We start from the raw sequence: 144,179 nt of genomic DNA, 5'->3' as shown, positions 1-144,179 counted from the left end.
AATACCCAAAACACAACCATTAGCCCAAGCCAGCTAGTGACTTTTATAGACTTTAAATCCGGTGGCCGGGTTACAATGCGTAGGAGACTGGTGAAGTGGTTCAGTTCTGAACTGTTCGGAACTTATGGTGTGAGAAAGTTCGAATGGCATAATCACGACTTATTTCTGATCTCTAATAAGTTCAAGATGCTCTTGGTGCATTTCGTCAACGATTAAATTAGTTAAAATTCCATCAAAACAGTAAATCGAGATGATGATTTGCACCATAAGTGGCCAGCCCTCCTTGTTACGCAATCCAAGAGCTCCCAAAACTCACAATTCAATTTAACATCAACAGGTTTTTATGGAAAAGGAAAAGTACTCGAGGAAAAACCCCGTTAGCCAGTTGCGAGAGAACTTGTATACTAAACGCAAATATTTTCGTCGCAAGAGTACACATTTATTTAGTTTAGAAACACACCTTACGAAAATTGTCTATAGAAAACTTTTAGAAACGCTTTATCAAAGTTTTTTCGAATCTTCTTTGTTAAACAAAATTGTAGTTTACTTACAATATATTAAGAACAGTGGGTCAATTTCTAAAGACTTTTCTAAAAGTATTTTAATTTAATATCATAAGAGTTCTAAGAAGATATTCTGAATATAATTTCAAGCATTACCTTAGGAACAAATCATCGAGCAACGTTTAATGCCATTAAATCAGGTTCTTCTTAGAAACTATTTAGATGCTTCTTACAAAAATTGGTATAAGACTAAATAGCTGTGTTCAAATAAACCTAAATTCTGCTATTTCAAAAATATTATTTATAATATTACATAATGATAGCTGTTAATCCTGTTTATGAAAGAAATCTTAAAGAACTACTTTGAGAAAACGAGTTTAATTTTCAGAAATTTTAATAGAATACTCTATATTCTATAGAGCCATTTTGATCCTCTTTAGACTTCTGTAAGATATGAGATTTTTTTATAAAAGGACCGGCTCCTGAACAAAACCCTATTATTTTAGAAGTTAATCATTTAATTAAGGAGTAGTTCACGGTAACTAAAATCAACTTAAGCGTGTGGAGCATTCTAACAACTTGAAAAATATTTGCATTCATACCTCGAACGAGGCTCTTGGGCTCTTGATGTATAACCTTCTAAAATTCAACTTATACCATTCCTATAAGCAATTTAACCAGTTGGAATCAAGATTCGTATTATGTACGATTTAAACCCTGTTAAAAAAAGATATTATCAATAATAAAAAAATTAAATGGTTTTGGCCGTTATAAAGTATGACGACCAACAAAGTGGTTAGCTTTCTCGTCCTGCAGTAAGAGCAGCGGGATTGGATCCCAGCTTGTGGCACTGTGTGAAAATTTGAAACTCGTCCTTGAGTTTGTAAGTTATCTCACTGCTCGCTAGAGGATTTTCCCTGAGCTCTAAGGTTTCCCTTTTCCATAATCACTTGCTGAGGTTAACGGTAATAGTAAGTGCAGGGAGCTGTGGCTCGTTTGACATAAAGGACTTTCCACTTCCCTCCAACGAAATTTAAAGGAAAGTTCCAGCTACTATTTTTATTTTTTTTAAAAGATCCAAGATGCCTTTAAAATAAAAAAACAACAATTTAAAAATCATAATTAATTTTGGAATTAAAATAATTAGCATTTTCGTACAATTTATGGGCGCAGCCATGTACCTGAAATATGTTTCACGGCAGATTACGAAGGCACAAACATATGATTGGCTCTGACCATCGACGGAAAAAAAATACAATGTAGTCGAATTGTTTCTTTTTCTATCACACAATAACCAATAGGCAGCCTTGCATTAAAGTTTTTTTAGTGGTTTTTAACTTCTTCAATTATTGTAGAAATAATTAGTCGTCTAACTATGGCAAGAAATTTAAGTTCGTATGATTTGGACCCTGTTTTTAATGTGGGGGAACTAGAAAGAATACAAAATGAAGCGGAAATTCAAGAAAGACCAAATGTAATCGAGTTACAAAATATTTTAAATATCGACGAAGTGAGGAACAGCTGTGAATGTGGTCACTGTGTACCGACATGGCGATAATTCAATTATGGCTAGCCTAAAGCATGCCTAAAGCTATACCTAAATCCTCCAGATATTCAAGAAGGGGTTATTTGTTGCAAGTCTGTAAATGCAATAAGAATGTTTTTAGAGTATCATGACGCAGACACAGACTGCATTACCATTTTTCATGGGTTCACTAATTTAGTCCTAGACCGCCTGTCCCTGGAAACTAGCTATAAAAGCTATTTACACAGTAGAAGAAGACCACCACCTCCAAGAAATTTATCAAATCAGTAAGAACATTTTATTTTTATTTATGACTTGACGTTTTACCCAAACTCTTGTGAATAATATGACTTGCATTTTGAAACAGCATTTGCAAATATTTCTATTCTGAATTGTAAATTCATATTTTTAAAACATATTTTATTTTTAAGGACGTACGTCATATGATATTTCATAACCTGGGAAGAAGAAACCGAAAAGTCATTCCTTTATGTGCCTTACTCCGAATCAGAAAGGAATACCCCGAAGACAATGCAAAAACTTATACTGGATATAAGCCTGTCCCTGAAATTCAAGCTGCGTGTTTAAATATATTGTTGTGTTATAAATATTAGTTTTGTTTTAAACCATGATAGGGTAAAATTTTAGTAAAAAGATTTCAGATTAAAAATGTATTGCCAATCTCAAATTGAAAGAGGTGTTTTAAGACGGAGCTCCTTCCTTAGTAACGGACTATTAAAATAATGATCTAGCATCGAGGAAAAACCGGTACAATTATAGTATAAGGTATCCGTCGCCATTTTCTTTTTTATTAATTTTTTTTAAAACAATCAATGGACAAACCTATTTAATTAAAATAAACCCCCGCTTTTCAAGAAACATTTAGAATTTATGGTATATTTTCAAAATTAAAAAATACGTTATTCTATTCAATATGGGTAAAATATACAGAGCAAATTTGGTCGTATTTATTCATTTTGATAGATTGATAGATAGTAGGGTACACGTCGGTAGTCTAACTACTTTTGGACTTAACTACGATTTAATATTTTGCTATTCAGTTATAATGTATTGATTTTTAATAGTTTTTATGTTTTTAATCAAAGGGAACAGGGCTAATTATAGTGGATTTGGGTGGGGATATATTTACTTTCTTTGTGAGGTTAGGTTAGATTAGGTCAGGTTGATGTAGGCACCGTAGGTTTAGTTAGGTTAGGTTGATGTACGCGCGCCGAAGGCACGTAGGCACCGTAGGTTAGGTTAGGTTAGGTTAGGTTAGGTTTGGTTTGGTTAGGTTACGTTAGGTTAGGTTAGGTTAGGTTATGTTAGGTTAGGTTGATGTACGCGCGCCGTAGGCGCGTAAGCACTGTTGTATACGAGGGGTCCGACACTCAATTAATAACTAAAACTACACAAAAATAAGCTAAAACGTACCCGAAAATAAAATAAAATAAAAAATACGCCTTTTTTAAAATATTGCTTTATATTCTACCTATATTGGATAGAATAACGTAATTTATGATTTTGAAAATATACCATAAATTCTCAATGTTTCTCAAAAAGTGGGGGTTTATTTGAAACAATATTGTATTGTCCATTGATTGTTTAAAAAAAACAAATTAAAAAACAAAATGGCGACGGATACCTTTTACTATAATTCTATTGAAAAACCAGTGAAGAGCCTCCACTTTCAATTTGAAGCGTTTAGGAAATATTTTACTGGCCTTAAACCCTTTTAATTTAAATGACTCATTAAAGGTCTTTTCACACAAGACAACTTTTAACCCAACAAAATAAATTGCCAAGGTTTTTGGTGGGTCAACTCATTGATATTATATTCACACAAAGCAACTACTTGACTTAACTCGAGCTGACTCAACTAGTTGGATCAAAAAGTTGGCTGATGTGAAAAGACCAATAATGTCTGTTTTTAGTCAACCCGAAAGAATGTTTCCATTTAGTGATAATATTATGGGATATGGTACAAATTACTGTCTGTGATTTTAAAGTCAACGAAATAGAATTCTACGCATTGTAACCCGGCCACCTGAATTAATGGCTTCAAAAGTCGCTTGATGACTTAGGCCTAAGGTGGTGCCTTGGGTATTAGCCTAGCTGATTATTATTATTATTATTATTATTAATGTCTGTGGTTTAGTCGAAATAAAATAGAATACCCATTTAGTGAGATTGTACAAATTGTACCTCTAAGAAGCACTTTTTGCCGAGTTTTATTTGGCTTTGATTGAAAGCTAACATTACTCCACAAACATGCTGGGGTAAAATGTATTTCACAAACACGATACAAATTGTTAGTGAAATTAGGTCTTCGTAAAGGTTTACTTTCATTCTCGGCTATGGCATAATCATTTTTTTCTTTTACCGCTTTCTTGGCATGTTTTGCCCATTTCTTGGTTAGATCTGTATCTTTTAAAATATCAGGAATACTAAAAAAGCTTAATGTTTTTGCAACACGACTTATATTTTTACAACCATTAATTATACACCATGGCATTTTGATTACTTTGCCACCTAGGCCTAATTCGAAGAAGCCGAAGTGGAAATAAAAAATGTATCACTTGATCTAGACACAGTCTACTATTGGTTAGTTTTAGAACCAATGCGGTCGCTGTGCCTCCGTGTTATGCGGAGAAGCATGAAATACAAAAACATGGCTGCTAGCACTTTCTATGATTAAAAATTAAATTAGGTAAATTTGAAATTATTATTTATTTATTTATTGGCATTTTTGGTATTTTTAAAACACGTAAAATGTTTTAAGCATAAAATATAAACAACCTGAATCTTATCTTTAACCCAGCAACATGTAATTGGCTCCACACAAGCCACTAGTTGACTTAGGCCTGTGTGGTCTTGGGGAATTAGCTGAGTTGATTATTATAATATAACATAATATAACATAATATAATAATAATGTAATGTAATGTAACGTAATGTAACGTAATGTAACGTAATGTAACGAAATGAAACGAAATGAAACGAAATGTAATGAAATGTAATGAAATTATAGTGTAATGTAATGTAATATAATAACATTACCATTACCATAATAATTGTTAAAATATCAGGTTTTTTCAAATGAGAATTTGGCGAGTCTTGGTGAATAGAAATGAGTGGCGCCCTCATTGAAGCCCTAAGGAAAGTGCCCTTGGTGTATACGAAACGAGACTACACTTTGATCTTAGCTTAACAATGAAGAAAATGTTTTACTGATTTAAAAATTATATTTTATACGAAGTCCTATATATGGTCTATTTGTTTCTTAGCACTGTTCACGTAAATAATTATAAAATTATTTGTCAAATTCGATTACACGCACCATTAAGACTTTTTTAAACCGGCTCTAAAAAATGCTTTCTTTAAACAAGTTGCTCTTTTGGGAAATATCCACTTCATCCAAAGGAAAACCAGTATTTTCTTTTGAGCAAAAAGGGGGCGTATGCTAGGTGGAGTTAGCGTCGCAACCGTCGCGGCTGCGTTTGTCAGATTCATCTCGGCGAAGAATTTTACGCTCGAGATAATAAGAAACCGTCCTCCATTTTTCTTAGTTAAAGAGTTCCACGAAAAAGAAACTAAAGAATGGAGAAATCGGGCGCAAAGAAGAACTCGGCCGTACGACAACAAACTGTTGGTATGCCTGGAATCCTGGCTCAAGGTTTTTACGCCACGACAGGGTTGCCAGATTCAAAGCGCTGGATTATCGTACCGATTTTCGATCTGGATCGTACGGCTGAAAACAAGTCACTTAAGCCCAAAAAACAGTTTGTTAAACCTATTATGACGCTCATTTTTATGTACGAAAAAAAAAGTTAGAAAATATTTTGTGATTATTTCCGATTCGTGGCGACCAAAGAATATAAAGCCCCAGGAATGGAAGGATTGATATTTTTGGCCGCGTGTTTTGGCAAATCAGAGTAACCGGAAACGATTAACGTAACCCGGTCTCTCTTTAAAAACGAGAGGCGCAAATGTTCCACTAGACGGATCTACACCTTCCATTCCTGGGGCTTTATATTCTTTGTGGCGACCATTATCCCGCCCGCACCAAACGGCAAGAGCTTGTTATAATAATAATAATAATAATAATAATAATAATAATAATCAGCTAGGCTAATACCCAAGGCACCACCTTAGGCCTAAGTCATCGTGTGACTTTTGAAGCCCTTAATTCAGGTGGCCGGGTTACAATGCGTAGGAGAGTGGTGGCAAGCCCTGCATGCCACGAGATCGAGCCAACAGCTCCCTACACTAACTATTACCGTTAACCTAGACAAGTTTTTATGGAAGGGAAACCGAAGCACTCGGGGGAAAACCCCTTAAACCAGTGGGGAGAGAACTTGCAAACTCAACGCAGAAGGAGTTGTTCCGAGTTTTCACCCAGTGCCACAAGCTGGGATCCAACCCGGCTCCTCTTGCTGCGAGGCGAAAGTGCTAACCACTCCGCCACCCCACCTGGGAGTCTGGAATCTTGGAGACAACCTTTGGATAACCTAAGGATGCAAAATTTAAAGATATATAAAGGTTTCCGCTCTAAAGAAAACAGCTTTAAGACAGATCGTACTTTGGATAATATTTTCTCGTAAGATCGTATTTTCCCCGTACGATCCAGCCTTCGGATCGTATATCGTAACGCGGGTTCAATTATCGTAAAACTGGCAACTCTGCGCCGCTACTTTTCTCCGCCGTAATTTTGCTTTTCGCATTCACCTCCAGAAGGCGCTCTAAACACATATGGCGGGTATAAACACGCCTGGACTCGATTTTTGATTGTTTTTCAGTCGAGAAGTAATTTTACGGCCGCGTTACTTTCTTCTTTGCGCCGTATTAACTCGGTCTCTTTTGATGCAGTGAGAAAGAAAATACCGTCGCTAAGAAACGGTTAGGTTGCGTGCGATCTTGGCCCGAGGGATGGCCCATACGGACAGTTGAAAGAATTTGAGAACTTTTCCGACGGGTGTTTCATAAATTTAAAAAATGACTGCTAGACACGGGAGATAATATTTTCGACAACGGTGAAAGAAATATGTATTCCTGGGAATTAATAGCTTTTACTAGGAATGCCTGCGAGCTAGACGTTTCTTTAAAATTATTACCATTCAACCAACTCTCTTGGTTAATGTTACTCGCTATTATCGTTAGCCTATGCAATTTCAATAAATAACGATCGATTGGAAGACGCCAACCCTTTTCCCGAACCAAAACAATAGCGATGCTATTGTTTTGTACGAGCCACGTCACATATTATATTTAAAAAAAATAACTTTTGATTGATACTCAGTTATTGCTAACGAACGACTCAATGAATCATTGATTTGGGCTTGAAAACCCTAAAACGTTTTCTTTTTTTATATATTGACATGAATATAATAGAATATTATAATAGAAGTAAGCATCGCAAATCTTCATACGTCAATTTGAACCAGTAGTAGTAGTTGTACTCGCACCTCAACTTCGGTTTTGGCCGTGTGTAAATCTTTAAAGTTGTCTTAGCGATTAACACGATTGCAAACAGGAAATAAGAACAAATATAACACATCGGTTCTAAGAAGGTTTTTCAAATGGATTGTCAAAATGAGTGTACCTATGACCCATTAGTAGACAAGATAAGGTACCCCTCGAAAACGTGAATGCGTTAACTTCTAGCATTGTATATTGTACCGTTTTGTACGGAATAAAGCTACGTCAAATGATAACCTTTCTAGAACAAATAGCCTCAGGTTTTTAGATTTTTTTAAGAAACTTTAACTTAAAGAAAATAAATTAAAATTCCTTTAACAAATCAAAGTACTATAACAGGGTGTCTGAATATGCTCTGATAAGGAATTTTTCTTAAAGCTATAATAGGTATATTTTTGATATTTTCATGGATATTTTAAGAAACTTAAGGCAAATATAGAAAATAAATTAGAATTCAGTTAACAAATCCAAATAATGTATATCGGATGTCTGAATTTGCTCTGAAAAGGAATTTTTATAAAATGCTTTTAAATTTATAGTTTTGATATTTTCAGGGTATATGTTCGAAGTTAGGAACTTTATAATTTCTTAATTTCAGAAGAATTAAAAAATCTGTTTATGTTATTAAAATCTTATTTTTGACCGGTAGGTGATAGACGAGAACTTAGAAGCAGAAAGTTGTAAAACATACTTAAAAACGTTCAAATAAAATCAGTTCGGTGGAAGAAATACCGATATTTCACAAACATTTAAAATAACAAGTTGGATTATTTTTACCCAATCCAAACAATTAAAAACCAATGACGGGTGAGGTGAGGTTTTCAACAAAACCCACTAGATTCTACGTAACTCGATTTTTTGCAAATTAATGTTGTTGGTTTTTGCTATTTCTCAACCGAACCTACTTTTTTGTGCGTTTTTAAGTACAGTGTATGATTTACAATTTTCTCTTTCCAAGTCTTCAACTATTACATTCCGGATCAAAATTGTTTTTTGTAATTTTAAAACATGAAAATTACTTAAATTTTTCTTAGGTTTAGAAATTATACATTTTCCGAATTAATCCCTGTAACCCGAAAATGTCTAAACTTTATTTATTATAGGCAGAACAATTCAAACACCCTGTATAATAAACTATTTGTGACAGTCAGTTTTCAATGAATATTAACACAAAATGTTCAATTCATAAATAGTAATAATCAGCTAGGCTAATACCCAAGGCACCACCTTAGGCCTAAGTCATCAAGCGACTGTTGAAGCCTTTTAATTCAGGTGGCCGGGTTACAACGCGTAGGAGGGTGGTGGCAAGTTCTGTATGCCACGCGAGCCAACAGCTCCCTACACTAACTATTACCGTTAACCTAAACAAGTTTTTATGGAAGGGGACTAAAGTAAGTCTTACATTTATCTTAAAATAAGTTTTTAAAACACGTTACCACTTCCTTTTACAGTAATTAGCGCCAATATCACCGAGCTTCTGTTAAACATGAAATATGTTAATCCACTATAAATATGAAGCTTGATATTCCCTTTAATATTAATTAACACGGTGAGTACCCGAGGTGTTCATTGCCGAATTTGTTCAATCGTACTGTAAACCTGTATGAGATATGATTTACCATGGCAACCGAAAATGTTTTTGACCCCTTAAATAAAAAAAAACTCAATTTAAAAAAGCATGGGGTTTTCTAGGTTTCACAGGGTACTTCCTACGGTTTTGTTTTGAGTTTTAAAATCACGAAATGGGTAATTGGGACTACATTTAGGTAAATTTCATCAAGTTTGGGTAAATTGGAACATTTTTGGGGTAAAATTGTAACACTGTTTGGGTAAAATATGGAAAAAATCTTATTTATATTTAAGTGGTCAAAACATTTTCGGTTGCCATGGCAAATCGAATTAGTAGTCTCCTTTATATGAAATTTCATATCTCATATAGGTATACATTACGCCCGAATTTAAACAAAATCGGCAATAACATTTTATATACTTTGAAGTGAAGTATGTATTGAAATATTGTCTCTTAAATATATTTTTTAAACTTCCCCTTGTTCTTCAAATTAACAAGTACATGTATGTTTCTAAGCTTAACTATCTCTACAGAAGTCATAGTATATCATTAACACTGATTACATGAACGTTTGTTAATCAAGTATCTAATGGTTTAAAAATCTTCAATATAATTCATACTAATTCGCTGGTTAATAACACGCTAATGCGCGGAAGAAAATTTTGGTAAAAGTGTTACGCTATTAAAATGAAACACGCCTCATAAAAGCTTTTTTGGTAATTAAATTATATGGCGCCCTCTGTAATTTGGTCGGAGTACCAAATAGATTCCACGTCTGAAAATGGAAAGTAGGTTTTCGAAATGTTCTCGCCGTAAAAGAGGGCTGCCGCTAGATGGCATTCGTAGACGAGATAAACGGCCGAGAAAATGCGACAAAATTTTTTTATTCATTCCTCGCAGAAAATGTATTGCTTATGGAAGTTCTGTGATGGGCATTTTTCGAAAATTCAATCTCAGCTCACTAGACGCTCATGTTTACCTCTCACGCTGTTCTCAAAAACGGTTCAGATGATGTCTCTCTCATATCAAATCGTAATAAACAGGTTCTTCTCTTAGTTTTTAAATAGTTATTTTTACAAATTCAGCTACGCCTGCCGAACTTGTTTTTTACGTTGGTCTTACGTCACGATGTCGTAGCTTTATTAGCATAGTTTTGACAAGCCCGGTTTGCACGCGCCCGTGAAAATCCAAGAATTCTCGCGCCCTAAGCGGGCTCTCGTTATAATACCAAAGTTGAAGCTGCGATGTAGTAGCTACATTCAAACAATACGGCCACGTTAATAGGTGTTTTTATAAAATAAAACAATAAAAATTAGATGTTTAAAATGCTTTTATGTGCGTGACCTAGGATCAACAAACACAGCACCCCACATAAGGAGAACGCAACCCGTCAAAAGTCATGGATTTTCTTGAAGGGGAAAATTTCGAAATTGTCTTCCCCCTTTCCATAAAACGTTCAGCGTAAAGGTTCATCCAATGAAATTTGTACACAACACTGCGTTAGCGTGTTTAAAGGCTAGCTGCTGTCTCCTTGTGTTTGTTGCTCCTAGGTGCGTGACGAGCGCAAGTTTTTAAGGGCTTTACTTGCACGCGGGTTTCAGATTCCGAAAAGTCTCGCGACCGCAGCCTGTGCCTCTAGTTTCAAGAGTTACAGCTAAGTGAGACGTTGACAATACATTGTCACATGATCTCCCGTATTTTATAGAAACACCTATTTATAAAAACGCCACTTGAACTTAAGTGTCTGCTCTCTCATACGCAACGTTTTCGAATTGAAAGCTTTTCAAGGTCTCTCACGCTCAGCTCAATAAAATAATAGATTCAGCTGGTCTTACCAAACAGATAACCGGCAATAAAAAAGCAATTCACTTCAGTAAAATCCATAGTAAACGTTAACTAATTCTATCATATTACTTAATTATAATCATAAAAATACTAAAATCTATGACTAAGCGTAGCGCTCATTTCAAGAATTCGCTCAAATTCACGCTCATTTAATAAAGCTTAAATTTAGGATTGGGTCGTGTTTCTCATTAATAGCTATATGTATAGCTCATCTCAATTATTATAAAATTACCGCTCAATTCGGACTCCAAACTTCGATCCTCTCTAAAATGAGGGGAAAGCGCCCATCACGGTGGAAGCTATACCGTTGCTACTGGCGAAAAGGCCCAACGAGAGATTGCACTAACGTGGTCTATCTTCAAGATGCATTGAGAAATTAGAATATCTACATTTAGTATGACGCCTGTGTGGCTTCGGTCAGAGTCAGTTTAAGACTAAAGTGGTCGGAGTTACATATTTGAGCGTACATTGTAGCCGTTGTTTACTCTACTTGTTCCTTTTTACATAAGAAATAGAAGCCAAAAAATCACCATTTCGTATTTGCATACCATTTAGAAATTATATTTTTTTAACCAAAGTTTTGATTCACATCCTGCTTTCGGTATTTAAAAAGTTTTAAGCACTTTAAGTTTTGCGGTTTTTTCTTCTTAATAATTTTGACACAATGTTGAATATATTTTTTCAGTAAGAAACTAAGAATCGTTATATGATCTTAACAAATTCTAATCATAAAATTCACCAAAAACATTTAAAAATATAAAAATAATAATTAAATAATGATATAAAATTAATAATTAAATCATAATATAAAATAATATTATTAATTAAAAAATAATAACATAAATATAAAAGTAATAATAATAATAATAATATAAATATAAATATAAAAATAATAATATAAATATAAATATAAAAATAATAATATAAATATAAATATAGAAATAATAATATAAATATAAATGGAATAATTAAATTATCGTACAAAAATAAAAATTAAATAATAACATGAAAATAATAATTAAATAATAATATAAAAATAATAATAATTATAAAATAATAATATAAAAATAATAATGATTATAAAAAAATAATATAAAAATAAAAATAAATAATCATTTAAAAATATAAATAATAATGTAAAATAATAAATAAATAATAATATAAAAATAATTATTAAATAATAATATACAAATAATTAATAACTATCGTTATTCAAAAGTAATAAAATATTTCATCTCAAATCAATTCAAACGGTGTTTAATTCCTGCATAATAACATACATAAGTACTTTTTATAATTATCCAGGGTGGTTTATATATATTTGTATTTTCTATCCTTCTTCTTTTCTTTTAATTTGTATTTTTATATTAAATTTTTTACGAACATGTTGTTCTTGTCATAGAATACAAATTTAAAAAGAAATATAATTATTATTATACGAAATTCATAACATTAATACAGAATATCAAATTAATACAAAATACTACATACTCGACATAATTAAGCTTAATATTGCTATCGTTTAAGAACAGAAGAGGTAAGTATAAAATAAAAATACAGCATAGAACTAAGTACAATACATAATATCTGACTGCCCTTTACTCAAAACATTCAAATTAAGCAAAGAAAGCATGCGATATTTCTAAATATGTTATTTTTAAATATGTTAGTCCTAGTACATACAAATCTAATTATTATTTACACATATTTGTCTTAGATTAGTCCAAAGATCATTTTTAAATAAATTAAAGAAAGGATTTAATAAGTCCAGTGGTTTTACACCATTTTAATCCGTGTAATTGGGTTTATAGATTTTCTATTTTGAATATAAAATACTTCCTCATTTCGAGTATTTTTCTTGGGTATTTTAAATTTCAAACTAGATACGAGATCAGAACAACCTACCTAGTTACTTATCAATTTGAAAACAAAAATGATGTCACTTAAGTCTAGACGAATAAATATAGTATCAATTTTAAGGGTGTTCAGATGGTTTGAGTCTATTTGATCGATTCCCAAATGATCGAACAGTACCCATTTGATCGAATTTCCATCTGATCGAATTGCATTTGATCGAATGAAATTTGATCGAAAGCTACTGTAGGGTAAAACTACTAGTTTTTGGGCGTAAATTGAAAAGGCAACATCTAGTCAGAATGAGATACAGTAGACTCTATGAATAATAATTACATACAACGGTGCATACGCGCGTACATCAACCTAAGCTAACCTAACCTGACCTAACCTAACCTAACCTAACCCGACCCTATTTATATATATCAAAAACAACGGGCCGTTATCGTCGATGTCATAAAAAAATTCCATCATATAGTGTATAAAGTAAAAATCTCTTCATCTTTGTGGCTTAATACAGTTAAAGCAATGAATTGTTCAATCATTATTCCTTCTGCACTTAAGCAATGAATTATTCCATCATTATTCTTTCTGCACTTCATATTGACATTCGGTAAAATAAAAACATACCAACTTGTACTATAAATACTTTTGAATTCGATCAGTTGAAAGTTCGATCTTATGAAACAAATGACAAATGGGATTCGATCAAATGGAATTTCGATCAATTGCAACGTATAATGATCGACTGTCGATCAGATATTTTTCGATCAAATGGACCAACACCGTTCAGATCTATACCGTAATTTATTTCTTTAATTTTAGTAAAATTACAAGCATATAAATAACAAAATTTTCTTTGAATGCGCTCGGTTTGAATTTTAATATAATAACTACAGCCTGCCCAAACCGTGGAGCAATATTCAACCTTGGCACGAATTAATTGACTTGGTATTTTTTAAGATAATGTAAAGTCTGGAAAAACACTGAGCCTTTATATTATTAACATGCAAACTAAAATGCAGTTTCTTATCGAATATTATGCCTAAATCTCTGGGATAATCGACTCGCTTTATAAAATAACTTGCCATTTTATAGGGATATGTAATAACCTTCGATTTTCGGGCAAACGTCACAACAATAGTTTTTGAACTGTTAAGTGGAATACAATTTTTAATACTCCATTCATTTACTCTATTCAAGTCCATATTTAAACTGGCAAAATCGCTAACATTTTCAATAGATCTAAACATTTTTTTATCGTCTGCAAAACCTTTTTTCTTCGTTTTATCATTAATCACGCAGTAGATATCATTTGAGAATGTTATATAGAGCGGTGGACCTAAACCGGAGCCTCGCGGTACACCCATATTCATTTTTTCCAATCGGATAGATAACTTTTGATTGATGATAGAACGTTACCGCTTAATCCGTATAATAGGCTTCTCGTTTATCTAATAGAATACTGTGGCTCGTAAGTCTTAATATCGAAAGCCTGAATAAAATCTAGGTACAATACATCGACTTGCACCTGGTTTTCTACCCTGGGAGCACCATAATCCGTGAAACCAATAAGGTCAGTTAACGTCGCTGGACAGTAATGGCTTAAACCAACTGCTTAGTATATTTTGTATCATGATTTCCAAAGTTTCGCCAAATACCGACAACAGCGAAATGGGACGATAGTTAGACTTATCCGTTTTATAACCCTTTTTAAATATGGGTATAACAATGGCGTCTTTCCAGAGATCTGGGAATTTTCCATTGCTTAAAGATAAATGATAAATATACCGTAGGATTGGGACAAATATTACAGCGCAGCTTTTAATAATAACCGCCGGAATAAAATCAAGACCCACCGATTTTTTTTACTTTAAATTCTTAATTGCGTTTTTTACGTCATCGTCGCTGATGTTGACATAGCGCATTCTATTTGTGATCTTACTTTTAAATTTATATTTATTACCAACAGGGGCAAGATAACTACAGCGTTCTACAGTAAATTATCTAGCTAAAGGACCCGTTTCGGAAATTATTTTATCGTTATCACCCAAAACAATACCAGCACTTTTATTTTTAAGTCATATATGACTAAACTCCCAGAGCCTTTTAGGATTTTTCTCAATCTCCGTCGCTATAGAATCACCAAAATGTTTTCAGTCATGTTTAAGTAGAGATACGGCGTCTTTACGATTTCCTATACATTTATTTCAATCATATATGTCTTTTTACTATTTTTAAATTTTTCATGATAATAGTTCACGATTCAAGGTCTTAATTCTGGAGAAAACCAACTAGGAAATTTAGCTAATTTAGTTTTTCCCCTAATTTAAAAGGTACAAAATTTTTGAAAATATGTATTGATAGCGTTTGACATTACATTTGCCAAAAACAACACAGCTTCATTGACGTCAGATATATCTTTCAAAGAGCTCCAGGCAAATGATTATACAAGTTAACCAATTTCTAGCAAAGGAAGAGGTTTGTCTTCTGGGAGTAGATTTGTGTCGTCAATTTTGCCATACACTGCATTGATAATGGATATCACCAAATCCAAAATGTTACCTTAATGATTTTTAAATTTGTTAATTTGCATAATTTTCGGTTACAAGGTTAAACATTTGTCGGGGTTGTATACTATTGGACCGAATCCCGTTTGATCGAATCCCATTGAACCGAAAAGTATTTTCGTTTATAGCCCAACATGGCGGGATTCAGTTGAATGGGAAATTTAAATCTGGTTCGTTTTCACTTCGGGTAGGTTAGTTCAGGTTGGGTTCGGTTAGGTTAGTTTAGTTCATGTTGGTTTGGGTTGGGTTAGGTTAGGCTAGGTTAGGTTAGTTTGGGTTGGGTTAGGTTAGTTCAGGTTGGGCTATGTTAGGTTAGGTTAGTTTGGGTGACGTTAGGTTGGGTTCGGTTAGGTTAGATATGGTAGGCAACTATTTCACGTCGGGTCTTATCAAGGTTATTTGCCAAAATTAAACCCGGAAAATATAAAATTTCAAGGGAAAAAGGTCTAAAAATACACGTTGGTACGAAATAATAAATATTTAAGACATAGTTTAGTCCAAATTAGATATACTATCGTCACGTAACCTACGATATATAAATATGTATCACTAACGGTATATTGAATGAAAACCGCGCAAAACGCGGTTTTCGGTCGATTGGAATTCGGTTGAATGGTACATTCGGAGGTATGTTCCCATTTAACCCAATTTTACCTTCTCCCAAAGTTATCAGTTCTCCCAAAAACATGGTGTCCCATTTGTCCCAATTCCATTTCTCCGAACCTGAGTTCATTTAACCCAAAAATATGTATTCCCATTTTTCCCAACGATGAAGTTTCCCAAAAAAATTGATTCCCATTTCTCCCAACGAACAATATTCCCAAAAATATGGATTCCCCTTTCTCCCAATCATTATTTTCCAAATATATGGTAAATGCGCGGTTGGGTTAGGTTAGGTTAGGTTAGGTTAGGTTAGGTTAGGTTAGTAGGCATATCCTAATTGTAGTAATATAAAGAATTACTTGGACTTATTTCATGTAATATATACCAAGTGTAATTTTGGGACAAATGGGATTTGGGATAACTATTTTGGGACAAATGGGATTTGGGATAACTATTTTGGGACAAATGGGATTTGGGATAACTATTTTGGGACAAATGGGATTTGGGATAACTATTTTGGGACAAATGGGATTGGGACAAATAGGATTGGGATAAATGGGATTGGGAGAAATGGGAATTGGGAGAAATGGGATTGGGATAAACTGGAATTGGGAGAACTATTTTGGGCGAAATGGGGGTAAACCCATTCGGACGAATGGGATTTCGGTTAAATGGTCTACAATCATTTGTTGGGACTTAAGTTTTACTCCCGATGGACATCCAACGACGTTATTTATACACCAATCTAGATCTGGAAGATTAAAATCACCAGTGATTATTATATCGTTAGAGTTATTTTCTAACAAATCCTGTAATTTAACTAGATACTCTAATTAGAAATCGGGTTTGAATAAGGAATTATCCAATTATTTATTTTTAGTCATAACCGCAGATTATCCAAAAATATACAAAAAAACCATTATTTTGCATGTTAAATCGTTGTTTATTCGTATAAAATGTTCATAAAAACAATTAACCCAACTTTTTATGGTTAATCGAAATTTTGACGGTTAATTTATTCGTTCCGACTCTAATAATTCATCCTTGGGTCTAGTCTGGGCAAAAAAATTCCGCAGTAATAGTTTTTTAGAACTGGAAAATTTAATCTCTATCCACACAGTTTCTCTGGTAATTTCGAGACCTGTGCGACGGACATATTTTAAATATTTAAAAAAAATCGTTATTGCTCCAACTCATTTTAACATTCCCGTAAGGTCATCATACCTATCAGCTCTTTCTCCGGTATAGTCAGGGGGTATAAAAACTATGTTAAAATAACAACAATTTAAATTAGTTTCCGTGATACAGACAATATCAATGTCGTCGTTAAGAAGGAGATAATGCAGGGTATTGTTCTAAGACAGCATACATTTTGATGTTTCATTTTTAAAATCGTGCCTTATTCTTTTTTCTTAAACATAATTGAGGTGTAAAAAAAGTCAAGAATAGTCAGAAATAAAAGTAGTTTCTTCTATGAATTAGCCGGTAATTACATTTTCATTATTAGTCGATATTACGCTTTGGTCGTTAAAATTTTATTCTTTAATGGTTACTTCAAATTCTTTCTCTTCTACGATGCATTTTTCAATAGTCTGGGTTTGGCACCGTCTATCTTTAAATTCTTTGACAACAATATGGTTTCCAAAATTGTATTGCCCCAAATAGGCAAAAAGTGGTATAAATGGTATGCAATGAAGAATCTGGCCTGTACAATTAACAACGTAATCTGGGTAAAATTGCGAATTTACAACATCAAAGAAGTAGTCTCATAAGTGTTGGCTTGTCAATAAAGGCACCCTCCTACGCATTGTAACCCAGCCATTTGAATTAGCGAAATTAAAAGTGAATTGATTACTTGGGCCTAAGGTGGTGGCTATTAACCTAGATGATTATAAAAGATATAATAAAACAAATAAAATAAAACTTTTCCTGTTGTGCAGACTTTTATACCTGTAGTCCCTAGCTCCTATCAGAATTCTCCACTTTGAATCCTTCCTCGTATTTGCTAAGAATAAAAGTACTTTTGTTTTGAGATCCCAATAATGTTCTAACAAATTAATGTAGAATTATATTTTAAATATCTTAAATAACCTGCTGTTTTAATACTTAGTATTTTTATAAAGCCTCAAAAATCAAGTTGCGTAGATTCATTTTGTGCCGTCGAGAAAATAAATCTGTATTTACATATCCTTAAAAAATGAGACTGATACCATAAATATCGAAGACAATATAACACGTTTTAATTCCAATACGTTTTCACATCATCTTCATTTTAAAATATTGCAGCCTTTATCTAACTCACAGCACTTTAATTAAAACTTCTATATTTTCCTTAATAATATAGATATAAGGTAATTTAAAAATTAATCAACTTCAAAAGTTCTCAAGTTTATCATTATATCAGTTTTAGTGATATTGGATCCTCATTATTGAGAAAGACCGTAAACTTTTGTATGCTTTTAAAAAGACTCTAAAATAAGGACTATCCTAGATATTAGAGAAGCAATTTTTCTGATATGATAAAAACTAAATTTGATATTTTGGTGAATATACAATGTAGCATGAAAAAATGTACTTGCGGGTTTAAGGCTATCTATGATTTACAAATATATTGTGTATTTCTAAATAATAATTTTTTCACTCTAAAAATGAACTCGAAGATATTAATTAATAAAATTTTCATTATATCCATTATATTCGTATAGATAATGTTTAATGTAAGGTGTTGCGGTGAAGGCTCCATCACTAGTAGTGCAGTTTTCCTCAATAAGAAACTCTTTCAGATTTTTGTGTGAGGATCCGTTATTGGTACATGCCAAATCAGTGATGTCAAATTGCGGATCCAAGAGCCAATTTAGTGCGCAATCGCAATAAAATGTAAAATTATCTAAAATAAAATATTTAATCGATATAACTTACTAAAGGGCCTCACACAAATGATGTAATGCCTAAATTTGCAATTGTTTAAATTATAGGTATTTTATGTTTTACGTCTAATACAAATAAATATGAAATAAAGTCTATAGGCCTTTATTGAAAGGTGGGTAAAAATGGCGACCCTCGCTGCAATATTTGAATTTATATGAAAACGATTTTCCTGTCTCGCGTAGCAGCGTTGCCAGGTCAAAAATTAAAATTATTGCACCCCTGATCAAAAATTATTGAATTCTTGGAAAAATTATTGCATATCCTCTTATAGGCCATATTCAAAGAACTTGCAGTTATTTAAAATTTTAATATTATTTTCTTTATGAAACATGAGTTAAAATCACCCAATTTAGAGATTTTAAGGCGGAAGGCGGTGGTTTTGTGTTTCGGGGGAAAAATAAGAGATGGCGCTATCGTGCTGGAGCTAAGTCAAGGTTCGTCGAGAAACATTACGCTGAGTAGAACAGAACTGTCAAACTGCCGCAAACTGAGTTTAGTAACTTTAGTATTTTGTTTGTATGGGGCTGAACATGAATTAAAATCATAATATTCGATTTATGTAAAAATTATTGAAAATATGGTAAAATCGTCTGCATTTCAGACGTCGTGTAACGACATAGCAGTTTCTTATTGGTCTTTCACATAAATTCAAATTTTGCTGGGAGGGTCGCCATTTTTACCCACCTTTTAATAAAGCCCTATAGACTTTATTTCATATTTATTTGTATTAGACGTAAAACATAAAATAGCTTAAATTTGAAAGTCAATTAAGAGGGTTTGAGTGTTTGTAAGGTTTAAATCCATGTTGCGAAGAGGACTCGAAAAGTTTGATTTTTAGCGTTACGTCATTTGTGAACAGCCCCGTATCGAAAAAATGTTCTTAACGTACCGCCATTAAAAATTACGAAGATGCGATTAAACACTTTCGTCAATGGTTTGAACGTGTTTTCATCAAGCTTGGACAAAGGGTTTCCACTAAGAATTAATGTGAATTCATTATTGTTTTTACCAGTAAAGTTGAAATTCTCAAACAGGTCTTTCGGTAGCTCTTTGAAACGATTTCTACTATAATGGATAAATTAGTTATTCATAAAATCAAAATCAATATAATTTTTATTTAAAAGGTTTAAAATCAATCCCGAAAAGTGTATTTTGCTGAAAAAAGGTTCAAACTTGATATATACAACTACATTTCGCCAATACACTTTCCAGGACGATTGCGAATGTCTTGTCAAAGAGGGTTACCTTAAATCTAATAGTTCCAATTTTTGAGATCCAAAAACCTCTTTCCTTATGTGTTCGATGGGGTTATCTTGCAATCGGATTAGGTAACAATTAGAACATTCCAAAGATAAATCGTCCAGCCATCGTAAATTTGAATTCTTTATGAGTAAATTTGAGAGGTTGTCACCGTACATGTATTTGAACTGAGTTGAAAGCTTAACCAATCGACTGTTGTACACAATCATATTTCGAACTACGCCAGTATAATGGGCGACATCTCTCCATTTCCAATTTTGCACACCTCGAACATCATCCACCCGTAAGAGTTTAATTGAGGAAAATCCTTTACCGTTTCGTTCAAATCCTGGACGATTCCAAAATGGCAATGTTACATTTTCAATTGTCAGTACCTGGCAAACAAAAAGTGTGTTTTTTTTTGTTTTTTTTTTTTAATCAAACTGAATTTCTTATATGAAGAAAAGATAATATTTAGTAAACGTTAAATCATTTCAGAAAATAATTTTATAAATATGATTTATGCACTAACTGGATGACGATTATCATTTCACGATTTAAATTATTATAAGATAAATTGCATAGTACATTAACCTAGCTGATTATGATAATGATTTCTATTATTAATAACTTAATCGCGTAAGACACTAGAAAGTCATATAATTAAATGTTAAGATAACTGCAGCCATTGCCTTATGCATACCTTATTCGTGTAAACCGAGTTTATTCGCTGCAAGATTAAAACTAATTTGAACAGATAGAATGCACTTCCCTGAAGCACTTTAAATGGTTTTGACAAATAAACATTTAAAATAAAGGTAGCTATAATGAATAAAAATGAAGTTCAACGATATTTCATGCGCACAATAAAATTTTAAAATAATATAAACTGAGACGCGTTTTTGTTACGACCTTCGGGTATGACTCGTTTGCCTATAGTCTTTATCGATAGCTCCCCAAAAAAGTAAAATTTTTACCTCTAGATTTGGCGGGAATATTAAAAGTTCTTAAATTTCTGAGTGTTTCACTTAAAATAAAGGAAAACTGACAACACTGTTATCTTTTTTAGCATGGCAGATAAACTTTTATCTGGCAACGCTGTGTTTTGATTCCGAAAATGTGCCGCTGAAATTTGTTTCCTTAATTTTCAACTATTTTGAATCATCCATTAAGACTTTTGAACACTTTAATTTCTCAATATTTTTATAACAGTATACTAGTTTCCATAAAACAGCCCTAAAATAACATTTTTTTCCAGATCATGATTGAAACATTTTTTGTATTCTATGGATTTTTTTATTAAAGATCGCTTCGGAGCCGGTAGCAGTGGCGTACTCCTGTAATACCAAGCGTCAGAGTTTGTGGATGGCCGTTTGAGGAAGACCACCAATCCCCCAACGGGTGGTCGGAATACTTCCGCCACGGGTGTCCCCACCCCTGTCCACACGTATCCCCCCGTTGGCGTAACCGTTACACTTATCTCACCCTGATTAATCAGTTATAGTGTGCTAGTGTCTAAGGCCTTGTGTCGACACCGATTTGTGTGTTTCAAAAAAAACAAACGTGGTTAGCTAGTGAAGATGTTTCTGTTCGTTTATGTTTGAAGTAAGTGATGTGTTATTTCCATACTGCATTCACATTTAAAGAGTAAGTTGCACATAGATTTTCGGAATAGAAATTAAACGACTTTACATTTTTTTCAATGAGAAATAACGTGAAGGCAATGGCCTCAATCACCAGGCTAAAATTGGAAATTGTTTTCGCGTTCTACTAACAATTTCCAAATAACTACTAAATGGAAAGCAACGAAGCATTAAATTTTGTTATTTTAAAGGTAAGCGTTTCATGTTTTAATAAAATTAGGGCGGTAACAAATAATTTGCGACCTACTCTTTAAATGATTAAGTGTTGGTTTATTTTCAGGTTTATAAGGTTCTTTAAATGTTTTTATATGATTAATTTTTTTGTTCGTGTGTCTAAGCGTGAAATTTCAATAATAAGTAGATTGAAAGCTGTTGCAATTTTTGATGGCAAGATTGATAAAAAAGAAGGTAGATAATTGTGCCATATTTTTTCAAAATGTTTTAGCGTGGTGCTTTAAAATCCTTAAAAGATCCTGTTAAACCTGAAGATAAACACGAAACTTACAATTTTATTGTGGATACACTATGGAATGTATAGGACAAACATAACGAAGCCTTACGAAGTAAATCTAGTCCTGCTTTACGACTTATAACTATTTAACCAAAATTCCGCCAATTTTTTTAAGCCTTAGAGGTGTAATATACAATCAGGGTGCCCAAAAAAACAAAACCGGTCTATATCTTGCTGATTTTTTGACTTTTGATACAAATATCATAATGTTGCGTGTCAACGGAAGCCCGAACATAAAATATGTCTGCTGAAGAGCGACCGCCATGCAATAATTGGTGAAGAATTTCACTATAAATTGCAATGGACTGCTCACATATAGGGCACCTTGAATGTATATTAGTTTTACTGGTATAGGCAGCTTTCCGAGTGAAGCCAGAGTTTCTACACAGAACACTGATAACAGATTAACCCCAAAAGGGCGAAATCGGTTTGCTGTTGTTATTTCTTGACTTTTGATACGTTAGAGGTGTGTTTGAAATTATTCCATAAAAGCGATACTTATTGAATTAAAAGTACATTAAAGGTGATTTTAATTTGTGGCCCGTATGATTGTTTAAATTGTGGTTTTACCCAGTTAACCAAAACAATTATATTCTTTGCTCTTCTTAAAAATAAATGGTTTAGTTTACACCAAAGTCTCGTGACTTTCTGGATTCTAATGCAAAAACGGTAAATCTTTTAACCATCATTACACCTATTCATATCATTCAAACACTTGAATAATATTTGCACTTGTCAACATTATTCGCCATCATAAGTGGCAAACTTGTTTTCTCCGAATGTGGTAAACGATTGCACAACGTGTTGGCCACGCAATCACAATTATCGCCCAAGTTTTAAGGATCGGTTCTTTTTTATGTAAATTTTCATATTTTGAAAAAAGGAGAGGTTAGTTTGAAGAACTTAATAATTTTCTTCGACGTGTAGCGTGTGAGCGTGCTTTAGTCCCATTCGACCGAAATCCCATTCGACCGAAGGCGGTTTTTGAGGTGTCCCATTCGACCGAATTCCGCCGAAACGTGCGGTTTTTATGTGTCCCATTCGACCGAACGCTGCTATATAAATTGGCTTTTGCTATGTTTCAATTTAGTTACTGAAGTCGTTTGCAATGGAGCGGATAGCTAATAAAGGAGGGTATTTATACATCAATAATAATTATTTATTCTAACCTAACCTAACCTAACCTAACCTAAACATGGATCTTCGATGGTACATACCTTATAAATAAAATACCAAATCACCCCGCCAATTGGGCTACATTTTAAAATTCTTTCGGTCGAATGGGATTCGGTCGAATGGGATTTCGGTCGAATGGGAATAAACGGTGAGCGTGGCCACGACTTTTACAAACCAAAGTTTTAGAATTTACTGACCAAAATATATTTAGTCAGAAAAGGTTTGCTCGAGGAAATAGGCATTCAAACTTACATTTGTGGAAACACCCTCGAACATGTCTGGATCCGGTAAACATGGCATTCCTTCCAGATTTTTAAACGCTATCTCGTAATAAACCGATCTTTTTCAAATTTTGCTTCGTTTAACGCGGAGATAACGTTATGTAGACCCGAAAAACCGTTTAAAATAACCGAGTTATGAATTTTTGGCTCGCCTTGTACAATCGAAAAGTTTCCGTACAAGAATAACGCTAAAACCACGTTAATCTCTAAACGGTTCATTGTGATATTCTATATCGAAGCACTATGTTAGCGGTGTTCACAAATTCCCCAGTTTTTTTTCATTATCGAAACATTTGAAGATAATATATTGTGATTAGATAATAGGAATAAAAACCACTTAGCCGCATTTACATATTGCCTACAGGGAAATATGCAAAAAGGGGTGAAATCCACCCGAGGTACCTTCCTATTTAATAATGTTTGAGGTAGATGGCGACACTAAAAAGTTTATGAAAAATAATTTATTTTAAAAAGTTATTAATTAATTACTAAATTATAGTACTTTTAAAATATCCAATCAGGGAAGTGAATTTTTTTATTTTAAATCACGATAAAACCGTTCTCCACTAAAAACTGAAAATTTTCAACCAATCGTTGAAAATCAAAACTATGACGTCATGTTGCTATCAGAGCGCCATCTACTAACAAATAACGCCATCACCACGTTACCTCGGATGAATTTTACCCCTTTAAAGTCGTCTTTGCCTTTTAAAAATTGTAAATCGATCTATATTATACAAATATAAATTTCCATTTAAAATACAAAATTTGATATTTACAGTTCTTTTATTTTCAGTGTACACTGTTAAATAAGTCTTCGGCCGTTGGGATTTTGGCACTTATTTGCAATTATCTCAAAAACTATGAAAGATAGCAAGTTGAAACCAATTTTATTTTTAATATTTTACTAATATCTTTCATACGTGTAGCATTTCTATATCCGCCGGAAACGCCAAATATCGTTTTTGACAACTTTTTTAATAATGATGTTACGCCCCTGAAACTTGCATTTTTGGATTCACAAGGGTCGATTCATATTTAGAAAGTGTCATTGTTATCCGGCTACGTCGAACGGCTGCTAAGATATGGCCTATCGAACATTCGGGTCTCATTCGGAAAATTCTAAAATGCTCGAGGCGACCGAGAAATAATATCTAATTGTTGAGGAAACAAACAATTTTCGGCGTTTCATTGCGGGTAACACAATAAGAATATATATTGATTTAACGAGTAGTTGGAACGGTGTGGTTATATGCCGGATTAATAATATTGATTAAATAGGCATTTTAGAATTTTCCGAATGAGACCCGAATGTTCGATATGCCATATCCTAGCAGCCGTTTGACGTAGCCGGATAACAATGACACTTTCTAAATATGAATCGACCCTTTCGAATCCAAAAATGTAGGTTTCAGGGGCGTAACATCATTATTAAAAAAGTTGTCAAAAACGATATTTGGCGTTTCCGGCGGATATGGAAATGCTACACGTGAATCAAGACATAGGTATGAAAGATATTAGTAAAATATTAAAAATAAAATTGGTTTCAACTTGCTATCTTTCATAGTTTTTGAGATAATTGCAAATAAGTGCCAAAATCCCAACGGCCGAAGACTTATTTAACAAAGTGTACATAATGTAATTAACTTTTATTTTTAAAAATACGTGAAAATTAAATTATTTGTAAAATGTTAGTCGCCGTTTCAAGACCTTCATAACCTTATCAGTAAAAGTATTTGGAATTCCAAAAAAAGTCTTGCAGGAAAACTAACAAAGCTGTTTCCGTGTGATAGGCCTTTGAGCTTCTTTGTAAAGCAGGTTAACTAATACCTTAGGAAACAGCCCACCTGGGAACCTATTTAAGTAATACTAGTTCATGTTTTTGCGATACTTTAATGTTTAAAGATAAAGTTTTATTTTTCCAATATCCCACAATTTACATACTAAACAGTCAGAATTATTATGATATTAAAAAGGTTTAAATATCAAGTGGATATCAAATATAATTACTTTCTACCCGATCAAGTTAATAAAAACCACAAAGTTTAAAAATCAAATTAAAATCAAATCTTAGTACTTCCTACTTGATGGATTTTTTTACCTTTCAAAATCTTTAGAAAGCACCACTATCAAATCCCTATCAATTTTAATCTAAAGCCCTTTAAGTTACATATCAAGTAGAACGTTATAACTTATCGAAATAATTTTTACCTTTTAAACTAAATTTGAAACGAGTCAAACGACTTCATAATGGTAGGCTTTCCAATCGCAGAGCGAGAAACGCACCATAATCCCGCGAATAATGTATGGTTTGATTTGGTTTAAGTTTTATTTACCGCGCCCTAAAGAAATTTCTAGAATTTGTTTACAGTTTACGCAAAAGATGTAGAGTTCCGAGACTCTCGGCTAGCCCCGAAGCCCACGTGATGACATCGAAAGTTCGAAACAACCACACGTGATGACATCGAAAGTTCGAATCAACCACACGTGATGACATCGAAAGTTCGAAACAACCACATGTGATGACATCGAAATTTCGAAACCGCCAATCAGCAATCACTGTAGCTGGCGCCTTTCGTAGGACATGGCCAACTTTGATCTATAGCGCAAGATCAAAGTTGGCCGTGCTTAGGATTACGTGTACGAGTAAAAATAAAACCTTTAACCTTGGACCTTTTAACGTGTTTCAAAGTCATTTTTAGTAAAAAAAATGTCTGAGACTGACAGAGCTTACTCCTTTTTTGTCAGCCCCCATACTCCTACTGGCATCACGGTGGCGCGTAAGCGCGTTTGTAGAGAAGGGCAAAATGAAATTTGTGTTTTTTTCTCGAACGACAATGAGGGAGGGGGGTGGAAATGAACAACGCGTCAGAAAAAAGATGCACCTCTCAAAATCATTTAGATGGCGTCAATATCACTATCGCGATCAATTTTTTTCAAAACCCCGCAATGTTTAAATATCAATTGGAAATCAAATATGAGTAACTTTTCTCGATCAATTTTATTCCTCTAAAATTTTTTAATATAACGCCACTATCACTATTTCGATAAATTTTTCTATCGATAAAAACCCGTGGAATCACAACCAATCAATTTCTACAGAATAAAAATGGTTACCCTTTAGCCTAGAGATGCAATTTTTCGGAGAAAATATATTGAATATACGATGTTGCAAGAACGTATGCTAGTTCAAAGCTATCAATGGTTTTTAAAACCTATTTATAATTTTTAAATAATAATTTTAGCACACTCACACACTCCTAATAATGAATTGCAAAACTCTTTTAATTGATAACATATTTATTATATTCGTATGGATAATGTTAAGGGTAATGTGACGCGGGGAAGGCAACATCACTAGAAGGGCAGTTTTCCTCAAAAAGAAACTCTTTTAGATTCTTCAATGAGGATCCATTATCGGTACATGCCATTTTGGTGATGTCAAATTGCAGATCCAAGAGCCATTTAAGTGCGCAATCGCAATGAAATGTATCATAACCTTAAATAATTTATTATAAGAATTTATAGTCTTTAGACAAAATTGAATAATCGAAAAATGTTATTCGCATACCATCAACAAAAAGTATTTTTATGTTGTTGAACATTTTCGTCAAAGGTTTGAACGTGGCTTCATCGAGCTGTGACAGACGGTTTCCACTGATATTTAATTCAAATGTTTCATTGTCACCACCAGTAAAGTTGAACATTTCGAACAGATCTTTCGGTAGTTCTCTAATTAAATTATTGCTATCCCGAAACAAATAGATATTTATTAAACAAATATAAAGAAATTAATATTTAAATCATTTGTAATTATTTCAAAATACGTTCACTAATAAATTTAAATCTTATAATTGCATTTCACAATGATGCATTGCTGGACTTCTTACATCCAGCGGGACTCGTAATGTTAAAACTCGGTTAATGTCTATTAATGTTAAATCTATTGGCAGTTTCTATTAGCTTTTAAGGTGCTTTGAAGATTGTAAATGAATGAAAATAATCAATATTTTACGAAGTATTTCGATTTGAGGATTTGAAGCTTCTTACAAAATTTGCATTTATTTTAAAAACTTAATATCTTTCGAATTTTGTTTATTTTGATATATACAAGGCCAAAACTTATTATCAATTTAATGCATATATGAAATGAAGGTCCTTTTTGATATAAAATGTTTAGACTAATCTTGATCTACACGATTATGAATAGTTCATTTACTATTTTATTACCTCAAATCTAATGTCGTGAGTTTTTGTTGTCCGAAAACATCTTTCCTTAAATGCTCGATGTGGTTTTTGTCCAAGGCAATTCTGAAACAATTTCGACATTCCAACGCTGAATCATCCAGCCATCGTAAATTTGAATTCGTTATGTGTATCTGTTGGAGGCTGTCTTCGTACATATCTTTAATCTGAGATGGAAGTCTTACCCATCGGCTGTTTTGCACAGTTAAAGCTTCGGTTGAACTGCCGGTATAGTTAAAGACTTCTTTCCATTTCCAGTTTTGAATTCCATCTGTATTTTCGATATTTAAATATCTAACTCCAGCAAATCCAGATTTGCTTTTTTCAAATCCTGGGCAATTCCAAAATGGCAATGTTCCATTCATAATTTGCAGTATCTGAAAAAAAGAGATTATGATCAGCGAAATTCTGGCAATTAGTTTTTACTTAAATTATTATTTGTCGTAATTTGAAGGCCAAGATCATTAACTAGTTAATCTGAAATTTAATGTACATGTTTATTTTTTGAAGATTTAGATATATTTATTAAAAAATGGGAAACATTGGTTTAAAATATAAGCTGATGTAATAAAACTTAGCGAGTGAAGTGTCCTATAAACACAAACACTTTAAACGGGTGCTTTTATTAAACGAGCTTTCTTTTATCCATATTTATTTTTCCTTATTTTATGTACCGAAGTCATCACTAACGTATTTAAGTTTATATAGAAATATTATATTTGACTTATCATATAAAATAACTACATTATGAATTTCCAAAATTAAGGATGATTTAAGTTTAAAATTGGAAGAATTCTGATTCCAAGTTTGAGCCAACGTCTCAATTGGTTTATTGTGAAACACAAATCTTGGTCTTTATCAAAGTTTTCTCCAAAGAAGGTTATAGCTACTACAATTAACATAATTTTTAATTATTTTCGATCACTAAATCTTTTGGAAATTGGGTAAAATTTAACGTAAAGTTTATTTAAAGAATCATTCGTACCAGTGTTGTAAAACCTTCGAATAAGCCTCGATCCGGTAAGCACTGTATTCCTTTAAAATTTCGCAACACAATCCTGTGAAAATTTATTTCTTTTTTAAGCTTTTGTTCCCTTATGTCCGAGATTAATTTCTGTAGACCCGAATCGCCGTTAAAATCAATTTCTCTTGGACCTACTTTGTCTGGACGCCCAATTCCGTGTTGTGCATTCGAAACTTGGCCGTACACAGCTAATGTTAAAAACGCGTAAAGCTGTAGATTCTTCATAACGATATAAAGTGGTTGAAATCTATGAACAATACTTTCAGTTTTAGCACCTCTTATAAGTGCTTTCATAATCAACATAAATTGAGAAAGTGTATAATGATTAGATAAAAGATAAAACATAAAATTGAATACATATATCTAGCCAACCTTGTGTCAATCATTGCCAACAAAAGGTAGAGGAATGTGAGAAAATGAGGAGGGGTAGAGTGGTTTTGTGTCAGTAATTTATATACCGGTGCACCTTTCATATCATATAATCCTATATCACGGGTCACAATCACATTATCGCCCTGCACTACCACAGACTGGAAGCTAGGAGCAACAAATACAAGGAGAACGCAGCCTGCCTTTAAACACGCTAACGCAGTTTTGTGTACAAATTTCATTGGACGAACCTTTACGCTGAACATTTTACGGGTGGGGGGGGGGGAGACAATTTCCGAATTTTCCCCTTCCGATAGCGGCAGACGCTAAAGCGTCTAGCCAATGAAAAACGTACCCATGAAAATCCACTACTTTTGACGGGTTGCGTTCTCCTTTTGTGGAGTGTTGTGTTTGTTGCTCCTAGCTGGAAGGGGGAAAACAGCCATGAACCGCGAGAGAGGCCGACTACTGACAAACCAACCTCAGACGCAAGAAACCCAACTCTCCAAACGTTGCAGGAATGAAACGAACTCTACCGACTTCGACCAGCGCTATTGGAATATAGGTGGATGCTCTAGGATCCCCAGCGGACACCCAACCTAAGGAGAAAGCGAGCCCTGCTACCATTAGAAAAGGTAACAAAGTTGGGATGACGGGCACTTCGTGACCCTTCACCAAGCTGGCTCTGGATGTGCTTTCAAAAGGCAAGAAAAGCTTGGGACACGGCACTTCATTCGGAGAACCACTGGAAACCAATTGTTCCAAGGTGCCAGGGATGCGTGGACCCACGCTCTTTACCCAAGTCGAAACTTAGTTTCCGGTCCCTACATTCTCTAAGTTGGAGGTGAAGATAGGACCAATTGATCACGGGTAACAAATGTCAGTGCACCACTGCCTTTATGGGTTAGAAGTGTTGTAAACCACCACACCACTAAGGCTCAGTGGTCGAATAGCTACTGGGTGAAATAAATGTTTCCGCGTTGAATTCACAAGTTCTCTCCCTACTGGCTAAAAGGGTTTACCTCTGAGTTCTTTGGATTCCCCTTTCCATAAAATTTTGCTGAGGTTAACGGCTTTTGTAAGTGTAGGGAGATAATAGCTCGCGTTGCATGAAGGGCTTACCACTACCCTCCTACGCGCATTCTACCCACTGGAAATTTACTTTTCAAGTCACCATGGAGTTAACTAAGGCTTATTGTGGTGACTTAGCTGATTATTATTATTTTAATATATGTTAATGTGGTTTTGAACTTATTAGAAATTAGTACGTAGTTCTTGATATTTAACTGTAAAGCAACTCACGCCTTTAGGATAAAATATCAACAAGCGCCTGAAAATTTTCAATCAGTTGAGCTTAAGATAAATATTACATATGCTAGCTGCTATTCTAAAAAAGAAAATACCATCACATATTTTTGCAACCCTTACTTTTAGAAATGGAAGAGAAGTTAGAGTCAATATTACAACCCAAATATATTAAAATGTTTCTATAAGTATTACTGTTTTAAGTCTATAAATTTTGGTTTTCTTTCGAATTTAAAATCTCGGTTTTCAACAAAAATAGCGATAGGAAGGGAGATTGAAAATGTCCTACTATCGAATTAAAAAATTATTTACTGAAAAGAACCTTTCGTTAAGTACTGCTTGGAACCCAGCTGCTTAATCTTTGACTTACATAACTCATAACTCACTAAAAATTAATAACTTAATTTGTATCTGTGATGTGTAATAATCAACCTACATGCTTAAATAAAATTATATTGTGAATTTTTAACCGTTTTTTCGTCTTATGAATTTGGTTTAAATAATCAAGATAGGTTTTAAATACTATTTTTTGCTTTATCTGTGAAAATTCTTCAATCTCAAGATAATATATTTTGATTATACTGTAACACTTTATGAAACGAGAAAATAACATTTGTTTTCGTTTTAAGGAATGGCATTTTGTGCTTCCTCTGATAATAAAGCATATAACTTAAAAATTTTATACCTTTAATTTATTTGGTAGTCATCACTCATAAAAAGGGATATTAAGTCGGTTTTTGAAGGTTATTAGGTGGTGTGCAAGGGGTGTAAAGTCCCAGTTAAGGAATTACATGGATGTACAAAAGATTAAAGTTTAAAGAGTTTAACTACACTTTGAGGGAGTTGAACTACACCCTTAAGCCTAGAAATCAGGTGTTATAACGGAATATTGTAACAGAATTGTGTGTCTTATGTTGATTTTATTTGTTACTCATGAAATATATGTGCTATAATTTACTATTTAATTAATAATATAGGTTTAAAAGCAATTATAAACAACCTTTATTGGCATAAATGTGTAACTGAAAAGTACATTTTTCAAATGATTAATTAAAATAGTGATTTAAATAAATTTGAGATTTTAACTTTATTTGACCTATATTGTTGAGTTAATAATAAATAATGGGCGCGTTTATTGACTTTATTTGTTATTGAGGAAATATAACACAAATTTTATTCTGATATGACGTTATTCACAAAAATGAAAAGTGTATTTTAAACGCCCAAAATGAGTATTTCAATGGCTCAAAAGGTGAACATGGTATTTCTTCAAGACCTTTAAACGTTATATCTTGATATTGCCCTCATTTGTAAAATTTTGTTTCTTTTAACTTAAAGATAACGTTGGTTCAGACGGACCTTCAAAGAAAGCATTTTTATTTCTGACAGAAGGGGTATGAACCTAAACGGGGGAAAGGTGAAAGTGAGTAATTGGGACAGTTTTAAAAGGTTTTTAGGCCATAAAAACGGAAGAGCGCGTTCAACAAAAAAACTGTACGCTGATTTTGCTATCTGTTTGTATTTGGATTTTTCGCCATTTCTATCTGGGTTGAAAAGGAGCGAGTGGGCTCGAAAAGCTCCCCCAATATTCTTTTTAATAAAAGTTTATTTTAAACCATGAAGTATCTGTATCTATTGTATATATCTTACTATTTACTAGTCAAATTAACCATGGTCAAATTTTGCGTTTATGATTAAAGATAACGTTTTCTTAACCCAACACGCGGCTATAAAAAACTGGGAAAGAAAATTAAGGCATGACAAGAATAAAGTTAAAATAGCGTAAACTTCTTAACGGTTCATTGTGGTTTTCAAAATCAAATAATAAATACATAGACTGTTTGTGTCACCGAAATATTTGCAGAAAATATACGCTGATACTTGTATAGCCATATCAATGAAAGAACATCGATTTCCAGATAATATGATTTGATTAGAGTGCTAAATGACCCGGAGGAAAAATAACAAATCTGTTTCCGTTCCCAAGAAAGAAATATTGTGTCACCACTGATAATCAGTACGGCTTTCCATATTATTAAAAAGCCTTTATTTTTTTAAAGCAAGTAATCTCGTACCATCTGGTCGCCTGTTTACCTAAAACTTGTACCTGTTGTATGCGTCACATATAAGTCTAGCTCAAAATTGGAAAATTTTAGTCGAGTTGGCAAAATCGGAATTTAACTCTTGAAAAGCTTCAGCAGCACCCCTTAATTGATTTTCAAACTTTGAAAACTTTGCCCCGTCAGATTTCGATTAACCACCCCCCAATATTACAGTACGCCCATTTGAGTATGTCTTCATCGATATTCAACAGCCGAGTTTCGAGCAACTTGTGAAGGTGCATTGTTAGTCAAACGTTCTCTAGAAAACGAATTTTATTATTAATAATAAATTTGTAAAATAAATCGAAACAAACGAACTCAGCGTACTCTTAAAAAATAAAAACCGCTTACTTAGGCGAAATATTGCCCAAACCAAGAAAAATAATATTTTGGCAGCACCGTTTAGCTCGTGTTGTACCAGAAGTAAATGAACTGAAGTTATCAGACTGCTATACTCCCCATGTTGGAGGTGTTATCCTTCTGGACTTAAATTTTTACCTTGAATTTGAAATTTTGTGCGAAATAAGCTTTTATAAGGAAAACGCCCTCCGACTCTGAGCGCTATTTCCATAACTTCGGTTCATTTACTTCTGGTTTTACGGAATAAAAACCAAGCTAAGGATGGAAAAGAACACCGCTCGCCTCGTGATCACAGACACTCTGTCCCTATCCCTGTGGACGGAGATTTTCGTCTATAAATTACGAACGCAGTGGCTAAAGTTGCCCCTGCAAATTATTAGATACCATGAGTTTATTCCTGTTTATAGTGGGTCAATTAGGGCAACCTTGATATAGTCGATTATTAATTAAGAGAAAGGTGGTTATTTTAAATCAAATACTTCGTTTAATGGGTTAAATATTGAACTACCATTGACACTCAAGATGCAATTTAACTGAGGTGAGATTTTTTTTTAATATACGTTGAAGCAAGAAATAACGCAAGGCTCCAAGACTTATCTATGGTTTTCATTATCACACACACTCTTAATAATGAACTGAAAGACTTTTATTTGAGGAAATATTCATTATATTCGTATGGATTATGTTGAGAGTAATGTGTCGCCGTGAAGGCAACATCACTAGAAGGGCAGTTTTCCTCAAAATGAAACTCTTTTAGATTCTTCTGAGTTCCTCCAGGATCGGTACATGCCATATCACTGTTGTTGAATTGTGGATCCAAAAGCCATTTAAGTGCGCAATCACAATAAAATGTATCATAACCTTAAATAATTAATATAAAAATTAATAGTCTATAGACCAAATTGAATAATCGAAAAATGTTATTCGCATACCATCAACAAAAAATATTTTTATGTTGTTGAACATTTTCGTCAATGGTTTGAACGTGGCTTCGTCGAGCTTTGACAGAGGGTTTCCACTGATATTTAATTCAAATGTTTCATTGTCACCACCAGTAAAGTTGAACATTTCGAACAGGTCTTTCGGTAGCACTTTAATTAAATTATTGCTATCCCGAAACAAATAGATATTTTAGTTAACAATTTCAATTAAATAAATATCTAAAAGAGTTTTAATTACTATTATTAGGGACGATATTGTACATAATGATTTAAAATTTAAATAAAATAACCTTTTGTACAATTTTAAGCGTTTTTTAAGCTAAATGCGGCTACCGCCGTTTCGACGTCATCCTCAATTGAGGCCAGAATGAGATTCTTAGGGGTATAACAACATTAAAAACGTCGGGGCACATGACGGCGACTATATTGTTATATAAGCTCAATCTTTATTTTCACTTCTTATATAAATTTTACGTAGAACACCTTTGAAATTTTAAAAAATCATACCCGTTTTTCAAATTTCAACCGATATACAATACAGGAAATTTCTTCCACGATAAAGTATAAAATGAGACTAAAATAAACTACCATGCAAGTGTTATATCGAATATGCGGGCCAAACAAAGCTTTTCCTGTCTGCTTAATTAAGCTAACACGAAGCAGATTTTAGATTGAAAAGGCCTAAAGCAATCGTTGAACTTGTTCGCAAACGACAAGCACACACTATCGATTATAAAAATGCCCAATTCAAAACAAATGATAGTAATTCAATAAAATTAAACCTGGGAGAGTTTGTAGAAATTGTAAGTAGTCGACTTATTTATCATCAATATGGTCTCGCCCTTGATAAAGTTATACCAGGGGTGGATCTAGGCATGGTCTTTAGGGGCAGCAGCCCAGGGCCCCGTTCAATCAAAGGGGCCCCTTCGCGGTCAAAAAAAAATAAAAACAATTGAAATAAATAATTTAAGAAATATTACATTTTCCATTTACCCTGCAAAATGCATCTGACACACCCAAACTTGAGTTAATTGGATAGGTCGCAAACAGTGTTAGTCCAGGGCCCCCAATTTGAAAGGTCCGCCCCTGAGTTATACCTTACTTAAAATCTATCTAGTCAGTGTAAGTTTAGATTGAGCTAGTTGACGTCATGACACCCAACTTTTTCCTGTTGTTTGACCTCTGAGAACCTTAATTGTGTATTGGCCTTACGATGGCGCCAAAACGGCAGTTGTGGCTTTTAACTAAATAACCACTTTTGTACAATTTAAAAGTTTTCATCTGATTTGAGTTATAAAGATTTGTAATTATCGCCAAAAGTATACTTATAAATTTAAAGCAACTGTTGGCTCTACTATTGCCACTTGTATTATGAAAAGGCCCCTGTTATTAGAAATGGCCATGAATCTATCCGAATCTTCGAAAAAAATGACTTTCGTGGAGAGCGTGGAGCCATCTATTAATGGGAACGGAAGCTTAAATTCAAAATAGCGAAACAATAACGTCGTCAGAGAGCCATTATAGAGTGCTATATTTAGACCATTTTTACTCTACTTAGTGAACTTTAACCTAAATTATATATCCCATATAAAATATATTGTAAACAATTACTATTATTGAAGTTATTGATAAATTTACAAATAAGCCAATCAACGCGAAGCATACTTTTATGCCCCGCCTTTTGGGTCAAATGTAGCTTCAGCATCTTGTTTTGATTTCGACGCTAGCGACATCTGTTGAAAAAAGAGCTACTTCACCTAGAGCCGACACTTGCTTTAAATCATTTAATTGCATTTCACAATGATGTTTAGTTGGAACTCTGACGGCTTACATCCAGTGGGACTCGTAATAGTGATGCGACATCTGTTGCTAGTTTCTATCAGCTTCTAAAATGTTTTGCAGATTAAAAATGATTAAAAATAAAAAAAAATTTAACGAAGTATTAGAGCTCAAGGATTTGAAGGTTCTAATTAAATTTGAATTTAGTTTTAATACTAAATATTTTACGATTTTGTTGTATTTTATATTTAACCTGACGTAGTGTAGTCGTCATGACCGCCTTTTTAATTATTTAGTTAAATCGTTTACTAACCCTGGATGGGTTAAAATACAGGAGCAAATATTTAAACTTGATGTTGGTCTGAGTCAGTCTCAAATTACAAAACCTGATTTTGTTTTAGTGGACTCAAATTGATTTGTTGTTTGTGATGTAGGAACATGTTGGTAAACCCTTAATACTTTAAATACGTTTATTCCCATTCGACCGAAATCCCATTCGACCGAAAGAATTTTAAAATGTAGCCCAATTGGCGGGGTGATTTGGTATTTTATTTATAAGGTATGTACTATCGAAGATCCATGCTTAGGTTAGGTTAGGTTAGGTTAGATTAGAGTTGGTTAAGTTTTCTATTTCAGTTTTGGTTCAGTTACTTTTCTTGACTAGGTGAAGATAAAAATATAATTCATGCTCATTCCATTTTATTTTCAAATAAATGCATAGTACAAAGATATTAAAATGGCATATCTAAAGCCAATTTATATAGCAGCGTTCGGTCGAATGGGACACATAAAAACCGCACGTTTCGGCGGAATTCGGTCGAATGGGGCAAATCAAAAACCGCCTTCGGTCGAATGGGATTTCGGTCGAATGGGACTAAAGCTTTAAATAGGCTAAGATATGCTACTATAGAGTTCAAAAACTATTTAAATTTACATTATCCTAATCGGGCCATTTCTTTTCATGCAGAAATCCAGTCAACTCAGGGTTTATTTTGCAAAAGGAAAAGAGTATTTTATAATATTGTTGGGTTAGGAAAAGGATAATGTATTAAAAGCGTGGAAATGATGTTCGATTTAACAATTCGTATCATGAGAGCTGTGTATGTTAGGACGCAATAGATCTTTTAAACCTATCTTGTTTTTAGCTATTATTTCTTTTATCCATGTTTTTAACTCTCCTTATTGAAAAATTGTTTTATTGTTTAATGTATTTTTTATGCCCTTTTTTATAACTTTTGTGTTTGTCCCCCTGAGGCAGTCTTAAATTGTTTAGGAAATAAGTCATCCCTGCTGCCTCAGGTTTTTCCAGGGCTCTGGCGCCGTACCGGGCTTATGTACCCGTTCTTATGCTCCGTTAGAAATATATTTTGCTATTTTTCAAAATTTGTTTGTTAAACATCGTTGGTCACTGAGTTTTGTTAAAATTAACCCTAACACACAATGTGATGGCGCCATCAAAATTCATTATTTTGATAAATATTGTAAACGTAGGTCCCCTTTGGATATAAGCGTTCAGAAGCTAAATGGCTAGAAAAATCTGTACCTACAGATACACGAATATAAATTATTTATGTTATTACCTCAAATCTAATAACGTTAGTTTTTGTTGTCCGAAAACATCTTTCCTTAAATGCTCGATGCGGTTTTTGTCCAGGGCAATTCTGAAACAATTTCGACATTCCAACGCTGAATCATCCAGCCATCGTAAATTTGATTTCGTTATGTGTATCTGTTTCAGGCTATCTTCGTACATATCTCTAATCTGAGATGGAAGTCTTACCCATCGACTGTTTCGCACTATTAACGCTTCAGTTGAACTGCCGGTATAGTTAAAGACTTCTTTCCATTTCCAGTTTTGCATTCCTCGAAAATTTTCGAATATTAAGGCTAAAACTTTGGAAAATCCGGTGCTATTTTTTTCAATTCCTGGACAATTCCAAAATGGTAATGTTCCATTCATTATTCTCAAAACCTGAAAAAATAAGATTAAGATCAGCGAAATTCTGCTTTTTACCTCTCCGAGGGAGCTATGTCCCCTAAGAGGAGTTTCACAATCACCGTATCAATCTGTCTGTCTGTCTGTGGGTCTGTCTATCTGAGCTGCGAACGCGTACACATTTTCGGGGCAAAGTGTAATCACTCCGTTCGCAGTTTCTTGGAATTAGGTAAAAGCTTTTCTCAAAATAGCCCTCTTTTTGTCATTGGGTGAAGCATAAAATTATCTCAATTTGCGTTAGTTGCACCCTTCAAACATGTCACTCCTGATATGATCAGACGCTCGTTTCAAAACATGCTTCATCGTGCTCAAACATGTATCGCGACAAACGGAGGTATCATAGAACCTGAATTGTAAAATTCTTATGTTTATTCGTATAAAATGTTCAATTAAATCTTTCAGATATTTCTTTCATTTACGTACAAAAATGCGAAGGCTAAAGGCCCCTATGGACAGGTTGTTTTTTGTTCATCAGCTCATATTTTCGTGAAACAGTGCTCTTTTCCAATGAAAATAATTTCTTTGAACTTTTTCGACAGCACTCTACAACTTTTTTTCTAGCACCTACCGGTGAAAAACTATTTTTTACAAAAACCCTAAATTATTTCCGATTTTTCTGAAATTACGGATTTAAAACGAACCCACACTAGAAATAATACCCTGAAAATTTCGCAACTCTATCTCTTGCAGTTTCTGAAAAAATTGCCCAGTCAGAGCATTTCAAAACACCGTGTATAAATGTTCCTCAAATTTTTTTATATGAATATAAAAATATGCATTGCAATAATTTTTATTAATGAAATATTTTAAAATGTTAATGATTACATACATTTTTTCATCTAAATGCATGAATGAGCTTTAAGTAATTAACGCGAGCTCACTCTCGCTAAAGCACTCGCACTTTTTCCCAATTTGAATAGTCAGTTTTGAGTCAGATATGAGTGTTTTTGTGTAGTCGGCCCAACTGCATTTCGGAGTAGGTTTTCAGAACATTTATTCGGATTAGATACGAGAAAGAGTCATGCTTTCAGGGCTGCCCGATGTCGGACCGACTGAAAATGCGCTACAGGGGAAGCTATCAGCTACAGTGAATTTGTTATAAAAACCCTTTAGAGTTGCTATAGAATCACAGAAGAGCTATAGAATCTCATTTAGAATTTTTATATAATCCTCTTGAGAGTTGCTGTAGAAATCCCTTTAAAGTGCCTTTAGAAAAATCTTTAGAATTTCTAAAAAAACACTTATTAAATATCTAAAGAATAATCATAGAAAATCTATAAAGGTATTCTATAGAACAGCTTAAATACGAAATATAGTTCTTTAAATCATTTTAAATATGTATCATTAGAACTCATAAAGATATTATATTAAAATACTTTTAGCAAATTCCTTAGAAAAATGACCCACAGCTCTAAATAATACCAAATCCTTATTTAATTCAATTTAGGTTAATCTATTTAGAAATGGGAAAAATAGTTTAAAAATATCAAGTGATTTCATAAAACTCTGAGAGTGAAACTTAAACACAAACACTTTACTCATATACTTCTAATAAATCAGATTTTAGTTTTATACATACTAAACTTTTCTTAATAAAGGTACCTTAGTCACCATTAACTTTTAAAAAAATGTATTATATTTATAAAATTTAATTTATCTCCTAAATTATATGCGTATTGAAATTTCTTAATTAAGGTTTATTTAAGTTTATTTTGAGATAATTGAGATTCAAATAGTTAGTCATTATTATTAATATTTGGTTTAATGATAAACCTAAATCATAGGCTTCCACAAATTTGCTCGTAAGAAGATTAAAATTACTACCCTTCATATTATAATAATCAGCTAGACTAATACCCAAGGCACCACCTTAGACCCAAGTCATATAGCGACTTATAATGTCTTTAAACAGGTGGCTGGATACAATGAGTAGGTGGGTGGTAGTAAGCCCTTCATTCCACGCGAGCCAACAGCTCCATACACAAGCTATTACCGTGAATCTCTACATGTTTTTATGGAAAGTATAAAACTCCTTTAACCAGTGGGGAGGTAACTTTCAAAAACTACGCAGAAGGAGTAGTTTCGAGTATTCACCCAGTGCCACAAGTTGGGATCGAGCTCGGCTCCTCTTGTTGCGAGGCGAAAGCGCTAACTACTCTGCCACCCCACATATATTTGTTAAACATTTTCCAATCTCTATTAGCAAATTTTCAAGGAAATTTAAAGAAACACTAGTTTTCTTACCACTGTAGTAATACCTTCGAATAAGCTTGGATCGGGTAGACACTGTATTCCTTTAAGATTTCGAAAGTACATTTGATCAAAATACTTTCCCTTTATAAGCTTTTGTTCCCTTATGTCCGAAGTTAATTTCTGTAGACCAGAATCGAAGTTAAGATCAATTACTCTGGGACCTACATTGTCTGGACGCCCTCTTTTATCGCCTTGTGGACCCAAATCTTGTCCGTACACTGCTATTGTTAAAAACGTGTAGAACTCTACAAACTTCATCGTGTCACACAGTTGTTGAAATCTAAGAATAATAATCAAATTTAAGCACCTTTTATAAGGGCTTTCTTTATCAAACATATTCGATAATATGATGATTAGATTATAGCTAAAAAGGCAAAGTGTATTCATATATAAAGATAACCTGGTGCCATTCAGTGCCACCAAAAATTTACAAAAATGTAGAAAAAATGAGGATGGTGGTAGAATAGTTACTGTAATAAATTATATTTATGTCTTGTTAAGGTTGTTTCAAGTTCCACAGGTTTCTTATTATTTTACTACAAAGAAGGTCGCGCCTTTATGCTAAAATATCAACAAGCGCGTGGAACATTTTAATAAGTTGAACCATACATAAATTGAATCCATGCTATCACCTACATGTTATATAAGAATTGGAATTGAAGTTTCAATCATTATTAGAACACAAATAAATTAAAATGTTTCTATAAGTATTACTGTTAGGCTTTCAATTCTATAAACTTTGGTTTTTTCAAATATAAAATCTCTATTTTCTACCAAAATATCGAAGTAAAACTTCAAATTGGATGCAACCGAATAAATCATAGTATTTACCGAATAAATCATAGTATTTACCTAAGGTAAGAGGAACTGTTAGATGTTATTTCCCGAAATTTCTTTATTTTATTGAAAATTATTCACTTAATATTTTTTGGTGTGGTTTTCACCATAAATTTTAGTTTTTAATGGGCTATAGGGCTATTTAACTGGTTAAAGCTTGACCGTTCCCCTTTAATATAATGTATTATGAATAAGTCTTTGACGCGTGGAGCTTTATGCTTATGCTACTTCAATCGAATTAAAATATCGTTATCCTTCTTAATTTATAATATCAAATTTTAATTATCATTCATTATTAACAGATATTAAACTTCAATTCAGCATTAGTTGCATGAATAAATATTTGATTGGAACTTCATTACTTGCATGAAATAAAATTTTATAAGACATTTAATATTCAAATAGTTGTTAGAAAATCAACTAGTTTCGAAATAGCCTCGTTGCATCAAAATCCAAAATGAATAATATTACATACATACCTTCTAAAAAATTACGTAAAAATTAAGAAAGATTAATAAATAACGTTCTGTTAAATTTCATGTATTTATTGATTTGGCTTGAAGGTCATTATTTAAATTATGCAATAACTATATCGATTAAAACTAAAAAAAAAAATTAATTTGAAGCGTTTTGCGCTGAAAAAATAACATGTTTTCCCAGCCCCCCCCCCCCGGGACATTCAAGTTCCGCCCACTACTGAAAATTTTTAAATGGCGTCCCTGAACGACACCTTTACACACTGGGCTTTTATTTGAAGACTTTCTCATAAGTGTTTTAAAAGATGTTTTGTCAACTATTAATATATACCAAAGTTTTTTATTTTTTAATAAAATAACGATAATAACCATTTTTTACTAAAATACTGTTGGTTATACAAATTTACAAAAATAGCTTTATTACCATTATTTACCAAAATACCGCTAATGGACATTTATTATCAAATAGCTTTTATTACCATTATTTACCAAAATATCGCTAATTGACATACATTTAATTACCATTATTAATCAAGATACCTTAAATTATAATAATTTGTCAAAATAACGTTACTAACAATTTATTATCAAAATACCTTTAATTACCTTTATTTACAAAATTACCTCGAATAACCATTATTTACCAAATTACCTTTAATTACCTTTATTTACCAAATTACTTTTAAAAACCATTATTTACCAATTTACCTTTAATAACCATTATTTACCAAAATATCGCTCAATGTCATAAACTATCAAAATAACGTCAATTTTATTTCTTTATTAAAAAACTGATAATTACTATTAATAACTCACAATTGCCACAATAATTTTGGAATACCGGTAGCCAAACCATGTTTAAAATAAACATGTATTAAACCCTAAAATAAAATTATGGAGCTTTCGAGTTAGTACACCCGAACCTCTATTTCATTTGATATAAGCAAAAATTATATCTTTTGCTTATCGATGGGTATTATTTTAGCTTACTTACAGTTCGGTAAACACCACTGAATGTGGATGAAGCAGGAAAATGTTGCATTACCTTCAGATTGCTAATAGTGAATATAAATATATTCGTAATACGGCGCTTTCATTCCTACTGGTAAATTCTGTTTGATCCTCAATGCGGAAACAATTAACATATAAAAACAAATTAATGGGCTGCACTTAAACAGAGCACATGTTTCAATCTGAAAAGGGATGAAAAAGTCTAATGTTAAAATCTCAAAAAGCTCCAATCGCTCCATCGTAACATTTGAATTCTTTCAGAAATATTGAAATAATGGATAGCTATTTTTATCTGATGTTCTCACTGAGTCGCTGTCTAAATAAGAATTATTGAATTGTAAATTAAAAATAATATGTTAATATATTGGAAACTAATTGGACAGCACATTCCATTCCTCCATAATATAAAAAAGGTCAGTGAAGGTTGGAAAAAAATCACGATTTTAAAATATCAGTTGTATATTTCTGTCCTAGTAAACGAAATGTTATGTAACTATATTACTTCCTCCTCTAGAGTCATTGCCGAATCAGTATTTAAATGTCAATGTTTAAAAGGTCGATTTTATTGGATGGTTTAATTGTGCCAATTAGGATTTTCCACACTTTGATCATGAGGAAAGTAAGATAATTAACAAAAGAATTTTTAAAACGGAAAATTTTTTTTATAAAGAAAAAATGTTATTTAGTATTGGAACTTTCCAAGCTGGCTCAAAAGATGTCGCTATAGTCAAACTACCCTCCTGAAAATATTGTAAGATCGCAATTTCATTTGCAGGTGTCCATAGAAGCTCTGACCAAAAAATTAACGTTTTAACAACTTTAATCATAATAATTAAAATATAATTCAATAGAATTTCACAAGCTTTAAAAAATATCCCAAGTCTCACGCGCTAGTCACCGTCGCAACGGGGAATCAGTTTATTCAATTAAAATTGTAAAAATTTCAAAGTCTAGTTTCTTGGCAGACACGATTCATACACGAGCTTTAAAATTCTTAGTTCCACTCACAAGGAGACTACCCGAGGTGTTACACACCGATTTAGTTCAAACTCGGGGCATTGGTAGATCTTCATGTAACTTGAAAAATTCTTAAGGGATTTTATTCAATGGGCAACGGTTTTGCTATGGCAACGAAAAATGTTTTTGACAACTTAAAATGAAAATTTTCCCATTGAAAATAACATGGGATTTTGACCGATTCCAAGGGTCCCCCCCCCCCTGTGAAACATTTTACAAAATTGAAAAAAAATACCAAAATTATCAAAAAAATGATAAAAATTGGCAAAAAAAATCAAAATTGGTCACATTTTTATCAATTTTTTAAATTGTTTTCACAGGGAAATCGTTCAAAATCCCATGTTATTTTATGTTGTCAAAAACATTTTTCGTTGCCATGGCAAAACCGTTGCCCATTGAATGAAATCCTTCAAGTTACCAATCCCCCAAGTATGAACAAAATTGGTGTGTAACACCTCCGGTAGTCTCCTTGTCAGTTTTTGTTTAGGAATATATGTCCATCCCACATTTTAAATTTTAGAAAATGGTCTACAGGTATTTTCGCGCAACAATATTCGATCCTAAAATGTGGGACCTTGAAACACCGCTAGCTAGAGCCACCGTTTCTATTTCCATGCATGGAAATTGTACGCTTCCAGTTAAATATTGATTGTAAATATGCGCTCTTTCGGTTTATATGTAAAGTCTAAGCCGTACGCAGGGAGTATGAACTAGATGAAAAAACGTCTGCTATCACGCCCTGCTTGTGGCAGAAATTACACATTCGTTGACCTACCATAAACATGGAAGTTCATACTTAATTTAAAGACATCTTGAACGCAGATTTGTTCAAGAGTTATGCAGATGAAATATATTTAAAAAAGCAGGAAGTTTTGAAATTGGAGTAATTTTTAGAGAATGAAAAACAATTTTCACTTTTTGGATTTGGAGTAATTTTTATAGAATGAAAAATAATTTCCACTTTTAGAAATTGGATTTTTTTTAGAGAATGAAAAACAAATTCTACTTCTTTAATTGTAGCAATTTTCAGAAAATGAAAAACAATTGCCACTTTTCGGAATTGGAATATTTTTTACTTGTTTTGATGTTCATCAATATTTTTCTTAATCGGGTACGCACAGAAAAAAGTTTGTTTAGGTAATCCACTTTTTATTTTACAATTAAATTCACGGCAATGACGAACGAAGAGGTCTTAACTTGAAGTATAATTAATTTAAACATTAGGTGATTCGGCAAGCATATCACAGAGATGGTTATTAAATAAAGAAAACTAGTTTCTTTAGATATTTCAGTAATAATTATGTTAAAAACGTGTTCAAAATTTTATTCTGTAGCGCCCGTTTTGGCATTTTTATACTTGACCAGCTTTTTCTTCTTTTCACAAACCAATTTGTTTCGCATTTTTGTCCAAACTATCCCATAAGTTGATAAGCTTAGCTCGCAACAGGGTCGTATTTAGAAATAGCCTATAATGGTGCCTCTATTGCTGTAAAAGTGGGACATGTTAAATTAGGAGAAGAAAATTATAAAACTTTTTTTTTTAGCTGCAGCACTCGAAAACGTGTAAGGATATGTTGTAGCTGAGTTTAGCCGTAGTTGCATTGTGTACAAACTTCTCTTCTAAAAGTTAGCCTTACAACTTTCGAAGAATTGGTTTAATATCATAAATAAATGAGAAAATTGCAGATGAAAAACTGCCGATGGAAATCCATGACAATTTGTTTTGTACAGAATCAAAACGAACCTATAATTAAAAAATCAATTATATCCGGATATACAAGAACAAATTTACTGGTCTGGACATTTATTAAAAAATACGGATTTTTTCCAATCCTGGTGAGTGCTGTCAAAAAGGTACCAGTACTTGGAAGCTTGTGGTCAACAATGTTAAAAAACTAAAATGAAAAATCAAGGTAAAGAATGCTATCCACCTTGAACAGAAAAAGGAAATGCTCTATATCTAGATAAATCTTTCGCGAAAGGAATTTGGCTTTCGATTTATTTTGGAGTAAGAACCTGTTTCCCAATTTCAAGGTGGTCCCAAACGTTGTTAGGCTGGAGGAGGTTCACTATTTTTGGGTACTGTTAACTCTCCCACAAAATGTATTTCACGCTTTATGTGTTAATATACAAAGAAAACACGCCCGTCGACGTTTCATTATGTCGATACTTCCATAGAAACATTCAACTTACTCATGAACATTTTAATGGGTTCATTTTCCAGAACATTTTTGATTATAAATGTTAAAATTTCGATCCATGGTAAATTTAGAAGTTTAAAATAATCAATATCAAAGGAGCTGATTCTTCATGGATATTTTAATAAATATATTTTAAATATGCATGAAATATCAGCTCCTTTGATATTGATTTATTTTTAAACATTTTTGATGTGTCAATAAGTAAATTGAAGTTTACTTTTATTATTAGAGCACTTATAAGCTTCCATATACAATAGTGAAAAATAATTTTGATAGAAATTTTATGCACATTTTTAACACATAATTAAATATAGCTTTAAACAATTACGAAACCGGTTGTTAAGCAAATTTTGAACTGTTCGCTTACTAACTAAATAAACAAGCATTATTCTTGAAATGATTAGTGTAAAACCTATTTTAAGTAAAGATGTGAGCCGGTAAATTTACCTCGTTAAATTTACCGGTAATGGTAAAACTACGGTAAATTCCCCGAGTGGTTTTACCAGTAAATTTACCAATTACTTTCATAAATCAAAAAACACCCAAAAATATTTTGTTAAACTTCAAATAAAAGAAGAAACAATGACATTTTACATTGGATCAGAAAACCAAATCATTTTCCTGTTAAAGTCACCGAATTCCCGGCACTGTGATTTTACTTTCCATACCTTTAAACGTATTTCTAAGGGGTTATCTAGGAGGTTTCTCTAAGTTTAATATAACCTAAGGCTATGGTAAAATTAAAATATTATTTTAATAATTATTGTGACATCAAACCATTATTTTGATTAAGTAAAAAAGCATATGGTAATTTTACTGCTAAATTTACCGTTTTTATTTTTACTGGTAAATTAACATAACTAATTTTAAGTCAAACTTCATCAAGTCTTAATCATTTTTAAAACGAAATAACGGTTATCGATATTAGTCAACACCCCTAATTATCTATGAAGCGAATGGACTATTGTTAGACTATGACAACGATCTTTGATAAAACGCGCCGTTAATCGAAGGAGCTTTCTGGCACGGTCGTCAATTCCGTTTCCCGAAGAAACTCGTCAAGAAGTCGGTGCAAATTAGAATCTCGACTGTTGTAAATGAGGTTTCCTTTAGTTAAGCCTAAACATTCCATATGTTATCAAAGAATCGCTTCCCAAAAGATTGGTTCGCGACACGCGATAGCTTGGTTTTCGCTCGCCTCCCGACAGCTGATCTCTCCAGCTTGCTAGCCTGAAAACGTGACTTGAAAGTTTCAGCGTCATGATTGCTAGCTAAAAATCATAAAAATATTTCGAAATGACCGAAAGCGAACGAATACAGTCAAGCGACTTGGTCGGTGTCCACGCTCGCTACATGTACTCGCCTTCCAAGCTATCGGCGCTACAAAGCCGGGGCGGTGTTTGTAGTTGATAGAAACGCTAAACAGCGCGTGCTAACGCTGGCCCTATCTTAATAGGAGGACATAGAGGAGAGGTCTCGGCGCTCCTCGAAATCGATCCGCGGACCACTAACGCACTTGCGCGCTACCACGGACGGAGTCGCTCTTGGATAGTATAAAAAGCCAACAACAGACCATCGAGTTTCCTCTGCCAGAGACTAGCAGATCCAGCGACGCGTGAACCGACTTCTTGTTCTCTCTCTCTTCACTGCTATCTCTCTGTACGACGTTCACGGCTTCGGAACTCGTAAGTGATCAAAGCTTTCTCTGTGTGTACTTGTTTTCCTCAGACCCTCGCGGGACACCCGAGACACCCTTTTACCGTCCGTAATTTTTGCGTTTTCGCATCCGTTCGTTGTCTTTTAAATGTTTACTACGAAATGAAACTTACGAAATCAAACAGGTTTTTCATATTGAGGACAGCTGTTTGTCGGGTACGTTTTGAAATATGGCAGAGTACAGTTGCGCTTTTAGCGTTATTGATTCTCACATTTATTGATCTAATTTACGTTACAGGGTGTTATTTGATTAATGTCGTTTTTGATGTTCGGTTTTCAATGTTTTACGTTTGATTGACCCACCCGATTGTTTATCGTGATTCTATAATGTTCCGACACTGTTAGTATGTCCTACGGTTGTTAAGAATTTTTCGTATTTTAAATAAAATAGAAGATTTAAATATTTTTTAACGAAATATCCCAATCGAGCGATTTCCCAATTAATATAAACAATATTACGTTAGTTTTTTGAGCTCGAAAATTTAAGTGAAATAATAAAAAAAATGTTGATATCGTCGGCAAAAATGTACTTTTTTTTCAGAAATATAGTGTTGGTTGAAACTTATGGAGCAAAATGTAAAACGAAAATATTTCTTTTGAACACTTTTCGTAAGTGCCTCAAGTGTTACAATTTGTTCCTACATTCGAAAGGTCAACCGTCAAATTCGAGCCGTTGGAGTCGCTGTTGTTGATCGCAAACCGGCTGCTTCTATTTCGATTTATTCGTGGCTTTTATTTTTAACTCATTTAAAAGAGGGGTTTAGAATTATAAGGAAAACCAAAATTTATCAACTTCTAGTGCTGACTTATTCATGTTATTAATAAAGATAGAGCAAAAATTAAGCATAAAATCTGATATTTTTTAATTACAATATAATTTAAATTCAGCTGGAAGGTTCTAAACTGTAACATTTAAACTACGCGTACTCCAGTCAAAAATAATGTCCATTGAATATTTATAATTAAAACTAAAAGTGTGGGTGAAATTTAATAAGAAATTCGGGATCAGGCAAACACCGAATGCCCTAACACTTTAAAGAAAATAAAATGATCAGCCCATTTTCAAGAAAGGATAGGTGTAGGTTTAACGTATATGAAAATGGAAAAATGAGGAAATGCGTGTTTGGCAAAAGCAGCTATGTTTTACTAGTACAGCTCGGTTTTCTAGCCAAGTTAAAAAAGCTTGAAATATGATATAGGCTTTTATCTAAAAATATACAACTTAACATTATTTTAAGAGCAATATTTTATATAATTTCTTGAATTAAAAACTGTGATGTTTCATAGAGAAACAAATTCATATTTCTTAATCAGAAACCTATCACAATGTAAATTTTGTGAAATGGCATAGGATATCATGTTAAGGGCAGTATCCATGGAAGAATTTGGTAAGCGGACCAGGGTTAGATGGTAGCGCGAAAAATTAAGACACTTCAATAAAATATTGAGATAAATTGTTTTTGTTTCCTGTAAGCCTGAAGCGTGTAACATTTGCTTTTAAACTTAATTAAAATTTAATCATAAATTCTAAAACCCTAAGCGTAAACCACAGTCTTTTATCTTAAATATTCCGCGCGTTCTTTACCTATGTCTTACTCTATCAAATATTTAAATCAACATTTTCCTAAAAGCTTTACGAAATGGTGATTTGGTTCTTTCTGCAATGCGATGCTGTTTAAAAATACTTTAAAATCGTGATAAAAATTATTAAACGTAGAACACTTCAGGGTACCCTGGGAACTGTTAATATTTAAAACTCCAACAACCTTAGCATCATTCGAGGGTCTCGTATCTTGCTCTTTTCATCGAATGATATTTGAGAATCTTCCACTCTGCGATTGAGTGGAGCTCAGTTGATTTTCCGAAAACGTTTGCTTTAAAAGGGCTCATTGCGCTAAATTGGGAAGAGAGCTTTGAATCGCGTGGCACCCTGGAGGCCATAAGCGTCAGTCCCTCCTAGCTGAGCCAGGAAGGCGAAAATCTATTTTATCATATAAACGTGAAGAATTGCGGATCGTTCTCTAAATATACGACTACGAAGGACCCCAATCAAAGCGAATTTTACCTCAGGGGCGCGACGGAATCAGCTAACTTGATTTTAGGCGGCAGTTCAAAGACTAGTGAAACCGAAATAGGTCGGCGTAAAAAGGAGATGGCGCTTTGGGGAATCGAGAAATAGCGTTAAGAGATGTCCCCTTTGGAACCTAGCCTTGATTGATAACGCCCTTAAATAAATTACCACTAGTTTTTCAATTAGTTTTTTTAGCGGTAAGTATAAAGATTTTTTCCGCGGGGTCAAAAATTTACAAATAAACTCAAATGTCGTAAATTATTAACGATTTTGCAAAAAAATATTTACGATATTTAATGTTCAATGACATTTAAAGGGTTTTCCCCCTAGCTCTTCGGTTTCCTCTTCCATAAAAACTTGTTGGGGTTAAAGGTAATAGTTTGTGTAGGGAGCTGTTGGCTCGCGTGGCGTGAAGGGCCTGCCACCACCCTCCTACGCATTGTAACCCGACCACCTGAATTAATGGTTTTAAAAATCGCTTGATGACTTAGACCTAAGGTGGTGCCTTGGGTATTAGCCTAGCTGATTATTATTATTATTATTATTACTATTTTGTAATATATAGCGCCATCTCGTGGTTAAAATAACACGAAATTTTCCACTTACAAGGAGACGACCCGAGGTGTAACACACTGATTTGGGTTCAAACTCGGGGGTTTGGTAGACCTTCATGTTACTTGAAACACCCTAAAGGGAAATGTCTCCATAAGCAACCGTTTTAACATCTGAATCTGACCAATTTTAAGGGTACCCTCTGTAAAAATTTTAATCAATTTCGAACTTTTGTATAATTTTTTATTTATATTTTCTATTTTTAGCATTCTAAAAAATTTAAATTTTTTTACACGAGGTACCCTGAAAATTGGTCAGATTCCCATGTTATATTCAATGGTAAAATTTCCATTTTGTGTTGTCAAAAACATTTTTGGTTGCCATGGCAAAACGGTTGACTATGGAGACATTTCCCTTTAGGGTTTTTCAAGTTACATGAAGGCCTACCAAACCCCTGAGTTTGAACCAAATCGGTGCGTTACACCTCGGGTCGTCTCCTTGTTAGTTCATCCATAAATTTTGTATTTGGCATCGAATATTAACGGAGTTAGTTTTGGAAGCCATCTTAAAAAATTACGTCTTTACGAAATTCGGTAAAAAGCTCACATTTTCCAAGTACACAACCACAAAGAAAAGAAAACATTTCCTGAGAAATTTCGTAACGTATTGCAAAATTGGATTTCTTTTTATATGTAGCTGTTGTGAACGGTAAGATATTATTCAACGCAAAGTGCCATTCGATCAATTAGTAAAGACTATATTTCTGTTTTTACGGCAGCCAGCAGCTATAAAGAGAGAGTCGCTGTTTTGAAAAGCTGGGCCACTATGTTCTTTCTAACTTATCAAGTCACCCTTTAGTGGCAATTCCTCCTGAGTTAGCTTATACATTATACAACGTTGAACACTTTTTTTTTGGTTTTCGGATTATTTTCCAAAAGAATTTTAAACGGAGTGATCGAGATTGGATTTTTTAGACATAATCTAAGAGGATCTGATTCATAATCACATAATCGGATATGTTCGAAAAGGACGAAAATTGGGAAACGGATTTCGTGGAGTTTCGAAAACACAATTTTAATTATTTTTGATCCTTTTGTAAAGCCCTGCTTCTTATACGTCCCATGCGCAATAACAGCCAAAGTTTCAATTCCTTTTCATAAATCTCATAGCGTGGAAATTCAAAGGGATTTTTAATAAATTCGTACATTGGTACCAGAATTCAATTCACTACTAGCTACAAGTGAAATTGTTCTCAATATTTGTAAGGTTTGCTGCCCAGGACTTTTATTGAACTGAGATATTCCATGAATAAATATTTTGAAAAAGGTTATGTTGGTATACAATCATTACAATGTTTGGAATATTTGTTTAATCTTTTTCATGGGCAAATTATTCGGTATACGCCGGCAGCCATTGATTATGGACTTTCAGTGGCAACCATCTCCTTTTAGTCTTTTCGGGAGTGACAAACCAACTAAACATTCTTAATTTAAAAGGAACCACCTATGGACTGCATTGTAAAGGGTTATATAATTAGCGAATAAGTAGATTAGTCCATTAAGAAAAGGGAAAATAAAGCTAAACCCTAACCAAATTTGAAGAAATTTAAAAAACTTACTAGCTCGTACCGATAGGTCTTCGAGCGAACAAAAAGACGCGAAACTCGGACCAAATAGATCTTCGAGTGAAAAACTAAATTAAATTAAATAAAATAGCCAGAAAATCCAACGGTAGACCGGTTTCGTCCTATTTGGGACTCGTCAGTACCGTGCGGGAAATCTGGCTCGCGACTATAACACCGAATAGAGAAACTAAGCCTAAATATTAAAAATTTCAAAACGAGTTGCGTAGCAACGGAAAGCCGAATAGGGGGAGAGTGGTGGAGATTAGTATATACGCAATGTTAAGTTAAAAGGAACCACCTATGGACTACATTGTAAAGGATGATAAAATTAGCGTATAAGTGGATTAGTCCATTATGAAAAGGGATAATAAAGCTAAACCCTAAACAAATTTGAAGAAATTTAAAAACTTACTAATAGCTCGTAACATTCTTAAAACACATTTTCAGCGATTGAATTCTAGTAGCTTCTTGCAATATATTTAGTACGGGAGTGGCGCAGTGATTAGCACATTCGCCTCGCAGCAAGAGGAGCCGGTTTCGATCCCATTTTGTCGAACTGGGTGAAAACTTATCGTTCTGCGTATGAGTTTGCGGGTTTTCCCCGAAGTAATTCGGTTTCCCTTTACATAAAGACTCGCTGAGGTTATCGATAATAATGAGTGTACGGAGCTGTTGGCTCGCTTTTCTTAAAGGGCTTGCCTCCACGCAATTTTACCAGACCATGTGAATTAATTGCACTAAAAGTAGCTAGAGTACTAAGGTGGTTCTTTCGGTATTAGCCTAGCTCATTATAATTATTACTTTTTATGATTAGTACTTTTAAAAAAATAACAAATTTTTTAAAATAAAAGTAGCATTAATTTATTCGTTTTAGCCACGAATTTAGAGGTTAGGTTATATGGCTGGTATATATTCGATAGCCCAAAAGGCTGAACTTTTTACCTTTGGCATGGCTTTAAACAGTCTTGGCCAATTAAGAAATTTCAGAAAAGAACGGAGCTTAATATTTTTAAGGCGGCCAGTAGGGATCAATGGCCGATGATAAGCTTTTAAAATTTAAACCCTGATTCGTCAATTACTAGTAGTAGCACTTTCCTGACTAGGTAAGAATAATACATAAACAGTGGCGTAGCGTGTATTTCTTTCACCAGGGTCAAACCCTAAATTTGCCGCCCCTCCCCTTTATTTTCGCAAGTAAGCAAAAAATCGGGGGAAAATCTGTGATACTTTGTTGCTCTGTTGATTGCAAAAGGATTCAAGTCATTTAAAAATTAAAATTTTATTTTGCGTGTTTTTAGCAACGTGAACTCTTTAATGAAATGTTCAATATTAATTGGTACCTCTTGTTCGATTGCCAAGAAACCCAGATTTGATAATCTCAACATGCATATTGTAGACCTTTAATAATTTTTTATAATTTTTCTGATACACGATCTCGGCCGGCCGCGTTCGTTTCAATTTTCCAGGCCACTGGCCGCCCCCTACATCTAAGCTGCCCGGGGCCATGGCCCCCTTTGCCCCTCCCACGCTACGCCACTGTACATAAAATACGATTAAAGCCCAGCTCACACTATACAATTAATTGGGCCACTTAATTGAAACCAACTAATTGTAAGCAACAAAATTGGATAGTGTGAACAAAAAAATTGTAACCATTGTTAAACGTTTTCTGTTCACACTGTACAGTTTTCTTGCTTACAATTAGTTGGTTTCAATTAGGTAGCCCAATTAATTGTATAGTGTGAACTGGGCTTTACACAACTTTTGGCAGATTTATACAATTTGCAATTACTTTGTTAAAATAAAAACTCTCAACTTTTTTAAACAAGATTTGTTATCATTGTGAGTTCCTAGTAAGAAAGGTAAATTCCCTGTTCAAAAAGTGTCATTCAAAGAAGTTAAAACATTCATCTTTTTAAATAAGAAGTTTCATAATCGATTCTATTCCCTTGCATTTTCTTATTGAGAAGCATAAATAAAGCGTCATTCAATGAAATAAAAAAACACTCTTGTTTTTCCAATAACTACAATTATTGCGGATTCATATCCCTTGTACATTCCTAGTGAGAAAATTATATTCCGTATTCTAAAAGCGTCACTCAACGAAAAACGATCGTATAGGGCTTCAAATGTTACTTGGTTCGACTAATTGGCTTACACCATAAAAAGAGAAAAGGGTTTTTGGTTCAAAGATATGTTTGACCTTGTTACATGTATATTAAATTTGCGTGGGTTGGCGTGTCATCCACACTTATCTCAATAGTCAGTTCCATTAAAGGAAATAATCCCTATTTCCTCTTGCCGTTGCTCTTTTTATGTATGTAAGAAGTATATGAAAAGGTAGAGAATACTTTCAAAAGACCTCGAGCTCTCGCCAAACGTATACATGTAAATTGCGATTTAAATTGCTCATGATTTTCCTTTTCCCTTTCAGGTCAGTTTCGGGCTTTCGTTTATAGCCTATTATAGATTAAAAGATCTGCGCGACCTCGTTACAACCGAAATCAATATTATATTACTAAGCGCATACTACAGAGGGAACTTTAGGTTTTATTGTCCATTGCGATTGTACAAGGTGATCTAACTTAATTAGTCCCTTGTTCTCACAGTCATTTCACAAGTTTATAGTTTGCCTCTTTCGAATATGAAGTGGTGAAGGTAGGATCTGGTTTTAAATAGGAGTGTGAAATAATACTCATTTTTTAATTAAATTTTTAGGTCATCTTAGTTTAATGATAAAATTTACCATTAGATAGCTAATCAGATATTTCCGAATTAAAAGTTAATTTTCCTATTAAAACTAGGTGCGAAGATAATATTGTGATACTAATAGACAACCATATTAATTTTGCAGAAAATAGTGGTGCTCATATTTTGTCTCGAAGCAAAGCCTATACTAATCGTCTTGCTCTCTTGCCAGACTGTTGAAACACTAATAATTTCAGACTACCACATTTCGGTTCGACCTATAATTTATCAAGGAAACCAGTTTGACTTATAATTTATCAAGGAAACCAGTTTGACCTTTAACTTATCAAGGGAACCAGTTTGAATTATTATTTATCAAGGAAACCAGTTTGACTTAAAATCTAGCAAGGAAATCAGTTTGACCTATAACTTAACAAATATACAAGTTTGACCTATAATTTATCAAGGAAATAAGTTTGACCTATAATTTATCAAGGAAACCAGTTTGACCTATAATTTATCAAAGAAATAAGTTTGACCTATAATTTATCGATGAAACCAGTTTGACCTATAATTTATCCAGGAAATAAGTTTGACCTATAATTTATCAAGGAAACCAGTTTGACCTATTACTTATCAAGTATACCAGTTTGACCTATAATTTATCAAGGAAACCAGTTTGACATGTAATTGTGTTAGCATTTTCACCTCGCAGCAAGAGGAGCCATTTTCGATCCCAGCTTGTGCCTTTGGGTGAAAATTAGGAACAACTCCATCAGCGTTGAGTTTGCAAGCTCTCTCATCACTGGTTAAAGAGATTTTTCCCTGAGCTCTTCGTGTTCCCTTTCAATATAAACTTGTCGAGGTTTGTTTTAATAATAATTGTACTTAGCTGTTTGCTCGCGTGATATGAAGGGCTTTCCACCACCCTCCTAAGCATTGTAACCCGGCCGCATGATGATTTGGGCCTGAGGTGGTGTCTTGGGTATAAGCCTAGCTGATTGTTATTATGTTTATCTTATGGCCAATAATTATGAAATTAAACCAGTTCAACCAATAATTGACCGAGGAAATCAAATTCTTTAAATTACGAACCAGCCAAAGGAAAGGGCATGACCTTTAAGCAATTGATTAGTGTCGCAAATCATATTTTTGATCGAAAATAATTATTTCCCAGTTTTCTCATAGTTTTATTTAATTGATAAGACTTCATTATGAAAAGATAATTAGTAGTTGGGAAATTACGAACAACAATGTAGACGGAGTAAACAGACTTCAAATGCGCCATATAAATAGCCTTTCAACCATTAGCTTGACTTATGAGATAAAGTAAACTTATTCCTATATTTGTATCGCCATAATAAAGTAAACATCGTGGTTGTATCCAAATTTAACTTTTAATTCTTCAAATTTAATTTTAAACATAATTAGCTATTAAAATTGGTTCAAATTAGAAACAATTTTTGAATGGATTCAACTTGGTAGATTACCTAATTTATATTTTATACAAGATTATTAGACATCCCAAGGACCAACATCTTTAAATCATTAAAATTTTAAGTTAAAAATTTTATTTATTAATAATTCCTGCAGGCAGTATTAGTAAAATGGATATCTATATAGATCACCAAAATATATCTGGGACATTTAAAAATCCCAAGATGTAGCTAAAATACAAATAATAATTAAAATTTTAATTTTTTTAGCATATTTGAATTTTTTATATTTTGAGCGATATTTAAATCTAGAAATTCTATCCTAATTAAAATTTTAATATTTTTAACAATATTTGAAACATGGAAATTCTATAAATATTCAAAATTTCAAAAGTCAAACAATATTTGAAATTTGAAAAGGCGAACAATATTTGAAATTTGAAAAAGTCGAACAATATTCGAAATTTGAAAAGTCACACAGTATTTGAAATTTGAAAAGTCACACAGTATTTGAAATTTGAAAAGTCACACAGTATTTGAAATTTGAAAAGTCACACAGTATTTGAAATTTGAAAAGTCACACAGTATTTGAAATTTGAAAAGTCACACAGTATTTGAAATTTGAAAAGTCACACAGTATTTGAAATTTGAAAAGTTGAACAATATTTGAAATTTGAAAAGTCGAATAAATAATTGAAATTTGAAAATCAAACTATTCTTGAAATTCTAAAATTATTGATGTTATTTATTAACTTAGAAGCCTTTAGTTTATCTATTTAAAAAATCGTTATTCAAGCTGGGTATTATGCTAATTATTTTTAGACCCTGGCCTTTTAAAATGACCACGGAAACAATCATTTGGTGAACTGCGTTCGGCAATCATTTCTGAGTAGAAAATTTGTTCGTGTGGCTAAGCGTTGAGTTTGAACGTGCTAACTCTATGTTTAGTAAGCTTCTTTACCGGCTTAAAAACACAGCACGCGAAAGGCCAATTCATCTAACTTTCAACGTACGTTTAATTTCTTTTCGAGTTAAACTATTCAAAGACACGTTTCGGTCTAAGGACCCTATAGCTTGAGGTTAAAGGGCTCAACGCTTACCCTATTTGCGATTAGAGACAATCCCCGTTAAAAGCAGTTCGTAATTAAGGTCTGCCTTCTTAACATTCTTTCGGCATCGGTCTTTCTTACATTATCATTCCAACCTTACACTTAAAGATTATAAGAAAGTGATTAAGTTTAACCTTTGACAGTACAAACAGGTTGCACAATATTCGGTAGAGTAATTTAAAGTATGAGAAACACACGACCTAATATTAGAGAAAATCCGTCCCAGAGAAACACACATAGCACTCAGTTTTTCAGGGCACCGTCGTTACTCGAGTTTAATTGCCCCGTATAGGAATTTTGTCTAGTTACACTACGTGCTTGAAATTAAAACGAACTTAGAATAGCTGAACAGTAGTTTTGCCTACTAGAAAAATCCTGGATGGGTGTTTTATTGTGTAATGGACTTAATATAAACGTTTTTAATTTCGACAATTTTTTTTCGGTTCACCGTTAATTCAATTATAGAGTTTTAACTTGGTCGCCTTGTAAGACTGGCCAACCTTTCACGAAATATTTAAAAAGAATAGATTGCGCCATTGCTTTTAGATCATTTGAATTTACGCGATTACAGATGAAGGTTTAATTAAATTTAAAAAAATAAACTGGGCTTTACATAGTCTGGGAAATATCAACTTTAATCGATAGAAATAGACCCACTTGTTATAATGTAACCAGGTTAATGGCCAAATTTCAAGTACAGACTTTCAAATAAAATACAAAGAAGAAGTAATATACATCTAAAGAATTACGATGATTTTTAAAATATACTTTTAATCAATGAACAACATAACTAAATGTTTAAAATGCATAAAATTATTTTATTAGCAAAGGAAGTAGCTCCGAAACTTATGTGAAACATTAACGATGACCTCCACAAAAAGTTTACTACCGGGTTCCCAAATTATTGTAAACTAAATTGTTTCCCTATTAATTCAGGACATGGTTGAGCAGCCTCAGTGTCCAATTCTTCTCCTTATTCTTGGCTTTTGGCTTTTCCATTGAGTTGGGCACTAGAGTACTTCGAAATAAATAATAAAAAAGAGACCATACCATCTTGTAAGCTCTAAGCCTTGGTTTATAGCCGTTGTCTTAATTGCTTCTTCGTTCGCTTCTCAAACGGAATTTCCAGAGATTCGCTTTACGCTTTCTACAGTTCTCTAGCGTAATGTACCTTTTGCATTCCAACCAGAAGTACAAAGAAATTGGCCCATCTTTTCATGGCGAGCGTTCTCGGGGAAAAATTGCTCTTTTAAAGATTAAAAGCGGGAGCCACATAACGGCATTCTTTTACGGGGAGGAAAACAGGGCTTATTTCGTTTTTATTGGACTCCGTTGCTCTAAACAAATTGAATTCTACAAAAATGTTTTTCCAAGAAATGATGATTTTATCGTTCGCCTCTTCAATTTTTAACCTACCTTGCATGGTTATAGTTTTCTTCTTGGTTTATCAAAATAATTGGGTTTCTTATAAGACTTTTGTGGATTCTAAGGCCCAATGCTGAGTTTCAAAGGTTTAAGAACCAAAAGAGTGAGTTCCTACCCCCTCAAACAAATAAAATCATCATGGTATCTCAATAGAGAGGTTAAACAGGGTACTCTAGAACAGCGGTTCCCAAAAGGTGTTCCGCGGAACCCTGGGCTTCTATGGAAGGGTCACAGGGGTTCCGAGAATTCGCAGCGTGGCCATCTTTGTTTGTGTCAAGAGTCTTTTAAGATAAGTAAAAAAATTAGTTGGGGTTCTGCGATAATAAGATTTATAAATAAGGGTTCAATAGCAAAATTGGGAACCGCTGCTCTAGAAGTGTGAACCACAGCGTCGGGAGTCACGTGAATATTTTAGAAGTTTTACTTTCCCGTTTGTACTTCGGGGTCAAATATATAACAATTTCAAGATGACGCTATATTTCGGTTGAGCTTACGTGACATATCGTAATAAATTTTTAGTGTTTAAATAAAAATTCTTGTAATTATAATTTTCCAACTCAACAAATCGAGACAGAGTAATATGTGAGCTTTATGTGTTCTCTTCGCACATGCTTAGATATCAGAATTTTTTGCTTGTTAAATTAAGTGAAGAAAATTCAATGGTTTCGAAACTATCCTGTATGAAGTATCCCTAAAATATATTATTATTTTCATAAGATTATAATATACTAGTACCCTTTAAGTTAGATTCCACCATAGATCTAATGTTAACAGCAATTTCTCCCTTAAAAAATCAGAACCCGTGTTCGTGACTCTCTGCGGTGATTTCTGGCCCTATCTTTTTGGCTTCTTCAACTTCTGTTGGTAGCGAAAACGGTTATCTGCATGGAAACGGGACGAAGCTTGATAAGTTAGCGCGTGAATTTTAAATTTTACGTGGGTTGGCGAAATCCTAGATATGGGGAAAATTTAAACAAAATTACTATTATGTTTCATTATTTTGAAAGAATATTTTATTCATTTCAATATTAACAGGTATTGTCGTAAAATATTCGTAGTTTATAGTTTATCTCTTCGCGACAGCACGCGTTAGGCTTAACGAGCTTCGATCCCGTTGTTGAAACGAAACCGGTTTTCACAGGCAAACTCATATTTGGATTTTTCGCCATCAGATGGGGACTTTGACGTCTTGACAGAAATCGCTGTTAACGCACAGCCTATGTACGATTCTAACTTATAAGGAGTTAATTTATTATAAACTTATGCTCGGTATAGAAATATATTAGAAGTACTGTAGAAAGCGACAAATTTCTATGCAACTTAAATAAATAGGGGTTATTTCTCTATAGCCATTGAAAATATAATAAAAATGTCTAGGTTTTGTCCAAAAAATATCTTTATAAACCATATGGGAAAGCTAGAAATTTCTTTAATTTTAATTTAGTTTTTATTAGTGGTTTAAGTCGGAAAATGACCGAGGCCTTTTTTCCGGAAAATTTTCCGTATTTTTCCGAAAAAATTAAACACGTTTTCATTCCATGATTAGTCTATTATTGATTGCAAATTTAAATAAAGTGGCATTTTCGCCTAATTTTTTCGTATCTAAAAGTAAAACTAAACCTCTAGACTAGCTTTAAACTTATTGACAATGTAACACTATTAATGTTTTGTAGTATGTTTACTATTATTAGACATTTTATATCGATAGAAAGTTGAAAATCTTAAAAAACCTTTAAAAGTAATTTATGTTTAAATTTTTTATTTTTCTGTTTTGCGGAAAATTTTATGGAAATATTTCCGGAAAATTAAACACACTAGTTTTTATAGAAAAAAAACTAATTAAAAAGTGACTACAAGTAGTAAATTATTTCCTCTCACTTTCTCACCATTACGCACGCTCAACCAAAAGTAAAATCGTCGTAAAATGTACATTCCAAATTACGTTCCATTCATACCAGAATTCATATTCACTCTTTAAAATTATGGAGCGATTACCAAGTTCAACCCGAAAATAACCAAAAAAATCCTATTGAGGCGAACATTTTAAAGTGCAGCGGTCGCATTTTTTCCTTTCTGGCGTAGACGCGCTATCAGCCAAAGCGAAAAACGAAATACTTTTGCCACTAATGCATTTAGGAGAAGAATAGAGGAGCCCAAGGCCTAATGACGGAGCTCTCGCGGTGAATTCCTGATCTATTTATTTCAGTGGGCCACGCAACGGGCCAAAAAAAAATTGCTAACGAGTTCGGGTCACAATTTTTTTTATCGTGCTTTTGAAGGGTGCGCGTAATGCTAGCGGTTACGTGGGCAAGGTTTCGATCCACTTGGACACGCCTTTAGTCGGCACGACAGCCGCGCTGGCCTGCTGCTGACGCACAACAGGTAGGCGTTCACGTCCACCTGCAAACTTCAGGCTTAGACGGACTTATATTTTGGCCATTTCCGCCGTCACGGTTTGTGGTTTATATTTGATCAGGGGCGTACCAACGCTTAGGGGATGGGGGGCGTATGGAATTTGTAAATAACGCGAGGGAAAAGTATCTAAAAATAGTTGTTTCTTTAGAAAGAATTATATTAGCTGAAAACTATTCGTGAGTTCTGAACCGTTAAGAGAACGGCTTAGGACTAAGCTGTGACGTCACGCAAAAGTTCTGGATAGTTCAGAACGTTTGGACGAATAGTTGTGATTCGTACGATTTGACGTACGCAGCCCGATGTGCAGACGAATTTTAGAGATTTCAACCTTGAGTTCCGGCCAGTACTTGCTCTTGAGCAGGTACCATTTAGAACGGTTCCGAACGGTTCAACAAGAGGTTCTTGTCTGCGAATAGTTTGCATTTGGGTAGTTCTAGATTTTTTTGCCGAATAATGCACATGGGGACTGGTTGAACGGTTCAGAACTCACGAATAGTTTTCAGCTAATATTTCCATGGAATACCTCTTAAATTAATTATTTTTGTAAAGGTAGTGTTTTAAAATACTTATACTCTTTGGAATAACTTAGCTGTTTTAAATTTATTCTATTAAAGTTGACGATCTCCATAGGGCCCTCTTCAGAATTATAAAACTTTAGAGTGGGTTTATTTGTAAATGGTTTTTTAATTATACCAATACTCTTTAGAAAAACTTTTTTAAATATTCTATTAAAATTAAATATCTCTATAGTTTTTCTATGAAAATATCTATAAAATTATACTTTTAGAATTTGTTATTTTTGTAAAGGTATTTTTTTTTATAAAAACTGAGCGGTTTTTCAAATATTTTATCAATAATAACTATCTGTAGTATTTTCTTTGGGTTATTTATTGAATTGTTTGTAGAATACACACACAGCTATTGAGAACTATAACGAGCTCTTTAGTATTACTCTGGAAAATGATAATCAGTCAGGTTTATAGTTTTCGACTTAAATTTTAGGTAAAATGTAATTCTAAAGGTTATTGGTTATTTGTATTTTACAGCCAACACCTGGGGGAATTTAAAGATAAACAATAATTATATAAAAAATAACAAATATAAAAAATAACAAAGATAAACAAGTTAGAGAATCATAATTTGATATGTTAAAAATATAACCACTCTAGCCGTATAATCGTCTGAGTGATGACGCTTGACAAGGGGTCTCGTACCCGAAAGCTCGCAATGTAAATAAAAGAAAATATGTTTTTATATAACAATTATTCTTAATTTATTTTAAACACGCCATGAAGTATCCGTCGTCGTATATACTTTTCCAATTAACACCTATAACCTTAACCAGGAATCCATACCTCTACTTGGAATGCTTATCCTGCCGTATCGCGTATGGTAAGATCACTCTGACGGCTTTGGCCCCGCCTACGATAAAAAAATTCCATCTGCGTGCATTCCCCACTCACGTGGTTGTGTTGTATGTTAAGTTAACATAGTGACGTCAAAAAAACCGTCAGCCACATTGAGACGAAAATCTGCCGCGATTAGCATTTCAAGTAGAGGTATGGATTCCTGCCGTAAACCATAACAATATATCATTTATAAATGAGAAAACCTGTAAATAAGCTTAATGTTTTTTTTTATTCAAAATAAAATAATTGCTCTATAGGTATTCTAAGAAAATATCTGTTTGAAATATCCCCATGACAAAGTTATTAAGTTGTTATTGATTATAGTGCATAGTTATAGAGAGCTACGACAATGGTTTATCTTAAGAAACCTATAATAAATTTAGACAAATATTTGTTTTGTGTTATAGTTTTTTTTTTCAATTTTCTTTCTCGCGCAACTTGTTTCTTTGAGAGTCGGACTAGAGAAATTGAGGGGTGCAAGCTGATATAGCCGTTTATGCGAAAGCTTCCACCTTTGGATAATATTCTGGGCGTGCACTCGGTAGGAAAAATGAGTTATGTCGGTGAGTCCCGACCACGACACCCTGTCGGCGTTCAGTTTAGAAGCGTTCTACGAAGGGAAAATATTAATGTATTCCCTGCGTTTGTCATTTCGCGGTTTCATCGTGGGCTTACGACATCGTTCCAATATATACTGGTCTTTTCACACGATATAATACGTGTTGATGAAAGATAATGGCCCTTCTGAAACTGCCAGCGCTTCATGGACCAAGAGCAGCCGCCATATCTCGTGCGCCTTGATCGATTGCATCACGCTTATAATTTCTTGGCTGTTGAGATTCAGAAACTTATTGAAATTAGGGTACAAGTAGAGGCGGGAAAGTAACAAACCAAAGGATAACAATTGTGAAACTATAATTAACTTAATGTTCAAGGATAAGAAATTTTTAAGATAAATAGATTATTAAGCAGAAATAAGAAAACCACTAGACCATCAGAATTTCCAAGAGATGGAAAAATGCGAGGGGTCGGACATTTGCCATTATTCTGTGCGAGATTTCGGGATTTCGTAGAGACTTTGGCGATTTTATCGTTACTTTTTGAAGTGATTTTGGGACTTCAATGTTAATTTACCATAAAGAGAGTTAAAAGATTTTGCGATTTTAGACAAAGTGTACGGGAATTTGGTAAATGTCCGACCCCTCGGAAAAATAGCAGATAATGAGATGTTCTAGGAGAGGTGGGAAAATGTACTTAATAAATGTTAAAATGAACCAGGAAAATTGTGATCAATAGTTTTTCAAGTACAGATGAAAAAATTTAAATAAGATGTTTTGTTAAAACTACAAAAGAGCCATGACAATCTAAAACTAAGAGCAAGGAGGTTAACAGACGTAAATAGAGATAGAGGATATATTTATGTCAAATAAAATAAGAAAATATTATAAGTCAATGGCCAAACACTGGCGGAAATAATGAAAAGCCGCATACAAATGTCGATTCAAGTAGACGATGAAATATGAAGATACATAAATGTTCTAGTAGACGATGAAATATGAAGATACATAAATGTTCTAGTAGACGATGAAATATGAAGATACATAGTTGTTCTAGTAGACGATGAAATATGAAGATACATAGATGTTCTAGTAGACACAAACAGTTATCAAAAAAAATAAAATAAAATAACAAATTGATATAGATTATACATCATCGTACATATTTAATTAAATAAAATCAACTTCTAAATGCACAATGGGCTGTGATACTATTCTATATTACAAATAACCGTGCTATTTTTTAAAAATTTATACAGATCAGGTAGTACCAAAAGATCCTTGGAATTATATATTATTATTCCGGAATTTTTATTAAGATAAATAGTGTATGTTTAAGTAGATGTTGAAATGAAAAATAAATAAATGTTTAAGTAAATTATGAAATGAGAAAATAAATAAATGTTTAAGTAAATTATGAAATGAGAAAATAAATAAATGTTAAAGTAAATTATGAAATGAGAAAATAAATGTTTAAGTAGATATATGTTCCATTAGGCGATGATCTGTGAAGATAAACAGTTGTTTCATTAGGCGATGATCTGTGAAGATAAACAGTTGTTTCATTAGGCGATGATCTGTGAAGATAAACAGTTGTTTCATTAGGCGATGATCTGTGAAGATAAACAGTTGCTTCATTAGGCGATGATCTGTGAAGATAAACAGTTGTTTCATTAGGCGATGATCTGAGAAGAAAAACAGTTGTTTCATTAGGCGATGATCTGTGAAGATAAATAGATGTTTCTGTAGACGATAAATTACGAAGATAAATAGATGTTTATTTTCAGCATGAAATATGATAATAAATAGATGTACCAGTAGATAAAGGAGTGTGAAATGGTGTGTTTGTATTACCAGTAATTTTATTTATCACAAAAACTAACACCACGTCTTGGTTGAGTTTTTAGCTAGTGCAATATTACTCAATAATACTTTTTAATTAATCATTTTTCTGAAACTTAATATAACTCACCTCTAAATTCTGCCAGACACCTGAAACACAACGCGTTTTATTAAATGGCATAACTAATATTTTTTAAGTAATAGCGAATTTAAGGACTGCAAGCTTCTTCGACATTAGACAAAGCTCAAACAATATAATTGAAGCCTTTCTTCGAATTTGAAGCTGAGTTTCGATCGCTATCTTGTACAAAGCAAAAACCGTGGCCGTCTAGTCTGGAAAGCTGCTTTTTTCATGTCGTGGCTTTGTTTAGGGACCTTAGTTTCCCACCCCGGAAGCCGCCTCGGTCGCCCCTTCAAACATATCGATTGTTGAATACACGCCACTTCCAATCTCCCCCTTATCGAGACTCTACTTTTCCCTTTTTCGCTCTCACTTTGTGATAAAGATGTTCTTTTGGATTTCGATTCTTTACTCTTAGTTTTGAGGGCACCAGTGTTGTGCCTTTCTTCTCGAAATATTTTTCGTAGTTCTGATATTCCGATATTTCTCCTTTTACCTCTTTCGTGGGCGTTTTAAATAAACGAAAGAAAAAACATAAATGGTACCTTCAAAAGGAATTTATTTTTAAAGAGCTGTGAACGCCTATTTAATGAAGGACCAAAAATGGTTCAAATAACTTACCTATTGGAAGAATGCTAAGAAAGATTAAGTAAATATTGCGCTAGTAAATAAATTTTTTTTGAAATTTTTAAATTACATTTTTAAACTATTTATACATTGCACTAGTAATTTACTAAAATTTATAAAATTATTCCATATTGAACTAGTAATTTACTGTAATCCATAAAAGGATTAAATATTGCACTAGTAAATTTATGTTATTTATAAATTGCTGAAATATATTACTAGTAAATTACTGTAATTTATAAATTGCTTATATAATTCACTAGTAAATTACTGTTATTTAGAAAAAACTTAAATATTGCATTTGTAAATTACTGTAATTTATACACTGCTTAAATATTGCATTTGTAAATTACTGTAATTTATACACTGCTTAAATATTGCACTATTAAGTTACTATAATTTATAAATTGCTTAAATATTGCACTAGTAAATTACTGTAATTTATAAATTGCTTAAATATTGCAATGGTTAATTACTGTAATTTATATATTGCTTAAATATTGCAATGGTAAATTACTGTAATAAAAAATTGTTTAAATACTGCAGTTTTAAATTACTATATTTAATAAATTGTTTAAATCTGCAGTTTTAAATTACGGTAATTCAAAATTGTGTTAAAATTGCAGTGGTTAATTATAGTAATTATTTAATTTTGTAAATATTGAAGTGGATAATTACGCAAATTTTTATTTTGTGAAGATCTTGCGTTGGTAAATTACTGAAATTTATACTTTCAGTAAATATAATAGTGGTAAGAGCAACAATATTTCAATGGGAACAATTCAGTGGGAAATTCGTGTATTTTTTTAATTTTTCGTCAAGTAATATTTAAACTTTTTGTGTTTTTTAAATTGGGTGTATAACATGGATAAACAACGGTAATTTAAGTATTTTAAACATTTTTGCAAATTAGGCAAACAAAATAAGTAAAAAATAGTTAACTACAATATTTTTAAATAAGTAAACAATAACTATGATAAATTTCGGTAATTAAAATTGTTAATGAATAAATGAAATCCATTTATTTTAATACTGCGTTAAAAATTACGCTTAAATACTGCATTTTAGAAATAATTAAAATTGGCACTGCTAATTAAATATGAATAAAATTTGTAAAATTGTTGTGGTTAATTTGGTTAGTTTAAAACAATTTTAAGTCAAAGTATTTAATTTAAGTATTTTAACGTTATTTTAAAAATAATGAAATGAAATAAGTGACCAATTTGAGTTCACCTAATTTTTCTTCACTGCAGTATCAGTCTCAGGTTTTCAATATATTTTAATTAAAACAACCCGTAGTTCATTTTGACCAAGAAAATATAATGAAGAGGAACTGCAGTATAGAACTATCTTGAGAAATAAATTTTAGTAGCTTCCGGTTACTTTTATTTAAACAGACGAGATTCATGTTATGACTCGAACGGAAGTAAGCAGCTCGAACATATACGGATTCGGAGTATACATGCACTACTGTTATTTCCTTGGACTAACAACTTTCGTAATTGCATCAAATTTTATTCAGGAATATTTAACATTAGTCACGGAAATTACCGGCCAAATTTAATTGTCCGGTTCCGAAAGAAATAAACTCCTCCTTTTGACCTTTTCAAAATGATTCGCTGAAGCTGTTTCTCATTACATCAAGTTGCAAATTTAACTTAAAATAGTTTTAAGTAAAATTACGCTAACTTGTAGGCTTGGAGCGTAATTTTCATTTTGAACAGTGCATGTCTACCGATTGAGTTTTATATTTAATTGAACATGTTGAGGTTAACGGTAATGGTGAGTGTAGGTAGCTGTTGGCTCGAGTGTAAAAAAGGACTTGCCACCACCCTGCTACGCAATATAACCATGCCACCTGAATTTAATGCATTAAAGGTCGTTAGATATCTTGAGCCTATGGTTTTGCCTTGGGTATTAGCCTAGCTGATTATTATCACAATATAGTTTGAAAGTAGCGCTTGAAAAGAAATAAAACTTTTATTAAAAGTATACTAACATTAGGCAATTTAGCCGCTTAGTCTCCTAGGTAAACAATACACTACTATTCATAAATATATTTTTATTTTTTCAAGTTTTTCGCTTACCTTTTGATCTAAAAATTTTTTTTATCCGCATCGATGGTTTTGCAATCTGATGGAATGCGTAAAGAGAAATTGTAATGCCGAAATAGTTGAGAGTTTCCTGGCATTTCGATAATCTATCTCGCATACTTTGGGAATGGTTTTTTATTCTTGATGTTGATCAGAAATCTGTTTGCCTATACCAACACGGAATTTCTAGATTTGCGACTAATTTTGACTGTTGCGAATGAGAGATAAGTTCGAAGTAGGCTGCAACAAGCGCAAAACCAAGAAGCAGGGAAACGCGAATATTAAGGTTTGGGTTCGTGGGATAGGTAAAAAATCACTTTGTAAACAGATCGAGGTAACCAGCGTAAAAGAGTAAACATTATTTAAAGTCCCTGCTGCTTGGTTTTGCGCTTGTTGCAGCCTACTTCCAGGGGCTAGTAGGCCACACTTTGAAGCTCTCTGGTGCTCTTTTAACTCATCGTAGAAAAATGGGAAAAAAACCGGCATACTTCTCAACTAACCCCCTACACTTCTTAAAATGTTTACATAAACTTTTGAAAAACCCGGTAGATTTCTCCCAAAAAATAATGAAATATTGAACGTATTGTTTTGTTCCCGCTAATTTTTGGTAGAATTTTATCTAAAGGTTGAGGAAGAAGGTTCGTAATTTTTTTAGAATCGTTGCTAATATATGAAATAAGGGTTAGTTGAATAAAATGGACCTTTAAAGCTAGTAAAAATACACCATCTAGAATTTATTTGGACGGCAATTTCTCAAAAAGTTATTCTGAAACGAGAAAAAAGAAAAATTATCTGCTTATAATCTACGAATGTAGATGACGCGTCCTTCTATGTGTAAGCGTCGACAATATTACCGAAGTAGTGTATTTATTATAAGCCCCTCTAGATCTTCCAACTAAGACATTAGGTAAATCAACGAAATTGGTCCAGACATTCGTGTTTATAAATACTTAAAATGTAGATTTAGGAAAATGTTGCGCTATTTCGGTCGATGCATCTTTTGGGCATGTAAACAATCTTTAAGACCGCTTATTAACCAAATTCTTAAAAATATTCGTACATTTTTGCAAAAGTCTATACAAACGTTTTCTTTAGCCCGTAACTTTTTTGAAATATCTAAAGATAATTCATTTAACTCGCAAATCAATGGTTTCTTCACAAGACAAATTTACCGTTATAGTTAGTTTTCACTACAAAAAAGGAATACACCATTTAAGTATTTATTGTGATTCCACCAATGACTATTTCTCGAAACCTTATTCAGAAACGATAAAAAAGACAATTATCTGCTTATAATCTAGGAATGTAGATGGCGCGTCATTCTGTGTGTATGTCCAGACAATATTACTCAAATAGTATATTTATGATAAACCTTCTAGATCTTCCAGCTCAGACTACAGGTAAATCAACGAATTTGGTCCAGACATTTTTAGATAATTCATTAATCTCACAAATTATTGTTTTTTTCACAAATAATAATTGATTATTTAGACATGTTTGTCATTTATCTTTAGGACTCCGATTAAAGTTCTTCAGAATTTCTATACAAAAACATTGCATTAAAATGGGTTGTTAGCATATTATTAAAAAAATACTGGGCTAACTAACTAAAGCGTTGCCAAGAAATAAATTATTTTCCAGAATGGTTCATTATTTTTAAGTTTGAGGTCATAATTTACTTAAACCTTCTTAATAAACTCGTTTTTCAAAGTGCCGTAAATCAATTTATATTCGCTTTTAAATAACGCTGTAAAATTAATTTTCTTTTGGATTAAAACTAGGTAATTTCTCTTAGAAAATTTCGGTTTTCGCGGCTTACCTCGGTTTCATCATTTTCTTCTATTCATCAGCTCTCTCCTTCACCAACGTTGTAAATTAAGTGTCTTCTAAAATGAAACATAGTTTTGCGCCGGCTTGGCAGGTTTTCGCTTGAATGAAAGCCATAGAAACGTATTAAATCTTAAAAACTTAATCCGTTAGTCACTTAAAATTATTTTTCCCAAGAAGCGTCAAATTATCAAAAATGTGGAAAGCGTAGATTTGGTAAATGTTTTCGCTGATGCGGCGCGCTTTTAATATGCCGCATTTTTATTTGATTTTTGCTTATCAATTTGAAGAAAGTTTTGGCTTATCGAGTTTTGGCTAAGCGTCCTCGTTAAGTATGCCACGTCAGCGAATTATTTTAAACTTACTTTTAAAAGTAATGATCTTTTTATCGAATATATATTTTTGGGAATTAGACTCAAAATCTTTCTGGGTTCCAGAAGGTTTGAAATGTTAGCCATATATCATTGAGTGTCTCTAAAATATTTCGTTTCGAAGAAAAATGCTGTAGCTTATCGTGTATGACAGAGGCGTATTTAGGAGGTACTGGTGGAACCTGCCCCCCACGAAACGTGTGACCGTATACATTACAATTGTTTTTTACACTTGACTGGTGTATGGAAAACCGTTTAATTTCTAGTAACATCATTATATAAAGGAAATTTCTATAGGAATTCTGAAGTGGGGTGGCGGAGTGGTTAGCACTTTCGCTTCGAAGCAAGAGAAGCCGGATTCGATCCCAACTTGTGGCACTGAGGTGGAAACTCGGAATAACTCCTTCCGCGTTGAGTTTGCAATTTATCCCCCCACTTTTTAAAGGGGTTTCCCCCGAGTTCTTCGGTTTCCCTTTCCATAAAAACTTGTTAAGGTTAAGGGTAATAGTTAGTGTAGGGAGCTGTTGGCTCGCGTGGCTTGCAGGGCTTGCCAACACCCTCCTACGCATTGTAACCTAGCCACCTGGATTAATGGCTTTAAAAGTCGCTGGATGACTTAGGCCTAAGGTGGTGCCAAGGGTATTAGCCTAGCTGATTATTATTATTATTATTTAAATTATTTTTTCTATCGAAAAATTATTTATATAAAAACCATTCTTTAACTACACCAAAATGCTTTGGAGAACTTTTCAAACTTTAAAGAATTTTTATAATAACCATTTTACTGCTGAGGCAAATCCTATAGATGTTTAAGGTATTAAAATTTCTAATAAACCTTAGCTAACCTTTGTCATTATAAATATCTCTATATACCTATTTTAAAAATTTCCATAACAATTATGAAAATTTCGATCGTTTTCTATAAATACTCTAAGGAGCTTTATATCATTTTCAAAAGTTGAAAAATATTTCTAAAACAGCTTAATAGTATATTATTCTAAAGGGTGCACTTTATAAAAAACTGGGTTTAAATTTATACGGTTTTCTATAGGAAATACCTTAAGAAACAACCTTTATCAAGGTATTTTACTGATATTACACAGATATTGTTTAAAGTAACAATTAAAAATGTATTTTTAAAAAAAGGTTTGTACAGTAAAAGGTAGATGTGTTTTAGTTTAATCCCAAACGTGATTTCTATTACGGTTTAAATGAATGTCAATTAAAAGTTGCAACATTTAATTTCAAAGGGAAATAAAGATTTATATAAGATGGTACATTTTAATCAACTTTAATAGTAAATACCTTTTTCAGTTAATTGAAAATACAGGAAACTACGCCGAAGTAAATTTCCTAAATGAAACTACAGAACTTTTAGTCGCTCGTATCTGGGGATAATCGTTATGGTGGTCTGGATGGAAGTTAAAGTCGGGGAAAACAAAACCAGTAGCTCATTAATCAGTCGGATAAAGAAAACAAAAAACAGTGCCCAACAAAAGAGATAATGCCGACCAAAAGGCAAAAATCCTCGGAAACGGAAAAACCGAAATCTATAGGAAGCAATCACGGTACATGAAGCGGAACAGACGCCCACGACAATAATCTAAAACATCAAACCAATCAGATGAAAAATCATTGGCAACACACGGAAACCGATCGCGTTTCATTTATCAACGGAAATAGGCCAAAAAACAATTGTCCACTAAACAAATTTCGTGAGCAGACCGTGGCTTGCAACGGAAAAGGAAGTTTCGGGTTCAGATAGACTCTTTTCAGTTGCATTCTCTGTCATTTCGTGAAAAGATTAGCTCTGTTCTCTGGTTCATACTCAAAAGCTATTTCATCATTGTGAGCTAGTTTCGATAAACAAAAAACCTATAGTAACCTTAGAATACCTTTTGAATGGGTATATATGTACTTTTAAGAATATATTTAGTATTAGCTAGGAATTTCCTAAAGATGGATTTCTTATGAATTGTTTTTTTTAAATGTCTTTAGAATAAACTAAAGGCTTCAAAAACTTATTAAGTATAAATAGAAAATCTAAAGGTGTTTTTAGAATTTTATTAAAGGTGTATTGTAATGAGATATCAAATTATTTTATGTAAAGGTTTTTAGTAAAACACTTGAAGGCTATAAAGACTATATAAAGTCAAAATATTTCTTTTACTGTTGCTTCAGAAACGTTTGTACTAAATTTTATTTTATAGAATAAATATAAAACTTTAAATATTTCATCAATTGCCCAAGTTGTGCTAAAATTCGAATCTAAGTGTTCTTTTTCAAGTCCATTATTTTTCACGGTGTTACGATGTCCCGAATAAATTATTTTAAGATTAAAGAAAATACTTTTGATGTCTTTGAATATCTTTTGGCATAGAAAAGGCCATACAAAGATTATTTTCTATTGAGACATTGTTTTTAACCATTTGCAACACACACAGAACTCAGTTAACGAAACATCTATTAAGACGTAAAATATAATCCTAATAATTTTAAGTTGTGCGATAAAACAATCCTTAGTTAAGAAAGAGGCGAAAAGTTTTCCGAATTCAGTTTTGAAGTGGTTAACAAATTCTGATCTCTTTACACTTTATTAAATTTGACTAAAGAGTTGCTTTGGTCGCACACGGTAAGTGATACATTTGGCTATTGGTTGCAGTTCAAAGCAGTTACTGTGGAATGGGGGTACAGGAAAAAAATGGTACCCTCCTATAGATTTCAGGCGTGGCTACAATCAATGTATCCCAAAAAATTATAAAACTCATTTTAGTCTATCTTTTCCAAAAACTTTAGAAATAATAATTATAGAGTGATTTCATTATATACTGAATTAGAGTCGCTATTTTATAAACACTGCTATATTGTCGTGGAAATAACTACCACAAATAATAATTGTATTATACATAATATATTCATATAATTAAAAAAATAAAGAAGTAATTTATTAAAATACTGAATAAGATTTGCAAAGGCTAGCTTCGCCTATTACTTAACGAGCAGACACAACTAAATTCTTGTCTTAAATAATATTGAATTTTAAGAATCAAATAAATATTATCTTTTAAAAACCTAGCAATGGTTTTGCCCAAATATTTATATTCTACTTAAGTTAATTAATTAATGGTAATTCTTGTTTTTCGATCACTTTTTACTTGACATAAAACGTAAAATTGAAAATATCGTATACCGTAAAGGACATCCTATTTTAACGTTTGTTGATGCAAAAAATAGGAAATTCCAATTTGCAAACTAAACTTCAGATTCAACCTCTATAAAACGAAGCCAAAATCTTCCTGATTTTTTTTCCACGTTAAATTCCGAAGATGCTAGTGCAATGGTGATAGCGTGGTGGCAACTGCTTGATAGCGGTAAAATCGTGTCGTAAAAATTTTGCGTAGTAAAACGGGTGCCTTAACACATTTTTAAATCGTTCCATTTTGTTGGAAAATGTTGGAAAAGCAGCGTATTTTTAATAGCGCTCGTATAAGGGTGGCGTCTGCCTCTGCGTTCATACTGAAAGAAGCTTCATGGTTATTTCCAGCAGCGAAGCATTTTCTGAACTGACCGCGAAATGGGGAAACTTTGAAAGTCGAAGTAAGCCGTGCCAGAAAAACTCGTTTTCATTCTATTACGACTATATTTCAACGGAAGAAATGGTCGGGTTGAAATCCAAGCATAAAAATGACTTCAAACATTAAATAAAAAGTTTCCCTCCTCTCTTTTCGAAATAAAAAGTTGGCAAGCCAAAATATACCTCTCCTCGGAAGAGTTTCTAATTTTCAGTAAAGCGTATCATGTATCCGTGGTTCTGTGGTAGAACGCTCACCTGTTTTGCAGGAAGGCTCGGGTTCAAATCCCGCCCGATACCAACGCAAATTAAAAAAAAATATACTACACCCAATGACTAAAAGAGGGCTCTTTTGGAAAAAGCTTTTCCCTAATTCCAAGAAACTGCGAACGTAACGATTTCAAGAAACTGCGTACGCCCCGTAAATGCGTACGCGTTCCCAGCGCCGACAGGCAGACACGGTGATTGTAAAACCCCTCCTATTGGACATAGTCCCCTCGGACCGGTTAAAATATAACGAGCATCGGTGGTTTTGTGGTAGAACACCAGCAGGTCATGCTGGAGGGCTCGAGTTCGGAACCCGCCCGATGCGATCGCAAATTCACATTGAGACTTATACCGCGAACATTTGGTAGAAACCCATTCATTTGGACGTTGAGAAGTTGAATGTAACCCTCAGCACTCAGTCCGTCACAAAAAAGGGCGCTTTTGGAAAAACCTTTTCCTGATTCTAAGAAACTGGGTACGCAGCGATTACACTTTGCCCCGAAAATGCATTCGCAGCCCAGACAGACCCACAGACACACACCCCACCCACAGACACGTTGATTGTAAAACCCCTCGGAGGGGTAAAAATCTTTCTTTAATCAACACAATGAATAGTTCAAACTCCATGTATTGAAAATAAATTATATCGTTTTTACATTGTTCTATAATGACCATAAATAATCAGCTAGTCATCACAGCTAGCAACTTTTAATGCCATTAATTCAGATGGCCGGTCTATGCTGCATAGGGAGGGTGGTGGCAAGCCCTTCATTCCACGCGAACCAACAGCACTTCAGACTATTTGTAACCTTTAACCTCAAATGGTTTAAAATGGAATCACTAATATTTGTTAGCACCATCAAAATCCGAGGTTTTGGGTCTACGCTAGAAACGTGATCGCTCTAAAATAATAATGGATTAAGCCTGGTTTCCACTTGGCGGAAAATCACCGACAGAAAGTTTGACGTCGGCGATATGGTTTTCGACGTTTCGCTCACTGTCGGCGTTTTAGCATTTTCACTTGGCGTTTTTTTAGGGCGGAAATAAAGCGATTTCTTTCAGGCAGCGAGTTCGTCGGTTTTCGTCTGATAGTGGAGATTTAAGCCTAGGCCTAAAAATGGATGATTTATCTGATCATAATAGTGAACTATTGATTAAAGCTCATGTAAGCATTTTAAATTTAATGTTATTTTACATGATCTATCGTGTTCAAAGAAATATGAGTTATGAAAGATCGGTTTGTGCGAAAGAAACATACTGGAAAAGAAGGCAACAAGGGTATAAAAAAAAACACGTTCCAAAATTCACAGAAAAGCACGTGGCCGAGTTCCGGATGCGAGAAGCGGGAAATTAACCATCCCCCTGACGTCACAGTCACCTTTCGAAAATGGTTTTTGATTGGTTGAAAAAGAGCGAAATCGCCCAACTGAGCGAAAAAAATAGAAATGAAAATCGCCACACAAAACCGAAAACCGACGGAATTTCCGCCCGGCGTCGACGGAAATTTTCGCCCATTTTCCGTCGACGCCGGGCTTTTTCGCCCAAAAACCGCCAAGTGAAAACCAGGCTTTAGAGTTTGCTTAAAAATAATTGTCTAACAATATGACGTTTAAAAGCTAGAAAACCCGTTGAATTTAACGAACATATTTTCGGACTTCCATCATTCGTAATAGCATCAGCTTCTTCTAGTTTGCAATTAGTTCACATTCAGTAAGATCATTGTTACTTGGTGATTTTAAAATAGCACCATCTACTGACAGATTTTATTAACACGAAGCTAATGGTGTTGATCAGATAAGCAAATGCAAACACGAAACCTCATCGATATATTTTTAAAAAACCGGCTACTGTTTCGTTGCTTTTTGTATTAAATGTAGAACTTTATAACTACACTAACTTTTAAAAAATTTGATACCATTTGAATTGATAATGGATGAAACGATCACACGTTTTGTTAGTTTCAAAACCGATAGTGTAATATTGGAAGTACTGATCTTAAAGGTAAATGTCGTCAGTGGTTCTTGAGAAGGGTGTAATTCAGGAAAAGCGGCTGACCATATAATCTACCACTCTACTTATAAAAAAATGATAATACTAGCAATGACTAAAAAAATATTAAAACTTCTCCATAAAATAATTATGGAGTATATTAAACTTCTTTGCCTTAAGGAAGTTTTTTCTCGGAAAACTTCATATTCAGTCGACATTTAAAATTAATATCTTGGAAGTTGAAACAACCGTATTTTTTATGGTAAATATTTTATTTTTCATCTTTTTTTCCATCCTATTTCCTATGTTGGTTTGCTTAATTTTTCAACACTTTGTCCGCATTAAATTTAAAATTAAAGAAATGGCCAGATTGTTGAAACACATCTGATAATAATTATAGAGTCTATCAGAAATCCTTGTTTTACACGAATTCAAATGAGATAGTAGAATAATAAATCGTTTAAGAACTTAAAGAAAAAATCCCTGAAAATAATGAATCTGTTCCATTGCGCCGAATCCCATTCGACCGAAAAACCCGCACTTCTCCGGGGTTTGGAATCGGTTTTATCCGTTCCAGCATCTGTCAAAACAGCATTCAGTGATAAATAACCTAATCTAACCTAACCTAACCTAACCTAAAGGAGTAGAAAGAAAAACAATTTTTTTGCGGTCGCTAAATTGTGAATATTGCGTCGGTCGATTAGAAAAATACAAAACCCGCCTTTGGGATAATTTCAACAAAAACATTGGTGGAATTCGGTCTAATGGGAATTCGGTTGAATGGGATTCGGCGCAATGGGAAGATACCAAAATAATAACCTCTGCGAAGATGTTGGATCGAAATTTAATACAAAGTTATATCCAAAATTAAAATTCGAACAGACACAATAATATAAACTTTTTTGATCTAGTTACGACATATGATATTTAAATTTCATGTCGACTTCATCCAAATTATTTGATTCACACAGAAATGGATTCAAAACCGGCCTGATTCCCGTAGAATGAGAATTTGAGATTGGATCAAGTAATTTTCGTAAAAGGAAAACGATTATTGTTATAACAACAACAAACAAGATGGTGGCCATATTGCTTAGGCAGGTAGAAAGGACTTTCGAACATGGTTTGCATTTAACAATATTATGACGACACAAGAATACGTCCGATTAGGATTTACTCTGACTTCGCAGTCTTTTTTGAAACCGTCATTGAATTTAAAATAATTTGTGTTTTAAACCGCTACCGTGAATAAATTTTACCGGAATTACGTTTTTGACAATCTTGACATGAACGTTTTTAAGTAGTTAGGCTAAGTCATCGAGCGACCTTTACCGTCAACAAATATAACATAAACCTGGTACCCTTGATTCGAAATATCAGCCTCGTGCGTAGTATATAGCGTTTACCCACTTCCTGCCCTAAATCCGAAAAAAATCTCTCCATAGTAACCATGGTAATCAAGTATAGATAAGACCACGGCCAACTTTGATGACGTGCTTTTCAAGTTACAACGCGTCATCTAAAATAGCCGTGATTAGACTATGGCAGCCACTGATTGAAGCCAATGTTTCGGAGATCACGTGCCGGAAGTGGATAAACGCATAGTTACATAACTGTCAATCGTAAAGCTCTCAGAATTTAAATAAAGGGTACGGAGATATTACCTTTGATGCCATTAATAGTTGATTTTATAAAATAAAAAGTGGGCATGTCTAACTTGTTAAAGTGTTGCTTTTGCGTCACAAGACACAGTTTTATTAATATATTCTTCTCAGTATTTATTTGCACGCGCGATAGAAAACCAATTTCCCTAAGAGAATGTGACGTACATTAAAGTAAGAAAGCCATGTTACTTTGTAATAAAAGCTAATCAAGCAACCGGGTAACAATGCGAAGGAGGGTGGTGGCATGCCCTTCATGCCGCGTAAGCTTACAGCTCCCTACACTTACTATTGCCATTAACCCCAACAATGTATTTATGAAACTCAACAAAGAAGAATTTTTTCCGAGTTTTCACCTTGTGCCACAGGATGGAATTGAGCCCACTTCTTGTTACGAGGCGAAAGTTCTCACCACTCCTACCCTACACCTCCAAGTACTACGCTCTTTTTGCAATATACCAATTGAAATGGCACTATATTCCGAGGATATTAATGGATTTAGAAGATAAAAGCAAGGATCCTATATGTTAATAGGATAGGTAGCCCTCCGTCCAGCCCGTGTTTTCAAAACGCCGGCAGCGCCGTCGATATTAAGAGAGCCTCTAAACGTGGGACGTCTTGTTTCTACTCCCTCAAGGACATATTTTGGCGGTGCTTCTTCCATGTTTTGTCCTTGACGGAAACTAAAGAGGGATTCTCTATCGCGCATGACCCACCGACGGCGTTGCCATTTTTCATCCCTCGCCTCGTATCCTTCTAACATATAGGATCCTTGATAAAAGATATAAGATTGGTCCAATTTTTTAAGCTTAGTCCTATAGACGGATAATACACACCCTAGATCAATCTAAGTGGCCAAATTATCGGCGCCACATCCATCAAATGGCATCAAATTCAGGGACACGATCTTCCTTAAGACCCATCCCGAGGGGTTTTAGTTCGTGATTTATCTCTACTCTGCAAATAACAATCTTATTTTGAAAATTAAATTTATTATTTTTTTGTTGCCAATGGCGATCCCCTCGAAAGAAATAAACTGGCAACGTTTTAGTCTACATTCGATCGAAGTTAGTAGTTACTTTATCCTCGGAAGGATTTAGCCAAGTGAGCGCCGGGTTCCGTATCGAATCATTATTTCCTGGAACGTTTGTCAGGAGCTCTGGTTATTTTCCCAGTATTACATTTATTATTTGCTTTGTTTGATCGGAAAAGGCGTATGAAAAATGTTGGTATAAATGCACCAGAATAAAACGTTTTCCCGATATTTCTATGACAAATGACGCTTTTTGTACCTAGATACACAGACGGACTAAGAGAATCTGAACCATTTAGTATACAAATTAGATATATAGTTATGTTGAAACATACATATACGTCGAGATAGTTATATTTTGAATATTATATTGTTCTTTAATGTGCATTTAAAATAAATTCGCAACTTTAAATTATAAATGTAAAAACTGTTAAGTTAACCCCATAAAATTTCCTCAATTATTTTTTAAATTGAACAAAACCATTGACGAGACGAAAGCATTTCTTTAAAATAAATAAAGGCCTAGGTTTTCTTCTGCCTGTCACCCTTTAAATTTACTTTCCTTCCAAACAAATTCATTCATTCCATCATTCATGGTGGTAGGCCAACAGCAGAACAAGTTGGCCTACCACCAGGGTATTTGTTTGAAAGGAAAGTAAATTTAAAGGGTGAAAGGCAGAAGAAAACCTAGGCCTTTAAACATTTTTAAATATTGTACATCAGTGTGATAATAAAAATTAGCATAATCACTTTTCTAATAAGTTAAATTTAAACTGCGTACCTTATAATAGGCATTGATCTTTACATTTGATATTATCTAAAATATAAATTAAATTAATGTAAAATGATCAACGTGTTTTGTTGCACCGTGAAAAAAATGCAGTGTCATACCAGTACATTAATTTATTTTCTGAAATAACCAGCTATACTTAAAAATTATTGTAGCTTTCTTTACACTTAATAAAAAAACTTAAAAGAAAATAAATATTTATTAATTTATTTCCAGGACTGCTAAAAGCAAGATTTTTATAGAAAACACAAATTGATGTTGGTTAAGCTATAATTAAACACAATAGAATTTTAATGAAAACTATAAAAAAGTTTAGAAAAATGTCTTTCCAAAAACTACTTAAAACTAACTACATGGAATTTTAGGCTAGACGTTTAAAACATATCTTCCTTTAAGTTTCCTGTTTAAAACGAGCAAACCCTCATTATTTAAAAATAATACAACTTTCGACTGTATGCACTTATATATTCATATAATATATTTCGTGACATACTTAAATATTCATAAATTTCCGAAATATAAAGTATATTTCTTACGAAAAAATACGGTTTAAAACATTAGCCCAGCCTCATTATTTCCAAAATAATTACAACTCTAGATTTTATGCAAAATATTTATTTATTTCGTGGCATACTCGAATGATATTCATAAATTTTCTACAAATGAAATATATTTCTTGGGAAATAAATTTTGGAAGAGGATTTTAAAAGCTATCTTTTTAAACTGGTTGTTTAAAACATCTCTTAAACATATAGTATATATTTCGTGACATATTTAAGAGTATTTTTCTGAGAAGAACAAACCCATTTGCATAACGACGAGTTATAGTACGGAGAAGTCTAATTTTCAAATGAAGCCATCAATTCCGCTCTTTTAATTAAGTTACCCGTGGAAGTTGGCAAGCAAACATTTCAAGCTCATTCATTCTTGTCTCCTCACTCCCTCTGGTGGGGTTTCGTGGAAAGTCCGCTTAAAACGGAAGAATTATTATCCACGTGCCCGCTTGGCAACGTTTTGAAAATTAGACATTCTCAGTTTACTAACTCGTTTTGTTATTTTTTCATTCCGAGCGCGCGATTCTTTAAAAACAGTTCATCTTCGGACTCGCTAAAATTATTAAACTTAAATCTGGCCTTTACAAATTGTCGACATTTTTATACTTAATTACGAGAGTTATGTTAAGAATTTATTGTACCATAGTCATGATCCCTAAGATTAAATAAATTCTATTGTATATCGATCGCAGATTTATTTATCTAAATTTCTAAATACAGGGTTTTTAAATTGACCGATCCAAGCGTTTTTCTCAAAAACTTTTTTTTATCGAAAATCCGAAGATTAAATTTCCACATACGTACATTTTTTGTTATTTTCTTATTTTGGTTTCAAAAGAAACTACTGCCTTCTACTGCCAACTTGTCTTGTTTCAAGGCCTCAAAACTCGAGCAAAAATAACCGTATTTTTACTTAACCAATTTATTTCTTCCTTTTTTAAATATGATCTTCAACTTTCTCATTGATACATTTTGCCTACGACTGACCGATGAAAAAATAAATTTTCTAAAACGAACAAAAATGGGTCGATTTCTCTGAATTTCATAAATTCAATAAATTATTATGCATAGTATATACCCTGAAAATTGCTCTATTTTCCGTCGCGTCGTGTTCAAGAAAAACGCTTGGAAAATTCGTCTGCTTTGTGTAAAAAGAAGCGTAAAAATTTTATCCTCAAAGATTTCGATAGTATTATTAAGTAATTTTGTTACGCTCTCATATCCTCCGAAACCTAATAACAGTGATCAAATTATTATTTAATTAAGTTTAAATTTGATAATTTTATGTAGTTTCTATCAAAATAGGCATAACCTAATCATTCTTACCAGTAGCTCAGTAATTTGAATTTCAAAATATAAAACGAGTTTATTATATATAGTTAGGGCTGCCTCATTGAAATTAATTAAAAAAATTAATAAACCAGTAAAACATAATTTAAAAGTCCATCTAACCAGAAAGAAAAAGTCCCGGTAAAATAACGCTATATACATATCGGTAAGGCCAAAGTATGGAATATATTTCAAACAAGGAGACATCCCGAAGTGTAACCCACCGATTTTGTTCAAACTCGGGGGATTGGTAGACCTTCATGTATCATGAAAAATCCTAAAGGAAATTTATTCAATGGGCAACCGTTTTGCCATGGCAACGAAAAATGTTTTTGACAACACATAATATTAAATTTTCCTATTGAAAATAACATGGGATTTTGACCTCAAATTGATCACAAAATGATCAGTTTTGATGTTTTTTTTGTCAATTTTTATCTATTTTTTCTATTTTTGGCATTTTCTAAATTTTGAAATTTGTTCAAATTTTTCACAGGGGTCCTTCGAATCGTTCAGAATCCCATGTTATTTTCAATGGGGAAATTTCCATTTGTTGTTGTCAAAAACATTTTTCGTTGCCATGGCAAAACGTTTGCCCATTGAATAAGGATTTTAATTAGGATTTTTCAAGTTACACGAAGGTCTAGCAATCCCCCGAGTTTGAACAATGTCGGGGGGTTACACTTCGGGATGTCTCATTGTTAGTGGAAAGTATCGAGTTACTTATCCTGAAAAGGTTAAACGAGTGAACATATGTTCGTTTGTAGGTTTTCGCTGTTCCTTTAATAACAGATTTGGAACTCATTTTTAGATTTTCTAACAGAAAAATAAATATTTTAATATCATCATAAGAAGTACTACACTCTGGTTTTAAATTCGCGACCATTTGAGACTTCCTGACACATCGCCTTTCTAGGTGAACAGCTCCTTCCGAGTAGAACTTGCAAGTTATCTCCCCACTGGTTAATGGGGTTTTCCCAATTTTTTCGGTTTCCCCTTTCCATAGTAACTTGTAGAGCTAGGTTAACACTAACAGTAAGTGTAAGGAGTTGTTGACTCGCTTGGCACGAGGAGCTTGCCACCAAACTCCTACGCATTGTAACCCGGCCACCTGTTTAAGAACATTATAAGTCGCTAGATGACTTGGGCCTAAGGTGGTGCCTTTGGTATTAGCCTAGTTCATTATTATTATTATTATAATAATTATTATTATTATAATTTTTATTATAGGAAGATGCATATTTCGATTTTCTTACTTAAATGGTACTTCTTTCGTAAGAGTTAACTATATACTTCTGTAGAAACGGTTTGAGTCTATTTGATCGATTCCCAAATGATCGAACTGGTCCCATTTGATCGAATTGCATTTGATCGAATGGCATTTGATCGAACGAAATTTGATCGAAAGCTACTGTAGGGTAAAACTACTAGTTTTTGGGAGTAAAACGAAAAGGAGTACATCAACCTAGCCTAACCTAACCTAACCTAACCTGACCCTATTTATATATATCGTCGATGCCATAAAAAATTCCATCATATAGTGTTTAAAGTAAAAATCTCTTCATCTTTGTGGATTAATACAGTTAAAGCAATGAATTATTCCTTCTGCACTTAAGCAATTAATTATTCCATCATTATTCCTTCTGCACTTAACCAATGAGTTATTCCATCATTATTCCTTCTGCACTTAACCAATGAGTTATTCCATCATTATTCCTTCTGCACTTCATATTGGCATTCGGTAAAATAAAAACATACCAACTGGTACTATAAATACTTTTGAATTCGATCAAATAGTATTCGATAATTTGAAGGTTCGATCTTATGAAACAAATGACAAATGGGATTCGACCAAATGGAATTTCGATCAATTGCAACGTATAATGATCGACGATCGATCACATATTTTTCGATCAAATGGACCAACACCGTAGAAACACAAGTTCGTATAATTACTCGCTTAACCTCGTTTTTGATTAAAAATAATCAAATAATAAAAAATAATAAAAAATTGATATTTTGACAGCCAACGAAACCTACACAAAACAGAACGCATTAAGCTTTTTTTTCAACGTGGATCTCAAGCCGAAACTGCTCTTCCTTCCAACGCTTCTTTCATATCGATTTTTTAAGTGTAAGCGCACTATCATGGGTTAGATAAACAAGTGAAGGATTTTCGCATTGGTAGGGCTGCTTTGATCCTTCACCAATTATAGACCACTCTCAGGAAAGATACAAAATTTCCAGAGCTTCCATTTGCCGGGATGTCCAAAAAGGTCATTTCCAGTCCATCTTTTTTGTGGCAAGTTTTTATACATAGGTTTCATCAAAATAATTTTGGTTTTGACAAATAATATATTTATGTATATCAAGAATAATTTTATTAATGCCGATAAAAATTATTAATAACGGGAATAATTTTATTATTACCGAGAATAAAATATATCGATAATAAATTTATACCGATATTAAATATATTTGTACCGATATTAAATATATTTGTACCGATAATAAATGTTTTATACCGATTATAATTTCATTTAAACCAAAATTAAATTTATTTATACCAAAATTAAATTTATTTATACCAAAATTAAAATGATTTATAACGATAATAAGTTTATTTATATCAAAATTAAATTTATTTTTATCAAAATTAAATTTATTTATACCGAAATTATATTTCTTTATACCGAAATTAAATTTATTTATACAAAAATTAAATTTATTTATACAAAAATTAAATTTATTTATACAAAAATTAAATTTATTTATATCAATATTAAGTTTAATTACATCGAAATTAAATTTATTTATACCAAAACTAAATTTATTTATATCGAAACTAAATTTATTTATATGGAAATTAAATTTATTTATACCGAAATTAAATTTAGTTTCACCAAAATAAATTTTTTCATACCGAAGTAAAATATATTTATACCGAAATTAAATTTATTTATACCAAATATAATTTATATATACCGAAATTAAATTTATTTATACCTTGATTGTTTAAAACTGGTAGAATATTTGTTGCAGGAAATCCAAGATTTTTTCCACTTCCCCGCTAATTGAAAATGAGATGTTATGCTCTAAGATAAGGAATAAACTTTAAATGCACTCTTTATCATTTTAATCTTTATTCAAATTATTGCTTAAAAAAATTTTGTTTTCAAAATATTTTTGTTGTTAGAATAAAGTTTAGATTCCTGTTAGCTTACGGTTTATGATACTTGAAAATTTTAAGCCAAATGCATTCCAAACCTTTGAATCGTTAGAATGTTAACAGGGACAACAATTTTAAAACTCCTGTAAGCATTTAAATTCAAACTCCAATGGTAACAGCGATCTTAATTTGAGTTTATCAAAAATCCCGTATGTAGCATTTTAATTCCAGCTTAATCGAGAAAAAAATTGCTTTCAAATAAAACCCATGTTGACAACATTTGAATTTCAAAAGGATGATCGAATTGGCGAATAAGTAGATAAGTCCATTAAGAAAAGGGATAATAATGCTAAACCCTAAACAAATTTGAAGAAATTTAAAATCTTACTAATAGCTCTAACCGATAGGTCTTCGAGCAAACAAAATGACGCGAAACTCGGACCAAATAGGTCTTCGAGTGAAAAATTAAATTAAATAAAATAGCCAGAAATTCCAACGGTAGACCGGTTCCGTCCTATTTGGGACTAATCAGTACCGTGCGGGAAATCTACCTCGCGACTATAACACCGAATAGAGAAACTAAGCCTAAATATTAAAAATTTCAAAACGAGTTGCGTAGCAACGGAAAGCCGAAAAGGGGGAGAGTGGTGGAGATTAGTATATACGCAATGTTAAGTTAAAAGGAACCACCTATGCAGTCCATAAGTGGTTCATTTACTTTTGAATTTCCAAGTTAACAGCGACCTTCTTTTGAATTTTTAAAAAAAGTCGTGTTGACATCACTTGAATTTAAACTACAAGAATGATAAAATTATAAATTTAAACCAAATTATTAGAGACATCATTTGAGTAACATTTTCAACAGATATAAAATTGCTTACTTTACCGTTATCTTGGAATTGTAACCCGGCTGCCTGAATTAATTTCTTTAAAAGTTGCCGGATGACTTAAGCCTAAGGTAGCGCCATGGATAATAGCTTAGCTTGTTATTTTTAACCAACTCGGCGAAATGTTAAAGTTCGAGTATTGGAGAACATACCTTCCATAAATGCTTAAATCTAGATTTATAACTCTTTTGTTTCATGAGATACTACTATAATTATGTAGATTGCCTTCGTGGTTGCCATTCTCAAAATGCCACGCGGTAAAAATTGATCGAAATACTTAAACGTATTCCAATATATCATAGGTCAACTACCTTAATGTTTTAAAATATTCCTTAGTATAATTTTGTTATCTAAAAATAGTTAATTTAATGTGGGAAAACAGCAAGTGTATAATATAAAATGGAAAAATCAATTTTAATGTTATTCCAACTATGTACTAAAAATAGCAAACATAATTAACATAATAGACGTAAGTATGACAATTGAATTTTTTGTATTACGTTATAAAGAAATAACGACACGATATATAAAGTAGCTTCAAGATTTCCATTTCCGTGCTCACTTTTATAATTGAAAGCGCGGCTACCGGAAATTGAAAAAAGTAAAAACCTACGATTTCTTTGGCCAAACAATGATGCCTTTTGGACCTTAAAAATAAAATTAATAAAAATTGCCATTCATATCGACGTTAGAGCTAGCAAGTAAGAATTTGCTAGCAAGGAAATAGGTTATTATTATTATGTTTTTAACTATTCAAGGCTTGATTACATTTTTAGCTTTTTTTGTACGATCTTCTTAAAGCATATTTTTTTAAAAAAACTTAAAATTAAACTTTTTAAAAATTTTACTTTGTTTTGTATTATTTATTTATTTTAAGAGACGGAATTATAGACTAAAATCCCGTGAAGACTGAGTTATAAACAAATCCCTATTCCCCCCAGTGTATGTAGGTATAGGTGTATGTAGGTTTAAGGATTCACGGCACCTTTCCAGGGGGGAAAATACATAGATTTCGACTCGCTTTTTAACATTATTTAATTAATTAACTTAACCCAAATTGTAAATCGATGAAAATAGCGCGACTCGCTGCCTTTGCGCCATAAGAATAGCTGTGACGTCTGTAGAGAAACAGACGCAATACAGACAGACAGACAGACAGACAGAAGACACTTAGGAATATAGTATAAATAAGAAGATATAGATATAGATATAGATATAGATAGATATATAGATATAGATAGATAGATAGATAGATTTGATTTAATTTACGGTTTGGTGGATTCAAGGATTCTATATAGAATCCTTGGTGGATTAAAGTTAATTCCGAAATTGTATCCAAAATTGGGCAGATACAAATTATAAGTTAATTTTAGTTCAGGTAAATTACAATTATATGTCATCCAATAACAATGAAATAAACAGAACTGTCTTCCATCTGATTATTCAAGTTAAATCCAATTTAGATAAATAATTAAGCCATTTTCTTAAGAGCACTGATTTCAATACAATGCGTGGTAACTATATATTTCTTAAAAAATATATAAAATTTGTTTATGCTTACGATGCTTCAAAATCAACCAATTTTAAAAAATCAATTTAAGTAAAGGAACTCCAACCGAATACTTACCGGAAAGCAGTTAAAATTAAAAAACCCGATTTAAGTCTAATAAGTATTTTCTTTGAATATTTTTTAAATATTAAGTTCCAAAACCAAGTAAATTGCAAATTTCGCGAAAAATTATCTAAATACTAGATAAGTATTACGAAATATTAATTCAAAACGGTTAAAAAAATCGATACCTTAATGGGTAACTACTTATATTTTTAGCAAACTGTAGCTCTTTCGAAAAAGCAAATTTACTAAAATTGAATTACCTGGTTTTGGAAATAAGCTAGCACCCTAAAATAAAATAAGTTTATTGTATGCACGACTTGTTGGAAAAATACTTTTTTAATATTCTAATTATAATTTATTGTTGTTTTTTATTTTTTATTCACGCAGAAGCCTTTGAACTAGAATATTAATTGCAAGACTTATCGTCAAAGACACAAAACTCAGGCAGAAACATGAACTCATTGGCAGCTGCTGTGTTCCTCGGCCTCGTCCTCCTCGCTGACTTAGTTATAGCGTCGCCCTACGGAGCACCACAAGAAGCGGGCTTGCCACAAGGTAAGTACCTCCAGTTCTCATTCAACACCTATTAAGCTCGTGCACCAAATTGGTAAAATGAAAGGTATAATAGTGCCGACGAAGCGCAAACTGCGGAAGTAGTTTACATCTGCTCCAATACTAGTTTTGGGTGACGTTGGGTACGCGACGATTGTATTAATAGTTGCAGACTAAACTAAAGCTTGTTTAAATGGAAAACAGGATATTTAAATACGGAGCAGCTACAAAAGAGCGAGAAATGGCTTGTTACAATAGAAAACAGGGTAATTAAATACGGAATAACTACAGAAGAAACATGAATTTTTTATTTCAATGAAAAACAGAGAATGTGTATTCGGAGAAGCTACAAAGAGACAAAGATGGCTGGTTTCTATGGAAAACAAGGTAATTTAATACGAATTAGCTACAAAATAACCAGAAATTGCTAACCTAGCCTAAACCTAACCTAATCTAACCTAAACCTAACCTAATGGTAGAATAGAAAAAAAATACTGGAGAAAAAACAAAAATGACAAATGGAAAATATTTTAAAAGATAATAATAAACTAAAATCTTAGTTTAGTCTACAACTATTAATACAATCATCGCGTACCCTACGTCACCCAAAACTAGTATTGGGGCAGATGTAAACTACAGTCCAAACTGCTTAATCTTTCTCGTTTTGTACGCAGGCTAAACCTTTTTATTATAACACATTGTAATGAAATATCTGATAATAGAATACAAATAATTACTTATGTCAAATTTGTTTAGACTATCCTTACCACAAAGTTAACTGTGAAATTTTTTTTTAATGTACACAGAATGGTTTACACTAGACCATGCTCTGAAAATAGAGCTATAAAAAAGCATAAATGATTTGGTTACATATACTATCACTAAGGTGGAAAGAGTGGGAGATACCGGAAATTTAACAAAATTATTCTGTGAACCTTTAAGCCGAGTTATCTTTCTACAACATTTTATTGCTTAAGGACCGCGAAATAATTTTAGAAAATTAACCAAATCTCACGTAGCTTCTTTCCTTTCGTACCTCTTGGTAGCTAATAGCATCCAATTCTGGCATATTTTAGGTACATTCCCAAAAACTAACTTATGAAACTGCTGAAATTCAAACAATTTTTTTTCCATTTAAATTTAAAGTTGTTATTTATGTTTATATTAAATACAAAAAGTAGCTGTGGAAACTCATTTAGGTGGTTCGGTAATAATACAAATCTAAGATCTTGGCGTACTTTTTGCTGATTTGGCTGAAAGTTTTCATGTTGGTTGATGTTAACCGATTCAGTCTTTATTATATGGCTTATAAGATTAATTAAGAAACCTCACTTAGTAATTCTCGGTATTTCCAATTGTTTCCTAATAAATATATCTGAATCAAATTATACCTAAATTGGGAAAGGCTATTAGGGAATTATTTCCGATTTTATACCTTACCATAATTGAAAACAAATTGCCCATCACTGATGGACAGTGTTGTCACTTGCTTATAGATTAATAAGGCTTAATTTTCAAATTACTTTTGCTTAAAGCGAAGTTAACATCACGCCATGATTGAAAAAGGAAGGATTATTAATGGCGAGAAGTTCTTAATTGAAAACACACCGAAATAAATTTGGGTTGTCCAAAAAAAAATGTTATTTAATCTTGCGTATTTGCTTCCCACATTTTATCAAACACCGAACATGGCTGATTTTCTATTCGCTATAAAACGCCAATCGAAGCGTAAAAATCTGTCTAATAGAATGCAAAGTTTCGTAGGGTACCTCGTTCTGAAGAATCAGGGCTTAGAAAAAAGGATTAGAGATTAAGCCTAGCTGTTAGCCGGGCGCTTCCATTTTGAAAGGATTAGTCGTCCGATTAAACGCGAGGCAGCGTCTCGTGAGTAATAAGATTGCCTTCTTCGGGGGCCATTTTGACGCAAAAACCCCTACTGAGTCTGCGCCTCGTATAAGCTAGGACTTATTTGCAATGAGACTCTCCACCGTAATTTTAGTTCTAAGGCTCTTCGCTATCCCGTCTTCCTTAAAGCAAAATTCGCGTATCCCGAAAAGAAGCATACACCAGAAATTAAAGAATATTTTCATCGTTACCATTAGACTTATACCTTTGGATCGAATTCTCAACGAACCGAGGGAAGTTATTATATTCTCTATTTACCGAATCGCAATTCACTGAATCTCTTTTGATCGAATGCCATCTGATCGAAAATCAACTTCAGTGAATCCCATTTGAAGGAAAATGACTTCAACGAATCCCATTTGATCGAAAACAACTTCATTGAATCCCATTTGATCGAATATGACTTCAACGAATCCCATTTTATCGAAAACCTCATAATTGAATCCCATTTGAATGAAAATGACTTCAACGAATCCCATTTGATCGAAAACCACTTCATTGAATCCCATTTGAACGAAAATGACTTCAACGAATCCTATTTGATCGAAAACAACTTCATTGAATCCCATTTGATCGAAAACAACTTCATTGAATCCCATTTGATCGAAAACAACTTCATTGAATCCCATTTGAAGGAAAATGACTTCAACGAATCCCATTTGATCGAAAACAACTTCATTGAATCCCATTTGATCGAAAACAACTTCATTGAATCCCATTTGATCGAAAACAACTTCATTGAATCCCATTTGAAGGAAAATGACTTCAACGAATCCCATTTGATCGAAAACAACTTCATTGAATCCCATTTGATCGAAAACAACTTCATTGAATCCCATTTAATCGAAAATGACTTCAACGAATCCCATTTGATCGAAAACAACTTAATTGAATCCCATTTAATCGAAAATGACTTCAACGAATCCCATTTGATCGAAACAACTTCATTGAATCCCATTTTATCGAAACCTCATCATTGAATCCCATTTGATCGACAACAACTTCAGCGAATCCCATTTGATCGAAAACCACTTTATATACTGAAATCTCATTTAATTTAATTTAACTGTTATAGATTAATTAGAAATTGGCGTTGCTGATTCGCTTATTCTAGAGTATACATTTACACTTAAAAATTTAAATAATTTACAATTAACGTAGAATCACTTAATTAAGCTTGAGAAAAATTATCATTATTTTAAATAACAGAAATAAAAGAACGTGTTCGGTCTTTGTCAAATTGAATTTTCTATATAGAAAATTTTGATTGAACTCACTGTTCCTCACTAAAATCTAACACTGACTCTGAAATTGCTTCACACTTTTTTAATGTCAATTAGAAAATTTGATAGAAAAATCTAAAAAATTCAAAGTCAGTTTTAAACAACGAGTGCCAACTAAATGAATAGCTTAATTACAACATTTCATTAATATGGTCTGCAGTAGTGGGCTAAGCCATATACTACCTTTTAGTAAAGACATAAGATTTTAAGAGATCATTAATTCTATTTTCAGGCATTTCTAATGTAATTTCAATTCAACTGTTGTTATTTATTTTATTTACAAAATTTTTACTTTTGGACGTATTCCAAGTTACGGTCCTTTGGCTCTGAAGCTAATCAGTAATTCTTAAGAAGGCTTTTCTTTCGCCAACTCATAAATATTCACGATCAATAAAACCCAAGCCTAGTTTTTCGTCTAGTCGGTTTCCGCGTACCTGTAATTGTAACCGCCTAAGCCTTGATCCTTTACTTTCTTGATTTTCGTCTCAATTCCGCCGTTTATAAACTTATAATTCAACTCACTTATCATTCACGGCCAAGCTTTCCTCTCTAAGTTGAGCCGAACTTATTTTGAAAGCGACGATAATATGTTAAGTCCAATGGTAAATAGTAGGCTTTGAGGACCCAGGACACCAGGACTGAGCGGCTTAGATGAATGTTCTGAACGTCAATTCTTTATCTCCAGAATAAAGACGACACTCTTTAAGTATCCCTGGTTTTCCGCCGAAATATTTTTTCTCTTTTTTGCTTGGTCGTGTCTTTATGAAACTTCCTCGATAAAGTTGGCCGTTATGTGTGAGTTTGTTATACGTAGGTATACGGAATATTTTATGGACCCAACGTTGTTACACATCATTTATTTTATTTCACCCATGATAAATATTGCAGCTCGGCTTTTTCGTATATATTCGCGGTAAAACATTTTGTGTTTTATATGGCTGGTTTCATTATTGTACTTCCGTGTAAACAAAACAATTATTACACAAAATGTAACTGTTTATATCGCTATGGTTACCATATTTTAATATTCGTTCACCTTATATTAGTTCGTATTTTCATAGATAGGATTTATATATTAGGTTATTAAAGGTTTTTTTTATTATCTAACATCATATAAAACGCTTTAAATATTATAAAATACATGTTTCAAATTTATTATTACAATTATTTAGTTGGAATTTATAAAAAAACCATTGGTTTACAACGGAATCCCTTTAAATGATTTCATACACTGAATCTCAAACCAATTATCACAAAATTCGATTACATTTTTTCTTCTTTTTTTCTTCTTAATTTCCACTGATATTTCTATTTCTTCACTTGCCGATACATTTAATTTATTTTTAAATTATCACTTTATTTAATCAACATTTTAATTTACCAATGACTTTTTTCTAAATTTAGTGCTAAATTTAAACCAAATTTTTATTTTAAATACTACTTAATTTTAGTTTTTAATTTGCGTTATTATTTTAAAAATTAGAACTGAATTTTACCATTTTTTGATTACCATATTTTTTAAATCTTTACTAAAACAAGTGTACCCAAGTTAAAATTCTAAATGTTATCATTTTCAAGTTTGAAATCTTATCCCGTTTCATCAACAATATGATAATACTTTTCCGTATTTAGGAATTTGAACGTTGTGAACAGCGTGGAAGTAGCTCTGGGTCTTTTATTCGGGGCAAAGCTTACCCCTCCAAATTAAAGCCGAGAAGGGAAGGAAAATCAAAACTGGCGTAGGATTCTGGGGTTCAAAACTGGCGTAGGATTCTGGGGCTCAAAACTGGCGTAGGATTCTGGGGTTTAAAACTGGCGTAGGATTCTGGGGTTCAAAACTGGCGTAGGATTCTGGGGCTCAAAACTGGCGTAGGATTCTGGGATTCGAAACTGGCGTATGATTCTGGGGTTCGAAACTGGCGTAGGATTCTGGGGCTCAAAACTGGCGTATGATTCTGGGGCTCAAAACCTGGCGTAGGATTCTGGGGTTCAAAACTGGTGTAGGTTTCTGGGGTTCAAAACTGGCGTAGGATTCTGGGGCTCAAAACTGGCGTAGGATTATGGGGCTCAAAACTGGCGTAGGATTCTGGGATTCGAAACTGGCGTAGGATTCTGGGGTTCGAAACTGTCGTAGGATTCTGGGGTTCAAAACTGGCGTAGGATTCTGGGGCTCAAAACTGGCGTAGGATTCTGGGGTTCAAAACTGGCGTAGGATTCTGGGGTTCAAAACTGACGTAGGATTCTGGGCTCAAAACTGGCGTAGGATTCCGGAGCTCAAAACTGGCGTAGGATTCTGGGGCTCGAAACTGGCGTAGGGTTCTGGGGCTCGAAACTGGCGTAAGATTCTGGGGCTCGAAACAGGCGTAGGATTCTGGGGCTCGAAACTGGCGTAGGATTCTGGGGTTCAAAACTGGCGTAGGATTCTGGGGTTTGAAAACACAGGAGAGCCTGCATAAAGCTATAACAATTTTGGAACTCAAATTCGTTGACATTTCAATTTCGCCAGCTTAACTAAAGGTTTATAAGTTTGAAACATGATGGTGAAAGCAGTTCCCCTGCATTTCATAGCCATGCCCCCATAATATATATTTTGATCATCGAAATCGACGTTTTCAAAGCCAAGTTTGACATTTGCTAAAAATAGATCCTGAACACATCCTTGCCAAAACATTTTATAAAATTTTATCAGGGAAATTATTATTTTTTAATAATAACAAATACCATTACAATGTGGTTAGATCGTTTTTAATGTTCCCTCTTTTGTGCAAAACTCCGTTTGCTAGATTTATACAGATTATATTCTTTATTTGTTGAAATTAATAGTTCGTTATAACGAAATGGTAGATAATTCTCGTAAAGGTCAAACCAAAATATGGGCCTTTCAATTTACTTTCGTTTATAGTTCTTTTAGCGATAAGTAGGCTTAGAATTAATTTCCCAATGAACGGTCACATAATAACTTGATACAAAAAGGAAGATAATATGGAACGTTCTTGCAGAGCAGGCTCTTTTTAGTCGAGAAAATCGATGAAGTCCATTTCCATTGAAAGCTTCATCCCACGACCCACATTTCATCATTCCTTTCATAAAAAGAAATATTATCAGAAATTCAACAAGTTTATCAAGCCTAAAAAACAAGTTTTCTGTATCTTTAAACATCAGATTCTTGTTGAACGGTCGTAAAAAAAAGTTTCAATTTTATCTAAAAATCAAAAGCAATAGAGATTATCAATAGAATATGTAAAATTTGATGGTAAATTGTCTATGTGAATTGGTACAGATAAGAAATGTTTCAAACACATTTTTATATAAAAACTTAAACAGTGCCTTACGTATGAGGGAATTGTTTTAAATTAATTAATTGGGTATTTATTTAGAAAAATTGCATTTCTTAGAATAGAAAAATAACCTAGTTCTTGAACAATGGACCTTGTCTTTGTGGGAGTAGAAACCATCCATTATTTGGTCTTTACCAAGTCCTACTAAATAACTTTCGTAATTGCCCATTTGATTGTACCTAACTACATTTGTATTTACCGAGGCCTAGCTAGTAATATAGCTCCGTTTCGAAACCTCAACTTGTAATGGAAAAGCGCTCCAAAAAGTTCAACGCGGAACGAATGGTCTGCGAGGGTGAATTTTTTCTTATTACATTCTAGCCTCACTTATGTCACATGACTCCTTACAAAGTGTTTTGACGAAAGGTCAGGGTACATGTACAAATACCAACCAACACTTTTTGGCAAGTGTGTTTCGCACTTTCTATATAACCTGGGTAAAAGATACTAAATCGATTTCTAGAAGACATATTTTGCGCAGGTTATTTAAAGGTCATGGACCCCTTTCCTTATGTTCTTTCGTAAAAAAATACAATTTTTATAGAGAAAACTGTTTTAGAACTTTTTCCACTATCGCCGGTATATGAAATTCTTGGAAAGACGCAGTTGGAAAATAAAAATATATTGGTTTTATCCGCGGGATCTTCAGTCTTTTAAAGGTTAGGAACATGTTTTTAGAGAGATTGGCTATTGGTAGGCTATTTTGAAAAGGGTTGGAACGCTGCTATTTTAAATATGTAGTATTTTTGGATATCAGGAATACCTAGTTGGTAATGTGAAAAAATGATTAGGAAAATTAAATGTTTGATTGGTGAATTTAGGTTCATGACTCAAAAATATTAAGCAGTAGAAACGTTGCTTGAAATTATCTCAAAACAATTCAATTACACGCTAAAAAAGGTTGGGTCAAATTTTACCCAAATTTAGTCAAAAATTACCCAAAATTTGGGTCCGTATTGCACCAGTCCAAAAAAATGGGTAAACATAAAACAACCCAATTTGAGTAAGAAAACTTACCCAACCATGGGTTAAACCACCTTTACCCAAATGATTGAGTACAAAATAAAACCCAAACATTGGGTCACCCTAATACCCAAAAAAGGGTTAGCTATTTTTACCCAAATTATTTGGTAATAATTTTAACCCAAAAAATTGAGTTACTTAAAACCTTTACCTAAATGGTTGAGTAAACAATATAACCCAAAAATTGGGGTCACACAAATACCTCAAAAAAGGTTAACTCTATTTTTTAGACCAAATTATTTGGTAGTGATTTTTACCCATTATTTTAGTAATTGAAAACATTTACCCTGGAAAAGGGGTAAAATTTTAGATTTTAACTCAAGAATTTATTTAAGTTTTAATAATTTAAGAAAAAAATTAAACCTACAAAACTGGGTAATTCTTAAAATTTTGCTTAATTCTCAAAATTTTAAAACTTTGCTGGTTTAAGAAATGCTAAATAACCTATAAATTTCTATTAACTAATTCCGTCTTCACTTTGCAAGATTCAACTAAGTTTACCTTTTTAATATTAATACTTTCAAAGGATAATTTTTGAGACAAAGAAATTAGCATTTAAAATGTTTTTTTATAAGACAAATTTATTTCATACAATCTTTTTACATCTACAGAGCTTTTTAGATATTACAAATGAAAATCTTCTTTCACACTAATTTAAATAAGGGATAATTTGTCCAGAAATCTGTTATGTATTAACTCGTCAAGGTCAAAATTCCACCAATTCCTCTCAACCTATCCATAGCTTCAATAAAAAAGCCCAAATATGTTTTGAAAAATAGGTACATTTATCTGATTCTCTAAACTAACGAGGAGACTACCCGAGGTGATAATCACAGATTTTGTTGAAACTACTGTAGGTGGGTATGTAGACCTTATGGTAACATGAAATTTCACCAAGGGAAAAGTTACAATGGGCATTAGTTTTGCCATGGCAACCGAAAATGTTTTTGACAACACAGTCTGTATATTGTCCCATTGAAAATAACAATTGATCAATTTTTACATATTTTGATCAAATTGACCAAAATTCATCAAAATATCATAAAATTAATTTCATTTGTCAATTTTTATCAATTTATTTTTATTTTGAAATTTAAAATTTTTTTAAAATTTTTCACTGGAAGTGCTCAGATTCCCATGTTATTTTCAATGAGAAAATATACATACTGTGTTGTTAAAAGCATTGCAACTTTTCCCTTGGTTAAATTTCATGTTACCATAAGGTCTACATACCCACCTAGTTTCAACAAAATCGGTGATTATCACCTCGGGTAGTCTCCTCGTAAGTGTTAATTGTTTATTAAGTTCCAGAAATATGTTATACATTAACTAGTTATGGTCAAAATTCCACCAATTCCACAACCATATTTCTTTCCAGACAAAAATATGTTTTGCCTTACCCTGAAATTTTCATCTTGCCAAATGCATGAAATGTCAAACAATCAAAGGTTACTCTCCACTGACAAGAACTTTGTTTATCAATTCCAAGTTTAAAAAAGTGCTTATAGCATGAAATTCATTGAGTTAAGAGCAATTGCTGTCATTAATTCCAAGAACCATTTCACATTTTGTATTCATATAAGCTTATGTTTTAACACAACTAGACCTAACTAAAACTTTACCAATGTTGGGAAGTATAAAATTATGTTCACACAATAAAAAGCAAGGCCTAATTACAAAAATCAGTGGTGGGCTGCTTTGAGCCTTACGTATAGGAAATGCACCAACTTTAGCATTAAACGCAATGCAAATTTTTAAGAGTTAATACTGCATAAAACTAAATTAAGAAGGATAATTTAAAATCGCCATTTAATTACCTCTGATCAGAAACTTTCCTGGAACCTTCTTGAATTAAGAAAAAGGTTAATGACATTTGCCAAAAAGATTTTAGTTTCGACTATTTAGCGCGTAAACGTTAAATGAACCAACAATAACGCAACATTCAAACGAACAGAACGTTTAGCAGCCGACATTATGGAGCGTTACTAGTTTTTGGGTACATTAAAGTGATTTAACCCAAGTTGGGCAATAATTCAAATTAGGCAAACACATAACCCTTTACAAAATAACCCAAAAGTTTTAGAACAACCTAAAATGGGTTAAAATTAACTCAAATTGGGTCGAAATACATTTTACCCAAAATATTTAACCCAACCTTTTTTAGTGTGTACGAAAACGTTGGATTAAAACACTTTATTCTGTTTGGATTAATCTTTGATTGTATTGGAAAAGTGGTGAATTTTATATATTGTTATTATGTGATCCAACATAATTCATTTGGGATCCAAATTTTTATCAAAGTTAAATTTGCCCAATTTTGTGTATAGCTTTTTAAACAAATCTGATTTACCACATTCCTATGAATAAGGCAGAAAAAAATTACGGTGTTAACATGAATATTGATTGAATGATAAACTAAACCAAATATGTAAGCCTGAAAAATTCGGTATGTTATTGGTTTATAATCAAGTTCGAACTTAATCAATTTCTTTAATTTAATGATTATTACTAGTGTTATTCTCTCTATATGGTTATGCATTAACATTTAGAGGTCTTGTAATTTAATTTATTTCTACCACTTCTAGTTTATCGCGTTAAAACAATGCCACCTCGTCTAACTCTATTTGTTTATCTTATATGAACGAAATAGATTTTCCCTAATAATTGAATGGAATTTAAGCGTAAGTCTTCAGAATTTTTAGCCTGAAAGAAGAGTTTAGGTTTTATTCTTCATAATACCATCTGAGTCGTTATCAAATAACTATATTATATTATTACCTTTTTTAAAAGCAGATTAAATGACAATTTTTAGTCCGTGAAGTGTAAACCAATCATTTGAAAAATGTCGAATTATGTACAGAACCGATAATGAAATTTAAAATAAGGTTCAGTAATAAAAAAGTGTTGAAATAACATTCCAAAAATATCATTAATAAGCTACTAAAGGGACGAATACTTGAGATTCCACCTACTGTAAACTTTTGTCATAAGAGGGAAAATTTTGTAATCACCGCTATCTGTATTGTTGAGGAATCCGAATTTAGCAGTTTTTACATTCCAGAGAACTTTGCCAATTAATAGTACCGCAATGAATCGAGGGAGGGGGCAACGCTATTCACCAATTTAGGCTGGTATTGGCTTATTGAAAGATATTGCCCTTTAAGACTTTTAAAGCAAATATCAAGAATTCCACGACACAATAACGTCATAAAACTCGGAACGAAAGCAACAGAATAAAGTCAAAGATCGTAGCCATTTGCGAGCGTTTAGAGGGTATTCTAAAGACAACGACGTATCTATCATTAATTTAAACTCGGAGCCGGTTTCGTGTTAATTAAATGTATAATGTATATATCTAGGAGCGATTCTCATCATGTATTTAACAGGAATTTGCCCGTTCTCTAAAGCATCTTATTAAATTTTACGAGCCAGGCTTGCGCGATGTAGATTGAAGCCATTAACAATGGACGATTCCTGTGCGCGCACGAACCTCCAATTATTCTCCAAGCCTCGTTCAATTTTTACGAGACGATCTAATGGCTCAATGGCATGCTAAACAGTTCCGTTCTATATAGCTATAGTCCAAGCGTCGTATATGCTCAATGCTCAAAGGTAACGAGAACATATATAAATCAGCTATCTCTTACAGAAAAAGAACATTTAGTATATAGTTTCTATTTAATTTTATAGTTTTCTATATAAACTTAAACGTTTTCTATTGACTTTACGTGCTTTATAAATGAATAAGTCTTATTCGTTTCTCAAATGTCTATAGAAAATTGAGAAATTTAGTCAATGCAGATTTTGTAGATCGTTTTGGGTTCTTTAGTACTATAAACTGCCTATAATATGTATATATACAAAATATTTTTATGGAAACAGTTTATTTCTATTTATAATTCTACATGTATGTTTGAGAATGAAATATCATTTTTCTCAAGTTGTAATTTGGTATATTCCCATTCGATCGAAATCCCATTCGACCGAATTCAATATGTTTCCGAAATATAGCCCAAAAGGCGGATTCGGTTCATTCGGACCTTTTGTTTTGTGTTTTTTTTTTAACTTTTGCCCCGAGATATAACAGGGTACGCAAAAAACGTTATACCTAAACAAAATTGCGACAGGTGTACTAACGGTAAGGTTAGGTTAGGTTAGTCTCTCACTTCCCTAGGGTGGTGCGCTTTTATAAATATATTTATGCTTTGAACTTTTTATTTATATCAAGAATACAATAATTCGAACAATTTCATTTTTTAATGTGAATGGTTAAGTTTGTAGCAATTGCGTCGAGTAAGGCTAACGTGACGAAATTTGATGTACTATAAAAAATAATATAAACGCGCAAAATTGGGTTATTTTCGATCGATTGGGACTCAATGTTAAATCGTTTTCGAACGAATGGGATTTCGGTCGAATGGGACCAAAGCTTTAATTTTGGTCAAACACAAAATATATTAAGAAAAGAAAAACAATTTCGAAATTAAAAATTGGTTTTAGAAAATGTCTAATAAATAAGTAAATTATATAATTAAAATTAAAGTTTAATTTTAAATACATTTTATAGTTTATTGACATTAATGGTTACCATCCTCTCAATAGAACTTCCTATAGTTCTGATAATACGAAATAGTTTTTGAAGACAATCGATTTAAGATTGATTGAACTTAAGAAATAATTATTAATAACGATAAATTAGAGACTACATGAAATCGTTTCAAAATATATTTTATTTGCCATAGGAAAAACGAAGAACTCGCTCAAATCGCAAAACACTTCAAGCACACTTGAAGGTTAGTTTGAGATCGTATTTCGGTGTTTCCCTTCAGTACTTCGTTAATTTCTGTGTTTTCAGTGTTTTCTTGAATTCACGTTTTTCTCTCGTATCCGATTCGTTGTCATAGCATGAACTTTTAAAAAAAGCCTGATGCTAATTAGACATTGAAGTGTTTTGTGACAAAAACTATTTGTTATGGTAGCATTTTAAGTATGATTAATGAAATTGGATCCACTTTTCCCACAATGTGAAGAGTTAATTGCGAAATGGTTTAATTAGATATATTTTTTAAATCTTAAACGTCGATTATTCTTAACCAAATATTTCTAAAGAATAATGATACCTGTACTAAAAAGACCCACATTTCTAGAGAATCTCAAAACATTTTTCTACAACTGAATTGATTTTAATAATTTTTTCTATAAAAATACTTATATGACATAGAAATCCTAAGACTTTTTATGGACTTCTTTAAGATTTTAATAAAAATCTATAAAATTATAAAGTAAGGTACTAAATAACGTCTAGCTAGATTCTTACAGTATACAACTTTGGTCTAAGCACAAAAAATCGAGATCTAAAAAACTACACCAGGTCTCTACTTGATACACATAACTTCTATTAACCTTATTTAATTTTTGGTAAAACCCTCTTTTTTTACCTTTTGAAAATAATGTACAACCTAAATATTTACCAAAACACATTGAAAATCAAAAAATCTAATTTAAAGTAAAATCTTTCTAAAATGCAATGTAAAACCTTAGAATCAAATCCAGTAAAACGTATACACTTGGCGAGTTTTTGAAGAAGCATTTCAAACTTTTTAAATATTTTGAAATAGTGCCTTTATAGTTTCAAATTTTTTAATATTTTAAAAATGTACATGTATTTGAACGTTTATATGTGTTTATTTTGAAATAACTCCAATGTTACTAAAATAACGGCATGCTAAAATTTATAGAAAAATAAATTCTTAAATTAAAGTATAAGCCAGCAATTCTTAAACTAAGCGCGGTTAAGATTCTGTAAAAAGTGGAAGATTTTATATCAATTTCGTATAATTCCGCTAAATGGAAATGGCCGCTGTTTTGAGTGACTAAACCTTCGTTGAGCCACCTACGCGCGAATGAGAGACATAGACGAGATCCCAGGTGCATTTCGCGCCCGTTAATGATCTAATTAGCAAAGTGGCTTAACGAGTCAAAAAGAGAAAACAGATTCGAGAGCACCTCCTGTTGAAGACCTCCGTGCATTTATTTAAAACACAGCGCCGCCTACCGTTGCTCTGGGATTTTAAATTTTCTTCCTCGCTTTAATTTTTCAACAAATCTCGGTGATAGAGCGGAAAGGCGCTAAATCACGAAATTATACATGCAAATTAGGCCTTTGCCCTTTTCATATTCAAATTTGAAAAGGATTTATTATTTTCCAAACGAAAAAGAACCAAAAGTTGGGTTTAAAATGAGTTTAAATCTAAATAAAGTTTTTCCTGTAATTGGGAAAGGTCGTTTTAACTTAGATAACTCACGGACAATTGAGTCTTGATTTAAAAATAGGATTAAGGATTATATACAAATAAACTATTGGTACCGATAATGTGTTGTTTTGATAAATCCAATTTTGCTTACGGAATTAACCAAATATGTTTAACGATAGATAAGAAAATATACTACCCTTTGATCTAATAAAATGATATAGACGTCTCTTATTATGTTGATGCAAAAGTATCCTTCACTTTGGTTTTAATAAAAACTACTCATGAAGAAGCTATAAAGTCATCTATTTTGTAGATAAGAAATATAAAAATAGGTTTTTGTTATTTTTTAAAAGCTATTTACAACGATTACCGGTACACTTAAATAAAATTAAATAAATAAATTTAAATCGCGTTACATGTTCCGGCTTCACAAAGTCTAATTTATTTTAATTAACTAATTTCTTAATTAATTTATTAAAATTTATTTTATAGTGTACCGGTAATCGTTGCAAATTTTTATTTTTATTACTTAGTTTACACTAGCCCAGAGTATTGTTTACATCAGAATCTATAGAAGAATTAAATGTACATCCATTGATGCAATATTTACATTTAGTTTTCACATTAGCACAAACATACTCATGCATACTTAAAATTGAATATAAGCATTAAAATTACCAATATTGTCAGATATTTTTAATCCAAAGAGCAAACTAAATTTCGAAAATTGGATTGAGGGTTATCCTGTTTTGTATCCTATCTTATAATAACAGTTGTGCCTCTAAAATTATACCACCTTAAAATTAAAAAAAAGGAAACCAATCTGCAAAATTTACCTGAACAACAATAATATTGCCTAATCTACAGTCATTTGACCGGATACAATTTACCTGTAAAATAAAAGTACAAAATACTTTTAATTCCCGAATCAATCAACTAAATGTTGATAGAATTAAACAACTTTAAATAAATCTGGGAAATTAATCGAATTGCTCATTTTGTAATACCGTTTTTTACAAAAATTACGTCTTAGAATTAAATCAAATAATGCGGGGTACGTATTAGTTATTTAGGACGTCTTCTATGCATTTTTGTTTATACTATTAGCGTATGTGCAGTCGAATAAATTTCACTAATCTGTTAATTAAACTAATCTATGAGTTTTCTCCGTAAGTGTTTTTTTTATGAAATTATAGAATTATAGATCATATAAGAGCAATACGTTTATAACACAATTTAATAATCGCTTTAATATGTAAATAACTTTAGACGTTAAATAATACTTTTATTTTCTTATTTTAAAATTGGTTAAATATTCCACAGACAACGCATTAACAATGAAATTCCTTTACTTCCAGAAGAAGCTGGTGACGACTACAATCATAAACTCGAGAATTTACTAATGGAAGCCGATAAGTGAGTGCTACATTTCTTTGTTTTCATTCCGAGTAAAATTTAAATCAGAAATAACAGACAATTTAAATATTTCAAAAATTTATAATACAGAGAATGTTTAATGGAATAATTTTACGAGCCATTTATGTTTTTTTAATTTCAAAGTGAAGACTCAAATTGACCATTTTCGTCTTCTCAAATGTTAGTTCCCGTTTTCGTCAAAATAAAAATCAAAACTATCAAAATAAAAATGGAATTATAAGCAATGGAGATTTATACTTAAAGAAACAAACGTATTATTCAGTTATTAGATTTTGATAACTTTCAATATTTCTAACCAAAATAAGGGAACCAACAAATTTAAACCTTGGTTAATATTTAACTGTTAATTAAGAAAATTGAGTATTTTTTAAAGTTAATTGTTTTACATGCACTATACTTTTAAATAAATATTGCAATATTTAATGGAAATTTTAGAGAAAACTAAACGAAATCCCAATGTAAATCTACATACCCTTTTACAGAATCATTCGACAATTTGGTATTCCTTCTATAAACTAAGGAAGAAACTTAGAAATTTCTTAATATTTTCCATAAAAAATTCAGAGAACACGCTAGGAGGTATAAAAAAAGTTATGATTTTAATTGAAGCTAATATATTTTTTATTAAAACAAAGACCCCTAAGAACAAGAAACACTTTGAAAAATAAAATTAAGAATAAGGAACGATTTCAAATCTCATTAAAGAAATAACCGGTACTTACTCTGCATTTCTTAAAAATGCTAAAAATTATTCAAATTGGACTTAGATCGATTTACCTTTTACATATTTTATTAATTTACTAGTTTTAATACTTGGCTTCGCCCAGGGTCTTAGTTTTAATGAATTAGATCTGATTTGTACGTAAGAAAGGTAAACGCTGTAGCAAAAACGCAACGCGCTCAGAAAAAACGATAGCAGAAACGCAACACGTCCTGAACTACTGAAAAATCCCAACTAAACCCCTCTTTCTACGAAGTCCCTTTCTTTCACACTATCTCCCCTTCTACGAATTTCACACTAACCCGTTCAAAAAGTTTAAAGGTCGGGACGGGTGCCAAATAAAATTGAATTAGATTAATAGCCATGTCAGGTATTTGGAATTAGGCGCGTTTAGTTGGAAATCAGGCCCTGAACATAGAGTAAAAATTTCAAAGCTAACCGTTCTCGAGTTTTTAGGAACATGAAATACAAATAAATAAATAAATAAATAAATAAATAAATAAATAAAAGGACAAACTTTAAGACTTATAGTTATAGATACTGTTTAAAGTTAAAATTATTTTCATTACTTTAAATTAATTAAATCACTTAAGAAGACCATTGGTTTGGTTTTCCTTCAAATATAACCTTTAAAAAATCATTTTGTAGCAGTTGAGAAATATAAAAAATAACCCCAAAAGATCTTTTGACAAGCTCTCGGTGACTTCAAAGCGAGACTGACGGGAAAAAAGGGTGGCTTGAATAAAAAACGCTATTCATCAATAGATGACATTTCGATAGAGCACTTGCCTGCCAAATCTCCCTTCACATCACAAGCTGAAAGAAAAATTTCTTTCTACTTTATAGAAGTATACCATAAAAGGCGGGTGTTAGTCTAATAGGGCGCCTCGATAGGAGTAAAAAAAAGGAAAACTGTACCTTTTCTAAACTTTGAATAAACTTAAGACGTTGGGTTTTTTCGTAGCCGCCAAAGTCAATTTTCTTTTCCACTGTCTTTACTTGATATATAAAATATCTGGAGATTCTAGTGACGTTCACACTACGGACATTTTGCTTCGTTTATAGATCGATTTACAATTTTTAAGGGACAGAGACAACTTTAAATGGGTAAATTTCATCCGAGGTAACGTGGTGATGGCGTTATTTGTTAGTAGATGGCGCTCTGATAGCAACATGACGTAATAATTTTGATTTTCAACGATTGGTTGAAAGTTTTCAGTTTTTAGTGGAGAACAGTTTTGTCGAGATTTAAAATACAAAATTATCTTCCCTGATTGGATAGTTTAAAATTGTATTATAATGCCATCTATGGTGGAGAGTGTTAACTACTGTTAAAATTAATTGTTAATTTAAATTACAAAATTATATATTTTTAATAAGAATTTAAAGTATTATAATTTAGTAATTAATAAATAACTTTTTAAAAAAGTTTATTTTTCATAAACTTTAAAGTGTCGCCATCTACCTCAAACATGATTAATTATGAAGGTACCTCGGGTGGATTTCGCCCCTTTTTGCATATTTCCTTGTAGGCAATATGTGAATGCGTCTATAGCACATACAAACTTTTGGACTTAACACAGGTTATTTTTATTTATTACATAAATCGTTCTACAAAACTTTATTGTACGATAATAAATTAATTAACTATGGAAAACTGGCTTAGCCTTGTACATAAAACTAAGTTTTAAAATGAAATCCGCTATTGTACAGTTTGAAATATTTAATTTGCGACGCTACGCCTGATGACGACTCGTACGATAGAGTCGAAAAGTGCGTAGCTCGCAAATTAAATATTTCAAACTGTGCAATAGTGGATTTTATTTTAAAACGTAAATTAACTATTTTCAATGAATTATTTTAAATATGTTTATAAAAAAATTTAACAAAATATAGTTAACACTATGAGGTAAGCGGTAATAGTAATAACTGTAGGGAACTTTTGTCTCACGTGGCATGAAGGGCTTGTCACCACCCTCCTAATCAGTGTAACCCAGCCACCCGAAATAATGGTATTAAAAGTCGTTAGATGGCTTGAGCCTATGATAGTGCCCTAACTGTTTAGTATTAGTAAGTATTTGTTTAAATTTGTTATTATATATATTATAAGGACATATGATTTTCTGTGTTTGAATAAAACAAAATTAAAACCAAATACAGGATTAATCTTGGCTTAGTTGGCAAAGTATATCTTATTAACGGCAGAAAAAATTTGAAAATTTATTCGGTACACTCGTAAACACGGTTAGCTATGATTTTTAATACGCCCGTTAATAATCATTAGTTGTTTTAGGCGGCGTATTTTAAAATAAATACACCAACACAATCGCAGCGATAGCATAATTTTACAACCTTACACTCTTAGTCTACATATTTACAAAGCAAATTGACATTGATTTAATGTAAGGTCCTTGATTATAGATTATTTAAAACATGGTTACCATTTTATTCTAATCGCATTAACAAAAGTTCAAAATTTTGTTTCCAATTAATAAATTAATTAACTAGTTTTATTTTTAGTTTAATTAATTATAAATTTAGTATGGAAAAATAAAGGGAAATAATCTTCTGGTAAACTTCTAGCAGTTTTTTCGACGCGTTTTTAGCATGTACTTGAGGTTAACGGTAATAGTTAGTGTAGGGAGCTGTTGGCTCGATCGCGTGGCATGCAGGGCTAGCCACCACCCTCCTACGCATTGTAACCCGGTCACCTGAATTAAAGGCTTCAAAAGTCGCTTGATGACTTAGGCCTAAGGTGGTGCCTAGCTGATTATTATTATTATTATTATTATTATTACTTAACATCTAATTAATTTAACTAAAAACTACTATAATATTAGATCAAAACGTCGGTTTAAAAATCGCTGCATTGGTTGTCGATGTTAACAATGATTTCAAGTAAAGAAGAGTGGAAAATGAATTTCTAGATCACAGTCTGAGGCAACAATTGCACGACAAAGAAACCCATTTGTGCGAACACGTCTTTAACTCTCTTTGGTGGCACCCGCCATTTGAAAAAAGGGATGACTTAAGATAAGGGTTTTTTTAATAAAAACGTGTCAAATTCACCATTTTTCAAATGATCCTTCAGCACAATGGCCGAAGACATCTTCCTCCGAAGAAAGTCGCGCTGTGTTATTTATATTCATTCACTAGATGACAATATATACGGCGTTTAAGTGAAATGGATAGTGTCTCCGTAACTGGATTATAGCTGATATTTTCAACCCTATTTATGTATATCCCAGATTTATAGTCTTGTTTTGAATAATGTTAGGGGTTAAAAATGCACCAAATACTTCACCATTACTTTAAACTTTGAACCGTGCAATTGATTTTATTGTTGAATTGGTACGAATAATCAATATTAATGTCACTTCGATATACTTTACTGCTTTTCAATTAAAAACTTCAATTAAACTTAGGAATAGTTTAAAATTAGCTTTGGGTAGAGCGAAACTTAAAGTGAAGTTTAGAATGGAAATAAATAATTTATTTAAGTTTATTTTAATAAAAACTTAATAGACTAATATTTGAAATTTTAATAAATTTGGTACCTGAAAACTAATATGCAATATTTGTAGGATATAAACGGCTTAAATAAATACTTTTTAAAGCTTTAGTAGCATTACCATTAGAACTGATCTTAATCAGTTTTTTTACCACTCCGTGGGGACTTTGTACCCTAGGAAGGGTTATACAATCACCGTGTCTGTCTGTCTGTCTGTGGGTGGGTCTGTCTGTCTGGCCTGCGAACACGTTCGCATTTTCAGGGCAAAGGGTAATCACTGCGTACCCAGTTTCTTAGAATCAGGGAAAAGGTTTTTCCAAAAGCGCCCTCTTTTTGTCATTGGGTGTAGTATAATTTTTTAATCGGCCGGGATTCGAACCCGAGCGCTCTTGCACGACAGGTGAGCGTTCTACCGCAGAACCACGGATAGAGTTACGCTTCACTGAATTAAAAACTCTTCCGAGGAGAGGTATATTTTGGCTTGCCAACTTGTTTTATAGTAAAAAACTTAGTTCATCAATAAATGAAATAATATTACTATTAAACTAAAAAATCAAATATGTATTTATTTATCGATCTATCCAACTAACTGGCCACAGGTTGAAGAAGCAATTATTTCATTGGCGTGCTCCAGTTTTCGAGAGGAAGATAATTAATTTCGTCTCTACATTTTAGCGATAGTAAACCTTTTGATGGTCAAGCAAGCTAATAATATTACGTGTCACCATGCCCCAATTATAATCATCCCGTCTCTCTAGGGTCTCGTATTTAATTAAAACTACCTTCTTGAATCTGACGCTACTTACTATCGTAATAAATCAGTTTTAGTCGTCAGCGTCAAAGTAACTTGGATGTAAAACAAACATTAGAACGTGCTCAAAATTTGTCTCAGGAATATCCAACCAATTAAGATGAAATAAGAGAACTTGTCAAACGTACTGAATGTGCCACTACTTGCTCTACACAAGGAAAATATTAAATGGGCTTACGACTTCACACGGTTAACGTTCCGCCGCTGTTATGTCAAACCCTTCAAAAAGTAGGTCTCATTGTTTTGAGAAATCGCTGTTGAATTAACAACACTGTGTTTATATACATATCATTAAATATATTCTTTCGACTTTCGTCGAATGCTTCAGTGAGATTGAAATATGTTCGTTTAAAGCAGGGGTGAATTTTATCCAAGGTGCACTAGGCCCCTTTTTGCGATAATAAAGAAACGTTGAGGCAATAGTCCTTTTTATAAAATAACTTTGGCCATCTTGTTGAAATGTTGCCTCCCCGCTTCAGCTGTGGATCCGTTTTCTCTCCCACTAAAGAGTTTATGAACTCATTCTTAGGCATTGGCTGAACTATTCCAGGGCATCATTTCAACAAGTTGGGCAAGCGTAAAGACTTTTTATAAAATCAACTATTAGTTCTGGGTCTCGGTGGGGGTGCAAAACAGATCCCAAAATCACACTGCGTCAAGGGTCCTAAAACATTTATTATTGCAAGGAACCCTTGACTCCCTGAAGAGATTAAGGGACTATTAACATCACTTACAATTTCGGAATTGATTTCATTACAAAAAAAAACAATTTTTAAGAACCTTATGAACATTTAAAATACTTTAAAACCAAAATCTACGTCAAATTAATGATTATTTCAACGAATAAATAAAACAGAGTTTGGAAATTTAAAACCAAACTATGTTTTAAACTACTAGTTAAAAACTACAGTTTGTTAAAAAGGTTTTTAATACAACCGGTTTAAAAGTACAGTTTGTATATAGCCAGTTTAAAACATTTTATTAGTGGCAAAATTAAGATTTTTTTTATTTTTATAAATCAAATTATTATTTTCACGAAACAAATTATGCTAAAGAGTTAAAACAACTAAACAGAAAGCTTTTTTGTTTTTAGTATGATTGTAATGCGTTCAATTTAAAAATAACTTTAAATTTTGAACGTGTTTTTAGCCCAAAACAAATATAATTTGTTTAACGAATTTTATGAAGACTTTAATAAAGCTACAATGTTTAGTTTCCACATAAAAATGGTTTTCTGTATCTAACAAATTCTCAATTATTTCGTTATAAAAAACGAATAAATCACTTTTCAATTAACGTACAGAAAAATTCCCAAATTTTTCCAATTCTATAGATATTTTACACAAATTTCTATAGCATATAATTAAATTTTAAGGTTTTTCTGTAGCAAAGATTTGTAAGGATATAGGGTAGCGCATCACGGCTGTTCTGAGAAGCTTCGATGAACGGGCTCCCTGCTAGTTTTTCAATTACTTTTTTTTTATACAAGATGGAACTAAGTTATTTTTTCTGGTGAAAAAAGAACACATACTTTCTATATTTCAAAGAACTTCTGACACTAAAATAACGCAGTGTTTTCTGGTAAACATTAAAAAAAATTATCTGAGAACAAAATGGTAAAAATAAAATCAACCTTTTCAGAACTATACTTCCCGTTTTACTTAATTTCGCTATTTTAAACGTTTGGTAAGAGCCGACGAAACATTTACTGATTTATAAATCAAAATTAAGTTTCAGACTGATATTTCAAAATTTACCTTTTATGTCTTTACCCTATTAAGGGGATCTTCAATGTAATTCCTTTTCACGATCAAAAATACGTTTACAATATTGGAAACTGAATAAGTTATTCCATTTCATATTCAAAAATGCCTTCGCAAGAACAAAACTGACTTTGTTCTTCCGGTTTCTGTTAAAAAAAATATCTTTTTAATATTAAGATTGAATCCCTTTTTGCAGTTATGCTCAAAAACTAGTTTAAGATATTAAATAATTAAAACATAATCCGCTTTTACAAATCATGCTCAAAAATTAGTTTACAGTATTAAAACTGAAATCGCCATTCCAGTTCATGATTAAAAAAAGTTGTGTAATAACTTGATGGTTTCCCATAAACTGATTAATTGCGCAATAAACAACCATTCTATTCTATCTAGGAGCAACAACACTGCACCCCACACAAGGAGAACGCAACCCGTCAAAAGTCGTGGATTTTCTTGTGTACGTTTTTCATTGGCTAGACGCTTTAGCGCCTGCGGCAGTCGGAAGGGGAAAATTCGGAAATTGTCTTTCCCCCGCCCGTAAAACGTTCAGCAAAAGGCTCGTCCAATGAAATTTGTACACAACACTGCGTTAGCGTGTTTAAAGACTAGCTGCATTATCCTTATGTTTGTTGCTCTAAGAATCTACTCAACTCTAATAAAACTCAATATAATATTTTAATATAAGATTTTTTTATTTTCGTGACCGCTAGGAGGAGCTGCGTTCGAAGGGGCGGAAGCTGCGACAACAGGCCCAACGACTGTTGCTACAACTCAGCTTGCCGCTGCAACTTGTGGGGGACCAACTGCAGGTGTCAAAGAGCTGGTCTTTTCCAATCTTGGGGAAAATGAGCGGCCGGCGTTTAGAGCGGAAAGGAACAACCGGCATGACCTTATGTAAAGTTAAAACATATTTCTCAAAACGAAAGTTATATTAATTGTCATAGAAAAACTATATGTATAATATTCGATAAATTGTATTTAACGTTATTTACCAATCCTATTCTTCCTTGTTTCATCATACAACCCCGTTCTCGTATAGACACGTGTAAAGCTACGTATAATTAAATACAAGTAACTGCAAAAATCTATTTTTTACTTTAAAACATCGCAGTTATTTTAATCGAAACTACAATTTGGTACAGAGTCACTATTTATTTGACATCAACTGAAATAAAAACAAAGATTGTAAAATCGATATTTGCATGGTTCTAGCGATTCAAAAAACGTTAATATTTATTTTAGACAAAATAAAAATAAATTATAATTTTATAGATATTTTTAGTTTGGACTTTAATATATAAATTATGATCTTTACTTTAATATATTCTACCATAGATATTATAAAATTTGTTAAAATTTCAAATATCTGAGTGATGAAACAGAAATACCGTGAAGGAAGGAAATTCAGCATGTTTAAAAACAAAAACACCGGTTTAACCATAGCACACGTTGTTAATTCTTAATAGCTCTTCATATATAATTTTGTATAAAATATAAAACAACCATAAAGAAGAATGACTTGTAAAATACGGCAACACAAATTTCAATTTATTTAAAGATGAAAGAGATTTTATTTATCAGATGTATCATATTTATAAAAAACAAATATTTAAAAACAAATTTCGGTCATAGGGGCGTGTTATGCAATATAACGTTCAAAATATATAATTTTCTTTGATGTTGTTTGTAGAAATAAAACAGTTGTTTCTGGCTGTATTTTGTTCAATTTATGTACATACCTTAATTCTAATCTTATTTTAGTATTAGATCACTTTTGTTGTTGCGATCAGACAAAATTTGAGATTCATCGTCGAATATTTCTCTAGCATGTGCTCTTCAGTTCCGTCGGAAAACGTGAATTTTAAGGAACAAAGGAAATGCCAAGCAGATTTTAGTTGAGTTAAGGGGGAAGTGGCTTACCTTTCGAGCATCTAGGAGCAACAAACACAAGGAGAACGCAGCTAGCCTTTAAACAAGCTAACGAAGGGTTGTGTACGAATTTCATTGGACGAGCGTCACGAGCCTTTACGCTGAACGTTTTACGGGCGGGGGGGAAGACAATTTCCGAATTTTCCCCTTCCGACGGCAGCCGGCGCTAAAGCGTCTAGCCAATGAAAAACGTACACAAGAAACTCCACGACATTTGATGGGTTGCGTTCTCCTTGTGTGGGGTGCTGTGTTTCTTGGAGCCACGCTAAAAAAAAATATCAACAAAGTCCTTATCTCGAAGAAAAATTAGTATTTTCTGCGCTACACTGCAAAAAAAAGGTTCACTAGTAAATCACTAAAAGTGCGCAACAAAATCGGATCACTATACACCAAGAGATCACCTTTGGAATTTAGTACTTCGTGTGTGTAACTAGTGTATTATAGTGATCTATAAGCGTGAATAATACGTTCTTTAAGCAATTCAAAAAGGTGTACAGGTGAATCACTAAAAGATCACCTGCGCAAAAAAATTGGCTCACTTGCTCACTTAAAGCACACTTAGGAAACACATAAGATAACACTACTGTTTAAGTGTTCTTAGGTGTGTTTTTAGTGTTCCTGAGTGATCTTGTAGTGCTTTTTTGGCATTCTGAAAGTGTTTCAGAAATAGTTCGAAATAGAGCACTAATAGATCACCTGCGCAACAAAATTGGCTCACTTGTTCAATTAAAGAACACACAGGAAACACAGTAGAACACTTAAACAGCAGTGTTCCCTTATTTCTTTAAGTGAACAGGTGAGCCAATTTTGTTGCGCAGGTGATCTTTTAGTGCTCTAATATTGAACGGCACTTCTACAAAGGGGCTGATGTAGTGCATTATTTCGGTCAAGCACGAAAAGAGCTGTTATAGATTCTAATTTTCAGTGTTCAGTAAAATTTATCAACGTGAAGGTTTAGTTTTAGTTAAATGTAAAACTTTATTACATTTTGACAATTTGTTAAAAAAAAACTAGGTTTTACCGATACTGTCCCCTACTCACAGTGTAAGGAAATAAATATGTAAAAGAAATAGGCCCCTGGCGTAGATTAGATATCTGGCAGCATTATAGCTATCCGCAGTGAGGAAAAATACCACATGTGGCTCTCATTTTGGTCTGCTTTATTAAGTTTACACTATAGTCCTTGGATAGACTAAAAGTTAAGCAGACGATGTTGAATTTACTTGTATCTACTATCTTCATGCACGGGGCCTAAAGACGCCGTGCGTAGAAAAACAGGAATAAGAGTCAGCGCCTACTGTCCGTGTTTGAAAATAAGTGTGTTAGCCATACTGAAACGAACCTAGATGGCGCCAGCGACGCAGAAGCATTAGCTTAGCTTCTGCTAAGTGGGATAACCGTGTATCAATCGTCTGCTAAGCCCCCTGCTCTCATAGCTTTGACTTCATTAAGTATTTGTATCCTCTACATGTTTTGGAAGGCCGCCGAAAGGGGGCATAACGAAAGTTTTCAGTAGTGAATGGGGATAAAACAAAAGTATGAAATTTAAATTCGCTACCGAAATGAGACAAGGTGGCGCAGCGACGCTCAAGTTTTAGCGTCTGGTAAGTTAATATATATAAACTATTAGATGTTACGCATAGTGTACCAATTTGCATTATATAAATTTAAAGTGTTCGAAAAGAGATTATGTGGTGTAGAAAATTTTACAACGTGGTGTTCTCAAAGTGATAATTTAGCGTACCAAACCATTGCTAAAAGTGTTCTAAATGTGTTATGCGTTCTTTAAGTGCACCCTGATCACTTTAAGATCACGGATAGGTGAAACGAGATCACTTATAAGCGATATTTTCAAAAGAGTGAACACTCAGAGATCGTAAAAGCACACATGGGAACACTTTGTAGAACATATACAGATCACATGTATGTGCTCCCAATGTGTACAATAGTGATCTAAAGGTGAACGATTTATTTGCAGTGTAGTAGGGTGGCGGAGTGGTTCGAAAGAGGAGCCGGGTTCGATTCCAGCTTGGAGCACTGGGTGAAAACTCGGAACTACTTCTTCTGCGTTGAGTTTGCAGATTCTCTACCCACTGCTTTAAGGGGTTTTCCCTCGAGTTCTTCGGCTTTTCCTTTCCATAAAAACTTGTTGAGGTTAACGGTAATAGTAAATGTAGGGAGCTGGCATATCGCGTGGCATGAAGGGCTGGCCACCACCCTACTACGCATTGTAACCCGGCTACCGGAATAAAAGGTATTATAAGTCACTCGATGACTTGGGCCTAAAGTGGTGCCTTGGGTATTAGCCTAGCTGATTATTATAATTATTACAATGTTCGAAAGTGGATAAATGAAACTTGTGTTTTTCCGCAAGAATAGAGTGGTTCATGCTTTTTAGGTGGATGCCACTTTACAGGCCACATTTCTTACCACCTGTTGGAACATCTGTGCAGGTGCGCCTATCGCGTTGACGTTTATCCTAACTCAATGAAAGATGTTTCGTACAGAGAAGATTCTACCAAACCAACTAACTTTTGATTTTAAAAGTTTTCAGATTGCCACCAATTAACCTTCAATAAAGAAAGAAGCTTTTGTAAATTTTAGTTTGATGACCATAAAATATCGCTAATAAATTTGTATAGAATTTCTCAAAAAAGGTCTGTAGCTTTTTAGTAGCATAATGGGATTTTTATTAGCTTAATGGGGCTTTTAGTAGCTTAATGCACATTTTAGTAGCCTTTTGTGGCTTTATAGTAGCCAAAGAGACTATAGTAGTGGCTTAATTTGGATTTTAGTTGCGATATGTCGCTTTATAGCAGCCTAATGTGGCCTTATAGTAGCTTACTGAGGCTTTTAAATTGACAAATGGAGCTTCATAGTAGCTTTATGGGTCTTATAGTAGCTTAATTCGGCTTTATAGTAGCGTAAATGGTTTTCATAGTAGCGTTAATAGTTTTCCTAGTAGAGTTAGTAGTTTTCACAGTAGCTTTATGGGGCGTTTTATAGCTTAGTTAGGATTTTTATTGGCCTAATGGAGCTATTTAGTAGCTTTAATGGGCTTCATAGTAGCTTTATTGTAGCTTTATTGAGCTTCATAGTAGCTTTATGGGGTTTGTATAGTAGCTTAATGGAGCTTTTATAAGCGTAATGGGGATTTTTAGTAGCTTTATTGAGTTTTATTGTCTTTGGAGTTTCCCAAAAAGAATCATTAAGGATAAACGTTCCTAATGTTTTCATTGGATTCTAGACGTCCTTATAAATAAGTGAGTAAATTTTACCCTACAACCAGGAATAATGCTATTAGAAGTCAACAGCTGACTTGGGCCAAGGTGTTGCATTGGGTATAATCCTATCTGATTAATAAATAAAAAGAATATTGATTTTAAATTTGACTAGTCAATTTTAACTTCTATGAGGTAGTATATTTTCCTGAACCTCTATGTGGTTTCAAAAGTACCTTAGGTGAGTGATATGTGTCATCCTCTACGTTTCGTAATGGTTGCTTTAGCTTTTCTACTGATCTTTAGCTATATCATATGTAACATAATTACTCATAAATGTGCTTCTGTTTAACATCCCTGTATTAAAAATTTAAATGAGACCTTGTTTCACAGCCACCAAAGAAAATACGGACTAACGTCGCGTAAAACTGGTTTCAACTTACTTCCCTCCCCGCCAGAACTAGTTTGGAAGACGATAAAAGCGTCATCGACTGGGAAGTGACGTCAATTACGTCATATCCTTGCAACAAGGTCTCATTGAGAAAAAGTTCTTTCTGGCACACTTATGAGTAGTTATGTTACATATGGTTAAGAAAATATTAGTTTGGATAATTTTACCAAGCCGAAGTAAGACTTTCTTTATAAAACAGCTAATAAATATCCTTAATCATATCAAAAAAGTATTAGCAAAGTTTTCCACAGCAAAATTAATTGATTCCCAATAGGGTTCTAAAATCTGTCTAAGCCTTGGTTATCTATCTTCTTTTAATACTAGTAGTGTGACAGTATGTTATTCAAATGGAATCTCAGTGACAGCTACGACCGTGTCTAATTTCCGGTATATACCTTGAAAGACACTTTGATTTTTAGTAGAAAGTCTGAATAACTTTTTTTAAGAAAGCTGTAAGTATAAGAATATATCTTAAGCCTAATAAAATAAATAAAATTTTAAGCCTATAATTGTGAGTCTTGAAAAACAATTTATGTTTATGGATATTTAAAACGATTTTCTGAGCGAATTTTTAGAAATTTGCTTTGAGCACGGTTCAATATTAATATGAAATAATATATTTATTTAGTGACTCAAACGGTTATTTGTCAGTCAACCGAATATTTCTGAAAAGTATTTAAAAATATAGCCTATTGGCGGGTTTCAAAAGAATGGTGAATTTAAGGAAAGTGTTGTTAAATGATTCAGTATATGATTAGGTTTAGTTGCTAAGGATATGTTATGTTAGGGGAGGTTAAAAAGGTAACTTTAGGTAAAAAAGGTCGCAGCTACCTCTATAGTAAAATGTATATAAAAATATATAACGTATAATATGTAATTTATAATGTATAATATATAATGTATAATGTATAACAAATAATATATAATATATTATATATTATTTATATCTAATGGTATTTTTTCGCTAGAGATATGCCCAACACAGGCCTCCACTGATTTTTTAAATACTTTTCCAAAGACAGTAATGGTTCATGGAAATTCGTTATTATAGTGATGTTTTTAACTTATTTTATAACAAAAATATGTTTTATTTATAAGTAAACACCACTTCAGTAGTAGTAGTTGTCTGTAGACATAGTGCGTATGCTTCCCAACTTTGGCGATAGAACCGCTTCTATTTAAAATTTCATCGAGGCTGCAAAGGTAAATATTTAAATTTTACATCCCAAATGCAGCCTAAAAATTTATTTTTAAAAGAGCGCAAAACGTAATTGAGTGAAAAAAGTAGGCGACATTTTTTCCGCTCAAAAATGAGCCAAAAGTGAAGAGCAGTAATTTCTCCTCGCCTTCTTAATTGAGCTGAAATTTCGACTCCTATCATTTTGGAAACGTGAGCGGATATCGCGTCAGCTTTAGCGAAACTGCCCATCTCCTCCTTGATGGAAACTTCACTACTGCTATTTTTCAACTGAACCGATTTATCACCCTAGACTCTATTAAACGTCGATACCGAGGCATTTTGGTTACGGAACATTCTCAGAGAACCGAATATTGCCCAGGGATATACTTTCCGAATGTGTGCTTTTAGCCGTCTCGAAAAATTGATTGATTATTTCTAAATAAATATTTCTTACACGACTTATGTTAAATAGACATGAATGTAGAAATTTTAGGCGATTCTCTGTCGTCTCAGCCCCCATTATTTTACGTTTGTGGTAAATAACCTCTCAGCCTACAGGCAACTACAGGGTGGAAGCCTCAGCCGTGGTACAGCCTCGGTACTTCTCCTAGTACACCAGAGTACTGCGGGTGGAACACTTCTACAGGCGCTGGTAGACCAAAAATAGACCAATGGGAGAACTGAAAGCCTCAGCCGTGGTCCAGCCTGGGTACTTTTCCTAGTGTAAAAATCGACCAATGGGAGAATTAGAAGCGCATCTTACAAATGCTTTTTCGGGCGATTGGATAAAGATGCGCTTATAATTATCCCATTGGTCTATTTGTGGAATACCAGCGCCTGTAGAAGTGTTTGACCCACAGCACTCTGGTGTACTAGGAGAAGTACCGAGGCTGGACCACGGCTGAGGCTTCCACCCTGTATAGCTGCTGTTGAAATGCCAAAGCTCGATAACTACATTATCAACGATTATCGGAAAACCATTTTCAATTAAAGATTCATTAGTAACAATAAATACGTTATTACCACGCGTTAATGAACAGCAGGGTTGTGAAGCTGCCCGAACACAGTTCAATATCTTCTATGCAACGAGTTCCAAAAATCTCGTTAAATTATTTAGATTGTTACTCGATGGCTGTAAAACGCGTTACAAATTGCTTACAGAGCCGCAACCATTTAGAGGAAAGCCATTTTTTCTATCTAAATGGCGACAAATTAAACTTTTTAAAGGAACCAGAAATTCGCAAAATCTTATTTTCAAATACAAATTTTAAGTTATGTTTTATGTATAAACATCACTCAAATCTTCAATTCCCAAAAGCTAAGACCATTAATGTTTTCTGGTTTATAGGTAATTTAAGAATTTTTATGCTTTGTATAGTTAAAATCGCTTTATAAAAATTTGATCTTGAGCCTTATTTGGTCCACAGGGATGAATCTGATGAGGGTTTACGAAATGCAAATCTGCTAGGAGAATCTTAAGATAAATTTTATATTGCAGATGCAGTCAATCCATTACATCTTACAGTGCATCCTAGTACATTTTTATTCACTTATTTAAAATAGAGTTCCAAATAGAAAAAAATATTTGTTACTTTTGATTTAATTAAGTGGACTTTAATACCTGAATTAATTTCTTCAAAAGTCGCTTGATGACTTAGGCCTAAGGTGGTGTCTTGGGTATTAGCCTAGCTGATTATTATTATTAATATTATTATTATTATTATTATTATTATTATTATTTGTATTACTTAATTTGTATCCAGTTCAACTGTTTTTTTTATAAAATAAAGCATAGAATACAAAAAACTATTTATATTTGCTTCTATTCCAATAACCAAAAGCAACTAAAGAATACCTTTAATAAAGAACACTTGTTTGAAATATATTTTATTTCAAATATGTTCATAGTATCGTAAGTAAGTTCTTTACAATAATTTATGTATAATCTAAAGAAACCTTCATTTATTTTTGTAAAGGTTTGTCCTAGATATATCTAAAGAATTCTTTTAGTTTATAAAGCCTTTAAAGTGTTAGTATAGCTTTAATGTATTCTTCAGAAGGAAATAATTTGTATGCTGGTTCCTGAAGTAAAACCTTTATTAAGACTACTGGAACATCGTTGTGCTATCGCGTTTTGAGTGTTTCCTAAATTTACTTTTTAATAATGTTTTTATTAATTATTCTTATCCAGCAAATGAAAAGTCCAGGTTGGGTAAAACGTGGGTCTATTTGAAAGATCATGTTTAAATAAACTCAAAAATATCAGTCGTAAAATTTAATTTTAATGACGAGAAATTAATTTTTAAACGAGCCAAATTTACACGCCAAGCGAGCTGTAATTTTGTTTCGTGGTGACGTCTATAACAGCGCAATGCGGGGGGGGGGGAGGCGAAAGAAAATGGCAGCTCGCTTGGCGGGTAAATTTCGGTCGTTTAAAAAATAATTTTTCCTCATTAAGAAAAGAAACAATTTTACGACTGATATTTTTGAGTATATTTAAACATGATCTTTCAAATAAATCTAAGTTTTACCCAATCTGAACTTTTCCTTTAAATAAAAGATTCTTAAACACTTCATTTTCACAGTTCTATTATTATAATATTTCTCTAATTAAATTAAGTTTCTTTTAGGTCTTTTCCAGTTAATCCCATTCCGCTGGTTTTGACAGTTTGACAGTCTGTGACAGCTTCAGAAATTCTATACGGAATAAGGACAACCATATTGAGATCTTATTAACGGGCGCCGCAACATTTTATGATTAAAATTTGACTTAGTGAAATCGACAACGGAAAAGGCTAATTTTAAACTTCGTCTTAGCTTAGACCCAATTTATAAATTAAGTAGAAATTGTAGTCTAGTCAGCTTAGGTAAGGCGAATGGATTTTGCAAAATTATAATTATGAACGTTTACGTAACCAGAATAATAGTTAAAGAGCTATACTGTTCTAAAAAACAAATATTACTTCATTGAAATATCCCTTACATGCGTTTACACATTTTGAACTTTTTAAATAGTGAACGCGAAAAACTTTGATATGGATAAGATATAACCTAAGAAATACTTGTTATTACTTCAAACAATATAATGTTTTCAGAAAACCACAGGTATTTAGTTGAATTTCGTGAAAATCATTTGGGTGGAGCAAGCATGGTTCATAAAAATTGGCTGAATTTAAATGGTGGAAGCGGTTAGTAACATTTGTTAAAAGACTGACTATAATGATACAACTTTTTAATCATTGGAATATGAAAAAAAACCTTATTATTATAATTTGAAATGAATTATTTTCTTTACAAATCTTCTTCAAAATATGAAAGTAAAATATTCCGAGAAACCTGACTTAAGAACTACATATAAAACTATGGATAGTATATCAGTTGATGTTTTGCAAAATTATTAATTAGAGTTGTTAATTTCCTGGAAAATAAAATGTGGAAAAATATCCAAAAATCGGAAAAATAAAAATTTAAACATAAATTACTTTTTAAGGGTTTTTAATGTTTTTATGATAAAACTAGTCTAGAGGTTTAGTTTTACCTTTAGATTCGAAAAAATGTCGCGAAAAAAACACTTTATTTAAATTTGCAAACAATATTAGACTAATCATGGAATGAAAACATTTTTATCATTTCTTGTGGAAAAATGCGGAAAGGTTTCCGGATAAAAAACCTCTATTTATAATTAGTAAAGATAGTGAAAGACCAACTAATTCGCAATATTTTATCTCAATAAGGTAAAGGGCGGTTTTTACAAAAGGAAAAGTTATCCATCTTTAAAAGGTTTATATCCCGACCTTAAATATGGTGATTGAACATTCAAAACAATGATTTGTAAACCATTTTGCTGAATTATTTTAAATCATTTGTAAACTGTACGCCTGAAGAGAGGTTCCGACCCGAAAGCTAGCGTGTTAAAGTGTATTTTTAACCATACAATAAAAATTGTAAAACCATGAAGTATCCGTTGCGTAATATTTAAATTTTATTCTAGAATTCAAACCATGGTCACGAAAATAAATATATACCATAATAAATGTATACGATTTTACTGATGTGTTTTTTCGCACAGATCTTTAAGATATTCGCAAAAATTTAGTAGATAAACTGTATTTCGCCCATCTTGTGAAGAATCACTTCCCCTACGTCATAGCGTAGTCTGTTCCTTCGTCTTATTTCCCACTCTCCTAAGATTAGTGCAGACGACGTTATGACGTAGGGGAAGTGAGTCCATAAAAGATTTGGAAGGAAATTTTAAGCCACTGACTTTCACAATTGATCTATAAATGTCAAATCCTTACTATCAGGGTTCCTAAGTGGTATTTAACAAGTGGTAAATAATGTGGTGTCGTAAATAATGGTAAAAAAGTTATTGTTTAAAAAGGAAACAGTGCTCAATATGGTACAGAATTTTAAACAATAGTAAATAACATATTTCCATGAATCATTTATAGTAATTTAAAACTTAACCCTACATTTAGCGTTATAAAACCTTTAAGATTTAGAACAAACTTTTAGAGAAATGAAAATAAAGTGTAAGATCTTCTTATGTTGGATATATTGCGTTCAATAATTATATTCATAATTTTACTTAATATTTTACAACATATCCGTTGTTACCAGTGGTATGCACAATATTAAAAAAGTTAAGATTTTGGAACACTCTCTTTTTATGAATTTAACTAGTTCGCTATTGCGTGGTTATTAATAACCTCATATTGGAATAAAGGTCTTTCCAACGCCAAGAATAATTCTTTGTATAAAAAATATCTTCAATGAAATAAAAGAAATATACTCAATCTTTAGGGTTGCAGGAAATCGCGCTCCGTTTCATCAAATTAATCCTACAGTTATAAGAATAATTTCGGTCAAGGGTTTCGCTTCCATCGAGGCAGTCTACCATTCAGAGTCAGATGTTAATATGTGCCGAAGAAAACCCAAGAAAACCTCTCACTCTCTATCTCTCTGAATGAGAAATTATCCAGGAGCATCTCAGGACTTCGCTAATTAGATTATATACTTTGGGCACAAGTAGCGGCGCTTCCTTTTCCGGCTGTCGGCGTATGCAGACACGGACATATATTGGCGGGGAAATGACGTTAGCGGCGCCACCTTAGGAAAGGGTGAACCAGATTTGGGCTAAAAGTATCAATATTTGGCTTGTCGAAAGTAAGCCGACGCCCCATGGCCTTTACACACTCAGTTTATATAGACAGAAGCGCCGGTGGCCGGGCTTTGACCCGATCTGGCCCTTGCTCGCCCAGCCCCGAATAACGCTGTTGGCTTCCTTCTCATTCATCAGCCCTAGATTAACGTTCCACGTTCCCAAATTTACATATCGTCGAAAGTATAACGAAGAGGGGATTTGACGCTTTACCGATACCAGAGCGAAAGAAGGGGGCTTATAATTGGCCCGAAGCCCGATAGGTGGTCGCTTCTAGCTCCAAATTGCCCAAATACACGTACTACTAGATTATACTTTAGATTTAATCCTTCGACGAATTTGGAACGAAACTTAATGTTATCAGAATTTTACACCGAAACAGAGGTTCACGACGAAAGGTTGCAATCGGACACCTAAACTGCTTATTTCATATTCGTTTTATGGTAATTAATGACCAAACTAATTAAGGGACGTTGTTCTAATTAATCAAAACAGTTCCCCGACCTTGTTGTTTAATTATATTTAAAGTATTCGATATAATTTATTACATTGTAGGGATGTTAAAAGTGAAACAAGCTCGTTTTCCTTTCCTTTATTCGACGATATTATTTTCAATTTTGCGTCTGTTAAACGCTTACAAATTGACAGACTGTAGGTGGTTTAGGTATAATCGTAGTTCCATTATAATTGCTCACAATATACACTCTTTTACGAAGTCGGCCATTTCATTATAGGCCTAATTTAAAATAGTACGGACAAGGGCGCCTGCACGTGCTCATCAGCTCGAGACGTCACGTGCACCTGACCGCGTGAAGGCGAAGCGGCCTTGCATGCAATATTTGAAATCAGACCTGTCTTAAAATGGCAGCTCTCACAAATAAGGATATAAAAGAGTGTATATTTAATAAATTTATGATAACTGTAGACAGATTATAGTGCTTAAAATATATTTTATAACTATAACTAAACCCAAATGCTTTTACCAAAGCAGATTAAAGGCAGATATAAGGGGGTTGACTAACAAGGAGACTACCCGAGGTGGTTATAACCGATTTTGTTGAAACTCGGGGGTTCGGTAGACCTTATGGTAGTGTGAAAATTACCAAAGGGAAAATTTGTAATGGGCTTTAGTTTTCTTACGGCAACCCAAAATGTTTTTGACCTCTCCATTTAAAAAAGCATGGGATTGTCTCGGTTACCCAAATTTTCTTAACATTTAACCAAAATTGATAAATTTTAGCCAAAATAATTGATCAATTTTACCCAATATAGGTCAAATTCATCTTTTTGCGTATGATTGAAAATTTAATTTTTTCTAATTTTTTAAGTAAGTGAAATCGAGAAAATCCCATGATTTTTTTAATGGATATTTTTTTGTTTTGAGAGATCAAAAATATTTTCGGTTGCCATGGCAAAACTAAAGCCAATTGCAACTTTTCCCTTTGGCAATTTTCATGCTACCATAAGGTCTACCTAACCCCCGAGTTCCAACAAAATCGGTGATAACCACCTCGGGTAGTCTCCTTTGTAAGTTGGGACCTATCAAGGATTAGATATTTTTAAAATAGAGATATTTTTTAATTTATTTCATAAATTTTAAATATATTCGTTAAAATAATAATAGTCATCACCTTTTTGTAAATTGATAAACATAATAATAGTCATCACCTTTTTGAAAATTGATAAACATAATAATAGTCATCACCTTTTTGTAAATTGATAAACATAATAATAGTCATCACCTTTTTGTAAATTGATAAACATAATAATAGTCATCACCTTTTTGTAAATTGATAAACATAATAATAGTCATCACCTTTTTGTAAATTGATAAACATAATAATAGTCATCACCTTTTTGTAAATTGATAAACATATTTATCAGATGGAAAAGTATATATTTTAAAACCCTTTGCTCTCATTTGAGCCTTGACACGATAACAATCAATTGATAAAAAAATAAATTGGAGAAACCGTTCAAACTCAGTTTGTATACGGAAAATTATCCATACGCTCTGTTTTTGGGATCGTTGAAAACTAGATAGGTAGCAAATAAGCAGACTCTAGATTTATGTTATGGAAAGCTTATATTTGGCCCTGTGGTTTTTGTTGACATTCGGAGAGTCGTCTGCTACCCTGTTGAAACCCATTCGAAGATTTTCCTACAGTTTTGTTCGCATTTTTGTGTAATAAGTATTTAACTTTTACCAAAAACGAGAACCACCGGTGGTCTATGTAAATATAACATTATACAACGCCGAAAAGGTAAAAAATACCAATTAAGTTTGGGGAAACTAAAATATATTTATTTATTTAAAACCGATACGCGGTACTTCAGCCGATTGGCCTTCAAGGCGAAGTTACAAAATAATTGTTTAATGTTATATTTATAATAACATTATTACTATGGTTTTTTATGTATTAAATTAAAATTGTGTATCAACATAGAAGAAATTAAACGCTTAAGTAGTTTGCAACGTTATATGTAAGTGAATTTTAAACCAAAGTGTACTTGAAAAATTATGAAACAGAACTACATTTAAGTTAAGGCATATGACGGAATTATAAGAAGTTACAAAGTTTATTTGAAATGTTTAGCACGTTTAATTATTAATTAATAAATCGTTTGTGTTTCATATCATTTTTATTATTTCATTTTAAAATAAATGTTACAAAGTACATGGTGTTATTAACGAATAGTTTTTAAATTTTGAAGTTTTATTTATATTTAACTAGCATTGTGTAGCGTTGACCTATTTTTTAAACGCTTTCTATTATTTATTTGAAAGAGTCTGTGTGATCACCAATCAATTTTCAATGAAGAGTTGTCATTTGATGATAGAATATATTTCGTTAATATATTTGGGCTATCTGCCTAGAATATAGTTTGTTTATAGAAGGTAACTGCCGAGAATATAGTTTATTTATAGAAGTTTACTGCCGAGAATATAGTTTATTTATAGAAGTTTTCTGCCTAGAATATAGTTTGTTTATAGAAGGTAACTGCCGAGAATATAGTTTATTTATAGAAGTTTACTGCCCAGAATATAGTTTATTTATAGAAGTATACTGCCATGAATATAGTTTATTTATAGAAGTATACTGCCCTGAATATAGTTTATTTATAGAAGTAAACTGCACTGAATATAGTTTATTTATAGAAGTTTACTGCCCAGAATATAGTTTGTTTATAGAAGGTAACTGCCGAGAATATAGTTTATTTATAGAAGTTTACTGCCGAGAATATAGTTTATTTATAGAAGTATACTGCCCTGAATATAGTTTATTTATAGTAGTTCACTGCCCAGAATATAGTTTATTTATAGAAGTATACTGCCCTGAATATAGTTTATTTATAGAAGTTCACTGCCCAGAATATAGTTTATTTATAGAAGTATACTGCCCTGAATATAGTTTATTTATAGAAGTTCACTGCACAGAATATAGTTTATTTATAGAAGTATACTGCCCTGAATATAGTTTATTTATAGAAGTTCACTGCCCAGAATATAGTATATTTATAGAAGTTTACTGCCCAGAATATAGTTTATTTATAGAAGTTTTCTGCCTAGAATATAGTTTGTTTATAGAAGGTAATAGCCGAGAATATAGTTTATTTATAGAAGTTTACTGCCGAGAATATAGTTTATTTATAGAAGTATACTGCCCTGAATATAGTTTATTTATAGAAGTTCACTGCCCAGAATATAGTTTCTTTATAGAAGTTTACTGCCCTGAATATAGTTTATTTATAGAAGTTCACTGCCCAGAATATAGTTTATTTATAGAAGTTCACTGCCCAGAATATAGTTTATTTATAGAAGTTTACTACCCTGAATATAGTTTATTTATAGAAGTTCACTGCCCAGAATATAGTTTATTTATAGAAGTATACTGCCCTGAATATAGTTTATTTATAGAAGTTCACTGCCGAGAATATAGTTTATTTATAGAAGTTCACTGCCCAGAATATAGTTTATTTATAGAAGTATACTGCCCTGAATATAGTTTATTTATAGAAGTTCACTGCCCAGAATATAGTTTATTTATAGAAGTTTACTGCCCAGAATATAGTTTATTTATAGAAGTTATCTGCCCAGAATATAGTTTATTTATTGAAGTATACTGCCCAGAATATAGTTTATTTATAGAAGTTTTCTACCCAGAATATAGTTTATTTATAGAAGTTTACTGCCCAGAATATAGTTTGTTTATAGAAGTTTACTGCCCAGAATATAGTTTGTTTATAGAAGGTAACTGCCGAGAATATAGTTTATTTATAGAAGTTCACTACCCAGAATATAGTTTATTTATAGAAGTTTTCTGCCCAGAATATAGTTTATTTATAGAAGTTTTCTGCCCAGAATATAGTTTATTTATAGAAGTTTTCTGCCCAGAATATAGTTTATTTATAGAAGTTTTCTGCCCAGAATATAGTTTGTTTATAGACGTTTACTGCCCAGAATATAGTTTGTTTATAGAAGGTAACTGCCGAGAATATAGTTTATTTATAGAAGTTTTCTGCCCAGAATATAGTTTATTTATAGAAGTTTTCTGCCCAGAATATAGTTTGTTTATAGACGTTTACTGCCCAGAATATAGTTTGTTTATAGAAGGTAACTGCCGAGAATATAGTTTATTTATAGAAGTATACTGCCCAGAATATAATTTATTTATAGAAGTTCACTGCCCAGAATATAGTTTATTTATAGAAGTATACTGCCCAGAATATAGTTTATTTATAGAAGTTTTCTGCCCAGAATATAGTTTATTTATAGAAGTTCACTGCCCAGAATATAGTTTATTTATAGAAGTTCACTGCCCAGAATATAGTTTATTTATAGAAGTTTTCTGCCCAGAATATAGTTTATTTATAGAAGTTTTCTGCCCAGAATATAGTTTATTTATAGAAGTTTTCTGCACAGAATATAGTTTATTTATAGAAGTTTACTGCCCAGAATATAGTTTGTTTATAGAAGGTAACTGCCCAGAATATAGTTTGTTTATAGAAGGTAACTGCCGAGAATATAGTTTATTTATAGAAGTTTACTGCCGAGAATATAGTTTATTTATAGAAGTATACTGCCCTGAATATAGTTTATTTATAGAAGTTCACTGCCCAGAATATAGTTTATTTATAGAAGTTCACTGCCCATAATATAGTTTATTTATAGAAGTATACTGCCCTGAATATAGTTTATTTATAGAAGTTCACTGCCCAGAATATAGTTTATTTATAGAAGTATACTGCCCTGAATATAGTTTATTTATAGAAGTTCACTGCCCAGAATATAGTTTATTTATAGAAGTTTACTGCCCAGGATATAGTTTATTTATAGAAGTTTTCTGCCTAGAATATAGTTTGTTTATAGAAGGTAATAGCCGAGAATATAGTTTATTTATAGAAGTTTACTGCCGAGAATATAGTTTATTTATAGAAGTATACTGCCCTGAATATAGTTTATTTATAGAAGTATACTGCCCTGAATATAGTTTATTTATAGAAGTTCACTGCCCAGAATATAGTTTCTTTATAGAAGTTTACTGCCCTGAATATAGTTTATTTATAGAAGTTCACTGCCCAGAATATAGTTTATTTATAGAAGTTCACTGCCCAGAATATAGTTTATTTATAGAAGTATACTACCCTGAATATAGTTTATTTATAGAAGTTCACTGCCCAGAATATAGTTTATTTATAGAAGTATACTGCCTTGAATATAGTTTATTTATAGAAGTTCACTGCCCAGAATATAGTTTATTTATAGAAGTATACTGCCCTGAATATAGTTTATTTATAGAAGTTCACTGCCCAGAATATAGTTTATTTATAGAAGTATACTGCCCTGAATATAGTTTATTTATAGAAGTTCACTGCCCAGAATATAGTTTATTTATAGAAGTTTACTGCCCAGAATATAGTTTATTTATAGAAGTTTTCTGCCTAGAATATAGTTTGTTTATAGAAGGTAATAGCCGAGAATATAGTTTATTTATAGAAGTTTACTGCCGAGAATATAGTTTATTTATAGAAGTATACTGCCCTGAATATAGTTTATTTATAGAAGTTCACTGCCCAGAATATAGTTTATTTATAGAAGTTTACTGCCCAGAATATAGTTTATTTATAGAAGTTTTCTGCCTAGAATATAGTTTGTTTATAGAAGGTAATAGCCGAGAATATAGTTTATTTATAGAAGTTTACTGCCGATAATATAGTTTATTTATAGAAGTATACTGCCCTGAATATAGTTTATTTATAGAAGTTCACTGCCCAGAATATAGTTTCTTTATAGAAGTTTACTGCCCTGAATATAGTTTATTTATAGAAGTTCACTGCCCAGAATATAGTTTATTTATAGAAGTTCACTGCCCAGAATATAGTTTATTTATAGAAGTATACTACCCTGAATATAGTTTATTTATAGAAGTTCACTGCCCAGAATATAGTTTATTTATAGAAGTATACTGCCCTGAATATAGTTTATTTATAGAAGTTCACTGCCGAGAATATAGTTTATTTATAGAAGTTCACTGCCCAGAATATAGTTTATTTGTAGAAGTATACTGCCCTGAATATAGTTTATTTATAGAAGTTCACTGCCCAGAATATAGTTTATTTATAGAAGTTTACTGCCCAGAATATAGTTTATTTATAGAAGTATACTGCCCAGAATATAGTTTATTTATAGAAGTTTTCTGCCCAGAATATAGTTTATTTATAGAAGTTCACTGCCCAGAATATAGTTTATTTATAGAAGTTCACTGCCCAGAATATAGTTTATTTATAGAAGTTTTCTGCCCAGAATATAGTTTATTTATAGAAGTTTTCTGCCCAGAATATAGTTTATTTATAGAAGTTTTCTGCACAGAATATAGTTTATTTATAGAAGTTTACTGCCCAGAATATAGTTTGTTTATAGAAGGTAACTGCCCAGAATATAGTTTGTTTATAGAAGGTAACTGCCGAGAATATAGTTTATTTATAGAAGTTTACTGCCGAGAATATAGTTTATTTATAGAAGTATACTGCCCTGAATATAGTTTATTTATAGAAGTTCACTGCCCAGAATATAGTTTATTTATAGAAGTTCACTGCCCATAATATAGTTTATTTATAGAAGTATACTGCCCTGAATATAGTTTATTTATAGAAGTTCACTGCCCAGAATATAGTTTATTTATAGAAGTATACTGCCCTGAATATAGTTTATTTATAGAAGTTCACTGCCCAGAATATAGTTTATTTATAGAAGTTTACTGCCCAGGATATAGTTTATTTATAGAAGTTTTCTGCCTAGAATATAGTTTGTTTATAGAAGGTAATAGCCGAGAATATAGTTTATTTATAGAAGTTTACTGCCGAGAATATAGTTTATTTATAGAAGTATACTGCCCTGAATATAGTTTATTTATAGAAGTATACTGCCCTGAATATAGTTTATTTATAGAAGTTCACTGCCCAGAATATAGTTTCTTTATAGAAGTTTACTGCCCTGAATATAGTTTATTTATAGAAGTTCACTGCCCAGAATATAGTTTATTTATAGAAGTTCACTGCCCAGAATATAGTTTATTTATAGAAGTATACTACCCTGAATATAGTTTATTTATAGAAGTTCACTGCCCAGAATATAGTTTATTTATAGAAGTATACTGCCTTGAATATAGTTTATTTATAGAAGTTCACTGCCCAGAATATAGTTTATTTATAGAAGTATACTGCCCTGAATATAGTTTATTTATAGAAGTTCACTGCCCAGAATATAGTTTATTTATAGAAGTATACTGCCCTGAATATAGTTTATTTATAGAAGTTCACTGCCCAGAATATAGTTTATTTATAGAAGTTTACTGCCCAGAATATAGTTTATTTATAGAAGTTTTCTGCCTAGAATATAGTTTGTTTATAGAAGGTAATAGCCGAGAATATAGTTTATTTATAGAAGTTTACTGCCGAGAATATAGTTTATTTATAGAAGTATACTGCCCTGAATATAGTTTATTTATAGAAGTTCACTGCCCAGAATATAGTTTATTTATAGAAGTTTACTGCCCAGAATATAGTTTATTTATAGAAGTTTTCTGCCTAGAATATAGTTTGTTTATAGAAGGTAATAGCCGAGAATATAGTTTATTTATAGAAGTTTACTGCCGATAATATAGTTTATTTATAGAAGTATACTGCCCTGAATATAGTTTATTTATAGAAGTTCACTGCCCAGAATATAGTTTCTTTATAGAAGTTTACTGCCCTGAATATAGTTTATTTATAGAAGTTCACTGCCCAGAATATAGTTTATTTATAGAAGTTCACTGCCCAGAATATAGTTTATTTATAGAAGTATACTACCCTGAATATAGTTTATTTATAGAAGTTCACTGCCCAGAATATAGTTTATTTATAGAAGTATACTGCCCTGAATATAGTTTATTTATAGAAGTTCACTGCCGAGAATATAGTTTATTTATAGAAGTTCACTGCCCAGAATATAGTTTATTTGTAGAAGTATACTGCCCTGAATATAGTTTATTTATAGAAGTTCACTGCCCAGAATATAGTTTATTTATAGAAGTTTACTGCCCAGAATATAGTTTATTTATAGAAGTTTTCTGCCCAGAATATAGTTTATTTATTGAAGTATACTGCCCAGAATATAGTTTATTTATAGAAGTTTTCTACCCAGAATATAGTTTATTTATAGAAGTTTACTGCCCAGAATATAGTTTGTTTATAGAAGTTTACTGCCCAGAATATAGTTTGTTTATAGAAGGTAACTGCCGAGAATATAGTTTATTTATAGAAGTTCACTGCCTAGAATATAGTTTATTTATAGAAGTTTTCTGCCCAGAATATAGTTTATTTATAGAAGTTTTCTGCCCAGAATATAGTTTATTTATAGAAGTTTTCTGCCCAGAATATAGTTTATTTATAGACGTTTTCTGCCCAGAATATAGTTTGTTTATAGACGTTTACTGCCCAGAATATAGTTTGTTTATAGAAGGTAACTGCCGAGAATATAGTTTATTTATAGAAGTATACTGCCCAGAATATAATTTATTTATAGAAGTTAACTGCCCAGAATATAGTTTATTTATAGAAGTATACTGCCCAGAATATAGTTTATTTATAGAAGTTTTCTGCCCAGAATATAGTTTATTTATAGAAGTTCACTGCCCAGAATATAGTTTATTTATAGAAGTTCACTGCCCAGAATATAGTTTATTTATAGAAGTTTTCTGCCCAGAATATAGTTTATTTATAGATGTTTTCTGCACAGAATATAGTTTATTTATAGAAGTTTACTGCCCAGAATATAGTTTGTTTATAGAAGTTTACTGCCCAGAATATAGTTTGTTTATAGAAGGTAACTGCCGAGAATATAGTTTATTTATAGAAGTATACTGCCCAGAATATATTTTATTTATAGAAGTTCACTGCCCAGAATATAGTTTATTTATAGAAGTATACTGCCCAGAATATAGTAGTTTCCGAAACTTTGATATAAAATTACCGATAGTGGTATGAAATTTGAAATTTAACTGACTTAAATGTTTTCTCACTTAACATGTGGGTGTAATTTTAATTATAGTTTACAAATATTATTTTACTAAGGTTGCTAGTAAGTATTAATGCATTATCTTTCACAGATTATTCTTTAAATGCTGTTTTAAATAAACCTAACTCTGCAAAAACTCAATTAAACAAGCGTATATGCTATGTTTGTAATCTAGTTATAGGCTTCGAGCTTAATAAATATATCGCTATCTGCTTTAATATCCATCAACTAAATTTGTGAAGAAATAGTACCAATGTTTTTCGGTTCAAACTTCCAACTGTTTTTCATGGTATCCAATTTTATTTTTATTTTAACATCCACAAGGAAAAAATTACGCGAAAAATATTCTTATAAAAGTAAGTATACATTTTTAGGAATTATAAAATTACAGATGTTACAATTTTTTCAATTATTTTAATCTTAAAATAATCATTTTAAAAATAGGAATTGGTTTTTTAAAGTATCGGAGGGAGAAAAGCTTAGAAACAGTGTCTTTCCTTTAATAGAAACTTTCCTACGCTTTGACTCGTTCGGAATAAGCTCTTCTCTGAAATACTTCACTTACTTTCATACTTTAAGCCGATTACGTGTCGTGGAACGAGGTACCAATCCCATTGGACGTTATATTTTATATTTCATCCAACATCATAGTGTGAAAGGAAACATATAAAAGGTTTCCAAGACTAAATATTGACTTAAGTATTGACCATAATAGGAATTACGGTACATAAAAAAATTAAGAGCGATAGTTGGCAGTTCAAAGCTTTATTTTATAAATATTTTTGTTTTTAGAATTAATCTCAACTCTTTACATCTTTAAACCATTTTTAGAGTTATTTAACCTGTCAAAACATTTTAATTGTAAAAAATAACTAATAATTTATATGTAAAGAAGACTGAATAAGAACCTAATCTGAATTAAATAAACTAAATAAATGTCAAATATCTTTCAAATAATAATTGAACTATTATAATCATATTCAATATTAATGGACTTGTTAAAAAAAACTAATCATGCTTTTGACAAATATTGTTGAAATGAAACCCAATTACTATAACTGGTTATGGCTCAAAAGTTAGTAGTGCTTAGCATGGTTGGCTAGTTTACACCAAACTTGTTTTAACCTTGGTTAAACCAAGTGTTTTTCTGAAAAAGACCATGTGGTTATGGTCTTTTTTACTCTCTAACAGAAAATGGAAACTAAATTTCCTTTTTGGTATCTTGTATTTAAAAAAAAACTTTTATTAAGTGCTGATTATTATTAAGCACCGTTCAACAGAATTGACATTATTTACAATCAATTTAAATTTATTTCAACCAAATAGAAACTGGTTTTCATTTTATGGAAGATATCTAGATTTAGTAACAACTGTTACAATTTTGTCCCTGTTATGATAATATAAAATATATCCAGTGTAAATTATAACAAACAGGATCAAATATTTAGTTCATAGTGTTAACTATAGGAGGCGCCAGGATACACGGATAATTTTAAATGCCAAAGTTATTGCTCAGCGGAGTTAGCTTAGGTGGTCGTTCAGCTGGGCAGCTGTACTCTCAATAACGTCGCAAGTTTATAACATTCAAAAAGTATATCTTTTCGGCGTATATTGTATTTAGGAAATCGTTTTTTAACCCATAAACCGATAAATAGTAAATATTAAAAAAATAAAGATTCTAGTAATGTGAAAAATAAAGAACCTTGAGAAACCAATGTTCTGTTTAATTAAAAAATAATAAAAATAACCTGGGATTGATATCAACTATGAACAGTGCCAAATGTATATTAATAGATATACTGGGCTACTAAAATGTCTGACAGGTGCACATATGAGAGACCCATAACATTCATGTGACAAGTATGTAAAGACAGTACACTCTTGATCATCTTATCAATAGTAGAATACAAAAGTCACTGCCTAAGAACTATGAGTGACCATTTGGTCTAAATTTCTACTTTATTCCACCAATAGGGCGTTTTTCGTTGGCCCAGCGCAGGCGCGAAAAACATTTTGAGAACATAACAGCAAAATCAGGAATCAAGAAAACAATACAAATTAACATAAGGTTCTCCTTTTTTAGACCAACAAATACTCAAAGCCTTTATCGTTAAAAATTATGATAAGTAGGCGAGCCAAAGAAGTAGGTAGTTTCAACTTTATTACTAATTTTTGATATTACTCAATATGCTTTTTATAATAAAACACACATATTTTGTCATATTTTAGCTATGCTTAGCAAAACCGGAAAATATATTTTGGTTCATAGACGCATAAAGTCGATCAACATGATCGTCAAGAAACTATCCATATATTTTTTCCGTGCCACTCCTGACTCCTCTCAGTAATTCGATATGGGCCTCGACGCTCTATCAATATTTGGCTTATTTTAAGAGGCAAAGCGCATATGCCAAGTTCCCTCTCTCTCGCTAAACTTTTTGGCATCGAGGTCTGATCTTCAATACCCGGCGAACCTCCGGGGGCTCGGATCTAATCCGCAGTTGCCTCGTGAAACACGGCCACTATGCGACGAAAAAGTTAGACTTTGGCTCTAAGACTTGGCCTTTGCCAAAGGAGGGACTCTATACGAGCGTAGCGCCTGATAGGCCTTGCCTGGAAGCTGAGACGCGGATTAACGAAGATTTCCGCTAAGCGTAAACTTTTGCATCGTCCGCTGCAGTGGGACCCGCGAAGCGAATGAGGGAAACCGGAAACGTTATCCAATTTCCCTGTTTTGGGTCAACAAGACACGTCGCTCGTCAATGTTTCTTTTTCTCTTTTAGAATCGACTGCAGTGGGCTGCCCTATCTTATTCGATTTCACCTTTTACATCGTGGAACACGATAACGCGTTTTACCTAAAACCTTGGCCAGTGCCAATCTGACTACAGTCATATGTATTTATACCAAAGTCTATAACCATTCAACAATTTCATTTCTGTTGAGTTATATTTAGAAGTGACGTTTTTGCACTGGCTGGTCTCAATCAATATATTTCTATTGATAATACACGTAAAAAGTCATTGGATTGAATATACAATTTTCGAACGCACAACTTATTTGTAATAAACACTTTCGCATTTAGATTGGTTTGAGATTAAGTTGTTTCATTAAACAAATAATACATTTTAGAGAATTAAATATTTTGTGCTTACTAAACGTATTTCTACCCGAAATATGGAAATGTATCAGTATGCGGAGTATTTGGAAAGTCATTTATATGTGTAGTCTAGTAAGATATATTTATCACAAACTCAGACTATGAAATAATATCTGATAATTATTTTTGAAGAATTAATTTAGGTTTTGAATATAAATTATAATTTAAGGTTCACCTAATTGTTCAACTAAAATACTTGAAAAATCGGTGAAAATTTATATTTGAAAACCTTGTCTTAGATGTAAATTTGGCCCTAATTTCAATGGTATTTATTTGGTATAAAAGTTAAATGAAGTTAGCAATCGAGTTTCTTTTATCCTTTTTGTTTATAATTTGAAAAATATATGCAAATAATGCAAGGTTGTTTTGAATTTATATACTTAAAAGTTTGTGACTTAAACGCGTTTATTGACAAAATTTTCCAACGAACCGTATTCGATTAGTTTCATACTTACTCGTAGAATTTTTCTTATGACTGTACAACAATCTGTAACACTACTATTTTTTTAGTATTTGGTACGGTCTTCGATAAATCATTTTATGCCCTCTTTTTGAAAAATCAGAATCATATCACACTGATTATTATTTCGCTAGGAAAAATAAATGATACATGAGAAAAAGCGTCGATCACTTGTAACTTTCTTTCGAACTGTCACAGTGTCCGAGTTATTGACGAAGTCAGTGGCAGACGCCCACCCCCGGCACGAATCAGCGGAAATATAGATCGTTTTGTTCGGACTGATTTATTGTGTTTCAGGTGAACGTCTTGCAACCGGAAAGAGCAACTCTCCGGTGGCTTCAATGAAAAGAAAAGTTGAAGAACTTTCGACATAGAAAAAATAAGATAAGTTAAGCTGAAGTCTGTCTCCGTGTCCACGCGATCTCTGCAGGTATATAAAACGACGAATGTATTCGGCTTTGACGAGGCATTTCTTAAGCCTAATACGTCTGGAGCTTATATCGTTAGGCTAAAGAAATGGAATGAAACAACCTTAGATTCTTTTGACGTTTTCAGCTGGTCTATTTCCCGTTACTAAACTCCAAGATATTAATAATTAATAACTAACTTTTGAATAGATGTAGCTGGAAAAAGTAAGGCAGTAGTTTAGTTTTAGTATTTGTCCACTCTTGGGAAAATGCGCGTGCGTTTTAACCGACTAGGACTTTGAAATTTACGGAAATACTGGTAAAATACATTTGGTTTAGTTATGAATATTTAAACACTGGAAGATGTTTTTGCGTGGCCTCAACTTTCTCAAACATTTATTTTTATAAACTTCAAAAAAAAACCCAGACAATATTTTTTCTAAATAGGATTAAAAAGGGATTTCAAAATTAAAAAGTGCAATATAGAACAATAACAACCACGCCATTATTTGGAACAACTCTTATTACATCCAGTGCAATAAAACCGTTCATGTATCATAAAATTTTTAAATATTTGTGAAATTTTTAATTTTTTCTAAACAAAACAAAAACAGTAGTAACATTTCATTCTATTGCTTAAATCAACTTTTAGATAACCTTTTTTTTCCTATCACCATTTATAAACCATATGAACATGCCCCTTGTAAATTTAATTCAAATTAATTTTTCGTGGTGGCGTTATTTACCGATTATAATTATTCGAGAACTGACATAGTTCATCCACGGTTCAGGTGAACTTACAAGAGAAGAAGGTATGGAATAGGTAAGGTTTGTGGTCGCAATTGATATGCACCTCTAAACTTAATAAATGGCAGGAGTTCATCGAGGAAGAAGTATTTAACTGCCGTTTCGTTGCATACGAGGTTGCATATGATATAATGGAAACATGCTTTGCCATGTAAATGATTGTTATTTAAAAGGAATAACTTTTGGCGCAGACTACTTATTGTTTCTTTGAATATCCACCTTATGAATCTGTTCCATTGCGCCGAATTCCATTCGACCAAACCCAATCCCATTCGACCGAAAAAGACGCACTTTGGCGGATTTAGGATTCGGTCTAATGGGATTGTCCCATTCGACCGAAAAACCCGCACTTCTCCGGGTTTAGGATTCGGTTTTTATCCTAACCTAACCTTACCTAAAAAATCAAAAGGAGTTGAAAGAATAACTCAATTGTGAATATTGCGTCGGTCGATTAGAAAAATACAAAACCCGCCTTTGGGCTAATTTCATCAAAAACGTTGGCGGAATTCGGTCTAATGGGAATTCGGTCGAATTGGATTTGGCGCAATGGGAAGATACCCACCTTATAGCATACCAATTCAAATCTAATTTTATGGCGGCTAATAAAAAAAAATTAAGAACAATTTCAAAATCACAGCGGTCTTCAATTTTTCACATAAACCTTTGTCAGATAAACAAACCAAAGCGATCACAACCAATCTGTCCTTTTTAAATTTACCACCTTAATTTTTTTTCTTCAAATTTCATCGTTTATGTTTCCTGTAGAGTTATAAGTTGACTACTCATATCTTGCTCTGGTGTCTTGGAATATATTAATGTTCAAAGTATCTTATTTGATCGTAGCCCTGAACCAATGAATGAAGGTGGGGTGGCGGAGTGGTTAGCACTTACGCCTCGCAGCAAGAGGAGCTGGGTTCGATCCCTGCTTGTGGCACTGGGTGAAAACTCGTAACCAACTCCTTCTGCGTTGAGTTTGCAAGGAGTTTTTAATGTTTTTTCCCCCTTCCATAAAAACTTGTTGAGGTTAACGGTAATAGTTAGTGTAGGGAGCTGTTGGCTCGCGTGGCTTGAAGGGCTTGCCACCACCCTCCTTCGCATCGTAACCCGGCCACCAAAATTAATGGCTTTAAAAGTCGCTTGCAGACTTAGGCCTAAGGTGGTGCCTTGGGTATTAGCCTAGCTGATTATTATTATGATTTAAGTTCTCTGCTCTGTAAAATTAGGGGCCAGAATTAAGCCGTTTCATACTTTTGAAACATTTCAACAAAAAACGTGAATTATTCATTATTAACTTGGACAATCATATGTAGTCCAAACATTGATAATTTAATAATAGTTTAATAATTTTTAACTCGGAAAATTTTGAAGCCGTTTTCCCAGAAAAATGTCCGCATTTTTCCGAAAAATTAAAAAAAAAAGGTTTTAATTCTATGATTAGCCTAATATTGTTCGAAAGTTTAAATCCAAAAGTAAAACTGAACGTCTAGACTAGTCTAGAATAAAAACCGTTAAAAAGTAATATATGATTAAATTTTTTATTTTATCGATATGCGGTAAATGATTCGCAATTCACATTTTATTTTACCGAAAAATTAAAAACTCTAGGAAATACCAAAATTATTAAAAAAAACATTGAGCTTTTGCGTTCGCAAAAGAAATTTTAGAAATTGAGACACCAGAAATTGGGGCATTTACTAACTTCGAAACCGTTTTGGTGATTGATGTTAGTGATACAGTAGTAAATCGAAAATATATTGATAAATGCTAGCTATAAATGGTAATATTGTATCTATCGATAATAGGATTTGAACTTGGGAACAGACAAAACATTGAATGTAAAACTTATATAACTCTAAGAATTTTGCTTATTAATTGTTCCCATTTATGTTTCTGAAATTTCCCAAATTGTTATTAAACTTTTTAAAAATTTATCGATTTTAGTAAAATTAAGTGAAATGGCCAAAAATTCAAAATGTCAAACGTATCGAAGCTAAGTGATTATGGGATTGAAATAAAAACCTTTTTATTTCCCAGGCTGCCCTACTAATATGATTGATTATTGTTGGGTCTTTTATGTACCGCTCTAAATAGGTGGAGTCACATGTTTCTTTTGAAAAAATTGTCCTTGCTTTCATGTGGAAGTCGTTCAAAAAAGCTTTAAAGAAACGGAAACTATGGGCTACGATATGGATATCGTAACACTTTGGTTGCAGAGTATTCTGTTGAAATTTGATTTCTTTCTTACAAAACCAACTTCATTTATTTTTAAATAGAACGAAAAATTTTAACTTGTTAACTGGGAAACTTAATTTTAAGAAGATAGGCTTTCTGTATCTATAAGAATGATAAAGTTAGCGAATAAGTAGATTAGTCCATTAGAAAAGGGATAATAAAGCTAAACCCTAAGCAAATTTAAAGAATTTTAAAAACTTACAAATAGCTCGTACCGATAGGTCTTCCAGCAAACAAAAAGACTCGAAACTCGGACCAAATAGATCTTCTAGTGAAAAACTAAATTAAATTAAATAAAATAGCCAGAAATTCCAACGGTAAAACGGTTTCGTCCTATTTGGGACTCGTCAGTACCGTGCGGGAAATCTGGCTCGTGACTATAACACCGAATAGAGAAACTAAGCCTAAATATTAAAAAGTTCAAAACGAGTTGCATAGCAACGGAAAGCCGAAAAGGGGGAGAGTGGTGGAGATTAGTATATACGCAATGTTAAGTTAAAAGGAACCACCTATGGACTACATTGTAAAGGATAATAAAATTAGCGTATAAGTGGATTAGTCCATTATAAAAGGGATAATAAAGCTAAACCCTAAACAAACTTGAAGAAATTTAAAAACTTACTAATAGCTTGTAAATTTTAATTTTCCCAGTCATGGCTTATTTAATATAATAAAATAATAGTAAAAGAGACGGGATACTACATGACTAAAATTTAAAATCTTTTACTATTATTTTATTATATTACTAATAGCTCGTACTTAACTTTCTGTATCTATAAACCACAACTATTTCCTTAATTGACGAGTACTAGTCCACTAAATTAATTAAATTAGTCCTTAAGAAAACCATATTCTAAAACGTTATGTGATTTTCTTACATCGCAATTTTAGCGAATATTTTTACACAGATTTTTTTAAACCAGTGTTGAAACATAATTAAATTTAACCATTCTAATTATACACACTAATAGTAATATATCTAGCATTTATATTTTAATAATCTATTTAAGTTTAATTCAAGATCGTTTTTTTTTACATATTTTAATCAAACTCCTAATATACTACTTGTATATTTGACAAATAATTTTTTTCTTCAAAATTATTTATGTTCTGAAATATATTTTTTAGTTGTTGGTTTTTTACCTTAAGATGCCGTTCTCACATTTTGTAGGTGACTTCAAATATATTCATTTATGTTTTTTGTGGTTTATATAAATTACTATCAGAAAATTATGAATTCTTTTTATTTATAGAAATTCTGATTTACATAGCATCAAAAGTTACATATTTCCAAAAGTGTGACTATCCCTGTACTTTCATATGCTAAAGGTTTAATGAATGCTGGACTCGAGATCGACCACTGTCGCCTTTCTGGATCTTTTTTTAGTCTATGGTTTTATATCGTAGGTAGATGGCGATAGCATCTCCACAGAACGACGAAAAATAAAAATACACCATCTTTGACAAGTGCTACTTAGTTCCTCCGTTCCTCACTACGAGGCGTTATTTGTGGGTTTTAAATTCCTTCCCTCCCCAAGGCATACTTTCCCTTCATCCCTCCCAACTTGTATTTCGCTCATAACATTCATTAAGAAAGAGGGTCGATTGACATACTTTTGGTATATGTCACTTTTGATAGCATTTACTTTTTTTTGCGGTTTTACGAATATTGTTTAAAAATAATATCCTTTTTTGGGTTATAGAAATTTTGATCAGCAAACCATGTACGTTAGCGGTTGTAGAAATACTGATGAACATAGCATTTTTTTTTGGTTTCAATATATTTTTTTACAAACCATTTCTTTTTTGTGGTTATAGAAATTTTGAAAAGAAACTCATTTAATGTTTTGTGGTAATATAAATACGGATTTACATATAATTTACTTTTTGTGGTTATAGAAATATGGTTTTGCAAATCGTTGCCTTTTTTGGGTTATATAAATATTAATTGAAAATCATTTAATGTTTTATGGTTATAGAAATATTGTATTAAAATCATGTAATTTCTTGTGGTAAAATAATTTTTGATAAACCACATGGTTTTGGTTAAGAAATGTTGATTGACTACTCACGTTATTTGCTTTTGAATGGTATTGATTAACAAATCATATATTGATTTATTGTAATAGAATTATTGATTTACAAATCATGTTATTTTTCTAGTAATCTAATTTTTGATAAACCACATGTTTTTGGTTACGAAATGTTGATTGACCAATCAGGTTCTTTGCTTTTTGGTTTTATTGATTAACAAATAATGTACTTTGCTCAACCTTATTAGGTTATTGTATGATAAATTTCCCGCTTGCCTTCACTTGCAGGTGCTGTTGCGAGTAGGCGATTCCAATAATAGATGAAATCCATGTTAAAATAGATTGTTTTTATTATTGAGCCGTATCGTCAGTGAAGCAGAACCCTAATTGTTTGGCGTCCTGTAGAGCAGTGTTACAGTCTACTCAATCGTATCGGGCAAATTCAGACGACACGCTGCTTCAACCAACGGATATCGATTAAGCACGCAGAAAGGCGCGCAAACAGCGTATTAGTTGTCAGCGGGAATCCACTTGGGATTATACGTACTATCAGAAGCGTATAACATTTCATATAGGAGAAGTTTAACCATCTAGGTCATCTAACTTATGAATAATTTCCAATAGTGTCGAATTTTCCACAACACCACCGAAATATGGATCGCAAAGTTAAAAAATTGGCGCATGCTCCCTAAGAAATTTTATGAAAATTGCCCTCTCCTTTGACTATGTATGAAGATTACCGACCTAAAACTGTATAGGAAGATTGCTCCTAAGCTAAAGACAATGCATGATTGCCCCTTCTAAGACTATATATAAAGATTGCTCCTCCCCTTCGGACTATGATTGAAGATTGCTACTCCTATTCAAACTATACATGAAGATTGCTCCGCCTCTTCAGACTATGCACGAAGATTGCTCCCCCTTTTAGACCTTGCACGAGGATTGCTCCCCTCTTTAGACTATGCACGAAGATTGCTCCCCCTTTTAGACCTTGCACGAGGATTGCTCCCCTCTTCAGACTATGCACGAAGATTGCTCCCCCTTTTAGACCTTGCACGAGGATTGCTCCCCTCTTTAGACTATGCACGAAGATTGCTCCACCTCTTCAGACTGTGCACGAAGATTGCTCCACCTCTTCAGACTGTGCACGAAGATTGCTCCCCCTTTTAGACCTTGCACGAGGATTGCTCCCCTCTTTAGACTATTCACGAAGATTGCTCCCCCTTTTAGACCTTGCACGAGGATTGCTCCCCTCTTCAGACTATGCACGAAGATTGCTCCCCCTTTTAGACCTTGCACGAGGATTGCTCCCCTCTTTAGACTATGCACGAAGATTGCTCCACCTCTTCAGACTGTGCACGAAGATTGCTCCCCCTTTTAGACCTTGCACGAGAATTGCTCCCCTCTTTAGACTATGCACGAAGATTGCTCCCCCTTTTAGACCTTGCACGAGGATTGCTCCCCTCTTCAGACTATGCACGAAGATTGCTCCCCCTTTTAGACCTTGCACGAGGATTGCTCCCCTCTTTAGACTATGCACGAAGATTGCTCCACCTCTTCAGACTGTGCACGAAGATTGCTCCCCCTTTTAGACCTTGCACGAGGATTGCTCCCCTCTTTAGACTTTGCACGAAGATTGCTCCCCCTTTTAGACCTTGCTCCCCCTTTTAGACCTTGCACGAGGATTGCTCCCCTCTTCAGACTATGCACGAAGATTGCTCCCCCTTTTAGACCTTGCACGAGGATTGCTCCCCTCTTTAGACTATGCACGAAGATTGATCCACCTCTTCAGACTGTGCACGAAGATTGCCCCCCCTTTAGACTATGCACGAGGATTGCTCCACCTCTTCAGACTGTGCACGAAGATTGCTCGCCCCTTTTAGACCTTGCACGAGGATTGCTCCCCCCTTTAGACTATGCACGAGGATTGCTCCACCTCTTCAGACTGTGCACGGAGATTGCCCCCCCTTTAGACTATGCACGAGGATTGCTCCACCTCTTCAGTCTGTGCACGAAGATTGCTCGCCCCTTTGGACTATGCACGAAGATGGCTCTTCCCCTTAAAAGGCTGCACAAAGATTGCTCATCCCTTTTAGTCTATGCACGTTTAAGACTATGCATGAAGATTGCTTCTTCCCTTCAGACTATGCATGAACATTGCTCTTTGTCTTTAGACTCTGCATGGTGATTGCTCATCGTCTTTAGACTACGCGTAAAAATGGATCATCCCCTTAAGCAATGCATGGAGATTGCTCCTCCCGTTTAGACTCTGCATGGAGATTGCTCCTCCCTTTTAGACTCTGCATGGAGATTGCTCCTCCCTTTTAGACTCTGCATGGAGATTGCTCCTCCCTTTTAGACTCTGCATGGAGATTGCTCCTCCCTTTTAGACTCTGCATGGAGATTGCTCCTCCCGTTTAGACTCTGCATGGAGATTGCTCCTCCCTTTTAGACTCTGCATGGAGATTGCTCCTCCCTTTCAGACTCTGCATGGAGATTGCTCCTCCCTTTTAGACTCTGCATGGAGATTGCTCCTCCCTTTTAGACTCTGCATGGAGATTGCTCCTCCCTTTTAGACTCTGCATGGAGATTGCTCCTCCCTTTTAGACTCTGCATGGAGATTGCTCCTCCCGTTTAGACTCTGCATGGAGATTGCTCCTCCCGTTTAGACTCTGCATGGAGATTGCTCCTCCCTTTTAGACTCTGCATGGAGATTGCTCCTTCCTTTTAGACTCTGCATGGAGATTGCTCCTCCCTTTTAGACTCTGCATGGAGATTGCTCCTCCCTTTTAGACTCTGCATGGAGATTGCTCCTCCCTTTTAGACTCTGCATGGAGATTGCTCCTCCCTTTTAGACTCTGCATGGAGATTGCTCCTCCCTTTTAGACTCTGCATGGAGATTGCTCCTCCCTTTTAGACTCTGCATGGAGATTGCTCCTCCCGTTTAGACTCTGCATGGAGATTGCTCCTCCCGTTTAGACTCTGCATGGAGATTGCTCCTCCCTTTTAGACTCTGCATGGAGATTGCTCCTCCCTTTTAGACTCTGCATGGAGATTGCTCCTCCCTTTTAGACTCTGCATGGAGATTGCTCCTCCCTTTTAGACTCTGCATGGAGATTGCTCCTCCCTTTTAGACTCTGCATGGAGATTGCTCCTCCCTTTTAGACTCTGCATGGAGATTGCTCCTCCCTTTTAGACTCTGCATGGAGATTGCTCCTCCCGTTTAGACTCTGCATGGAGATTGCTCCTCCCGTTTAGACTCTGCATGGAGATTGCTCCTCCCTTTTAGACTCTGCATGGAGATTGCTCCTCCCTTTTAGACTCTGCATGGAGATTGCTCCTCCCTTTTAGACTCTGCATGGAGATTGCTCCTCCCTTTTAGACTCTGCATGGAGATTGCTCCTCCCGTTTAGACTCTGCATGGAGATTGCTCCTCCCGTTTAGACTCTGCATGGAGATTGCTCCTCCCTTTTAGACTCTGCATGGAGATTGCTCCTCCCTTTTAGACTCTGCATGGAGATTGCTCCTCCCTTTTAGACTCTGCATGGAGATTGCTCCTCCCTTTTAGACTCTGCATGGAGATTGCTCCTCCCTTTTAGACTCTGCATGGAGATTACTCCTCCCTTTTAGACTCTGCATGGAGATTGCTCCTCCCTTTTAGACTCTGCATGGAGATTGCTCCTCCCGTTTAGACTCTGCATGGAGATTGCTCCTTCTCTTTAGACTATGCATGCGGATCGCTCCACCCCTTAAGACTATGCATGAGGTTTTCTTCTCCGTATAGACTAAGAACGAAGATTGCTCTGCCCTTAAGACTATGCACGAAGATATGTAGATTGATCCCTTGATTAAGATTACGCCTAAGATTGCGAATGACTTATGTATGTGGATTGCCCATCCCCTTAAGACTTGGTAAGTAGATTACCTCTTTCCTTTGAATAACGTCTGCAGGTTTTCATGAGCCGTTTACAAATTATGTAACGCAAAAACAAAAGAACTGGAAAGAACCTTATACACCAAATGACTTTACAATTGCTCTGACGATACTAAATTCTTACACCATAAACACTAAATTTCCTAATAACTACATTCAAAGTTCAGTCTGTTTTATCGTGTTTAACCTTTCAAAATCTAATTTAACTTTAAACAAAAATGTATGTATTTACACTTAAAGATGATGACTATTTTGAATAATTTTTTCAGTCTGTTTTATCGTGTTAAACCTTTCAAAATCTAATTTAACTTTAAACAAAAATGTATGTATTTACACTTAAAGATGATGACTATTTTGAATAATTTTTTCAGTCTGTTTTATCGTGTTAAACCTTTCAAAATCTAATTTAACTTTAAACAAAAATGTATGTATTTACACTTTAAGATGATGACTATTTTGAATAATTTTTTTTAGTTTCACTCTCAATCCCCCTCATGTTAAAAAACGAAGTTGCTTTCCCCTAAAAACCAAATCAGTCTTTAACCTCATTGCCTTGCTAAAAATTACGGTTTCCGACAGATTAAAGCTAACGCAAGTTACCTTTTTATTCCCTTTATATGGCTAAGAAAAACTAGATCATAATGACGTGAAGTGTTCT

At 32.9% G+C, this 144,179-nt stretch overlaps 3 protein-coding genes across 6 annotated transcripts; 1 reads left to right on the top strand and 2 right to left on the bottom strand.

Annotated features, from left to right (window-relative positions):
- Positions 1-27,049: 27,049 nt before the first annotated feature.
- LOC149956645 (uncharacterized) lies at positions 27,050-29,991 on the bottom strand. The gene is made up of 7 exons (XM_090166904.1): positions 29,846-29,991; positions 29,454-29,532; positions 29,131-29,183; positions 28,957-29,029; positions 27,957-28,348; positions 27,298-27,473; positions 27,050-27,225 (listed from the first exon to the last, which is right to left on the bottom strand). Exons 1-7 carry the CDS (start codon positions 29,989-29,991, stop codon positions 27,050-27,052), a joined length of 1,095 nt encoding a protein of 364 aa, XP_090023030.1.
- A 3,786-nt stretch (positions 29,992-33,777) lies between these two features.
- LOC149956644 (uncharacterized) lies at positions 33,778-40,436 on the bottom strand. The gene is made up of 4 exons (XM_090166903.1): positions 40,092-40,436; positions 37,432-37,823; positions 34,064-34,239; positions 33,778-33,992 (listed from the first exon to the last, which is right to left on the bottom strand). Exons 1-4 carry the CDS (start codon positions 40,434-40,436, stop codon positions 33,778-33,780), a joined length of 1,128 nt encoding a protein of 375 aa, XP_090023029.1.
- A 6,749-nt stretch (positions 40,437-47,185) lies between these two features.
- On the top strand, positions 47,186-110,704 carry LOC149956643 (xibalbin-1-like). Of its 4 annotated transcripts, none has more exons than XM_090165495.1 (5): positions 47,186-47,327; positions 86,778-86,945; positions 99,234-99,284; positions 102,107-102,161; positions 109,699-110,704. In XM_090165495.1, exons 2-5 carry the CDS (start codon positions 86,843-86,845, stop codon positions 109,835-109,837), a joined length of 348 nt encoding a protein of 115 aa, XP_090021621.1. In that variant the 5' UTR covers positions 47,186-47,327; positions 86,778-86,842; the 3' UTR covers positions 109,838-110,704. The 4 variants fall into 4 exon arrangements, with proteins under 4 accessions (XP_090021621.1, XP_090021620.1, XP_090021623.1 ...); XM_090165494.1 differs by having other exon boundaries at positions 102,104-102,161; XM_090165497.1 differs by lacking the exon at positions 99,234-99,284.
- Positions 110,705-144,179: the final 33,475 nt, after the last annotated feature.

Source organism: Leiobunum rupestre, chromosome 2, assembly GCF_980474605.1.
Source record: "Leiobunum rupestre chromosome 2, qqLeiRupe1.1.hap1, whole genome shotgun sequence".
In the NCBI taxonomy this organism is placed as follows: Eukaryota; Metazoa; Arthropoda; class Arachnida; order Opiliones; family Sclerosomatidae; genus Leiobunum; species Leiobunum rupestre.
This window is presented reverse-complemented; position numbering and strand designations above follow the sequence as displayed.

Excerpts from the sequence above, each read along its gene's own strand:
- LOC149956645 (XM_090166904.1), bottom strand. The coding sequence starts at position 29,991 with ATGGTAGCAGGGCTCGCTTTCTCCTTAGGTTGGGTGTCCGCTGGGGAT. Across the intron at positions 29,184-29,453 it reads ATGATATGAAAGGTGCACCG|CTGTGTACGGCCAAGTTTCG; the intron begins GTATATAAATTA and ends TTTTAACATTAG. Across the intron at positions 27,226-27,297 it reads AAAAATACTTTTTGTTGATG|GTTATGATACATTTCATTGC; the intron begins GTATGCGAATAA and ends AAATTATTTAAG.
- LOC149956644 (XM_090166903.1), bottom strand. The coding sequence starts at position 40,436 with ATGTTTGATAAAGAAAGCCCTTATAAAAGGTGCTTAAATTTGATTATT. Across the intron at positions 37,824-40,091 it reads TCGAAGGTATTACTACAGTG|GTTTTGAGAATAATGAATGG; the intron begins GTAAGAAAACTA and ends TTATTTTTTCAG. Across the intron at positions 33,993-34,063 it reads AAAAATATTTTTTGTTGATG|GTTATGATACATTTTATTGT; the intron begins GTATGCGAATAA and ends TAATTATTTAAG.
- LOC149956643 (XM_090165494.1), top strand. The coding sequence starts at position 86,843 with ATGAACTCATTGGCAGCTGCTGTGTTCCTCGGCCTCGTCCTCCTCGCT. Across the intron at positions 86,946-99,233 it reads AGAAGCGGGCTTGCCACAAG|GAAAAACGAAGAACTCGCTC; the intron begins GTAAGTACCTCC and ends TATTTGCCATAG. Across the intron at positions 99,285-102,103 it reads CACTTCAAGCACACTTGAAG|AAGAAGCTGGTGACGACTAC; the intron begins GTTAGTTTGAGA and ends CTTTACTTCCAG.